General features: G+C 41.3%; 1 long non-coding RNA gene and 1 pseudogene across 3 annotated transcripts; one reads left to right on the top strand and one right to left on the bottom strand.

Moving 5' to 3' along the window:
• Positions 1–24,028: 24,028 nt before the first annotated feature.
• LOC105714250 (mitochondrial fission factor-like) lies at positions 24,029–24,883 on the top strand (annotated as a pseudogene).
• Positions 24,884–42,234: 17,351 nt separating this feature from the next.
• Positions 42,235–141,723, bottom strand: LOC105714251 (uncharacterized). 3 transcript variants are annotated; one of them, XR_001106774.2, is made up of 5 exons: positions 141,638–141,723; positions 92,615–92,758; positions 87,077–87,147; positions 63,179–63,344; positions 42,235–45,293 (listed from the first exon to the last, which is right to left on the bottom strand). It is a non-coding gene; the product is annotated as an uncharacterized LOC105714251 (long non-coding RNA). The 3 variants fall into 3 exon arrangements; XR_010338156.1 differs by lacking the exon at positions 141,638–141,723 and adding an exon at positions 135,604–135,958; XR_001106773.3 differs by lacking the exons at positions 87,077–87,147; positions 92,615–92,758; positions 141,638–141,723 and adding an exon at positions 63,474–64,467.
• Positions 141,724–144,179: the final 2,456 nt, after the last annotated feature.

The raw sequence follows: 144,179 nt of genomic DNA, 5'->3' as shown, positions 1-144,179 counted from the left end.
GGAGAAGAGGTTGTGGTGAGTCAAGATCGCACCACTGCACTCCAGCCTGGGCAACAGAGAGAGACTCTTTCTCAAAAAAAAAATGTTATTAAGAGAATCAGGCTGACCTGGAGTGTTATCCGACAATAGTAGTGCTTTAAAAGTGACAATATTTTGCCTACAGTATCACTCTACCACTGGGGACAAAGAGGCAACACAGCTACAGGCTTTGCTTTCCTTGTGTGAACTGAGTAACAGATGCACAGTGACCAATCACTGAATGATTTCCAAAGAAGTAATGCGATTGGTCACTGATTATGATAAACACTTGTCACTTACATAGCAATTTGTGGCCTGGAAAGCTAGCAGTGAAATTTGCAGCAGTTAGTCACAATTAATATACTGTGGTGACTAAAATTTGAACTGTTTTGTTGGGAACCTGGTGTTATCTAAACCATGGTAATCAAAATTCATGCATATTGAAACAATGTAAAGTGAGGATTATCTGCATTGTCTATTTATTTGCTTATTATGTTTCCACTAGTAGAATGTAAGCTACATGGGATGCAGACCTAGTCTATTTTGTTTACGGTGATATTCACAATGCCTAAAACAAAGTCTAGCACATAGTAGGGGCTCAATAAATAGTTCTAGGCAAGAAGAAAGGAAAAGAGAGTGGAAGAAGGAAGGAAGAGAGAAAGATGTAAAAATTATCCAGCTAGACCAATTTTCATGCGAAGATGGTGCTCAGAGAAATGAAATCACTTTCCCAAAGGCATCCTGCTCTTCAAAGCTTCTGATTTGGGGTTTGAAACATACCCCCTAACCCACATCTCTAACCCTAACCCTCTCTCTCTCTCTCTCTCTCTCTCTCTCTCTCTCCCCCCGCTGACCAGCCCTTTCAGTTTATGCATTCACATGAAGATGTGAGTAATAACCTTGTAGAGGCCTTAATCACTTGAGCTTTGAGGAAGGATTAGAGTATTACCCCAGAAGGCCACAGCCCTGTGGTGGTGATGGTGGGGGTGACATTAGGACCTTCCCAGACTCCCTAGTATCAGACCACAGAGGCTGCTAATTCTTGGTCTATGTCAAGCTATTTGCATTTTCTTTCCTAAATGTCCCTGTGTGGTGCTATAGTGAGTGTACAGGATGCTGGGGATTTTGTCCTCGTAGCTCCCTCCCCTGAAGTTGGGTTTCTAATTTACTCAAGGGGCTCCAGTATCTCAGAGCAGATGGGGCAGCCTGGCCAACTGGGAGAGGAAAAGACTGATCAGATGAAAAACTTCTGTTTCTCTGACTAAGAACTTAGTCAGCTACCTGGTTTAGGATGTACTATTTGTCAGTAAGTAAATCTGGAGGAAGCATCACTCATTCTGGCTAGAGTAATGGTTTTCAGTGCATTTTCTACTCATGAAATTCAAAAAGAACAGGGTGCCAGTTCAACCTTGTGATTGAGGTTATGAATGAAAAAGGAAGCTTAAATTACCCAGGGAGGCTGTCCCCTTAGTCATAGTTTCAGAGCATTCCAGACTCCTGTGTCAATTAAAGCAAATTGAACTTTAATAAAATATCAAATATGGTCTGTTTGGAGAGCTCCCTTTTCCCTACCCTTTCAATTGCGCTCTCTGTGTCTCTCTCACCTCTCGCTCCTCCTCCTCTCTCCCTTCTCTCTCTCTCTCTCTTTCTTTCTTTTCTTCCTTCTTTCCTTCTTTTTGTGGAAAAAGTAGCTGTTCTTTATAAGAATAAAATCACTTAAGTAATTAATTGGAAATAACCTTAGCTGATCTAAAGGTTCTAAACCCAAGCTCTATGTAAACAATTGATTATATGTTTTCTTTCGCTTTCAGATCCTTTGCCTTTTCCCTTTCTCTCTTTATCTTCCTCCCTCTCTCTTGTACCCTCAGATCACCACACTTTGGACCTCCCACGAGTGGTTTGAACCTGAGGAATGAATTGAGCTTGACTCCCTTGAGGGAGAGTTGTGAGGGGTTAGTGGTGCCTGAACCTTTTCTTGTAAGATACTCTTACAGAAGGTTTGGTGAAAAGAATTAGTTGGCCAGAATTAGTCTTGGTTTGGTACATTTCCAATATCTGTGCTTTTCCTGGTTGTCATTAGCATAAATATTTGAGAGTCAACACTGAAAGAATTTGAAAAACGTATTGACTGAAGATTTTTGTCACAAACACTCCATTTCAACTGGCATCTTTCACTCTTTAAAAGGTCTCTCATTTTAAAAAACACTTTCTTCTTTTGTCCTATTGAATTTCAATTATGTGCAAAGTCCTGTGGGGAGACACAAAGATGGATAGGACACAGTTCCTACCCTTACTACCAAAAACCATGCAGGGAGATAAGATTCAGGCGGGCAGAAAGCTGAACAAACACACGGTTAAACTAACAGTAAAATAAACTCTAAACAAGAAACAGTCCATGGAGGCCCTGTTTAATTTTCAGGTTACCACTACAGACAGAAAATATCAAAAGAGATCTGAGGAAAAAGGAATGCCTTGGGGGTTGTGGTCAGGCCAGGATGGAAAGAGGAGTTCAGACCAGAGATGCATCTGGAAAAATTTGGAAGGCAGAGTTGCAGTGAGAGGTATTTTAGGGGGAAATTATTTGGGCAAGCAGGGCCACCATGTGCCGTTGTGCAAGTTATGCAATATACAACTCTAGGGATTGCCATTCACATCAAAATCTCTATAGAAAACAATCTGTGTGGCCACTGGTGGCAACCCTGGGAGAAAAGTCTAAGAGATATACAGTGCAAAACCTCTGTGGACATAGGAAGTAAACTTGTTACCATGATGTAAGTCCTTAGAGGGCAGGAACTGGGTCTTATCTTTGGATCTTCAGAGCTTTGCAGTGTCTGGCACATATTAGGCATATGAGACATGTTTCCCAAGTAAATGAACTCAATCTTGCCCAGTCCCCACCAGCTGGTTGTATGAATGAGGGTGAGGTCACAGAAAGGGAATAACTCAGATTTCTTCGACAACTCTAGGTAATGTTGGGCCTCAGCACCAGACGTGTCCCCCTCCCAAATCATTCTAGTTACTTCCAGGATCTTACAGAGAATTTAATCTGTGATCCCATACTGTTCTCTCTTTTCCTTCCATTCTGGTCTTTATCTAATGTTTGAGAGGGACAGCACCCCAGTCATGCCCACTCTGCAGACCACCACCCACTCTGAGTATAGTGAATCTTCCTAGGTGCTTTTCTCCAGTGTCCACAAAGCTGCTACAGTGGAGACCATAATGGTGTCATGGTCCCTTCTGACCCCTGGGATTGAAGCCTTAATGATTCTACAGAAAACTGGGGAGAATGGTCTTTTGCCCTCTGTAGTCATACACATGGGCATGATGCCATGTCATGCTTCTCGTGTCTGATACAGTCCTCCTTAAAACAATGTCTTCAGCTTCGGCCTGACTCAACACCGCGCAAAAGATGAACATCATGCAGCTCTTTCTACCCTCCACCTCCATGTTTCTGCTTTTGCAAAAGAAAACACAATGAAAAGCATAGGGTATGTATGGGAACATGAAATATTTTAGTTTGGACGAAGCAAGAGGTATATATAATACAAGTGAATGTGGGCAAAAGCTGACCCCAATGGAGACTGAGTAAATAGTGAGGATGGATGCGTGCAAACCCATAAACACTAGTGGAAAAGCATCTAAAAGCTATTTAAGGAGGAGCCACATTTTTAAGTATAAAGAAAAACATTATTATGACTGGTGCTATGAACTTAGTGTGGCAACACCAAAATCATACGTTGACGCCCTACTCCACAGTGGAATGGTATTTGGAAGACAGGTCTTCGGGAGGTGATTAGGTATTGGGGATGGAGCCCTTCTGAATGGGATTAGTGCCCTTATAAGAGGAGATATGAAGATACAATGAGAAGGCAGCCTTCTGCAACCCAGGAAGAGAGCCCTAACTAGAACTCAGTCACACTGGCACCCTGATATCAGACTTTAAGCCTCAAGAAGTATGAGAAAGTAGATGGTTTTTGTTTAAGCCACCCAGTCTGTGGTATTCTGTTACAGCAGTTCTAGTTGACTACGACAGCTGCTTAAAGATGTAATGAAAGTCTAAGCAGAATGGGACAGTGGAGTTACAAAAACCTAGGTTTGGGTTGCAGTGACCTTGATTAAGTCACTTAACCTCCAAGGACTCTTAGTTTCCTTATCTGTAAAATAGTCACACTACCCATCCCTCAGGTTCTTTTCTAAGAATAGTGCTTATGAAATGCTTAGTACAAAACCTGGCACATAGTAAATATCCAACAAAATGGCCACCAAAAAAGTAGTGTATCATAAGGCATTCTCACTTCTAAGGTAACGTTTCATCGGGCTATATAATAAGTAAGCAAAACTGTAGATTAGGTAGTTTTATTGGGCTCTTCACGTTCTCTTTTCCCGACCAATGACCCAGAAATTAACGAGGGAGTCAATTTGATCAATGAATTCACAGCCTCTTGGTAACACCTATTTTTCTTCCATAAATCCCCAAAAGAGGGAAAGTACAGAATGACTGGCAGTGGAAGTTCAGGGATCAGTAGAAGTTTGGAACAAGGGTGGTGGTCTTTGGAGCGTGAGCTTCTTCTCCCTAATCCCTCATACCGCACCCTTAAGGTGATTCGTTGTTCCACATGGTGAATTTTAGATACAAAAGACTCAAAGCAAAAGTAAAGTAAAGTAAAACTCTATTGAGCATTCTGTGCGTGTCAGTCAAAGGATTCATTGCAGGAGCCTTGCACTGGACATCTGTAGGCATGGCCTGTAGTTGCCCATCCACCATTGTTTTCAGGCACTCATTTCCCAGAAGACAGAAAACCCCGACTTCCAGGACAGGCTCCACTTGCCAAGAACTGCTAAGCACTTTGAAAATCAGCTTCTACCTTATCCAGTACCTTCCAAATATTCCCAGATGGATGAAAACAGTTTCTACTCTCAGGGTTGTGTTTGCAAGCCTAGAGGTTTCTGAAGAGAGAATAATAAACTATTGCATATGTTTATTTCCATCAACAACTTCCAGTAATATAAAGAAGAAACTTTTAAAGCATGTGATGGCAAATCCTGACCGTTTTGTAATCTGTGATGTATTTAAGAATCATTCATCCCAGGTAGCACTAGAGCAAGAAGTTTCTTGATGCTGTCTACTTCTCTGAATGACACAAAAACCAGTAAATCTGCTCTCAGTCTGAAAACGAAGTGGCCATGCCACTGAATGTCTGACACCGGAATACAAGAATGGAACCATGCCACGTCTGAGGGATTTCCTGAATGAGGATTCAGGAAACCTGGGCTCTTTATTTTCTCTGCCTACATCTTGTAGCCTGGGGAAGGGGAGCTTCCTCACAATATATTAACACTGTCTGCTCACCTTGGACCATCTAAGTTAAGGAAGGAAAGAACTTAATTAGAGCTTTGGACAGATTGACATTAACAAAGGTGTCCACCAATAATACTCAAACACAAATGTTGTAGCCAATATTTCTGACATTTCAGGAGATTGGGAAATGCCAGCAGGGTTCTACTGCCTGAGGCAGAGCTTCCTCTGAGGAAGTCCTCCGGAAGTAGCAAGTGTTTTCTTTTCCACTGCTTAAAGGTCAAACCAAATCACTTCTTCCTCAAATAGATCTCACTTTCACAGGCTTATAAAATGGCCAAGTCAGAATGTGTCTTGGTTTCTGAAGCCAGCTCAGGGTGTGAGGATGACTCAGGCTTTCCCAAGTTCCCCTGCTTATTCAGTACCAGGAATATTTAAATCAGAACTAACCTTAAAATAGCAACTCTTTGAAAAGGGCTCAGCACTGACTCCTGAGACTCTCTTTCAGACACTCTTCTTACTTTTCTGTTCCAGTGGTCACTGCTTAGAAAGTCTGTGACAATATATGCCTGTGTCTGATTTTTTCATTTTGATTGAAGAACATTATTACACTGTGCAAAATTCTAGAATTCATGACAGCTGATGAGAATACCTTAAATCACTTTGCTCACTGAGAGAATATTACGGCAGACTTTTATCTCCTGCACTGGGATACTCAGAAATTGGCCTGCATGAGTATCTTTGCTTGATAGATATTTGAAGTACAAAATTCTTCACTAAAGTCTTTCAGAGAACAAAAATGTCATATTATTTTCTGCTCATTCTATGTACGATGATCAAACCAATTAATGGTCACTCTAACTATGATATTATGCCATTGACTCTCGGATCTCTCTCTTGAGGTCCAGTTTCCTGCTCTCTCTCTCCACATGAGTGATCCATAAAAACCCTAAACTCAGCGGAACTGAAAGCTAATTCAAACCTATTCTGTCTTCTGTCTCCATCTTGGTTAATTACATGACATCTGCCAGTTCTGTCAAATTGAAAAACCTAGAGGCATTTATCCTTAAGTCTTTCTCTCATTCATTCTCAACATGCAACCAGTCACTGTACATTTCCAATTCTCTTGCAGAAATGTCTCTTGGATTAGTCTGCATCCTCCCTGAGTTCAGGGACTAGTATCCTTTTTTGGATGACTTCAGCAGCATCCTGTGGAGCCTTCTTGCCACCTGCCTCCTCTAGAGAGCCCAAAAATCCACATCTGATTATGTCATTTTCATACTATGAAACTTCAGGCTCTTGGGAGACACTGGCTTAGCACTCACAGTTCTTAGCCTGGCTCCAACCACCTCTGTAACCTAATTTCCTGCCGTGCCACCTTCCAGCCCCTAGGCCCCAGCCACAGTCAGCTTTTTACCACTCCAGAAATAGGACTGACCTTCTTTACTACACTCACTTTGGCCTAGCTCTTTACCTCTCTCTCAAATGCCTCTTCCTTCCCATCTCAACCTAGCCAAATGCTACTCACTCTTCAACACTCATTTCAAATGATTCCTCCTGGGAGAAGCCTTCCTTAATCTGTTCCCCAGCCCTGCCCCGAGTTAATGACTCTTCCCTCCACAATGGTTCAGCATTTTATTCAGGTCTCTACAATAACAGAACCCCCACCCCCCTCCATATGTAAGTACATTGTAGGAGATTCCCCATCTTACAATTCATTTTATTCCTGGCACTCAGTAACATTTGATAGATGGACTAGTAGATGGATGAATGGATGGGTTGAGTGATAAAGTTTAAATGTAGGAGAGTGGGCCAATATTGGAGAGAAGGCACTGTAAGAAAATGGAGAAAAGGGGACCGGGCGTGGTGGCTCACACCTGTAATCCCAGCACTTTGGGAGGCCGGGGTGGGTGGATCATGAGGTCAGGAGATCGAGACCATCCTGGCTAACATGGTAAAACCCTGTCTCTACTAAAAATACAAAAATCGGCAAGATGTGGTGGCACGCGCCTGTAATCCCAGCTACTTGAGAGGCTGAGGCAGGAGAATTGTTTGAACCTGGGAGGCAGAGGTTGCAGTGAGCCAAGAGTGCTCCATTCCACTCCAGCCTGGGCGGACGGAGCCAAAAAAAAAGAAAAGAAAATGGAGAAAAGGGAAAAGAAATCAGAAATCATGTCTCCTCATTTATTCACTTCTAATTTTTTTTTTTTTTTTTTTTTTTTTTTTTTTTTTTTTTTGAGACGGAGTTTCGCTCGTTACCCAGGCTGGAGTGCAATGGCACGATCTCGGCTCACCGCAACCTCCGCCTCCTGGGTTCAGGCAATTCTCCTGCCTCAGCTTCCTGAGTAGCTGGGATTACAGGCACGTGCCACCGTGCCCAGCTAATTTTTTTTTTTGTATTAGTAGAGATGGGGTTTCACTATGTTGACCAGGATGGTCTCGATCTCTTGACCTCGTGATCCACCCGCCTCGGCCTCCCAAAGTGCTGGGATTACAGGCTTGAGCCACCGCGCCCGGCCACTTCTAATTTTTTATTCAATTCATTCATTTTCTTTCAAACACAGTCCTAATGAATATTGATCTTCTAAATATTCCCATGGCCCAGTATTTAAGAAGTTGAGAAGTTAAATTAACCTTCCGAATGTGCTTACTGAACTTATAAAAACATTTCCCTACAGTTTATTAGTGGAAATTTTATTGCCCCTTAAAATTTTTATAGCAAACAAAAGAACTATGAGCAACTTCCTCTTCTAGCCAAGATGGGATACCAGGGAGATATATCCTCCCATCTTAAACAACTAAAAAACTGGACAAAATGCATGAAAAGAAGGGTTTCCAAGGCATTCACCATCAGGCAACAAAGACAATGATTCCTGAGAAACAAGAAACAAAGTAGTTGACTCCTACAATTGCACCAGTTTACTGCCTGAAGAGAGTGTCCAGGTCATAGTGCAGGGAGGGGAAACTCGGGGTGGGGGCGGTGCAGAAGACTCCTTGAGTTACAGAAATAGAGTTGAGAATCTGAAGGAGACTTGGCAGCATAGAGAGAAGAGAAAAAAATTCAGGATTGCCGGAGGTCCCCCATGGGTATTCAACAGAGTACTAATTAGCTCCTGCACCTAAAGAAACTATACAAGCATAGGGAACGAACCACATGAAAGGTTTAGAGGGAACAATATCCAGTGCTCACACAGAACCAGGAACAGTAAAGAGTGCTTGTTTCTACCAGCCTGGGGATAGGTGCGATGGGGGTTGGGAGAAAGAGATTATAAAAGGGCAGGAAGAAACTTTTAGAGGTGAGGATCTGTCCATCATCTTGATTGTGAAGACAGTTTCACAGGTATATATACACATGTGAATACTTATCAAATTGTACATTCTCAATCTATACGGCATGTATTATAGCAATTACACCTGAATGAAGGTATTTAAACTACATCAATTATATGGCAATAGAACAGAGTTTCTACAAATAGTACTTTTCTGTTTTGCTTTGAATAAATGGTTCATGATAAATAGTTCACAAAGATAAATATCCATTCATTGATTTTAAAGGTGTTTGATTCAAATGCAAATAACTACAATTCACAAAAATATCAAAGACCTAATGAAAAAGAAAAAATCACATAGCTAAGTTAAACATGGGCAGTGTCTTAGTTTGTTAAGGTTACTATAACTAAATGCCATAAACCGGGTGGCTTATAAACAATAAACAATGATTTCTTACAGTTCTGGAGTCTGGGAAGTGCAAGACCAAAGCACTGATAAATTCAGTATCTGATGAGGTTCCATTCCTCATAGATGGAAACTTCTCACTGTGGCCTCACATGGGGAAGAGGCAAGTGAACTCTTTGGGATCTCTTTTATAAGGGCATCAATCCCAATCTTGACCTAATTACCACCCAAATATCCCACCTTTTAATACTATCTCCTTGGGGGGTATTTGTGGGAACAAAAGCATTCAGTCCATTGTAGGCAGTGAGGTGAGACGAGAGAGACAAGAATTATCTGGAAAGAGAATAGAAGGTGGGCTGTTTCTGTCCCAGAAAGAACCCTAAGGTACAGGGAGATATTCCTCTACAAGCTCCTCTCGGCCTATGGGAATGGGCAAGGCCTAAAATCTGACTCAAGTTAAGTAATCTCTGAAAAGAAAATCTCAGCTGATTTCACAGATTTTCTCTTTTATGTAAATGGCTAGCCCAATTTTACAGACAAGCAGATAGAGAAGCTTGGCTAATTCTCCAAATCACAAGTGGGGTTGGAAAATGGGAGAAATTAAAACTGCATGAATATCCACTTTAGTTGGGTGGGTGAAGTACTGCGACTCATCTGAAACTACCTTGCCTTGGAATGAGCAGGTGCTTAGCAGAGTGGAAGAGGGTCAACAAACACATCTAAAAGACAAAGACTGCATCAGAATTAGTGATGAGTGTATTGACAAATATTTTTTGGCTGACAGGCTCACGAGGCAGCACTTGGAATCAAGTGGAACATAGCTGGAATTGCTACAATTTTCCTAATGGCATCAACATATTCTATAGTCACTTCTGGCTGGGGGAGGGAGGAAGAGATGTGTGTGTGGTTGGGTTTTTTACTGTAATCGTTGTTGTATGATGTTTTTCCACACCAGGCTCATAGCCCTTTAAAATACCAAGGCTCCATTCCTTTGTGTTTTTTGAAAATACTGTTGTGGAAAGAGTTTATTCTGATTTTTCCTGTTCCTTCATTCAGTACCCACTAAGTATTTGGCCTTCCTTGAGCTGCTCTTAGAAGCCTAACCACAGACATAGATACTAGGATGGCATTTGCCTGTGAGAAACAGTATGGCTTGAAATAAAGAATAATTGGCCACACCTGTAATCCCAGCACTTTGGGAGGCCAAGGCGGGCAGATCACGAGGTCAGGAGATCAAGACCATCCTGGCTAACATGGTGAAACCTCGTCTCTACTAAAAATACAAAAAATTAGCCAGGCTAACATGGTGAAACCCCATCTCTACAAAAAATACAAAAAAATTAGCTGAGCGTGGTGGCACGCGCCTGTAATCTCAGCTACTTGGGAGGCTGAGGCAGGAGAATCACTTGAACCCAGGAGGCAGAGGTTGCAGTGAGCCGAGATTGCATCACTGCACTCCAGCCTGGGCAACAGAGCAACACTCTGTCTCAAAAAAAAAAGAATAATTTTTAGAAATTCTCTAGGAGACTTCAATATTGCTGCATTTGCTTTCTTTTCTTAAAAAATAATCAGAAATAATTATATATTGGGGAAGATCATACAGAAAAGGTTGGTAAAAATTGGAAATGGTCAATTTGAATCATTTACTCAACATTTATTGAAGACTGATATGTAAAAAGCTGTGCTTAGCCCTTAATTGCAAAGCCTGAAACTATGGAACTCCAAAACAGACAAACCAAAAAAAAATGGGAAATGCTTCATGACATGGATATAGACTTTTTGGATAAGATCTCAAAAGCACAGGCAACAAAAGCAAAATTGGACAAACGGGACTATATTAAACTACAAAGCTTCTTCATAACAAAAGAAACAATCAGCAGAGTGAAGAGACAACCTACAGAATGGGAAAGGATACTGGCAAACTATACACACTATGGGGGTTAATGTCCAAAATATGTAAGGAACTCAACTCGAAAGCAAGAAAACAAATAACACTACTAAAAATGGGCAAAATACCTGAATAGACACTCTGTAAAGAAGATATACAAGGGGCCAACAGGTATATAAAAAATGCTCAGCATTACTAATCATCAGTGAAATGCAAAACAAAACCACAATGAGATATCACTTTATACCTGTTAGAATGACTATTATCAAAAAGACAAAAGTGTTGGTGTGGATGTGGAGAAAAGGTAACTCGTACACACTGTTGATATGAATGTAAATTAGTACAACCATGATGGGAAACAGCATTGAGGTTTCTCAAAAAACTAAAAATAGAACTACCATATGATCCAGCAATCCCACCACTGGGTATATATCTAAAGTAAATAATATCAGTATGTCAAAAAGACATCTGCACTCTCATGTTTACCACTATTCACAATAGCCAAGACATCAAGACATGGAATCAACCAAAGTGCCCATCAACAGGCGAGTGAATTAAAAAAGTGAAATATATATATATACACACACACACACATACATGCACACAATGGAATACTATCCAGTCATAAAAAAGAAGGAAATCCTGTCATTTATGACAACATGAATGAAACTGGAAGATATAAGTAAAATAAGCCAAGCACAGGAAGATAAATACAGCATGATCTCACTCGTATGTGGAATCTAACAAAGCTGATTTCATAGAAGAGGAAAGTAGAATGGTGGTTATTAGAGGCTTGGGTGATTATGGGTTGGGGGAATTTTTGGTCAAAGGATATACAATCACAGTTAGACAGAAGGAGTAAAAAAATGTACAGAATGGGGAAATATATAGAAACGGAAACTAGACAAGTGACAGCCTGATGTTGGGGGTCGGAGGGGAAAGGATAGAATGGATTGGAGAGAAATGGGGAATGCCTACTAATGGTTATGGAGTTTATTAGATGATGAAAATGTCCTAAATTTGATTATGGTGATGGTTGCAGAGCTCTGTGACCATACTAAAAACCACTGGATTGTACATTTAAAATGAGTGAATTGTATAATATGGGAATTATATCTCAATAAAGATGCTGAAAAGAAAGAAAGAGTGTTTCATCAAGGTATAAATAGCTAAATAACCTACATTTATTCATAAAATAAAGCAATATAATAAGCGTGACCAATCTATGACTGAATGTCATCTTTTTATTATTTTTTATTTTTTTGAGACAGTCTCACTCTGTCACCTAGGCTGGAGTGCAGTAAGCGATCTCAGCTCACTGCAACCTTAGCCTCCTGGTTTCAAGCGATTCTTCTGCCTCAGCCTCCTGAGTAGCTGGGATTACAGGCGCACACCACCACACCTGGCTAATTTTTGTATTTTTAGTAAAGACGGGGTTTCACCATGTTGGTCAGGCTGATCTCGAACTCCTGACCTCGTGATCCACCCACCTTGGCCTCCCAAAGTGCTGGTATTACAGGCGTGAGCCCCCGTGCTCAGCCTATCTTTTTTTTTTAATTGCCACTTCAAATTTCTGTTTAGATAAAGTATCTTTTGTCCTATTTGGTACAGAGATGATAAATCCAGAAATTTTTGCCCCAGCAAAGCCTGGTGAGCCGTAACCATTGTGAAAGCAGCCACCAAAGGGGATGTCCCCCATGAGCCAAGAAGGCTGAGCTCTCATGCCCTCAATTTCATTCCTTGCTCTGAAATTTCCTTTAGCAAGTTTATGTGTCTTACACATTTGGCAGTTGAGTCAAAGTTAAATAATCAACAGTATTATGAGTTCTTGAGGTATATAGTCCTTTTGGCAAATTGGATTTTTCTCATTTGAACTCTCAGCTCAGATTCAGGGAGTTCAGTTTAAGTCTGTGCTCTCACATTAAGGAATAAGCAAAGTGCATTCCCATGTAGTTGTTTCCTGTAGGATTGCTGTTACTAAGTTAATGTAATTCTTTTTTTTGAGTCAGTTTCACTCTGTCGCCCAGGCTGCGATCTCAGCTCACTGCAACCTCTACCTCCCAGCTTCAAGCAATTCTCCTGCCTTTATGTGTGTGTGAGTGTGTGTGTATATATATGTGTGTGTGTGTGTGTGTGTGTGTATACACACACACACACACACACACATATATATTTTAGTAGAGATGAGATTTCACTTTGTCGGCCAGGCTGGTCTCGAACTCCTGGCCTCAAGTGATCTACCCGCTTCAGCCTCCAAAGTGCTGGGATTATAGGTGTGAGTCACCACGCCAGGCCAAGTTAATATAATTCTTTTTTTAACAACTAGTATTATATGTTTTAAGAGTCTGAATCAGAAATGTAAGAAAACACTCTCAAATCCATGTTTTTTCAAACTTTTTAAAGAGAACAAACCCAGATTCAAATTTCAAGATGACGTTTTTTAAAAGACTGCACAAACTACATTTTTCTGCTGCTCTATAAGAGGAGTTTTTGTAACTTCTTAATGTCCATTATGTGGCTCACGTGGCTTTTGGCCAAAGTCACCATTTGGGCTTATACTTCATCTCTTGTAGAAATGTTCTTACCCGCCTTTTCAGTGCCTAATCCACACATGGCCTATGATTAATCACTATTCACATTTTAATTAGTTCCAAGACTACACATAGAATTGAAGAAAATGTTTAACCTGTAACATATATATCGCAGTTGATGGTGTTCATTCAAGAAAAAGACCTGAATGAAAAGGCAAAAATTGATTATTTTTTTCTTTTTTTTTTTTTTTGATATGGAGTCTCACTCTGTCGCCCAGGCTGGAGTGCAGTGGCGTGATCTTGTTTCATGGCAGTCTCCACCTGCCGGGTTCAAGCGATTCTCCTGCCTCAGCCTCCCGAGGAGCTGGGATTACGGGTGCCCACCACCACACCTGGCTAATTTTTTTATTTTTTATTTATTTTTTTTTTTTAGTAGACACAGGGTTTCACCATGTTGGCCAGGCTGGTCTTGAACTCCTGACCTCAGGTGATCCACCTACCCCAGCCTCTCAAAGTGCTGGGATTACAGGTGTGAGCCACCGCACCTGGCCAAAAATGAAATTAAAAAAAAAAGTCTAAATCCTGATGCCATTCGCTGGAAGATTTATGTCTTTAAAAAGTCCCTCTATAGTCATTTGACAATCAGTTTTCTCTCTGGTCTGCATTGTGCATGCTTAAGGTATGTTTATAGTCTTTGGGCTCCTTACAAGGACCCAGTTGTGTAGGTTTGTCTCTTTAAGGTCCTATTTTCCAGACAACCTCATACCTGGGAAGAAACTAAAAAAATTGAATATTAAGTCTCTAACATATTTTATAAGTTCCTTTTAAAGCATACTACCTTTTTAAACTCTTATAAGTCCAGAGATGCCAGCAATTTATAGTAATAGATCATCACCCTCATTTTACAGATGAGGACACTGAATCCCAGCTAGTAAGCCAAGATACGTATCTGCTTTTGGCAAAACAACTTTAAAGGATATAAGCAATAGCATGAATGTATCAAACTGATATGGCAGTGTAGCTCTAATTTTGCATTATTTTTTAGCACACAATAAATGTGAAGATAAAAGTTATACACACACAGACATATATATATATATTTGAGTTTCAGAAGATGCTTAACTAACTGGACTCTGAACATTCCTAATCTACATTCTTAAGAGTAACACCAACAAATGAATATGAGGTTTGACTACCACCTAAATATTGTAAAGAACTTGCTTTGAGAACTGAATTCTGCAGACATTTATGAATGCCTGCCATGTGCAAGGCAGTGTCAGATGCTAAGGAGACATTGCATTTTCTTTAACAAACAGTCCCAAAATCTCAGTAACTAAACACTTGGGTCACAGTCCAATGCAGTTAGCAAGTGTTGGCAGGATGACGGGGTGATCTAGGCTTCATCCAGTCTGGTGGTTCCATGTGACAGACTAGTTAGATTCTCACCAAACCCAAGCAGTGTTGAAGATGGCAGAGTAAATTAGTTAAGGTAAGTCATACATAATACTATGCTGAGGCAGGTTTGTACAGGTTCACGAGAGCCACTGATTAGCTTCTCTTTCCAACTCCAAGTTCAGTAAATGTTGACTAAATGATCACTTTGGTAGCTTGAAAATAGCCATGGTGGGTGTATTTACATCACAGAAATCAGCAAATACTACAAATAGGAGTTTTGTGTCTTGTTTTATTTTGATTCATTTGAATATCCAGTTGCTAAACATTTACAAACACACGAGTAGTTATATGATCTGCTGTTACAAACAATCCCTGTACGTCAGTGACTTGATAGAATAAATTTTTATTTCTCCCTCACATCACTATGTAATGCCAGCTGACAGTGGGGACTCTGCTCCAGACAATAAGTCAGGCATCAAACTCCTTTCACTGGGTCTCCACTATCTTCACGTGGATTCACAGCCATCTGGGGTTATCTGCTGACAGAGAGAGGGTAGGTGGAGAGAATACAGAAAAGGCTCACCACATCTTCACTGCCTCAAAGTGACACATCACTTCCACACACTCTAGTGACGAGAACTGACCACAAGGCCCTATCTGGATGCGAGAGAGACAACAAATGTTTGACAATGAAGTGTAGAAAAGGAAGTAACACCTTAAAGGGATTGAAGGGGGCTGGGTGCGGTGGCTCACGCCTGTAATCCCAGCACTTTGGGAGGCCGAGGTAGGCGGATCACCTGAGGTTGGGAGTTCAAGACCAACCTGACCAACATGGAGAAACCCAGTCTCTACTAAAAATACAAAATTACCCGGGAGTGGTGGCATGTGCCTGTAGTCCCAGATACCTGAGTGGCTGAGGCAGGAGAATCACTTGAACCCAGGAGGCAGAGGTTGCAGTATGCTGAGATTGTGCCATTGCACTCTAGCCTGGGCAACAAGAGCAAGACTCTGTCTCAAAAAAAAAAAAAAAAAAAAAAAAGGATTGAAGGGCTGAGATGTTTTTTTCCTAGATTCAGAAAGACCTGGGTTCAGGAAGTACTTATGTCAAACAAATCCTGCTCATTGGATGTAATTTGACTATTCTATTGATCAAAAAAAGTCACAAGATCAGCCCGTATTCAAATAGGGGGAAAGAAATGCCACTTCTCAATAGGAGAAGCACATCAAAGAAGGAGCACATTGCAAAAGGGCATGGATGCAGGAAGGCATGACTAATGGGAAGACACTTTTAATAATCTACCACGACCTCCTATCAACAGCTGGATCCCACCAACCTGACCTGCTCTCTGTTCTTCCGCATACAACTCTTGAAGCCATTTTGTGACTTTGGCTATCTGTCATGGTGGCCCTAGTGTCTACTATAAGGTAATTTGTGTGTGGCCTGCAGGACTTGAAGAAAACTCAGAATATCCTGACCCAATCTTAGGTCTCTGCTTTTACTGTTTTTTGTTCTAGCCATTTGTCTGCTGGTACTTTCTTCTCTAACAGGCCACTGACTTCTTGAAAGCAAGGCCTGGGTCATTACAACAGGTACAAGGTGATAGCTCATTGTGCTATATTGTGGTTTTGTTTTGCATTTCACTGATGATTAGTAATGCTGAGCATTTTTTATATACCTGTTGGCCCCTTGTATATCTTCTTTACAGAGTGTCTATTCAGGTATTTTGCCCATTTTTAGTAGTGTTATTTGTTTTCTTGCTTTCGAGTTGAGTTCCTTACATATTTTGGACATTAACCCCCATAGTGTGTATAGTTTGCCAGTATCCTTTCCCATTCTGTAGGTTGTCTCTTCACTCTGCTGATTGTTTCTTTTGTTATGAAGAAGCTTTGTAGTTTAATATAGTCCCGTTTGTCCAATTTTGCTTTTGTTGCCTGTGCTTTTGAGATCTTATCCAAAAAATCATTGTCTATATCCATGTCATGAAGCATTTCCCCTGTTTATTTCAGTAGTTCCATAGTTTCAGGTTTTGCAGTTAGGTCTAATCCATTTCGTGTTTATTTCTTTTAAAATTTTTTTTTCTCGGCTGGGCATGGTGGCTCACCTGTAATCCCAGCACTTTGAGAGTCCAAGGCGGGTGGATCACAAGGTCAAGAGATCGAGACCATTCTGGCCAACATGGTGAAACCCTGTCTCTACTAAAAAATATATATATATAAATTAGCTGTGTGTGATGGTGCGTGCCTGTAGTCCCAGCTATTCGGGAGGCTGAGGCAGGAGAATTGTTTAAAACCAGGAGGCGGAGATTGCAGTGAGCCAAGATCACACCACTGTACTCCAGCCTGGCAACACAGTGAGACTCCGTCTCAAAAAAAAAAAAAAGTTTTTCTTTTTTATTTCAACTTTTATTTTAGATACAGGAGTACATGTGCAGATTTGTTACATGGGAATATTGCATGATGCTGAGGTTTGGAGTACAGATCCCATCACCCAGGTAATAAGCATAGTATCCCATAGGTATCTTTTAACCCAGTCCCCTCCCTCCACCCTCTAGTAGTCCACAGTATTTATTGTTCCCATATTTATGTCCATGTGCCCTCTATGTTTAGCTCCCACTTATAAGTGACAGAATGTAACATTTGGTGTTCTGTTCCTGCATTAATTTGCTTAGGATTATGCCTGCAACTGTATGCATATTGCTGCAATGTACACAGTTTCATTCTTTTTTATGCCTGCATAGACTCAACAATCCCATTACTGTGTATATACCCGCCCTGAAAAAAAAATCATTCTACCAAAAAGACACATACCCTCATGTGTTCATTATTGTACTATTCATTACAGCAAAGACATGGAATCAACCCAGGTGCCCATCAATGGTAGACTAGATAAAGAAAATGTGGTACATATACACCATGAAATACTATGCAGCCATTTTTAGTTGATTTCTGCATATGAGAAATAAAGATCTAATAACATTCTTTTGCATGTGGGTATCCAGTTTTCCCAATACATTTATTGAAAAGACTGTCCTTTCCCCAATGTGTATTCTTGACAGTTTCGTCAAATATCAGTTGGCTGTAAATGTGTGGATTTTTTCCTGGGCTCTCTATTCTGTTCCTTTGGTCAATGTGTCTATTTTTTATGCCAGAACCAGGCTGTTTTGGTTATTATAGCCTTATAGTATATTTTGAAGTCAGGTAGTGTGATATCTCCAGTTTTGTTCTTTTTGCTCAAGAATTTTTTGGCTATTTGGGGTGTTTTGTGGCTCCATACAACAAAAGTCATATGATCATTTTGAGAGATGCAGAAAAGGCATTTGACAAAATTCATCACCCTTTCATAATAAAAACTCTCAACCAATTAGGTATAGAAGAAATGTACCTCAACACAATAATGGCCTTATTTGACAAACCTATAGTGAACATCATATTTAATGGGAAAAAATTAAAAGCTTTTCCTCCAAGATCTGGAACAAGACAAGGACTCCCATTTTCACCACTTCTATTCAACATAGTCCTGGAAGTCCTAGCCAGAACAATTAGGCCAGAGAAAGAAATAAAATGTATCCAAGTTGGAAAGGAGGGAGTGAAACCGTTCCCCTTTGCAGATGGCATGATCTTATATATAGAAAACCCTAAAGACGCCACCAAAAAACTGGTAGAACTAATAAATGAATTCAATAAAGTTGCAGAATACAAAATCAACATTAATAATATTAGATTAATAGCATATATATATCTAGCATGTATATGTATATTAATATATTTTATTATATTAATAAAGAGAGAGTGAGCAGCCTATCTGAAAAAGAAATCAAGGAAACAATTCCATTTACAATAGCTACAAAAAGAAAAAAATACCTAGGAGTAAATTTAACCAAGAAGGTGAAATATTTCCACAATGAAAACTATAAAACATTGATGAAAGAAATTGAAAAGCACACAAATAAATGGAAAGATATCCCATGCTCATTGATTGGAAGAATTAATATTGTTAATTAATTAATACTATTAAAATTGTTAAAATGTCCATACTAGCAAAAGCAGATTCAATGCAGTCCCTGACAAAATAGCAAGGATATTCTTTACAGAAATAGAAAAAAATCACTATGTTTCTAATTATAGGTCTTTTTTTTTGTGACACAGAGTTTCACTATGTGGCCCAGACTGGAGTGCAGTGGTGTGATCTTAGCTCACTGCAGCCTCTGCCTCCCAGGTTCAAGCGATCCTCCCACCTCAGCCTCCCAAGTAGCTGGTATTATACAGGCATGCACCACCGTGCCCAGCTAAGTCTTGTATTTTTTAGTAGAGACGGGTCATCGCCACATTGGCTAGGCTGGTCTTGAACTCCTGGCCTCAAGTGACTCCCTCCATCTCATCTTCCCAAAGTGCTGGGATTACAAGTGTGAGCCACAATGCCTGGCCTATAGGTCACTTATGTTTGCCATTTAGACGCTAAAAAAAATATTCTCCAAAAGTAGGCTGTACCAATCACTGTGGCCCTTGCATCGCCTTCTATAAGACCACATGAAGGTCTCCAGCACCTTATGAGATTTTTTTTTTTTTTTTTTGAGACGGAGTCTTGCTCTTTTGCCAGGCTGGAGTACAGGGGCACGATCTCAGCTCACTGCAACCTCCAGTTCCCAGATTCAAGCAATTCCCCTGCCTCAGCCTCCCAAGTAGCTGGGACTACAGGCGCATGCCACCACACCCGGCTAATTTTTTCTATTTTAGTAGAGACGGGGTTTCACCATATTGGCCAGGATGGTCTCGATATCCTGACCTCATGATCCGCCCACCTCGGCCTCCCAAAGTGCTGGGATTACAGGCGTGAGCCACTGGGCCCAGCCGACATTTTTTGAAGCTTCTGTAACTAGACCAACTCATACTAAACAGAGTCCTACTGTGCTCCATTACATAAAACTAAAATGTATTCCTGGGAGAAAGACCATTTGGCAGAATGTCAAGTGTGAAGGCATACTCTTTAAAATTGAAGGTTTCTGTGTCACTTACATAGGTCAATAATTGCTTAGGACTAAAAAAGTGTGAGGTCACAAATAACATTAATGGTTGCAAGAGCAATAAATGGCTTCCATACCAAGATTCATTTGGACATCAACATTGCCATATTCCATCAATACCAAGTCACACATTTGGGAAATTGTTTTTTTTGGAGGGGGGGATAGAGTCTATTTCTGTTACCAGGCGCCAGGCTGGAGTGCAGTGGCGCGATCCCGACTCACTGCAACCTCCACCTCCCGATTCAAGCAATTCTCCTGCCTCAGCCTCCCGAGTAGCTGGGACTACAGGTAAGCGCCACCACGCCCAGCTAATTTTTGTATTTTTTAGTAGAGACAGGGTTTCACCATGTTGGCCAGGATGATCTCGATCTCCTGACCTTGTGATCCACCTGCCTTGGCCTCCCAAAGTGCTGGGATTACAGGTGTGAGCCACTGCGCCCAGCCGGGAAATTGTTTTAAAATTTAATGCTAGATGATCCTTTGACCAAAAACAGAATTAGAGCCACCCCAGAAAAAAAAAACCGATATTCTATTAAATCCTGTGGGTGGACTAATGGTGAAATAGGCTTTCCAGGACACTGAGAAGAAGGATACAGAGACTATCCAGGAACTTCTGGGCACTCACTCTGTTTTATTCTTTAAATAAGCATAAATCTTGCCGACACTGAGTTTAGCTAAGAATCATTAGCACATTTACCCTCTAGACTGTCTTTAATATTCCAGGATATATATAAATACTGTCTTCTAAGGCATACATTATCTGTGTAAATGCTGCCTTGATGGTACTGTGACATAGTCAAAAAATGAATTGCTCAGATCAAAAAAACCAAAGCGAAACCCAGCTTTGCATGTTAAATGTTAATGGAAGCTTCCAAGAGATGCTAGCACAGGCAGTGGAAAGGTAGCTACCTTGTTTCCAAGAAGATTCTACATTTCTTCCTAAATAAACCAGGAGTTTAATCTAACCAATGTGTGCATATGTGTGCAGGTATGCACACACATACATGGTTTCTTCCTACAGTTACACTGGATTCTGCAACTGTCATTTATAACATTACGTGGGTATCATGAATGATACTTAAATATATGGCTACAGTAAAGTGAAAGAGGGACAGCAGGAACAACGGGAGGAAACAAATGCATTAAAAAACACATGAATATTATAATGAATTTAAGTTAAAGGGAGGGCACTGTTCTGAATAATGATGATCAACTAAACAAACACATTTACATCTGTCGCAGAGTCAAAAGAACAAAGAGAAGAGAGGGAAGACAACAGCAATAAATTTATGGAAGCCAGAAAACAGATGGATAGATGGTAACTGACCTTAAAGGCTCAACTCAGCTGAACTCTAAGCCGGCAGCAGGAAAGCCAAGAAACAACCCAGTTTGCACCTCAGAACTTTTTCTTAACAGCTTAGGAATTGGTGGCAGCTGTAGAAATGCTGGTTAAAGTAAGGCTGGAAACAGGAGATTTCAGTGAAAATCTATTTAAGAAGAATTGATGTCCCAAAGTGCCTCCTCCACTCCAAGCAGTCGAGACTGATCCTACTTCATCCTAACAGGAGACTGAAGGTTTATTTCTTGTAGGGAATGAGGACAGCGGGTCTTTGGACTAGGGTACACCAGGCACAGTTAATGATAGAGAAGGGAAATTTGCCTATTAAATGTTGACACAGCTACCTTTCTTTTCTCATTCAGTTTCCCAAATGCTCCTAAGAGATTGTAAAGGTCTTCATTTGGGTGGGACCAATTGTGCTGGAGGCGGGGGTGGGGGCAGGAAGAAAGAGATATTAGCATTGGGGATTTGCTAATGAAATAGATCAGGCAAATCACATTACAGCGTCTCCCACAATTGAAAAAGCCTACTCATTTGTACAAAGCTGTATGATGTATTCAGACAGTCAAGGGTCATCAGATACGAGAAATATGAAACAAAGTGAACGAAACCAGAAAGAAAAGAAACAAAACAGGAAACGAACTTTGGAGAGAGAAGAAAACCTTTAAAAAGATTACTTATATCTTCTGAGACTTAAGCTATTGTATCCATGAAACTAGAACAATATGGTATGAGAAAAGAACATTCGGAATACACAAAAAGTTGAAGAGCTGTTGGCAATAAAATAAAAATTCAGTACAAGTTTGGAAAACATCTCAGAAAATAGAGCAAAAAGTCTAAAGAATTAAAAATAGAAGGAAAAAATAATCAATTCAGAAGATACTAATCTGAATAACCTGTGTTAATTTTGCAGAAGAAAATTGAAGTAACTAAAATCATTTGCTGAGGTATACTTATGAGTTCCTAAGCTTTAGGAATTTTTTTTTTAAGTTTTAGTTGTTTTTCTTATTTATAGTTTAGTTTTCTTGAAGTCACGATGAAATGTAGTTTAAGAGGCAAATAGGTCTATAAGACTTATGGAAAAGAGCAGCAGCTGTCCCTCCCTTCTCTTCCTCTGGCCACAAACACAAGACAGAGAAAAACAGAAAGGAAGACATCAGCAACAAAATGATTTCCAGAATCTTCCCCAAAATTGAAAAACTTGAATTTCCGATTTGAAAGGGCTCATCGCAAAGAAGGAAGATAGAGCTATATCAAGGCAGTTTTAAATTACTCAGGTCAAATAAGAGGTCTTTCTAAAGAGAAAGAGATGAAACAACAACAGCAAAAACTCAGCTTTTATATAAAGGGTAGTGAATGATTGTGGTATTTTACTTTCCCACAGCAATGCTGGAAGCTAGAAAACAATAGAACAATGCCATCAAAATTTGAAGGAAGGCCAGGCACAATTACTCACACCTGTAATCCCAGCACTTCGGAAGGCCAAGGCAGGCGGATCACCTGAGGTCAGGAGTTCGAGACAAGCCTGGCCAACAGGGTGAAACCCCAACTCTACTAAAAAATTACAAAATTAGCAAGGCATGGTGGCTCACGCCTATAATCCTAGCTACTCAGGAGACAGAGGTTGCAGTGAGCTGAGATCGCACCATTGCACTCCAGCCTGGCACCTGGCAAAAGAGCGAGACTCTGTCTCAAAAAAAAACCAACATATATATATATATATATATAGTCTTAAAAATTTTACCTCCCATGCCCTCTTTCTGGAGAAACTACTAGATTATGTGGGAAGATATAAGGTAACAGAACCAAGTCAAGAAAGTGTTAAAAAAAAAAAAAGCAAGATGGTGGCAAAGGGAGATTATCGGATGACAATATTCAACAGGCCGAGGGAGAAAGCTGTCTATACTGAAGCAGATCAGAGGTTTGTTAGGAGAGATTTCTCTTTAAAAAGACAAAACTGGCCAGGTACAGTGGCTTACGCCTGTAATCCCACCACTTTGGGAGGCCAAGGTGGGCAGATCACAAGGTTAGGAGTTCAAGACCAGCCTGGCCAACATGGTGAAACTCTGTCTCTACTAAAAATACAAAAGTTAGCCAGGGGTGGTGGCCGGCTATTGTAATCCCAGCTACTCGGGAGGCTGAGGCAAGAGAATCGCTTGAACCCGGGAGGTGGAGGTTGCAGCGAGTCAAGACCGTGCCATTGCACTCCAGCCTGGGTGACAGAATGAGACTCTGTCTCCAATAAATAAATAAAAATAAATAAAAAGACAAAACTGATGAAATATCGAATGTATTCAAATTTATTGAGAGAAGGAATGAAGAAGAGTCTGGAAGTAAAAGTATGTGTAAATACATAGAAAATTAAGGAAACAAAAGAAACAAGAAAAGTATTTATTCCACGGGAAACACAGTTATGCAGTAAAGAAAAAGTAGTCATAGTGAGTGGTGAGTAGAGGTGGAGAGAGGGATATCTAGATAGATGATAGATAGATAGATGATAGATAGATCGATACATTCTATGTAATCGCAATCTACATCCCACCAAGTTGTTTCGTAGAAGTTGGAAACCTTATTCTAATACTTATAGGAAAACATAAAGTATCTAAAATAACCAACCGAGGCTCTCCTAGTCTGCCGCAGGCTTTGCTAATGGCCTCTGAGAGCACCCACCCTGGCAGCCCTCACTGGAGACTCTCTACAGGCCCAGAGGAACAACAGAGGCTCTAAACCCAGCACATGCACTTCAAATGGAGTTAAAGCCTTTAATATGAATGAAGCACAGGAGCAGATAGCGCTAAATAGCAAGTAGTAGCTGGTACACATTTGGTGAGTAGGGAAGCATTTCCTTCTCCTACTTGTGCTGAGATGGCAAAATTTAGTCAATTTCAGTATGAAATGGAATATAATAAAGATATTAGTCAGCAAATGAGGGTCCCAGAAAAATTAAAGTTAGCACCATCAAATGGTGATCTGACACAAGAATTCCAAGAAGGAGTTCTAAAGGCTAATGTGATGATGCGGGTTCCAGAGAGGATTGTTACAGCAGAGAACAACGGAGACATTCCAATTTGAAGACCAGTGGATCTTGACCTTATTCAGTCAACTGCCTTTAAACCTCTGGCACTGAAACCACCACTCCATGTACTTTCAGTGAAAGACCACCAGATTTTCAGGATTTAGAAAGACCTTCAACCCTTCAAAATGAAGAAATCTGTGCAATTGGCAAGCTAAAAAGAGACTGTTCTTTGAGTGAAAATGTTGTTGGCCGAAACAGACAGTTATCAGGAGTGATTTCACCGTGACACCATCACCATAAGAAGCTTGGATCTGCCTTCCCAAGATGACACCCGAAAACAGAACTAATCTTTCCTCTGTTCATGGCATTCTGTCATTTATCCAGTCTTCTACTCATAGGGCTTACCAGCATATCATGGATGCGCTAGATGAAAATCGCAGTCTGCTGGTACCACTTAAAATCCTCATCGTGACAACATCAGGTATGGCACTTCAAACATAAATGCAACAATTGAAGGAACTTTGGATGACATGACTGTTGTTGATGCAGCTTCGTTAAGAAGACAGATAATCAATCTAAATAGACGCTTACAACATCTGGAGGAAGAGAACAAAGAACGTGCCAAGAGAGAAATGGTCATTTATTCAATTACCGTAGCATTCTGGCTGCTTAGTATCTGGCTCTTGTTTCGCCGCTGGAGGTAACTTCAGCTCTTAAACATACTGTCTCAACAGCTAGAAATATAGAGAACGTGCAAACTTCTTTGTTTCTGTCTTTGCGTTTTATGCCATTATATAGTCCACGCCCTGGTAACGTGTTTCTTCCAGAGAGAAAGGGGGAAGGACGTATACTGTCAGAGGAAAGGTATATTCTGTCACTCGGCTGTATTCACTTTTAACCAGTTCTGCAGTAGCAGCTATTTAAAATTCTCCCTTTACATGTTTTTTAAGTAGGCTCTAGTTTGTTGGGATTTTTGTTTTTAAAGGAATAGATTTTGTGCTTCTGTAGTCTGTACAACTAACTCTTTGAGTGGGAGAAAGAGTGTATAGACAATGGATTTAGAAAAGTGTCTTTAAAAGGAAAACATTTTATTCTGTTTTGCAAAGACGAAATAGATTAAATGATTTTGTTAATAGATGGTTTTGCATCTACATTTCAACATTAACACTTTTTTTTTTTTTTTTTTTTTTTTTTTTGAGACGGAGTTTCGCTCTTGATACCCAGGCTGGAGCGCAATGGCGCGATCTCGGCTCACCGCAACCTCCGCCTCCTGGGTTCAGGCAATTCTCCTGCCTCAGCCTCCTGAGTAGCTGGGATTACAGGCACGCGCCACCGTGCCCAGCTAATTTTTTGTATTAGTAGAGACGGGGTTTCACCATGTTGACCAGGATGGTCTCGATCTCTTGACCTCGTGATCCACCCGCCTCGGCCTCCCAAAGTGCTGGGATTACAGGCTTGAGCCACCGCGCCCGGCCAACATTAACACTTTTGAAGTCATGGTCTGCTGTCAGATTTAAGTAAATCAAACCACCTAATACTTCATGATCACCTTCATTAAGCACAGGTACAGATTAAATTAATTCATAACATTTAAGCACTTTAATATGTATGCAATATGTGTGTTCTTATTTTCATTTGGGTTTTGCATTCGGTTTTCTATAAAGGGCATTTTTACTAAGTCCATGTGTGAATCATTTTTAAAACTACAGAATAAAGTACAAATGTAGTATATTTAATAAACTGCCGACCAAAAACCAAACAAGGTTTGAAAAGGAAAAATAAAGTTGATGGACTTAAACTACTGACTTCAAGTCTTATTAGGAAGCTTTATTCTTTAGTAATCAAGATTGTGTGATATTGGCATGGAGACAGACAGGCCTATCAATAGAATAGAAAGCATAGAAATAGACCCAGCTTATATAATTAATTTATTTTTTAAAAAGAGAGCAATGTAATTAAGCACGAATAGGATGGTCTTTTCAGGAAATGGTACTGAAAAAAATTAGAAATCTACATGGAAATAAAAAGAATCTCAACCTTTATTTTATACCATACACAAAAATTAATTAGAGATGGAACATGAACCTCAAATAAAAGCAAAAATTATGAATAGTCTGTGAGGAAACACAAGAAAAGATTTCTTTAATAAGATATAAAAAACATGGTACTCTTAAAAGTAAAACAATTTAAAAATGTAATAGATACAAAATGGAATACAATTCAACCTTTAAAAGAGGGGAATAATGTCATTTGCAAAACACAGACAAACCTGGAGGGTATTATGTTAAGTGAAATAAGCAAGGCACAGAAAGACAAATACCACATGATCTCACTTAAAAGTGAATCTAAAAGAGCTGAGCTCACAGAAGTAGAGAGCAGAATGATGGTTCCAAGAGGCTCAGAATGGGAGTTGATTGGAAAATGGAAGAAGCTTATCAAAATTTCAGTTAGACAGGAGGAATAAGCCTTAGTGATCTACTGTACAGAATGGTGACTATCATAAATAATAATATATTACATACATAAAAGTAGCCACAAGAGTAGATTTTAAATGTTTTCACCACATTTCTGTAAGTATGTGAGGTGATAGGTTTGTTAATTAGCTTAATTTAATCATTCCACATTGTAAACATATACCAAAACACCACAGTGAATTACATATATACAATTATTAGTCAATTAAAAATAAATTTTAAAAATAAATTAAAGAATAAAAAAAGGAGATAAACTGGATGTCAGAAACTTCTCTTCTTTGAGCAATACTGCTCTGGTTCGGCTCTGTGTCCCCACCTGTATCTCATCTTCAATTGTAACCCCCACGTATCGAGGGGGGGACCTCGTGGGAGGTGATTGGATCACGGGGGCAGTTTCCCACATGCTGTTCTTGTGATAGTGAGTTCTCTAAGATCTGATGCTTTAAAAGTGTTCAGCAGTTTCCACTGTGCTCTTGCTCTCCTGCTGCCATGTAAATATGCCTTGCTTCCCCTTCACTTTCTGCCATGATTGTAAATTTCCTGAGTCCTCCCCAGCCATGTAGAACTGTGACTCAATCAAACGTCTTTTGTTTATAAATTACCCAGTCCGGGTAATATCTTTATAGCAGTGTGAAAACAGACTAATATAGAGAATTGGTATTGGCAGAGTGGGGTCCTGCTATAAAGATGACCTAAAAATGGGGAAGTGACTTTGGAACTTGGTAATAGGCAGAGGTTGGAGCAGTTTGGAGGGCTGAGAAGAAGACAGGAACGTGTGGGAAAGTTTGGGACTTCTAGAGACTCATTGAATGGTTTTAACCAAAATGTTTTTGATGATATGGACAATGAAGTCCAGACTGAGGTGTTCTTAGATGGAGATGAGAAACTTATTGAGAACTAGAGCAAATGTCACTCTTGTTACGCTTTAGCAATGAGACTGGCAGCATTTTGTCCCTGCTCTAGAGATCTGTGGAACTTTGAACTTGAGAGAGACGATTTAGGCTACCTGATGGAAGAAATTTCCAAGCAGCAAAGCATTCAAGAGTGGACCTGGCTGATTCTGAAAGCATTCAGTCATGTGCATTCATAAAGAGATGGTTTAAAATTGGAATTACGTTTAAAGGCAAGCAGAGAATAAAGGTTTGGAAAATTTGCAGCCTGACCATGTGTAGAAAAGAAAATGCATTTTCTGGGGAGGAATTCTACCCAGCTGCAGAAATTTGCACAGGTAAAATAAAGAGCCGAATGTTAATAGCCGAGACAATGGGGAAAATGTCTCCAGGGCATGTCAGACTAGCAGCCCCTCCCTAGGAGAGAAAAATGGCTCTGTGGTCCAGGCCCAGGGCCTCCCTCCATGGACCAATGTGATACCTTGAGGAGGCAAAAAGTGATCAAGGTCTCTCCGAGTAAGATTATGACACAAAGTCGCAGATCTGATCTACCCCTGAGGTAAGACAGTAAAGGTATATTGCTGGCCTTGCCAGCCGAAGGCAAATTGCTTCTGGTGGACCTTTTGGATAGGAATGGAGAAAAAGGCATTTGCCAAGTCAATATCTGCATACCAGGTACCAGAAGATGTGTTAATTTGCTCAAGTAATGAAACCACATCTGGTACAGCAGCTGCAATTGGAGTCCCCACTTGGTTAAGCTTGGATAATCCCTGGTCTTTCTCCAAGATCAGTCTGTCTTCTGCACAGGCCAAATGGGAGAGTTGAATGGGGATGTGGTGGAAATCACCACCCCTGTGTCTTTCAAGTCCTTGATGGTGGCACTAATCTCCGCAATCCCTCCAGGGATGTGATATTGGTTTTGATTTACTATTTTTCTAGGTAGAGGCAGCTCTAATGACTTCCATTTGGCCTTTCCCACCATAATAGTCCTCACCCTACTGGTCAGAGGGCCAGTATGGGAATTCTGCCAGCTGCACCTCTCTTGTTTATAAATTACCCAGTCTCGCCGGGTGCGGTGGCTCACGTCTGTAATCCCAGCACTTTGGGAGGCCGAGGCGGGTGGATTACGAGGTCAAGAGATCGAGACCATCCTGGTCAACACAGTGAAACCCCGTCCCTACTAAAAATACAAAAAATTAGCTGGGCACGGTGGCGCGTGCCTGTAATCCCAGCTACTCAGGAGGCTGAGGCAGGAGAATTGCCTGAACTCAGGAGACGGAGGTTGCGGTGAGCCGAGATCACGGCATTGCACTCCAGCCTGGGCAACAAGAGCGAAACTCCATCGCAAAAAAAAAAAAAATTATCCAGTCTCAGGTAGTATCTTTATTACAAATACTGTTCAGAAAAAGAACAGGCATGCAACAGGCTGGGAGAAAATATTAGCAAAACATATGTCTAATAAAGGGTCTGTATGCAGAACATATAAAAACTCTTAAAACTGAATGAGAAGACAGACAATCCGTCTAAAAATGGGCAAAAGATACAAAGAGATACTTAACCAAAAAAAGCATATGAATGGCAGATGAATATTAAAATACATGAAAGAGACATGTATATTAAATATTAAAACACATGAAAGAAAGTCAACATCTTTAGTCATTATTACTACTCATACCCACTAGTGCAGCTAAAATTAAGGACTGCCAATATCAAGAGTCAGCAAGAATGTTTGAACAAATGGAACACTCATAAATTGTAGGTGAGAACATAAAGTGGTACAATCACTTTGGAAAACAGTTTGGCAGTTTCTTGTAAAATTAGTAATATACCTACCTGTGACTCATAAGTATTTTCCCAAGACAAAGGTAAATATATGTCCATACTAAGATTTAATGTTCATAAAAAGCCTTATTCTCAGTAGTCGAAATTAAAAACAACCCAAATGTCCATTAAAAGATAGATAAGCAAATTGTGATATACCCATTTAATAGCATACTATTGAGCAGTAAAAAAGAACTACTGATTCATGAAACATGGATGAATCTGAGAAACATTATGCCAAGTGAAAGAAGCCTGACTCATAGGCTATATATATAATTCTATTTACATAAAACTCTAGAAAAGGCAATCCAATTTATTGATTGAAAGCAGGTCAGTGTGTGCCTTCTGGGGGTGGGAGGGGAGTGAGAATTGATCTAAAAGAGACATGAGGGGAATTTTTAGGATAATAAAATGTTTTATTGGTTGTAATGATTGCTAATGGGTATATATTTATCAAAACGTTTTGAGTTATATACTTAAAATTGGTGCATTTTAATATATATAAATTATACCTCAATAAAGTTGTTTTTTTAAAAAAAATCAATGTAATTCACCACATTAACTAAACAAAGAGACAAAAACCAGATAATCATCTCAGTAAATGCAGAAAAAGCATTTGATAAAATTCACTATCTACTCACAAAAACATTTTTTAACATTCTCAGAAGAGAGGTAAACTGCCTAAAAAGCCTATTTTACAAAGAACCTAGAGCTAACATTATAATACTGGTGAAATGCTAAGTGTTCCCTTTGAGACTAAGAATAAGACAAAGATGCTCTCTATGTACTCCTCTATTAAACACAATACTATATGTTCTAGCCTGTGCAATTAGGAAACAAAGATAAATAAGAAGTATAAAGATTAGAAAGGAAGAAAGAAAACTTATTCATAGATATATTTGTGTACATGGTCAAAAATCTACAGTCAACCTTAGAATTAACAAATAAGTTTAGCAAAGTTGTTGGATATGAAGTCAAAAAAATAACTGCATTTTTATATACCAGAACAATTCATTAAGTGAATTTTTTTTTTTTGAGACGGAGTCTCACTCTGTCCCAGGCTGGATTGCAGTGGCACAATCTTGGCTCACCACAACCTCCGCCTCCCGGGTTCCAGCGATTCCCCTGCCTCAGCTTCCTGAGTAGCTGAGACTACAGGCGCACACCACCATGCCCGGCCACAAAGTGAAATTTTGAGATACCATTTATAGTGGCATCACAAAAGATCAGATACTTAATAATGAATCTAAGGTATGATGTGCAAAAGCTCCACACAGAAAACTATGAAACATTTGAGAAATTAAAGACCTAAACCAGTAGAGAGATCCCAGTATTCACATATCAGAACACTCTATAAAGCATAAATATCAATTCTCTCCAAATTAATTAACTACATTTCCAATTAAAATCCTAACATTTTTGGCACAATTGACAATGGATTCTAAAATTTGTAGCACAAATGCAAAGAGCGAAAATATCCAAAGCAATATCAGAGAATGACTCTAGCAGATATCAAAATTTATATAGCGGCCAGACATGGTGGCTCACACCTGTAATCCCAGCACTTTGGGATGCCAAGGCAGGAGGACTACTTCACGAGTTTGAGATCAGTTTAGGCAACAGAGCAAGACCCTACCTCTACAAAAAATAAAAATGAAAAACTTAGCCAGGCATGATGGAGTGCACCTGTCATCCAAGCTACTGGGGAGGCTGAGGCAAGGAGGATTATTTGAGTCCAGGAGGTCAAGAACGTACTCCAGCCTAGGCAACAGAGTGAGATCCTGTCTCTAAAAACATTTTTTAACCTATACAGCTAAGGTAATAAAGACAAAGTATTATTGGTACAAGAATATTCAAATAGACCAATAGAATGCATATCCCAGAAGTAGACACAGACATCTCTAGGCATTTGATTTATTTGTAAAAGTTGCACAGAGCAGTGGGGAATGTTTTTAACAAATGAAATTGAATAAACTGTAAATCCCTATACTAAAAAACAAAATTTGATGCCTAACACCCATTTTATAAAATTCAATTCCAGGAGAATTGTGTATTTAAATGTGAAAGGCAAAACAATACAACTTTTGGAATAGGGAAAGATTTTAACAGGACATACAAAAAATAGCACTTATTAAAGAAAATGTTGATTGGTTAGATTACATTAAAATTAAGAATGTTTGGTCATTGAAACCATTGAGAAAATGAAAGAGAAATCATAAAGATATTTGCAATAAAATAACAAAAGGCTTACAATATATGAAGAATTCCTACAAGTCAACAAATAATCTACCAGAACAAAAAAAAAATGAGCAAAAGAGTTGAAAACTTCATTAGCAAGCAATAGTAAGCTATAATTGTAGAATTCAGAATGGTAATTACCTTTGGGGAGTGGGGAAGGATACTGACCTGGAGGACAGGTAGGAGTTCAGTTTCTGAGATACTTACAATATTCCATTTCTTGACTTGAATGGCAATTACACAACTCTATTTCGTGAGTTGCTTATTTATTTTACATGCATTTCCCCATATGCATGCTATACTTCACAGTTTTAAAAGTTAAAAATGGAATAAGTATATCAACAGGGAAGTTATAGAAAACTTCCAAAGCTCAAATGCCTACCAAATGATGTTCATAATCATTAGTGACCAGAGAAATGCAAATTAAAACAATAAGATATCACATCTTTTAGACTGGTAGAAACAGCTTCATACCAATTATGGGCAGGGATGTACATAGGAAACCTCATTCACTGACATTGGGAACATGGACTTATCAGGCCATTCTGTGTATGTGTCTGTGTGTGTGTGTGTGTGTGTGTGTGTGTGTCCTATGACCCAACAGCTCCATGCCTCATTATACGTTCCAAATAGTTTCCTACAGAGACCCATAAGGAGACACGCATTATCAGAATGTTCAGTACAATGTTATTTGTGTGGCCAGGAATTGGTTCCCATGTGGGGTTCATCACTGGAAATGGCATAGATGAAATGTGGTAGTTGCACTCCAAGAAGTGTCATGCAGAATTAGAAATAATGGATTAGAAACAAGAATGTATCTTAAAAACAGTGCTGAGTTTAAAAAGTAAGAAATAGAGGCTGGGCGCGGTGGCTCACACCTGTAATCCCAGCACTTGGGAGGCCAAGACGGGTGGATCACGAGGTCAAGAGATCGAGACCATCCTGGTCAACATGGTGAAACCTCATCTCTACTAAAAATACAAAAATTAGCTGGGCATGGTGGTGCACGCCTGTAGTCCCAGCTACTCGGGAGGCTGAGGCAGGAGAATTGTTTGAACCCAGGAGACGGAGGTTGTGGTGAGCCGAGATCGCGCCATTGCACTCCAGCCTGGGTAACAAGAGCGAAACTCCGTCTCAAAAAAAAAAAAAAAAAAAAGTAAGAAATAGAATAAGATATAACACAATGCCACTCGTGTAACCTAAAAACACTTGGACACCAAACAAGATACATTTTTCAAGAACCCATATCAACTACATGATGCACATTAAATGTATTTGACCACATGTGAAGAATAAGGGAAAATGGGAGTACAGAATGGTGATAAAATGAACTTTTTTTAAAAAAACAAGAAAGTAAAGTAGGAATAGCCAGGATCATACACCAAAGTAACTGATCACTAAATTTAGCATCACCAGTAGGAGGACAAATCAATGTCACATGTGTCCTAATATGATGCACTAAGGACATCATTTTACTTTATTATGTGTTATTCTTGCCAAACATGTGTAACCTGATTTTAAGCAGAAGGAATCACCAGAAACGCAAACTGAGGAACACTCTACGAAATAACTGGCCTGTACTCTTCAAAAGTGGCAGTCATGAAAGACAAAGGAAGGCTGAGAAACTCTTTCAGGTTAAAGGAGACTAGAGCTATAACAACTAATCGTGGGGTCTTAGATTGGATGCTAAACTAGAAACAGAACGACAGAGACAAGTGGTGAAATCTTAAGTAGGTTATAGTATTATACTGATGTTAATTTTTTGATTTTGAGAATTGTAGCTACATAAGATACTGTCATCTGGGGAATTGAAGAGTGTGTGGGTACTCTCAATATTATTTAGATATAATTCACATATTTTGAAATTTACCTATTTAAAGTGTACATACAACTCAGTGATTTTTAGTATATTCACAAAGTTTCGCAACCATCACCAGAATATTAATTCCATAACATTTTCATCACCCCAAAGAGAAATGTTGTATCCATTAGCACTCATTCCCCACTCCTTCCTACCTCCAAGCCCTGGCAACTACTTATCTACTGTCTCTATAGAATTCCCTGTTCTGGATATTTCATATAAATGGAAATACACAGTATGTGGCTTTTTACATCTGGCTTTATTCACTTAGGATAATATTTTTGAGTTTCACTCATGTTGCAGCATGATTCAGTACTTCATTCCTTTTAAGGTTGTGTAATATTTCATTGTGTGGATATAACACATTTTATCATTCATCAGTTGAACATTTCCGCCTTATGGTTATGGTGAATAAGAACAGTGCTACCGTGAACATGCATGCACATGTCTTGGAGTACCTGTTTTCAGTTCTTTTGGGTATACACACAGGAGTGAAATATCTTAATCACATGGTAATGCTATTTAAGTATTTGAGGAACTGCCAAACTTCTCCAAAGCAGCTGCACCATTTTAAACTCCCACCAGTGCTGCCTTTGTATTATTTTTGCAACTATTTTGAAGTTTGAAATTATTTCAAAATGAAAAGATTTTTTAGAAAGAATATAGTCAGGTTGCTGTGCCTCTTCTAGTAAGAGCCAACAAACGAACGTCCACTGCTTCCTGGGTCTCACAGAATGAGAGAAAAAAAACGTTGAGAAAAAGTGAGAAAACAAGCCCCTGGTCATTTGCACCTTTCCATCTTGTTTTCACGCTTAACACTTTGACATCGAATGTGCAGGTTTGTTCCCCCACATCAACCAATTCTCTGACACTAGCTGAGTGCCCTACAATTTAATTCTGACACCATTTAGCTGGAATTAGTGTCAGATGGCACAAGTTAAACTCACAAGACTGCCCCCACTTCAAATGTTAATTCCAAGTTCTGAACCACTTGTATTTCTGACTGGCTATTAATCAGGAGTTCCCACTACTCCCTCCTTGTGTTAGATAATTTGCCAGAACAGCACACAGAACTCAGAAAAAAAAAAAAGTTTACTTAATATTAATGGCTTATTATAAAGGGTACAAGTCAGGAACAGCCAAATGGAAAAGATGTATAGGGCAAAGTATGTGGGAAAGGATGAGGGGCTTCCATGCAGCCTCTAGGCATGCCATCCCCTTAATATCTCCATGTGTTCACCAACCCAGAAGCTATCAGAACCCCATAATTCTGGGGGTTTCATGGAAGTTTCATTACATACATGATTGATTACATCATTGGCCATTGGTGATTGCTGTGGTCTGACTGCATCCCCCCCAAATTTGTATATTGAAACTTGATCACCAATGTAACAACATTAAGAGGTGGGTCTTTTTGGCAATGATTAAGTCATAATGGCAGAGTCCTCATGGATGGGATTAGGACTCTTATAAAAGCACTTGAGGGGCTGGGTGCAGTGGCTCATGCCTGTAATCCCAGCACTTTGGGAGGCCAAGGCAGGTGGATTACCTGAGGTCAGAAGTTCAAGACCTGCGTGGACAACATGGTGAAATCCTTTCTCTACTAAAAAAAAAAAACACAAAAATTAGCCAAGTGTGGTGGTGGACGCCTGTAATTCCAGCTACTCAGAAGGCTGAGGCAGGAGAATCGCTTGGATCTGGGAAGTGAAGGTTGCAGTGAGCCGAGATCGCGTCATTGCATCTGCTCTTCTGCCATGTAAGGATAGTTTGTCTCTCTTGCCCTTCCACCCTCCATCATGTTAGAACACCACAAGAAGGTCCTCACCAGAAACCAAATGTTGGTGCCTTGATCTTGGACTTCCCAACCTCAAGAACTGTGAGAAAAATATATTTCTGTTCTCTATAATGACCCCGTCTCAGGCACTTAGTTATAGAAGGACAAATGAACTAAAACAAAAACTGGTACTATGAAATTGCGGTGTTGCTATAACAAATATCTAAAACTGTGGAACTGGGTAACGGATAGAGGCTGGAAGAGTTTGAAGGTGCAGGCTAGAAAAAGCCTAGATTGCCATGAACAGAGATTAAGGATGATTCTGGTGAAGGCTCAGAAGAGGAAAGCTGTAGAAAGAGCCTTTTTTGTTGTTGTTTTTGAGATGGAGTCTCACTGTCATGCCCAGGTTGGAATGTAGTGGCGCGATCTCGGCTCACTGCAACCTCTGCCTCCCGGGTTCAAGAGATTCTCCTGTCCCAGCCTTCCAAGTAGCTGGGACTACAGGTGCGCCCCACCATGCCTGGCTAATTTTTATATTTTTAATACAGACGGGACTTCATCATATTGGCCAGGCTGACACTGATCTGACCTCAAGTGATCTGCCCACCTTGGCCTCCCAAAGTGCTGGAATTACAGGAGTGAGTCAGCGCGCCCGGCCAAGAGAGGCTTTTTTTGAGAGTACCTAAGTTATCATGATCAGAATGCTGGCAGATATACGGATAGTAAAGGCCATTCTGATAAAGTTTTATACAGAAATAAGGAGTGTCTTATTGGAAACCAGAGGAAAAGTCATCCTTGTTGCAAAATGGCAAAGAATGTGGCAGAATTTTGCCCACCTCCTAGAACTTTACTGAAGGCAGAATTTAAGAGTGATGAACTAGAATATTTGGCAGGAGAAATCTCTGAGCAAGGTGTTCAGGGTACCACATTGCTTCTCTTAACTGCATAGTAAAATGCAAGAGAGAAGTATACTGACGATGGAATTTAAAATTAGAGGAGTAACCAGGCATGGTGACTCATGCCTATAATCACAGCACTTTGCAAGGCCGAGGTGGGTGGATCACTTGAGCTCAGGAGTTCAAGACGAGCCTGGGCAACATTGTGAAACCCTGTCTCTACCAAAAACACAACAAAAAAATTAGCCAGGTGTGGTGGCACATGCCTGTAGTCCCAGCTACTAGGGAAGCTGAGGTGGGAGGATCACTTAAGCCTGGGAGGTCAAGGCTGCAGAGAGCTGAAATTGCACCACTGCATTCCGGCCTAGGGCACAGAACTGTTAAACTAGGGGCTTATGGCAACCATAGAACCTCAGCGTTCACTGCCCAGTGATGCCTCATCCCTGCTCCATGCACTCCAGTGTAGCACTCCTCACCCACCTCAGCTGTGGCTCAAGTATGCCTAGGTGTGGCTAGTGCTCCGTGTCCACATTGTAACTCTGCAGACACAGAGTGCAAGAGCTGTGGAGGCATGACTAATTCCACATACGTTTCAATGGATGACTTGGAGAGCCTCAGGACCAATGGGATAGTGCCACCAGAGTCCCCAGTGGGGAGACGCCCAGTGTAGGAGATAGGACTGCCTCTGGGACTCTGAAACTGCAGAGCCACTGGAGTGTGATCCTAGCCTGGGAAAGCTGCAGACACCCAACGCCAACTTAAGAGGTGCTATGTGGGACATGCCTAACAGTCATGGGGGTGAGGCTCCTTATGGCCTTGGGGCCTTAACCTCCACTCTAGTGTGTCTAGATTATTCTCAAGCTTTAAGATTTGATGTTGTTTACCTTGGTGGTTTTAGCACTTGCTTTGGACCTGTTATTCCTTCCTTCTTTCCTACTGCTTTGTTTTGGAATGTAAATGTCTATCTTATGATTGTTCCACCATTGTATTTTGGAAGTTTTGACTTCATAGGTTCACAGCAGAAATCCAATTTGCCTCAAAATGAACCTTACCTTGAGTATCACTCATATCTGATTTATGAGATTCTAGACTTTTGAGTTGATGCTGGAACAAGTTAAGATCTTTGGGGCTACTGAGATGGAATATATTTCATATATAAGAACATACATTTGGGGGGCCAGGGGCCAGATACTATGGTCTGAATGTGTCCTCCAAAATTCACACGTTGAAACTTAGTCATCAGTGTGATAGTATTAAGAGGTAGGGGCTTTGTGAGGTGATTAAGTCATAAGGACAGAGGCCTCATTGATGGGATTAGGGCTCTTTAAAATGGGGCTTGAGCCGGGCGCGGTGGCTCAAGCCTGTAATCCCAGCACTTTGGGAGGCCGAGGCGGGTGGATCACGAGGTCAAGAGATCGAGACCATCCTGGTCAACATGGTGAAACCCCGTCTCTACTAAATATACAAAAAATTAGCTGGGCATAGTGGTGCGTGCCTGTAATCCCAGCTACTCAGGAGGCTGAGGCAGGAGAATTGCCTGAACCCAGGAGGCGGAGGTTGCAGTGAGCCGAGATCGCGCCATTGCACTCCAGCCTGGGTAACAAGAGCGAAACTCCGTCTCAAAAAAAAAATAAAATAAATAAAATAAAATAAAATAAAATAAAATGGGGCTTGAGGGAATGAGTTCTCTCTCTTCTAGGTGAAGACACAGCATTCATCTTTTTTGCCCGTTCATCACGTAAGGAAGCAGTAAGAAGGACCTCACCCAACATTGACAGCCAAAGCCTTGGTTTCGGACTTCCCAGCCTCTAGGACTGTAAGAAAATCAATTACTGTTCTTTATAAATTGCCCTGTCTCAGGTACTTTGTCATACTAGCACGAATGGATTAAGACAGTGATCAACTCAGTCGTCAGAGGTCAGGGGTGGGGTTGAATGTTGAAAGTTCCAACCCTCTAATCATACCTTGGTTTTCCTGGCAACCAGCCTTCATCCTGAAGCTACCTTGCCACCATCTCTACTCCCCACTAAACCAAGTCATCTCATTATCTCGTTAGCATACAAAGACACTCATCACTCCAGAGTCTAAGAATCTTAGAAGCTCTTGTGTCAGGAACAGGGGACTAAGACCAAGTATTTTAACAGAAGATGCTCCTATCGCCTCTATTAGTTAGAAAATTACAACAGTTTCAGGAGCTCTGTTCCAGGAACTGAGGGTGAAGACCAAATATGTATTTCTCTTTTGTATTATCACAACATTCAATCTTGCTTTGAGGATCCACCCAATACTTGTACCTGATAAGGAAATGAAAACCTAACAATGGAATTAGGGAGTTCTTCACACCTGGCACCACTGCTAACACCTTCTCATTTAATGACAGGCAAAGGGACTCAAAGATCATCAAAAGTATGGGACTGGAGGGCTGGGCATGGTGGTTCAAGTCTGTAATCCCAGCACTGTTGGAGGCTGAGGCAGGAGGATCACTTGAGCCCAAGAGTTCTGTACCAGTGCACTCCAGCCTGAATGACAGAATGAGAACCCATCTCTTAAAAAATAAATTTAAAAAAAGTATGAGAGGACATGGGAGAAGACAAACTGTCCCTTTGGTAATTATGATTTATTAAACGTAACAATGCTGCACGGAGCCACTAATTACTCTTCAAAGCCTGTCAAGCATCTCAGGTGGAATGACTCTCTTCCTGGGTCACAGAAGCCAGGGGCTCAGGTACAGAATAGATAATACAACTGATTGTGAGTAGGAAGCCGAAAGACATACACAGAACAGTACAATCTTTTAAAAGCTCCAAGTCATTAGCTTTATTTTTACTGAATTCAGCATGGGGTGACAAAAACACATTGTATCACTACCATCCATTATTACATGCAGCCATTTATCCTTGTATTCTTTATATGTACATTTTCTACATTAGTTAATCAATACTAATTTAAATTACATATTTTCCTGTTAAAAGTATGCAGTTCATATAAGCGAGGGCAAATAAATCCTTATAACATTTTATTCTTTTATAATTGAGAACTCAACAGTCTTAATGGCTAGTTTTTTTAAAATGTTGATAGGATTAAGTTTATTTAAGAGAACAAACAAAACATACTGTAAAACTCGTATTTTCCAGAAGCAATTTCCATTCTATTCTCTTCCTTTCTTCCTGCAAACTGGTGTTTTTTATCTTTACAAGTTCTCTGTTATTCCATAAGAAAGCTGAACAGTGGTTAAAACATCCAGTTTGCCCAAACTCCTGAGTGATTCAGATTCCAGTGAGACTGAGGGTCATTCATGACACTTACAAGGTTGTGGTAAAGGGAGAACAAAAATAAACTGGGTTCCTGCAGGTAAGTGAGAAGACAAAATGAAGATGAATAAGGTCGTAAGGCAGTTTGATTAGGCTCGTGGGTGCTATGCCTTCTGATAATAATTATGAATAGAAATAGAAGCCAAAAGTAAACAACATGTAAGTGGGTCAGTCTTTGACAGTTGAGGCAGGGAGAAGGAAGGATGACATTACATTACACCTTATCTCTGGTTTACTAGGCTGGCGTTTGAGACTATTTTGAGTGAAATCATATTGAAATCATTCTCTGCCCTCTATTGAATGGTAAGTTCCACTGGTTTATACCTCCTGGAAAACAGTTATTCAAAAACATTATAGGGTTAGGCGAGGCATCGGTGAGACAGTCAACTGAGATCATGTTTCCAGGTAGCCTGAAACCCAGCAGACAATGTAGCTGTTGCCTAACGAACACAGAAATCTACATTGTATGCCAGGTTCATGCCCCAAACCTGGATGTTCAGCTTGCACCTAATTGTTACATACTATTTCAACACAATTGCCTACTGCATTCAAGATTTCAAAACTGGTATTTTGTCTTTTCTACCACAAGGAAAAGAAAACCAAAAGTCAGAATTGCTGGGACTTACCTACTACCAATAAAATTGCCTTAAACCATCCTATCATCAAGTTGTCATTATTTAATCACACCATTTTGAAAATGCCATCTAAAAGTCAAGAGATGGAAAAGCTGGACGGAAAGGGTGGATAGGTAAATTGGTAGTACATGGGTAGGTGGTGGATGGTTGGATGGGGTGGGTAGGTAGATAGATCAATAGATTGATCTATCCAAATGATACCTTTCATGGGGGGAAAGAGGAAAAAAAGAAAAGGTAAAACATGGATAAATATCCAGATTCCTCCCCCTTGTAGTACTGAAAGCAAACAGACCTCATCATTCATACAACCTTGAAGGTTCTCAAGCCCCAGTTGATAATGTTGGACTTAACACCCCAGAACTTGACTCTCTCCTCCGCCCCCTCCCGTGTGTGTGTGTGTGTGTGTGTGTGTGTGTGTGTGTGTGTGTAACTCAAGATAAAGTTTTCATTATTAAGGACTGCCCAATAATCTCTCTCAGGACACTGAAGCAGAAGCTAAAAGATGCCATCAGAGACCCAGTAGCCAGATGTAGCTACTGATTACAAAAGACAGGATCTACACTGGCTACTGAGCCATTGAGGGTACCCACACCTTCCAGCAGCTGGGTGATCCTTTGCCTTCTGGAGAGGGGCTCTGTGGAAGAAAAGAGAAGACACCAGATTTCAATCGCACATTTTCTTTGGATTATGAATGGACATTTTGACAATAATCCCGTGTGTGTGATTTTAAACGACCTTTAGATTTATTTACTTACCTAACGGATACTGACTGGGTGACATTAAATAAAGTGCCACATGAGTCAGGTGCTGGAAATCCAGCAACAAACAAAAAAGTGGAAAATCCCTGCACTTCTACAGAATACATGATTCCTTGTGACAAAATGTACAATCAATTATTTGGGATGCTTTGCTGTAAAATGCAAATAAAATGCAAATATACAGGAGAGGAAAACATGCAAACAAAAACACCAATTTACCACTTTATTGTGGCTTGGGGCATTTCTGTTGTTTCCTGTCACTTTAGGGTAATCTAACAATGACACATGTATGTAAAATAAATTGCAGTTAAAAAATTCTTTCCTGCTACGAACTGAGGATAATACAGTTATTTCTACCAAATATCTAAAACACCAAAGAAAATGACAGAAAATCCATATTATAACAAATATTCAAAGCAGGAGCTCCCTAGTACGTCAGTTCCAAGCTTTCCTCCCGTGATACAATGCAGGTAACAAAGTAAGTCACAGGATTGGTGTCCTCTTCACTATTCATTTATCCACCCCAGAAATATTTACTGAGTACCTTTAGTTAAGTACCTTTCAGTAGTACCTCAGTGAAAGACTTCTGTATACTTTATCCCAGGCACCAGGAATGCAACACTCAATCAAGTCCCTGCACTCATGGAAGTTTAAGTCTGAGATTTAAGGAAAGGTTAAAAAAGACTGAAAAAACAAACCTCCATAGATACGGACGGTCATTTCATAGAGTAATGAAACAGTTAAGAGGAATGCTATTCTTGTTAAGGTGGTTAGGGAAAGCCTCACTGAGGGCTTGGCAGTTGAGTGGATTCCTGAAGGAGGAGGAGAAGAATCATGCACATACCCGGGGTGGGAAAGGACACCACAGGGAGAGGCAAGAGTCAGAACAAAAAGCACTGAAGCAGGAAAAGCCCTGGTGTCTTGGACAAGGTTTTCTTTTATTAGCATGTGACCACATGGCCAATTATTGATTCCTACTTTTAGGATTATTCTAGAATGTAAGTGACTATGCAACTTTGCTCCTAGTACACGTCTTAGAATCCTACTTTGCTACGAATTAAAAATGCTTCAGCTATCACTTAGAAGAGATTTAATAGGCCAGGCGCGGTGGTTCACGCCTGTAATCCCAGCACTTTGGAAGGCAGAGGCAGGCGGATTACGAGGTCAGGCGATCGAGATCACGTGATCCGCCCGACTCTACATGGTGAAACCCCGTCTCTACTAAAAATACAAAAACTTAGCCAGGCGTGGTGGCAAGCGCCTGTAGTCCCAGCTACTCGGGAGGCTGAGGCAGGAGAATCACCTGAACCTCGGAGGCGGAGGTTGCAGTGAGCCGAGATGGCGCCACTGCACTCCAGCCTGGGTGGCAGAGCGAGATTCTGTCTCCATAAAAAAAAAAAAAAAAAAAATTAATAAAGCTACTTTCAATTGGAAGAACTTTAAATTAGTACCATTTGATTGGACATGCAGCTATACCACAGTATGACACGCACATATTTATCGCCAAGAGAAAAGTGGCTTTTAAAATGTGTGTTAGCTATAAGAAAAGATAACCAGCTTTCTGGGAGCTCTAAATATATACATAACTAGGGAATGATTTAACTGTTTAATCACAGATGTCTAATTTTAAGAGGTAACTCACTTGCCAAGTTATAATAATAGTGCTTCACCATTGTGGTTAGCTCTTGCGGGGAGGATAAGGGTGGAATTTACAAGGTGAAGCAGGGGTTTTTTGATTGCTGCTTGTTTTTTTTTTTTCTCTTTAAATAAGTTAAAACCAATCCCATCTCTGAAGTATATTTTGGCACTGCCTACAAACCAGAGCATACATACTGAAGTGGAGGAAAAGACCGTTTATATAGGTTTGGCTAAGTCTTACCCTCAATGTAAAATAAAGCATTTACAGAACACACAAACTTACATTTCATGAACCACTAAAACTAACTGTTCATAACTCTACTTTTATGAATAAGAGTAACAATTAAAGAATAAGACTAACAATTAAATGAAGAGAGATGAACAGTTTCACATCATTGCCAAGGGTTTAGTGTGGTTAGTTTCAATGCCAAAATACAACAGATTATCTTCTATAAATCTTTACATTTAGATGAGAAATGTACATGTAGATGAGAAAAGGTGAATATTTAATTCTCAAAAGTATCTGTTCTCCAGTTCTTAGTACTAAAGTTAAGGTGGTCTTTTGCCCCTTGTTTTAAATTTAATCTAGGTAATACAAATAGGAAAATCCGTAAATAAAATTGTATTAAAGGTTATTCTGTAAATTAGTGTCATCTACTAACCAAAACTATAGTTTTTAGTTTATTAAAAACACAAAGAAAAGAATATATAGAATATACAATGCCATAGAATATTCACCAATAATACAACTTCAAAGTTTACAAATAAAAGGCAAAGAAAATAGGTTCAAATTAGAAATGTTGAGTTATATAATTCTGTTATCTAATAATTATGATGACAACTAGGCCCCAACGGTGGGTGATAGGATTTTAACCAAGGTGCTTCTGCTCAAGTCTTAGTCACAGTGCAAACGAAACAAAAGAAATAATAACTCCCATACATTCTGGATGAATACCATTTATTTGAGGTATGAGAAAGAGTCTAAAGGGAGGAAAAGACTATTAAAAGTTAAGCCTGCCACCTGCTGTTGGAAAGCCTGCTTTGAACTGGGATAAAGACCATTTCTTGAAATGTTAACCTAGAATTTGAAGAGCGTACACTTTACACAGTTAGAACGGGGACAACCTATACACCAAACCAAGAAGTAAAGAAACCCATTGATGTTTAAAGCTACACTGACAGAGATAAAATCACATTCGCATCAAAGTTTCACTGGAAATGAAAGAAATGCTGCTTCGTGGGTCATTCTACTGAAGAAAGAGTAGAATTACTCTGTCTTTTAAAGTGATTACCTGGACACATCTATTAGGCCCTCAAAAAGCATCTCTAACTTTAGAAATTACCATTTTTAGAAAGAAATTTTGACCCTAGGGACTATATGTGGAAGTAAGTGAAGAGAGACGAACAGTTTCACATCATTGCCAGAATGCTAACTTTACCAAGTCAAAGTGGTCTAATTCACAGTTTTTAACACAAATGTAAAAGAATGTATGCTTCTTTGAGTAAGAGAACTTCCAGATGCTTTTCAGTTCCATGATTTTCTATAATCTCATAAAGTGTGGCCCCACATGTCCCCCCAACCCCCATTCATATTTCACATATTTTTGTTCATGTGCCAGTAGCTTTCTGTAACTAAACAGAAATAGAGTCAAATTCTATAATAATCATATGTAGGGATTTGACAGAGCATAAGCCAGTCTACTATTGTAACAAAGTGAGAGTTTACTTTAGAAGTGAACAAAAACTGCCTCCCACAGTGTGTATCTCACGTTAAGTGTTCTTAACATATACACAAACACAGACACAAAACCAAAGGGATACAATGAAACTTTGAGAGATAACCAATACATCCATTACCTTGATTATGGTGACAGTATCACAGGTGTTTGCATATATCCAAACTCATGAAATCATCCACATGAAATATGTGCAGTTCTTTATCAATCATACCTCAACAAAGCTGTTTTTTAAAAAAGCTGCCTCCCACACCGTTAAGAACAAAAAGTCCAATTAAGGCTAACTGTAGGCCAGGGAAGAAATGCACACATGTATACACGGTGCGCCACAGGGTGAAATTATGCTAGAGGAGAAATCAATCTTTTAAATACAGGTGTCTAATTAAAGTATGTTCTTATGAACTTGGGATTCCTTCTGTGTTACGTTAGAGCAACTGAGCCAGGGTATCACCATAACCGGGCACGTGGTTGAAACCCATCCAGCTCTTGCATACCTGAGATCCTGTGACTACATTGACCAAAAACATTTATACCAGCTGATGGTCACTTGATTCTCACATCTCTCTATTTAGTAAATTGCTCTGCAAGCCAACTTGAAGATTGAGGGGAATATTTTCTGGGACGTTCCTGCTGAAGACATTTTTTTAAAAGACATTCCCCCTGCCAGATAATTCTAGTCTGAACAGGCCTGAGAATGAACTGGGTTGGCACAAGATCCTAAAACAAGCTTCTGAAGGTGAAACGACTCGGAGACCATAAAGACAGACTCAGACTAGTTTTTAAAAATTAATATTTAACAATTAGGTGCATGCCTTTAATCCTTCTCAACAAAACACAAAATGTTTTAAACAATCACTAGATGAAACATGAAGCATTTTCCTCATTGTAAACAAGCAGAGAGCAAAGGACAGTTTTAACCTAAGTAACAAACCATCTTTTTATGGACAAGTTTCAGAAATTAACTGCCCTAAATCCATATATATATATATCTTCGTCCGACTCCCCGCACTCTGAAAGAAATCCCCAAGGCATTCTCTTCATACAATGTCAGCAGTGTGCAACCATGGTGAGGAATTCTTGTCCTTTTTAAATAAAAGAAAAAGTAAAATAATTTGCATTCCATCAATGATAAGTAAAAACAAAAAAAGGACATCAAAATTAAGTAACTTTTCTGAGCTTGTAAACAGTAGGAAAGCCAGTCAGTTCTCTCAAGAATTCATGACTTAGAGATTTATTTAATGACAATTAACCCATTACTATTCTATACTATTACTGAGGTCTTTCTGTGTATTCGATCTCATTTTTAAGCCTTGCGCTATTTTCTGAAGGCATCAACATCATACATGTCTAACATTGCAGCCTTCATTTATAATCAGATCTCTACCAAGCCTCTGCTTTTGACGCTGTATGGAACTTCTTTTGTCACACAACGCTCTTAATGGTACAGAATTCTTTGTGTGGTCTTCCTTGAATCTTCAAGTTCCCCTCTCCTCAGATGGACTGATGGAGGAGCAAATTTAGCTTCTGCACACTGCCTGACCAGCCCCAGCTCTCTGACAGGATGCTAAGGGGCCTTCCTAGATTCTTCTGGAAAGTTAACTGCATACTACTGGGGGCTGGCTCCCAGATCACTGACTCTGTGGTCTCAATCAGAAACACAAGACATCTTGCTCTTCAACCAGTTTGGAAATGTTATCTCCCTGTGAGAATATGTGCTCTTTGAGGGCAAGAATCAAGTACTATAATTTTGAGATTCTCCAGGTACCAGTATAGTACAATGGGTCATAGTCACCTTTTAGTAAATATTTGTCAAATAAATAAATTTGAGTGAAAAGACAGTAAAATGCCTGGCACCTATACTGATACATTTCAAAAAATAACAACACACACACACCCCGAGTGGGAGATTATCTTCATTCAGAGAAACTCTTGTGTTTCTTCATCCTTTAAACATTTCTTGCTTTCTCTCTTAGTTTTATGGTAGCTTTCTATAAGATTTGTGGGTGCTTATAAGATCATGGTATTTGTAAATGAGTGTATGTTCCTTTTAACAAAAGTATGGACTAGTGAAAGCACTGTCTTACAGTGTGTTTGTGTACAATCACAGGTTTGTAGCACAGAAAGGTCCTCAGGGAAATAAAATCTACTCCAGTAAAATGATAAAACGAAGACAAATGAACAGGTAATGGGGGAAGATGAGAAAGAGAACATTCATATATACAGTTTCTTTTGCTTATGCTGGTTAACTATACAGCAATCAAATGAGGCCTCTTCCAAAAACCATAGACGTCTATCAGAAGCTCAACCACATTAAGTACCCATTATTATGAGTTCTATATGACAGTATGTGGACTTCTAAAATTAGGTGGCTAATATAAATAGCTCACACCACAATGGAAGAGAAGGGAAGATGGTTAACAGATAAAGTATGAAGATTTGGAAGGACTGATAAAAATGATTTTTAAATGATGAAGGGCTAGATGCATTTCCCACAGATGCTGTCTGATGACCTATCAGCTACAACGCGCGCGTGCACGCGCGCACACACACACACACACACACGGACACACTTCAGCAAAGAGGAACAGGATAACAGAGAAAATGGGAACACTAAGATTTTTAAAGAAATAATGTTCTAAAATGTATTAAATGGAGGGGAAATAGGTATTTTCAAACTTCTAGATAATGAGGAAAAACCACAGTATAAAGACCTACAAGTCAAGTATTTGCTCCCAGAGTGGCTGCCCCATAGTGGATGTATGACCAGTTCTTCAACAGTTGTAAGGAAACCTCAAGTGTTTAGGTGGAAATAACGAGGCAAATTGTTGACAATAGCATCCTTCTACCCCTTCTTCTCTCCTTATCGGTGGCTGCTGGACTGTATTGTGCTGACAGTGGAAGGTTTTTGACAATGTACGGACAGTTCTATAGAGCAAAATAGAAGGATTTAGAGAAATGCCATCAACACAATTAAAAATCAGACTCAAAATTAGGATTCAAAACACCACAAAGAGGAAAGTGGCAAAAGATCAAGCACTAAGCTTACAGTTGAAGATGGTCTATAACATGACAGTATGGAATGTAAAAAGGAAGCAGGATAATGAAGAGGGAGCGCCACCGCAAGTGAGAAGGAGCCAGGAGGAGAGACGTCAGTCTATGCACCCAAAGAGAAAATGGACACAGAGAAGCTCAATGCCCAGACACTCATCAATGAGGCAGAAGCTTCATGAGCGCCCACTATTAACTAGGTAGAATAGTAAGTTTATCAGGTAGAGAAAGCCAGAAGGTGGGGAGGGAAGGATGCAGGAGGAGTATCTCTTGGGGGTTTAAAAAAAATGTTAGAAAAGGTGAGCATCCGGAGTCCATGACAAAGCGAAGATTATTCATAGGCCTGGGCAAAGTCAAGAGATGAAGGAAGGAAGTCTTTCTTCCTGTATGGGGTGGAGAGAGCAGCAGCAGCAAACTTTATCACTAGGTTATAAGGGGAAATAACAGAAACAAAACTGCTGTTTGTGTTGATGGTAAGTCACACAGGGGAAATCTGGTTCCTCTTTCTACGAGTGAATAAAGAGGTCAGGGGAGGTACTTGTCACTAAAGGATGATATAACCTTGAAAGGACTGGCTCAAGGAGGACAAAAGGATAAGAGAATGCTCTGTGTGTGTGTGTGTGTGTGTGTGTGTGTGTGTGTGTGTGTGTGTGTGTAGGGGGAACTTGGTGGAGTGTGAATGGCAATGTGCTATGGGAGTAAATTTTCACTCAAAAAGGAACAGCAAAACCCTCTCATACACAGAAACTGACAGGACATAAGGAGACGTCAGCTTATAACAAGAACATACTAGATGTAAATTGCCAATGCTGAAAGAGCAGTGAGCCTCAGAGCCAGAAGGAACTTTCCTAAGGCATCCAGCCCATGGATAGTCTAAATGTCCCATGTAGATGTGACAAGCCAGGAATGATCCCAATTTACCTAGCTCGAGAATTGCCTGATCATCTTCCTGACTCAGTGTCCCTAACCTCATATTCATCATCTTGCTTCCCAGTTCTAGCTGGTAAGTAACAGCATTGAGCCCGTTCAATTTTCTCACAAATAGTCTATTCATTCTGACATTATCTCTCCACTAAGTCCTACTCTAGTTATCAAACTTTCTGTGGTCTGGAGAAAAAACAAATCCCTAATATGGTCATTCTTTTCATGCTGAAAGATCAAACTCATCCTATTACTGAGATCAGTAATAGTAAATGCAACCCTGACTCCGACAGCTGCCCTTGTGAAAGCCAGAAAGGATCACGGAATTAGGAGTGGAGTAAATTAGAGGATTTGATGAAAAACAAAACAAGAAAAACAGGGCTTGTCTTGACTGTCATACTGAGTCAAAATTTCATACTCTTTGCATTCCCATATGATTATATTCTCTGATTTTCTTAAATTAAAATACATTAGAGTTAGAAACTGGAACTCTCAAGCTGCAGTCAAGAAAACATGAAAAAACACATGAATGAAAAAAGGGGGAAAAAAAACCAAAAGAAATGCCAGTGGAGACAGACAGAAAACTCTCATTTTACCCATATATCAAATAGGTTAAAAATATTTTTTTCTAAACTGTGTTAGAGGGCTAGTGAAGACAGAAGGCCACGGAAAGTGACAAAGAATGAGGAGGAGAGACGTGCAGACAACACAACCAAGTAGAAAAGGAGGATGCCAGGCATAGGCCCATCTTGTTAGCTAAGTTAACCCCAATGGCATCCGCCTCTAAGCTCTGTTTGGTGAGTCTCTGGGACCCAACTAGTGATGGTTTACTGTCCTTTAAAGAAGAATTTAAAATAATCCAGTACATAAGATTTCCTATTGTGCAACTTTCTAGCTCTGAAGGAAGTTATAGGGCAACTGATGGAATTAAACTGCTGTGTTTCCCTGTTGGGTTTGCAAAACCACTCAGTACTCTGTCATCCAGTAACCCAGGAACAAAGAGCACAATCACACAGTAACATCAACACCCACTGGGTACACAGAGCTGCCCACTTTCCATGACTCTCCCACGTGTAAGGGTCAAAGACTCTTTGACCCTTACAACAAACTTGGGAAGCTGGTGGCTGTGTTATTACCCATTTAGAAGTGGGGAAACAGAGGATTAGAGGGAGTTTTTGTCTTGAACATCTCATATTTTTAAAAAAGGGCCGCTAATAACTACCTGACGAACTGGTGAGCGAAGAGTCTTCGCCAAACACTCAAGTTTGAGGAAGAAGCAAAATATAGTCATTAGAATGGCGATTTCTGAGCAAGAAGATGGGGACTCTGTATTCCTGGCCAAGTAGCTTGGCTTCTCTAGGTCTCAGTTTGTTGCCAAAGCAAATCAGGATAATACTGACCCTACCTGTAATAATACCATTGAAAGGATTTCACAGAATGAGGTTTATGAAAGTACTTTATACTTAACAATTCTGTATCATATACCTGAAATTTGCTTAGACAGAAAATCTGAAACGTTCTTACCACAAAAGATAACTATGTGAGGCGATGCATATGCTAATTAGCTTGTGGTGATAATCTCACAATGTATACATACACCAAAACATCATATTTTACACTGTGAACATATACAATGTCAACTATACCTCAATACAGCTAAATTTTCATGCACTCTGTAAGATTAATTTCTCTAACAATGATAAAATCTGAAAGTGGGGATTTTCATGTCTTATCTCTGCAATCTGAACACAGCAGCTTCGGATGTCTCAGCCACATTGCACGGTAGACTGCTACAGCAGTTTTGTTTAAGTGCTAATGCTTAGAAGTCAGGCAGGCAGCTGGAACCACCATGCTGGAAAAGATACTTCTTGAACCACTTGTTCAAATGCCTTGTAAACAAAAGGGACTAAAGAGATCCCATTTATTATGTGTACTGTTTAACTCTGGTTTCTCATCTGTACTAGAAGGCTGTATTTCTGTCTTCAAACCATTAAAACTCTTAACAGGTTTCCCCGCCCCTACCCCAAGAAATGCTGATTTTGCCAAATAAGGGCATTTTAAAGCCTTCCATTTACTATAACAATTATTTCTTAAGTTTTTTTTAAGAATTAAGGAATAACTGACATATGATTAACTGCATATACTTTAATTGTACAATTTTACACGTTTTGACATACATACACCCATGAAACCATAAACACAAGACAGTGAAATTATCCACCAGACCGAAAGTTTTCTCATGCCTTTTTGTAACCCCTCTTTCTTTTGCACCTCAATCTCCCCCACCCCAGGTAACCACTGATCTGCTTTCACATTTTCCAGAATTTTGTATACATGGAATCGCACAATATGACTCTCATGGGTTAGGGTCATCCATGTTATTGAAGGTATCCATAGTTGATTCCTTTTTATTATTGAGTGTTATCCATCATACGGATGCACAAGTTGTTTATCCAGTTACCTGCTGACAGACATTAGAGGATTGTTTCCAGCTTATAGCTATTACTAATAAAACTACTAGGCATATTCATGTAAAAGTCTTCAGGTGAACACAGGCTTTCTTTTCTCTTGGAATGAAACAGCTGAATTATATGATAGGTGTATGTTTGACATGTTTATACCATTTTACATGTGAGTTCTAAATTCTACACATCCTCACCGACGGTTGGCATAGCCAACTTTTTAAAGGTTAGCCATTGAGATGGGTGTGTAGCAGTATCTTGTTGTGGTTTTGACTTGTGTTTTTTTCTTGTGCTTACCTGCCATTTGTGTATCTTCCGTGGTGAACTGTCTGTCCAAATGGTTTACACATTTTTATGTTTTGATTTTGTATTATTGAAAGTGCCATCAGTTTTAATGAGTGGAGCAAGACTGATAAATGAGAACTGCAACAAAATTTTACAATTCGTGATACCCAAGAGGGTAAAAAACCCACACAGATTATTTTCCAAAATTTGTGTGGAGCTAAAATATTCTCCAAATGTTATGAAAATCTTAAACTTATTTTAAAGCTTGAAAAGCATTTAATGATATTTTATCAGGATTGCTGCTAAGTCTGCACAGGTTCAGACTATTAGTAAACCAAACGATCATATTTGGATGTACTTTATCGGCACCTAAACTATCTTAACTACTCCTTCGTGCATTGGCTCAATTACCCAAGTGTCTATACCCCTAAGCCACATTTCACACTTTGTACTAATTATACTCTAATCCCATAGATTCCATTTTACTAATTATTTCTTATGTCAAATTTGTGCCCACATTCAAAAGGTGATGAAAGCCAAAACCTCTATCGCATTTTTGTGTCAGCAGCAACAGACAAAATGTGATCTACAAGAATGAAGATGAATTCTCCTTTCCGATGCGTAGAGAAGGCTAGATTTGGGGGCACCTACAGGCTTTGAGGAAAAGCAGGCCCATTCTGTTGTATAGAGCCATTGGTTCATAGCTCAATTGTTACAGTTGATGTGGGTTTCCTTTTAGATGTCTGGAAAATGACTCTGCTGACCACATCCACATTCTGAAATACTTTTTGAGAACTTGTAACCAAACTGCAGGAACTGACTCATTTTGCAGGGCCCAGCCACCACACAATTGTTCCAGAACAGACTCAAGTCACAGGGAAAAATATGAAGGTCTTAGAAGACAGGCAGCAAGTTGTCTATTTATATGGCGGGGCAAAAGGGGGAAATCCCGGAGCACATGGGGCAAAAGGGCTCAAACCCTGGAAAATCAAGACCGTGACCAATCTTAGACGAAGGACCAAATAGAACTCACCACTTTAGGGACAACACATATGTCTTCCTCAAAACAAGAGGTCAGAGGCTGGTAGAAAAGGAAACTTAATGTCTATCTCTTAGACATTAATCTACACTTAGAAAGCAGATTCAGTAGAGAAATGGATGCAGAAGACTTGGGGAAGATGTCTTGAAACCTGAATTCCTCGTCCTCCCAGCTCCTCTGAGAAGGGATGCTCATTAAGTCAGGAGCATGCCCCTTGTCTCACAAGAGATAAGCCAGAAGGGACCTCGTGTCCAGGATGCTAGGAAGAAATGAGGCTGACAATTGAGCTTAGGACCAGAAATTCTCTGGCTCCCTTGGGGCTTCCCTATATCCTCTCCTGGTCATTTTTACATATTTCTCTCTCAATTCCCAATGTGGCTCACCCAAGGAGGTCAATTCCCCCATGATGTCCCAAATTTTTCTCCCTCTCTCAATGCAGAGTTCTTACCTAAGCGGAGCATGAAAAGGAGCAAACTAAGCTCTCCTCCACACAACACTCTATGTTCCCAAATTACTCATTTCTCTACCCCACAAGTGAAACTGATTTAGTCAGTCAGTTTCAGCCAAAGGTGGTGAGGAAATCCGGTCTTGCTGAACTAAACTATAAATGACAAAACCAATAACTATTTTCTGTCGGTGGGTCCCTTGCTAAAAGAATATGAGGGTTAGCCCAACCCAAAGGTGTGACTAACTAATAAAGTCAGGCTATGTGGTAAGAATTAGGTATAAAGTCTCAGGCAGTATTTCAGATAAGATAAACCTGGATGACACCTATAAAAGGCTATCGAGTCCCTTTCTACACCCTGTATGTTGTCGGTATAATTATATATACCTTTTATGTCTGTTCTCACCCATGCAATGTCTCTTAACATGTAAACTCCCAGATGACAGAACTTGCCCATTTCCTTATACAAAAGGTGGCGCGTTTAGTATCAGAGTATTATAGTGAAGTAATGACAGGGCTTCAACTGATTTATGGCAATCACTCTACCTTTAAGAAATTACACAAATGTTTTTAACCCAACTTTAAAAAAGAAAAGATACATAAAACAATTTTACCCTTCCCACCTGGCCAATTGCCTTCATTTCTCCCTGCTCTCTTTGTACCTCCAATTGTAAAATAAGTGCTGTATAACAAGACTTTCTAACCTGTACCAAACAGTTAAGTTTTCATACAGAATTTTAAGAGGGAGCTTATCATCTGACTGAACATACAACTAAGAATTATTTTTAAATGAAGCATTTTAAACATGGACTTAAAATCCCTTCAGTTAAAAATTCTAAACTGCTTGTTACTAACTGCAAAAATCAGCAAAGACGTGCCCTAGGGAAAATGAGATTTTGATAAATTTTAATCAAAGCAAAACATTCCACAGCTAGACGTTCAGGTACCCCACATCTCTCTGAGGAGTAGCTGTGATAGGAAGAATTGCCCACTTTGGGCTTTTTAGCTGTGGTTGTGCTTCAAATAGTTCGACTTTATCTATCTTTACTAAGGTTTTCATAGCATAATAATTTAAGTTACAGAAGTAGCATTTTACTGCACACGATTTGTAAACACTCCAGTTATGAGGCACAAGGGGCTCGACTCTCCAGGATCTCTACAATAAATCACCTAGACTCTCAGAATGCTGTCTTCACTCTCTCTAGTTATCACTTCCTACCTCCCTACAGCTTCTTACTGTGGGCAACAAAGTCCTACCTGATCTGCCACGATGTGTCTCTTGGACACGCAAAGCCTGCTCCCATCTCTACTGCAGTTACTGCTCTATTTTCTCTGCCTGGAATCCTCTTCCTCCAGACACTCCCACAGCTGGCTCCTCACTGGCCTCACCAAATCAAAGAGGCCTTCCCATGTTACTCTGGTTCACGTCGCTCTACCCGACCCCCAGGTACTCTGTCTGACACAGCTTTATTTTTCTCTGCAGTGTTTACTAACACCTGCTCTGTACTTATGAGTTCCATCACCGTCAGCCAACCCCCCTCCATGTGAGTAGGGACCTGATTCACTGCTGTATTCTCAGATCTGGAACTCTGTTTGGCACATGGTAGATGTGCAATATATTCTTGTAAAATGTACATTTCCCATGTGGTATCTTTGTCTGTTGTTCTGCTATAAGCGTTATGAAATCTAGTTGGCACCTGAAACCATTTTTGTTAACACCTCACCAAAACTCCAAATGTATCATAGGCCAAGTGGACGAGAGCTGTAGGGAAGTGATCATCCCCCCAGCAGTAAAAAAGAAAGCAGGAGAAGCAACAGTTTCTCTATAATCTCCCTGCTACCCATGCATAGAAAATAAGGGAAGATCTTCTGGAGTATGGATGTCAAACGGAATGGGGAAAAAGATAGATATTCACTGTTATTATCAACCTAACTTGTTCTGAGGAGTCCTTATTTGCTTTAACATAGAAGAGCCTTGAAATGCTGAGACATCCTTTTAGAGTGTGGGTAACTTTGGTTTTGTTTTTAAACCTACTTTAACATTTTCTTCCACTGGGCCTATGTACCTACTAATAATGTAGACTTCACATTTCATGCTGAAAGACAAAGCATTTTCACTGCCTTTGCTGGTATGGTCAAACTTGTTTCAGAAAATACACAGGTAGAGTTTGCGCCACTGAAGAGAACTTGAACAGTGCTGTCCTTCGGAAACTATAGGAAGTGATAGCAAGGTTTAAATAACAAGTAAAGATAATGGCTCTGTCTTCAGGAAGCGTATTCCTAACTGCATCATGGAGACGAGTAATATTTCTTGAAAGAATCATAGTATAAATTCCAAAAGTCCTCCCCTACCTTCAATCCTCATTTTCCATATATTTACTTAGAGATATTTTGAAAAAGTTGTAATGAGTTTGATTGAGTGCATAGCAATACGTCTTACCTTTAAATTAATTTAAATTCTACTTTAAATTATCTTTAAAGACATCTTTGTGATGGCCTTTGTCTCTTGATGTTTTTTTTAGGGTAGTTAAGTGAAGCAGTAGGAGTAGAGAAAGAACAAAGCAATCTGTAAGTGGTTGTGATCATTAATTGTAAACACCACTGCACTTAATATTCTTTAAACAAGGAAATTATTTGAAAGCATGGGCGCTCTTAGATCATATTTACTGATACGTTGCCTACTTACTACGGACCCTTCTTCCACCAATATTAAAAAGAAAGAAAAACCATTTCTCTGCATTGTTGTTCCCTCACAAGCATTTTCTCCTCTCACTTTAAAGAAAGAAACCTGGCTCCCAAAGGAAGATGCTTTAAGACCTTCATGAGTGTTGTGAGTGTCTGTCTGTGAAATATACATTGTCTCAAAAGGGGCAAACAATCAGATCAAAGATGTAGTCACTGAGGTGAAAGGAACACAGAGTGAGTTTAGAGCCACTCCTCTCCCATCCTTTCTTTCGCCTATTTGCAGGTAGGTATTGAATGACTTATGTGATAATATGGACAAATGAAGGAACGAACAAACAAATGAAAGAATGAAGGCAGGCCCGATTAAGAAATCCTCCTACGAGCAGGCTCAGTCCAAGGCCAGGGAATTTTTCATGAGATTTCCAAGCACTCTGAACCCACAGCCTAGGGTAACTTACTCTCATCTTCTAAGTCAAAATTTCAATCTACATCTGAAAGAGGAAATTCTCAATGTGAAACCTCCTTCCCATATTCTGAAAATTAAGTCCACACCCAAATACAAGGTTTTATGCACACAGATAGCTTCTTGTACTTCTTTACCTACAAGTTTTACCCCCTCCTCCAAAAAACATCCAGAACTAGATGGAGATAAAGAAGAAAAATATTAGTAAACTACAGATTCTTACTCATTTCATTTTGCTATGGATTAATTCTATACCAGCAAGAAAGAATTTCCAGAAAGCTTGATGTAAGTGCATCCTTAGGACCCAAATGCTAACATACTTCTCCCTCCCACCCTCACTTTCAAGTGAAAACATTAGAGAAAAAAATAGGGGAAGTTACATGAGTAAACTTGTTAGTATATGAGATTAACTGAAAACAAGGAATTCCCCTCCTGGACTGCCGTGGCCTAATTAAAACTCATAAAACACAAATGACTAAGACTGTTCCTGTTGATTTGTGAAATAAAAAGCAGAAAAAGTTAATTTTGTATTTCAATATTGAGAGCGGTAGGCCTCGAAGACGTGACACTTTGCAGAATAGAAATGAGAAGACCATTTCTGAGACTTTCAGGATCAGTCAACTTCTATTCTGCTCTCCTACCAGAAGTACATGTACTTACCATCTGTACTGGCAACAGCCTATTTCGATTTAGATTCTGGTTCCATAACAGATAAGTGGCCCTAAGTAAGCTTCTTTACCTCTCTGTGCCTCCGTGTGCTCATCTATGAAATGGGCATGATAACTGCCAGGCAGGTCTCGAACTCCTGACCTTGTGATCCGCCCGCCTCAGCCTCCCAAAGTGCTGGGATTACAGGCATAAGCCAGCGCGCCCGGCCTGATCTACAGGCTTTAGGACTAAACTGAAAAGTCTCTTCCTGAAAGTGTGTTAAGCACCATTACTCCAAGTTCCACAGCATGTGCTTTATATGTGTTATCTGGGGCTTGCTTAGGGAAATAGACGGAGTAGCTTACTCAGGTAGCAAGGGGCAAAGGGAGTTTAAGGCAGAAATCTACTTATTTCCAAAGCCTGGGCCTCTTAGGGAGTAAACTACTTCAATGGATGCTGACAATGTGCACCCTCTTGGGGTCTTGGGTACCACTTTCATGGACTAACTCTCTCTGGAAAATGTCTGAAGGTTTTAAGATTTTTTTTAGGTCATTGAAACTCTGAAAGTTCCCTGTAAAGTTTTGCTGCGTGTGTGCAGACTTACTGTTTCTCTCAACTTTAAGGACTCTAGTCTCACTTCAGATACATTACACAAATTCTAATCAAGAAAAACAAAATCAAGGGATTTTCACTTTTAAAAATCTTTCTTCTCTCTCCTTTTAGGAAATGCAGAAAAACTAAGCTTTCTTCCAATACCAACACCAACAACGGACTTTCAATACAGTAAGCACATTAGGGGAATTAAACTCTTCCATGGCAGAAAGAGGAGATAATTTCAAATAAAACCTTAGCCTACTCTTCATAGTCAATAACTCCATCCTCTACCTTAAAGAAAATAGTTATATACTATGTTTTTAAAAAGCAAGTTATTACTTTATTAGATTAACCATTTAAAAGAAAGTAACTAGAACTATTTTGTGATAAAATATAGCTAAGAAAACGAAATGTCTCAATCATTACACTGACTTATAAAAGCATACTAAATTCAACTTTAATATGTATCTAATTCATTCCTTTAAGAATTAGTCTAGGTCAGGCACAGTGGCTCACACCTGTAATCCTAGCACTTTGGAAGGCCGAGGTGGGCGGATCACGAGGTCAAGAGTTCGAGACCAGCCTGGCCAACATAGTGAAACCCCATCTCTACTTTAAACAAACAAACAAAAATTAGCCAGACGTGGCAGTGTGCGCTTGTAATCCCAGCTGCTAGGGAGGTTGAGGCAGGAGAATCGTGTGAACCCGAGAGGTGGAGGTTTCAGTGAGCCAAGATAGCACCATTGCACTCCAGCCCCGGCAACAGTGCAAGTCTCCGTCTCAAAAAAAAGAAAAAGAAAAAAGAAAAAAGAAAAAGAAAAGAAAAGAAATCAGTCCAAAGAAAAAAAGTCAACTAAAATGATGCATTTACATAACCACATTGTTTATAGTTAATAATATATGTGGGTTTTTTTAACTTTATGTTTTAGATTATCCTAAGTATGTTGGAAAGAATAAACCAGAATAAATATGGGGTTGAAAAACAATAGGTTATAGTTGAGGATTTTAAAAACTTGCTTCAGGAAATATCCAAGGTTAAATCTCTTACAGTCTTTAATGTGTAGAATAATTGTTTAAAACTGATTTATTTTTCAAATGAAAACAATAGGAAGTAGGTCAGTTTAAGAGGTCTTACCCCAAAAACATGTCATATACAGTTGTTACCCAGTTGTCTATCTAAATTCAAGGTAGTTCATAAAATGCAAGTGTTTACTTTGCATGTTCTCCTTACTAATTTAATCTTCTGGATTTGTTACCCAATGATTATATTCAAATTTGGCTCAATTCGCCCTCCTGAATGAAGACAGATCTACTCTCCAAATTCAGGCTGTATAATCAGTACAGCTTAAGAAAAACAAATATGATAACTAATAGTAAAAAAAGCTGGGCAAAAAACTCATTTACTTACAGCAGTCTGAGATTGATAGGAGGGAATGAGTTGGAAGGTGAACATCAAAAAGAAATTAAATCTAGGACCTTTAAATTTATTCAAAGAAAACAATACCGCTAGTGTCTAACTAAAAAATGACTAAATAAGTAAAACATACAGTATGTCAGATGAGAGAAGTGCTAAGAAAAATTAAGCAGGAATAAGGATAAAATTAAGCTGGGGGATAGAATGGGGAAGCTGCCATCCGTTTCAAATGATTTTTTTTTTAAATCCCCAGGAATATATAGAGATTTAAGGCACACCTTGTATACATTTGTTGGGAAGTACTGTTAAAGGCATCCTTTTGTGAATTCAAAGAGTCACGCAGCTAAACTTCCACGGGCTGCCTGATTTCTCCTGAGGGGCTTTCGCTGTGTCCCAATGTAGTTCCCAAGCCAGGGAGCTCACACCCTCAGGTGACCCATGCCCTCTTTATTGATTCCACACCTCCTGCTGGGTAAGGGGTTTAAGGAACGTCTACAAAAAGGTTTTTCTCACTGCTCAAGAAAACTTCCTTAGGGTTAAGGAAAGGGTTATTTCCTATGTCTCAATTTCAAGATGAAGAAGTCAGGCTGATTTACTGATGGAGATCACCCTGGGAAGTCTGTGAAGAGCGTTCAGACCCCTGGAATTCCTACACTCCCACCCAGGAGAACCTGTTATAAGCATTCCACCACAGTCCTGATTAATGACCACAGTGATGATATTATCAGCTTTTGATCCTAAGAGGCATAGGGTGACTAGGAATAAAGTAAATCACCCAAATACCGCCTCTGACTCAGTTAAGAAGTCCAGCGCCACGTCTCCAGTCCTCTCTTGTACCTGAATCAGGATCATCAAGAGCAGACAGCAGCTAGACTGCCTGCTTTCAAATCTTGGCTCCACTACTTCCTGCCTGTGTTACTTTGGGCAGATTGCTTCACCTCTCTGAGCATCAGTTTCCCCATGTAAAAATGAGGGTAACAAGCACATTGTGGCCATATACTGTTTCTGTGAGTTAAAGAAGTTAGTAAGTGTAAAGCATTTCCTACCAAAATGTGTGTACTAAGTACCTACTATGTGCCAGACACTGTTCTTAGATGCCAGTGATTCATTTAGAATGGTACCTGGCATATAATGAGCTCAATGTACGTCAGTAATTATGGGTCCACAAACGCTTGCCTGACACTCAGATTGATTATTATTATTATTTCATAAAGGGAATAGGTTGACTATTCAACACAGTATATAAAGCTCTAGGGGAGTCTGGAACTATACTCCATGATCAAACACATTAATACTTCTACAGTAAAACATACAAAGATTCATTCTGAGTGAGCTAAACAATGACTATCATTAGCTTCACATCGGTTCAGGTCAGGATTTGCTGCCAAATTTGTTACATGAAAATCTTTTGATTTTCAGAGCTTTTTGGATTATGGAAGAGATGGTGGGCATGTATTTATTAAGTAAGGGACTAACCCCACTGAAATCTTTTCCTTTCTAACTTCAAGAGGTTCTAGTGACCAAATAAATAGTTAAAAAACATTTAGGAGTAGGAAATAGGAAGACCTTCAGACATGGAAAATCAACAACTGCATAATTAAGCTATGTCAAATATTAAACAATCCCTTTCCTCAAATACAGTGCTCCATAAATTCTCCATCCACAATTTCCACAAACAGGTCTCAAACAATCTTTTTCTAAGTACTTTACAAAAGCTCTTTTTGAATTTACTATAAAATGCTTAAATTTTATCACTATTTTAATAGTACGACCTTGTTGTTCCCATAGAAAAAAGACAAAAGCGGCCGGGCGCGGTGGCTCAAGCCTGTAATCCCAGCACTTTGGGAGGCCGAGGCGGGTGGATCACGAGGTCAATAGATCGAGACCATCCTGGTCAACATTGTGAAACCCCGTCTCTACTAATACAAAAAAATTAGCTGGGCATGGTGGCGCGTGCCTGTAATCCCAGCTACTCAGGAGGCTGAGGCAGGAGAATTGCCTGAACCCAGGAGGCGGAGGTTGCGGTGAGCCGAGATCGCGCCATTGCACTCCAGCCTGGGTAACAAGAGCGAAACTCCGTCTCAAAAAAAAAAAAAAAAAAAAGAAAAAAGACAAAAGCTATTAAACGACAAATGAACAACTGGTTTAAAAACTTGTGCCTTAAAGAACACAGTATCCTCTGTAGTCTGCCCGGGGGAGATGAATAAATGTTATGCCAAAGTGGTAAACCATCCTGCTACCAAAGGAATTTTCTCCACATTGCATTTTAAGGAAATTCACAGCTCTTGAAGAGCTATACAATAACTGGTTCAAGATGTTCTCACTGCTGGTCAGTACTGGGTAAAGGATTTGCACAAACCCATAGAAGCCAATGTCTCCTGCCTCTTTATTGGGCCCATGTGTTGTTATTTATCGTCCCCAACTTTTCTGACCCCTTTCCATGTATTTTTTATTGAAGTATTGCTTTGTTCAAGACCTATGTTTACCACTCCCATGGCGATCCTGTACACAAAGCCAAGTTAGGAAGACATGAAATGAACGAAGATACTTATGTTGCTTCATGGTTTTTCCCCTTCTCATTATCCTCCTACTCAATGAGACTGTAGTGGGAGGTCTGAATGACATTTCCAAACCAAGAACTTAAAGCTACATTTCAACACCCAACTACTCAGTTGTCATAGGAACAACACTATGAGGCTTATCTGGGTTCTAACAAACAGCCACTTGTTTCGCTAGTGATTAAAACTTCCCCTTCAAATCAAATATATACACCCATACATACACAGACCTCAAAAGAAAAATTTAATTGGGTAAAACCATGTACTACACCAAAAACTTAAGAAACAAGCCCAAAGGAAAAGCATTTACGTTCCCAAACATGCACATTCAAATACTATTTACATATCCACAAAGACAAAGGCATATGCATGTCATTAGTATTTTTTAACAGGGTATACAAAAATGTGAAGACTCTCAGTGACCCCAGAGGAGAAATCAGAGCAAGCAACGTTATTCATTTTCGATGTACTTTTAAAGATCAATAAATTGAGAACAGAGAACAGCAAAGAGAATTGAAAACATGAAGTTCTCAGATAATTCTTATGGGATATACTTTCTAGCATTTACTGTTCCAACGTGCTTCTATCACATTTTGTCATTCAAAATTGGATGAGGAAAACCTTAAAATGAGAGGCTTTTTTCCAACAGGCACGGCAGTATTTATCCAGATTATTAAATCACCATGTTCTCCTCAAGTACTTACTTACATGAAATACAGAGTTGAAAACAGAAGCTAGCAGTTGAATATAAATTACCTGTAAATACCTTAATGCTCTGTTGCCATTTTTCTGTCTTCAAGACTCTAAAAACCTATAAATTTGTGTGCTTCAAGAAAACTAATGCCACATCTTAATTAAATCAAATTGACTTGTTATATTCACAGGTTTGGATCACCAATTTCCTGACTTATTGGAGGACCTGCCCTTAAGAGCCATGCTTATCTTGTCTGTCTATTTCTTTAAGAATAAATACTTATGCAAAAGTCTTGAGAGCTGCTAGTCTGAGAAAAACGATCTTAAAATGTATCCAAGTATACAAGAAGGGGAAAAAAACAATTAATATATCTCACTAGATTCATCTCCTTTCCCCACCCTCATCGCCCTCCACTGCTAAGAGAGAGAAATTTCAGCACTACTGTCCTGTTTTATTACACATTTTCCCTTTTGAGTTAAGGATTTTAAGATTTTGAAAGTAACGGAACAGGAACCAAAAGTCACAGAAGTAGATTCAATTTCCAATTTAGCTTAAAAAGAAAGTAAGAATTATTATTTTCTAAATTACCCCATTCTGTTAATAACAGTTACAATTATATATTCAAATTAATAAATGAAGATTACTAAAATTGCCTATATAATTGTTAGCATTTAAAAAACAAAAATTTTTTCCATCTGGTTCTATAAGTAGACATCACATGATTACTTCTATTGACCAATAAGAAACTGGCAAAATCAGGCAGTCACCCACCATTCTATTCTAATGTTCTTTTTCTTATTCTATTCAACTTTTTCGGTACATTCTTCAGAAACCAAATCAAGAAACTAGACATTCATGCCTAATATAAAATTGTTTTACCTTATACATCATGAACAAGAACCTGTTGTATATAACGCAGGTATTCAAAGCTTTATTGTCTTTTTCTAGAACAAACCCTGAAACATAGAGGCAGCTCAGATTCAAGATTAGAAAACGGAATTTAACATTTCAGGGAAAGAGAGACAGGCAGGCACACGCATACCAAACCAGTAAGAACTACTAATCACGATCTCTCAAAAAGTCATGAACTATATAGATAGAAATAACCACCCTTTGCTGTACTAATGTAATCAAGTAGAACAAACTTAAAATTCATGACACAAATGTAAAAAAAAAAAAAAAATCTACTGCCATTGTAGTCTACCCTTCCCAATCAGAAGGAGGTGTTTCCGATGCATTACTTGAACTTTCATTTTGTATAACTTTTATCTGTAAAGTTCTAACTAAATACTTGACATCCTAATGTAGAGGAAAGGAAAGGAGGGCAAGGAGACTAATTCTGAAAGCATCTCTTCAAATTTCATACATGCTACATCAGACTAAATGGAAATCTACATCCATGGAAAGTTAACGTCGCAACTCTACTAAACAGCCCATTCTGATTTTGTTTCTCCTCCACTAAACAAGAAAAAATAAAACAACCAAATCTAGCTGTACTACATATGTTTAGCTAAACTGATAGCACTCAGCTCATTTTTGTTAATTACCTGGCTGCTTCTCAGTCTCTATGCGGTATTCTCTGCTGCTCTTTAGACCTTTTCACTGTTTATGTGTTCTCTGTTCAACACCGTTGTTGGGGTCTGTGAACAACTTTTCAATTCCCACATGCACATATGATATCTATTAGGGAGCAATGCCACTTTTCACTTACCAATTCTGGATAAAGCAGTATTTCCTGGTGACAGAATGCTGCTGCTTCCGTTCACTAAAACTCCCTCTTCGCAGCTTGATAAATCTGATTATAAAACGTCTTTGTTCCAGATCACACGAGGCACTTTTCCTACAAAAGTTTTCTAAGAGTTATCTGCATTTCATTCCTGTGACAAAACAAATCAGAACAAGGCGGGTGGGGGGAACAGAGAATAAGTCCACACAAGTTCCTGGCAAAGATTTTAAGCTGCATTTTTCTGAGTTTAATCAGTAACCTATATTAAAGTGACAGTTACCAGTTCAGGAAGCCCAGAGTTGGATCAAGTCGGTCACAACCACTTTGAGTGTCTTCCACGGGTCTGCGGACCCCAAGAAAGCAGTCACTTAGTCAATCTATCACATGTGGCTGAATCACTGGTCAGACACCCCCCCGCTATCCAGCCTCCGTTGAGCAGCAGCCCAGGCAGGAGAGTGGCCAGACACTGGACCCAACAAGACCTCTTATAGGGACCCGCCAATTAGCTGCTGACCAATCGCAGCCAGCACCTAGTACCTAAGTCACATGACAGGGCAGTCCCTATGACTGCAGGATTTCTGAATTACTGGGGTTACACAAAGGACACTCATTCAGGAAAAGAGAAAAAAAAAAGTCATGAGCAGAAACAGAAAACGCCCAGGCTGCGACAGCTACGGCTTTAAAACAGGGAACACCCCAGTCTCACACAGACAGAGAAAGAGCCACAACCAAGCCAGGATGAAAATCAGAAGAATGTCTGGCACTTATTAAAGAATAATCCCAAAGTAGAGACTGAGTTTACAAACCCACTTCAGCTATAAATCTACTCCTCCTTTCCCCTTCCTCTGTAGTCTCCAACAATTTTACATTCTAAACTTTTTTATTTTCGAAAGCTCCAATAAGCCTCTGCAAAACCGCTGTAGGAAAATGTGTGAGACACATGCGCCTCTCTTCCCATCCCCTCAAAATACCCCTAAAGGAGATGCAAATTTGACATGAACAGATTCCTAAGTGAAACACATTTCTTTTCAAATAGTTAAATAGAGTGAAATTAAACATTGTCAGAACGGATTGGTACGGTAACTACCAAATCATCTCTCTCTCTCAATCATTTTAAGCTGTCCACATCAAGAATACTCTTGCTAAGTAAACAAGCCCACATAGTGAACTAGATATCATTTTATTTTTATCTGAATGCCCCCAATTTGTCTCTTAAACACCTTTTATGTCCTAGGGAGAAATTCAACTGTCAACACCCCTGCCATTTCTCTGACCTCCAAAAATGGTACTTACAAATATTCCTTGTTTGGATCTGTCAAATTCTTCTCCCCCTCCCCCAACATTTGGAGTCAAAATAGGGGCTCAGCCTCATCCTTCAAACCTAAAGGCCCTATTTTGATCAGGCTGCAACAGCTCCTTCTCCGAGGCAAGCCCAGAACACTGTGCCGCTTGCCATTCCCAATTTATGGAAGGAAGCGTATGTCAAACAAACCAGGTGATGACTCAGACTGCCTCCCCCAGCCACGTTCTCCCCAGAATGGGAGGGTAGTGTAAGTGGAGCCCATTTGGATGTGACTCAATTTTATTAAGACTGGTGGCTGTAGCTGAGCTGACAAGCTCACATTTTTTTAAAATAACTTATACATTTAGAGATTAGAATGCACATTCTAACTGGTTTCAAGAATTGAATCATGTAAACAGGAGAGTTGCAAGATTATTTTTAAGGTATGGCAACGCTCTGGCTCTATTCCCTAATAGTTTAAATTTCAGAATTGGGCACCGAAATTTTTACAATGGAGGCAACCAAACACTTGAATTCACATAAGAGTAACAAACGGGGTTTCTACACTTAGGTTTACTTGAGGTCTTTACCATGAGGAACTTGGACTCTTTCCATCTTGAGGATTCAAGTTTAAGTCTCTAAGTCTGGGGCCCGCGTGGCGGGTTCTTCAGGAAGTGGTTGGGAGCAAGAGAGCCCTGTTGCAGCTTTCACTTTTGCATTTACTGCAATTCACACTCCAAGCTGAGCTACTCAGACACAGCACACACGTAATACAATCACATTACCAAAAAACCTGTACAGTCCTTTAGTCTCGAACTGTCTAAAAGCTACTAAATAAAAACTTGAAAATAACCAGTGAAAACTCCGACATGCCCTAAAAGTCTTCCTCTTCAGTAAAAATCTTACTACCACGATGGGAGTGGCATTACATGGAGTAAATTGTTCCCAGGTATTACGTAGACAGGAAGAAAACAGTAATAAGAAGCGCAATTCCCCACATGAAAAATGAAGGCTTGGGCTGAGCAATTTAACTACAGTTATCTCTTTTCAGCATACTTCCTCTAACCTTGAGCAAATGGAGCAAAGTCAGCAACTGCTCTGACTAAAGCTTGGCATTTACTGTTGATTAAGCCTTGATGGATAACTAGTTTTACTGTAACATAGGAAATACATCCAACATTTGAAACATAGAAAAATGTTCAAATATCAAATTCTCAGATTGGTAGATGAGAACATAGAAAAGGTGTACACACTGAAATTATATGTAACAGTTAATTCAGGAGGTGATTATTCGCTTTATAAAAAGACTTCCTGCAGGGTTTCACTGCAATAAACACTACATTCAATTTACATACAGAATTGATTTTCAGAAATTAAAATCAAACAAAACTATTCAGAGTGCATTTCCAAAATTACACTTTTGAATTCTATTTTAACTATGTGTATGTATTTATACTTGGTTATTAAAACTTATTCATACTTCAACAGCAATGTGTTAAGTTATATTGGCTTAAAGACAGTTACCTTGCTAAGATACAGAACATAGAGTCTATTAATTATATGGCTTTCAATGAAATAAACACAGGCTATGAAAATAGAACGTCAATAAAATTGAACACATAAAACTCTGGCATCCAGAAGGACCTGTAACATCCTTTAAGAGTCTAGCTTCTGGAGTCAGACTTACTGGGGGGGGTCTGAACTCTGCTTCTGCTGTTCCTAGCTATGGCACCTGGATTAAAAAATTACTCAATCTTAAGTGCTGAGAACAGTGCCTGACAGAGAAATCTGGAGTCATACGTGTAAGGTTTGTTCTTGCCGAGTTTAAAACGAAGAAACTGAGGCCAGCACAAGAAGATCCAATGCGAAGGGTTTATTCACGCTCCTGGGTGAGGTTCTGCAGTCCAACAGGAAGGGCCGCAGAAGTCGCGCGAACTCCTCTCAGACATGGGGTTTTATAGGGAGTGGAGGCCTTTGATTGGTTGTGCCCAAGGTGAGTGGGGCCCAGATGGGACAAAATGGTGGGCGGGGAGTGGAGCCCGGATGGGACAAAATACTATCGGGTATCCGGGCTCCCGGTGAGGGAAGTGGGTGTGTCCGAGCTCCCGGCAAGGGGGGGAAGGTGTCAGTCCGCGCTCCCAGCGAGACAACCAGCCTTACAATACGCATCTCGGCCATTCCCTAAGTAACACTTCTGATAAAAAAAAAAAAATGATTCCATAACTTTTTTAAAAAAGAATCACTCGTAACTATTTTACTAATGTTGACAAACATGTAGCGAATCCATAATTTCCTCCCGAAGTTTCAGCAGTTGAAACACTCATCCAGTTTTACATCTGAGATCTGTTAGGGGTCTTTCCTGGTCAAACTTCCTGGAGCCTCCTAAGGCCAGTGCAGATTAGAGCTGGGACCAGTCAGAGAAGGAATTTAGAACTCCAATTCCAGTCTGCCCAGATGTGTCAGGATACTGGAAGTGTCAACAGCCAGGAAAAGAAGGTGAGGGGATCAGAGCTGGGGGCAACACTACAGCTCTGTTGGGGACAGAGCACTGCCCTTGACATTAACAAGGGCCCCTTACTCAGAGGCATGAAGAGGTGGGTACAGACCCAGAAAAAAAGTATACCGGAGAGTCACTGTTTATTTGCTCCACACGGCCATGACATAAAACCCTACCACAACTACCCTAGGAGAAACCCAGAGAGTTGGGTGGGGAACCTCAGTATGCATTCTCTTCTATGCTGTCTTTCATTAAGAAATTTCATATCTTAAAGGAGCAAACAGCACGCATTTCCAACTGAGAACTATATGAAGCTGTTTCAAGCACCCCACAATCCGCTCAGTAACAAAAGCTAATCGTTTCCAGTCAGCACATAATGTATTTGAAGAATAATAAAAAGGACAGCAAGCAGACAGCGCTGAGGTGCAGGCAAGCTTTATAAATATGGAATTCCTCAAATATGGTACTCGGCACTAGTTGGGGGGTGCGGAATGGGGGTGAGGAGTAGTTGTTCTGCGTTTTGTTTGAGGGCGAGCAACTGCTCCAGCTTGTCTTTACCCAGGCAATGTTTTGGAGACAGATGGTAACATAATGGGGGGAAAGCCAGAAAAATCAAGAGAGGGTGGTTGGGATTACAAATGAGTGACGGGGGAAGGATCCATTCTGTTCCCCTCCATGTCGCAGGCTGGTTTGAAGATGCACACAGACCTGATTCAACAGTTCAGTTCAAGGCTGGTTTGGAGCTCCCAGCACGGAGCTTCCTGTCCACCGCCACTCCTGTCCCAAGTAAGTTAAAAAATACCAAATGACCCAACCGTGTCAGACTCCCAAAAAACAAAGCTACAAGTCGGGAGAGTCAAACAGCTTGGGTTCTAATACTGTCTGAGGCTATTACCTGTGGGGACTTAGAAGAGTTCCTTCATTTCTCTAAGGCTTTTACTTCATCTGAAGAATGGGAATAGAAGAAAAAAATACAAGCAAGGAACAGAGATTGCTGCCTCAATAATGTCTGCTGCCACCATCAGCTCTGCAAAGGTGAGCTGTCACCTCCAGTACTAATCTGACAATTCCTCAGGAGAGAAACAAAAAATAATCTTGTGGCTGAGTGCAGTGGCTCACACCTATAATCCCAACACTTTGGGAAGCCGAGGCGAGAGGATTGCTTGGAGTTTGAGAACAGCCTGGGCAACATATTGAGATCTCATCTCTACAAAAACTAAAAACTAAAAAAAAAAAAAAAAAAAAAAAAAAAAAAACTGGCCAGGCATAGTGATGTGTGCCTGTAGTCTCGGTTGCTCTGGAAGCTGAGATGGGAAGATCACTTGGGCCTAAGAGTTCAAAACTGCAGTGAGCCATGGTCGTGCCACTGCACTCCAGCCTGGGCAACAGAACAAGACACTGTCACAAAAAAAGAAAAACGAAAACAAACAAACAAATAAAAACCTCCAGCTGCCAAGCCACACGTTCATTTGAAGGCAAACCTATGTTTTGCAACGATCGAAAATCTTTCGATTGCTTCTATATTCACTTTTCGATTCTAGCAAAGTATCCTACTTTGAAAACAAGATTCTTTCTTTCTGTATACATTATATGTAAGATCCACAATATCAGAGATTTTTCATAGAAACCTACCTCCGCGGCTATGTGTACGCCTCTACAGGCATGCGTACAAGCTAAATCTTGTCTTATATAAGAGAATCTGAACATTTCTTTATGAGGGCTGGCCTGTGTTTCAAGCTTCTCATGTTATATAAGGAGCCACTTTGCCTGTCTTCCTGCAGTGATTTCAGATCTAAGCAGTATACTTCGCTCAGAAAAGTTTTTATTAGTTGTCTTCTTTCCCCACCCATTTTAAAGAACAAACTGACTCAGTTTTTTGATGGCAACGCCACTGGGTGGGAGTGATATGGGAGTGGGCAGGGTGGGAGAAAGGGAGGATGAGGAGGAGGAGGAGGTGGTTGGAGCCAAGAGCTGAATCACAGCCATGTGAGTAATCCTAGGCTTTTTTTTTTCTTCCTAAGGGTATGAATCAAATTAAGCTTATTTTGCTGTGGGTGAAGGAAGAGGAATATAATAGCGTGAATCAGAGCAATTAGCAAATATGCGGCACTCACTAAAAATTAATTCCAATCACTACTTTTTTCACGTCTGCCTGAAGATGCCAGAGAGCTTTTGTTATTAATCAATACAATCCTTGACAACAATTCTTCAGACTTTGAACTCAATTATCACCCTCTTCCCTTTAAAAATTTCCTTTTACACATGAATTTCAGAAACAGGAATCCTTTCGGAGCTTCTGTGAGATAATCTTTGGCCCTTGGAGGTAAGTGTGAAAACAGCATGGATAATGCTGGGTAGAGACCAGGTTATACACTATCTGGCCATGAGCACTGGAAGCAAAATACTGAATTTATAAAAACAATTGCTCAGAAAATGAGTTCAACCTCTCAAGAGCATTCCAATGGGAATGCTGCATGCAACAACACACCCTCAGGGAAAAGTGGGCATTCCTTTCATAATAGTTGGCAGTGAGAATGAAGTTGTCATACGAAACTTTTGAATTGCCTTAGGGTGAAATAAGCAGATCTTCATCAATGTAAGAATTTGCTAAGAGTAATATTAAGAAAAAGATGGATCAAAACATTTAAAATCTGTTTTTCTGAATTTACATAGTTCTTACTAGGGGTAAAATGGCTAAGGAGGAAGGCTTGAACAAATAAAATACTATTTTAACAGAGCCTATGCATTAGGAAGTCAAGAGGGCATATTTGGACTCTACTGAGATTTTGTTACATTTTTTACTACATATATGAGCTAAAATATATTGTCTGCTTAGTTACCTACCGTGATTTTTTCTCTTATTCAATATAGGTATGGATATTCTTTAGGTAAGCAAATGTTCTTTATGAATTAGTACCCTTACAGAACATTCTACACCAAGGAGCTCAAAGAATAGTCTTTTTCATATTGTCGGGTTTTCCAAAGTTCATATATATGTATACAACACAGTTTTTTGTGCTAATATCTTTACTGAGGTCTCCAAATAAATTATTTCAAGACCACTCTGAATAAGCCAAGGCTTTTACTTCTCTATTTCTATGTGTTCCTCGATTTGGAAATTTTAATCTGTAATGATGAGCTCTTTAGGGGTGTTAATTTGTATGCCCAAGTTTGCATATTCCAAAGTCTGCCTATGGAACATTAACATTTTGGAGACCTTAGTCAACATATATTTACATAATCTACAAAGATAGATCAATATTGAGTTCATATAAAATGGGCCAGATCTGTTTTCAGACCAGGTGACTTGGCTACCTCTACCTTCCAGCCCTCAGGTTCTCTACCACACCACCTAAGCCAAGTTAATGGTATTGCAGTGTTTCACTTTCTACCTTTCAAGTCAGCATTCTCTCAACTTAGAATCTCTAACTTCCTATAAAATAGAAATAATACTCCCAAGCCCAATTTTGTCACATCCTGACCTGCATCTACTGCAAGAGTCTGGAAGTTTCCAGAAATTTCCAGTTCATATTTTAGTTCTCTCTCTCTCTCTCTTTTTTTTTTTAGTATTTCAAATAACAATTGCAGGGGAAAATTCTCAGAGTTCCAACCCTCTGAAGAAGAGAGTCCTTGGGCACTCTGTGCGGGTTTTATCTGTTCCCAAAATGCCAGATGTTTGAGGCTGAAGGTCAGGGGCAAGGGGCAGGGGTTGCCATTCTGATATTTTATGTGGGGAGAATCAGAATTTTCAAAGGCATCATTGATGCTGAGTATAAATGAATTTAAGACTGTTTGTTCCCAGCATACTCACTAATTATGCTGACATGACCTGGTTCTCATCTAGTGATAAGAGAAAAGGATAAAAAACAGCAGCAAAGACAACTTGAAGGCCAGGCATTTGAGCAAGGGCAATGATGGAAATGAGATAGAAGTGGAGGACAACGGTGGAGGTGGTGGTCTTAGCTGAGAGGTGATGAAGTTACAGAGTCAGGAGAAGCAGAAAACAACAGGTGAGTATTGGACCCAGGAGAGAGGGGTATCAGGGCCCCTCACAACGCAGACGATACCCTAGAAGTCCGGTTTCAAGGCACAGAAGACAGTACAGGGTGTCCAGCAGTGCAAGTGAAAGAACAAGTAATAGAAATAGGAAAAAGAAACAGGCTAAGGAAGGTACTACCCTTGTTTGAAGAATATAATTTTAATAATGAGCTTCAGTTTCCAATCTTGTACCAAATACCTTCTGTCATATTTTTTGTATAATGTACCTCCTCTCAGCTCACCCCCTCATTTACCAGCATTATCCTCTCTTTAGGATGTGGCCAAGCTATCAAAACATTGCAGCCTGTGGAGCCCTATCAAGTAGGAGGGAAGTCAGGAGTGGGTGGCTAAAACCACTGCAAGATTTGAGAATGTAGATGTATTTAACTGGAAGGAGAAAAGGAAAGCACAGAGGTACTTGTACTTGTCTGTTTTCTGATTTGTGGGTAAGAAAACTCAATCATGTAGAAACTGGATGGAGGTCTTAAGCAGAGAAGGACCTTAAGAAGAACTGCGACAGTAACCTGGCTGGGTCTTTAAAGGGGAAATCACCCTATCCAATGGGTAAGGTTGACCTCACATCTTTTTCAACTGAGGTTCTAGATCTTTAAGTTGATCTATTTCAAGAGGTTTACTGAAGCACCTAAAATCACTATGATTTCTTCAAAAGAAAGCTGTGCTGAAGCAAAACCAAATCAATTAAGAGTTTCTCTGTTGGAGAGCTTCAGGCTACTAACTCTTGAAGACATTTTAACCCGAGTGATTATTTCCTCCAGGTTATGAAAATCAATGTATTAGTCCCTCTATAGGGACTCTGCCTATGGGCTCACCACCTGTGACCAGAAACACTCTGTCCTAAAGTGAGGTGGCCTAGAGCAAGACGAAATTACCTGCTCTCTCTACTCCTACTCCAACAGGTCATGGGAAAAGAACAAAATGATCTATTAAAAACTGCAGCAGCTGTGCTACAGTTATAGGAGATGGCACTACGGAGATAAACCAGCTGATGGATACTCAAGACCTCTCTGTACTATTTTTGGAACTTCTTAGGAACCCATAATTATTTCAAAAAAAATTGAAAAACAAAACCCGCAGCTGTCTGAAAAAATTATCTTCAAACCAATCATGAGAAACAAAAGTCAAAACTCACGACTGCATAATTAGTCCCAGTTATGCTAGTTCTGTTCGTCATGCTTGGAGAAAGAAAGACCTTCAGTAGGGAAACCGAGAAATGATAGCACAAGTGCCGGGCCAGGCCTCTCCCTTGTTGGTTTAACTAATACGGAAGGGTAACATTTGTTATCTTAGAAACTAAGATGTAAACTAACAACCATAAATGACAAAATTAAGATTTATAAGTTAATCATTCTAAGATCTAGAAGGGAGACACACCCTATTTTATCCAAGCTAGAATTCTGTTGTTTGTAAGACACCTTATTATTTTAGGTATCATTATGAAAGAAACAAACTTTGCCAATTAACTATGACACAATGCATTAAAGAGAGCCTTGGGTGACAGTCAAACTAGTTCCTCACTGCTCTGTTCTGGGGGATTTGGCAGTTTCTTCTGCCTTGAGTTGCATTGCTTGCTGTGTGATCGGCAGTTCTTCTGAATGTAACTCAGTAACAAAACATAACACAGCTTCAGCTACTAACTTTCTAGTTGTTGCTGTGAAAGAAAAGGTAAGACTTTCATTGTTTCCCCAACTGTGAACATTTGCTTCACTAACATTAAATTTACTGTCTGCTTTTCTCATGCCTTTCTGTATGCCCAATAGCATTTTGTTTCATCACCAATAAAGTCTTATTTCAGTTATTGAGAGCATACTAAATGATAGGTACAGTCACTCTTCCATTCTCTATAGCCTATTTCTGACCAGTTTGCCTAGGAAATTCACTTGATCATGTATATTGAGTGCTTACCAACTTCCAGGCACAGCACTAGCTTGAGGTGATACAGCAATGAACAAGAGACAAATTCACTGCCCAGTCTAAAGGGGAAGGAAATACAGTCAAATAAATACATAATAGGCTCCTGCTGATGAGTGCTCGAGCAGTATAGAGAGGGCAGGCAATCCTGGGATATGTGGGTGGGAGTAGGTTTGGGGGCAACTTATTTTGTTTAGGGTGATCAGGAAAAGAAAGCCCCTCTGATCAAGGAGGCATTTAAACAAAGATCTAAAGGAAGAGAAGTAGTAGGTTCCACAAATATCTAGGCAACAGATGAGAGGGCAAGGCAGAGAAAACTTGTAAAAGAGACAGGAAGCCAGTGTCACCCCAGCAAAATGATGAAGGGAGAAAGAAGAGGGATCTGAGACTGACTGTGGTATTGATGGGAAAGCAGATCACATAGGACTTTCTAGCCCATTGTCTTTACAAGGGCTACGGTCTTGACTCTGAGAGAAATGGAAACCCATGTGAGGCTTTTTAATCAGTAGAGATCTAAGAATCTTTTCCAGAGTGATTTCAAAGGCAAGGGTAGAACAGGGCATCCAACTGATTACCTCCAGATAAAACATGACAGTGGCCTGACCTAGGTGGTAGCGGCGGAGATTGTTAAGTGGTCAGATTCTGGATATATTTTAAAAGAAGAGCAGACATGATTTGCTGATATGAAGTAGAAGCTAAAGAGAGGGGTCAACAGCAGCACGAGGATTTTGCAATTTTAAAATGGAACTGGGCTGAGCACGGTGGCTCACGCCTGTAATTCCAGCACTTTGGGAGGCCGAGGCAGGCAGATCATGAGGTCAAGAGATCGAGACCATCCTGGCCAACATGGTAAAACCCCGTCTCTACTAAAAAATACAAAAATTAGCTGGGCGTGGTGGTGCAAGCCTGTAGTCCCAGCTACTCAGGAGGCTGAGGCAAGAGAATTGCTTGAACCTGGGAGGCGGAGGTTGCAGTGAGCCAATATCACGCCACTGAACTCCAGTATGGTGCCTGGTGACAGAGTGAGACTCTGTCTCAAAAAAAAAAAAAAAAAAAAAAATGGCACTGACATTTACTAAGATAGGGCAGTTTGGGTTTGGCAGGGATGAGAAAGTCTATAGAAAGAAATGAAGAGAGTTAAGCTCTAGACATGCTAAGAGGTTTGAGATGCCAATCAGATACCCAAGCCGAGAGGTAGAAAAAACGGTTGAAATTGAGCAGAGTTCCAAGATAAAATCATCAGTGTTTAAGTGACATTTAGTGTCAAGGGACTAGATAATTTGGGAGTCATGACAGGTACAGAAGTTGTGGAGGCCTGAGGCACTTGAATATGAAGAGGCTGAGGCAATGCCAGGAGGATTAAAGAAGACTGGCATGGATCACCCTCTGGGTAGGCAATGGACCAAGTGTGGCATCAGCAAGGAGCCAAGTAAAGAAAAAAATGGTTTCAGGGAAGAGGGCAGGATTAGTTGAGCCAGATCCTGCCAGTAGGCTGAAAAAGATGAAGACTGGGGACTCAACAGTGAATTCGAAATGTGGAGGTCCTGGGTGATACTGACGGAGTCATTTGGGGATTGGGAGGAGAACACCAAGTCAACTGGAGTGAGGACTGCAGAACATGGAGGAGAGGTATGCGAGGCAGTAAATAGAGAACTCTTCAGAGATATGGTATAGTAGCTGCAAGAAGATATGGGTGGAAGAACAGATGACACCAGAGACCACAGGGACAACTGCAGGAATGACGGGATTCAGCGCACTGTCAATGCACTGAATGACAGGATGATGGGATTTAGTGCATTGTCAAGAGATGGGGCTTTGGTGGGGCACTACGGAAAAATAACCCATGAGCACCCATAAAAGTGTATCAGTAGGTCCCCAAGTACCAACATATGAAAGCTTTCTTCCAATTGCCTAATTCTATGTCATACGTCTGTTTAAAATCTTCTCTTTAGAGACAGGCTAGTTTGTTTTGCGCCATGACATTTTATTGCTGCCTTTGTCACACTGAGATATATAGCAAGCCCATGGGCCGATCCCAATATTTTACAACAAAGAAACAGACTTTGTTGTCGTTAATGTCACGCAGAGTGATCTGTGGCTATATATTGAAATACCTGGCAAACATTAAACTGTGTGTAATAAATGGTGCTTGCTTTTTGTTTACAAAGCTAAGAAACACAATGATTTGTAAGCAAGGTGCATCAACAGCAAATAATACTACAAAGCCACTACAGCAAATTTAATATCTGTACTTTCCGTAACTTAGTCACGTTGTTTGAAAACATCCAACTACATGGCTTACGCGGATTCATCATCCAGAATCACGAGACAAACTTCAGATTGATTTTCTCTCTGGCAGTGACACCAATCACTCTAGTCAGAGGCAGCCCCTGCCCCGCCTGCCCCAGGTGGTTCCTCTCTGGAATTCGCCAGCTGCACACACCAAGTAGAATCTATCCGTAGCCACAGACCTGAGGCTGACCTGAGTTCTCAATAATTGAGGACATCAGACCCCACCACTGAGTTTCTTAAACTCCAGGCAAAATAGGTGCCTGCAAATGACATCAACATTTATTCTAAAAATGCTATGTGAGCCGGGCGCGGTGGCTCACGCCTACAATCCCAGCACTTTGGGAGGCTGAGGTGGGCGGATCACAAGGTCAGGAGTTTGAGACCACCCTGGCCAATATGGTGAAACCCCATCTCTACTAAAAGTACAAAACTTAGCCAGGCGTGGAGGTGGGCGCCTGTAGTTCCAGCTACTCGGGAGGCTGAGGCAGGAGACTTGCTTGAACCCGGGAGGTGGAGGTTGCAGTGAGCCAAGATCGCGCCATTGCACTCCAGCCTGGGCGACAGAGCAAGACATCGTCTAAAAAAAAAAAAAAATGCTGTGTGGCATGTATTAGCTGTGAAAAGTAGCACCAAAATTCTCGGATCATTATCTGAAAACAAAAAAAATCGACTGGCTTTCCTAAATCAGTTTACCATAGAGGCAGGATAATAGAACACAGACTGGCCAGGTCTAATCCCAGCTACACCATTTACAAGCTGTGTATCTTTGTGCAATTCACTGAACATCTATGAGCTTCAGCTTTTTGTCTGTAAAATGAGTAACCAACAGTATCTTTTGCATACAGTTACGGGGTGGGGGTTAAGTTAATTGCTATATGCAATAATTATAATGAGGTATCATCTCCATCCACCTTGTAATTTAAAACTGACCACGAAAAATATACCATAAGTAGTCTGAGGACAGTCCAGGGAATTCACAAAACCAGGGGATAAGCATGTTCCATATTCTTGGGGTTTAACTTACACTACCAAAATCTAAGGACAATAAATAATGTAATTGGTAAAAATAATTTTTAAATTGGTTAAGCATGAAAACATAACTATAGTGAAGATTAGAATACAAAAAATTCCCACTTGAAGATAAGGCAGAGATTGGAAATAAATTGTGTATTTGCCTCTGGCCCTTTCAGGCTCACACCCTCTGAGGCTTAGTGCCCTCTTGTGAAACTGCAGAGGAACACTGGCATAAAACATCGTCGTCTGCTGAGTCACAGAGGAGAGTCACAACCAGCAGGGAAATCGTGATGGGAGGGCTCTCCCATATCGAATTCCCAAAGTGAGATGGAACAGACCTAGCAAAGTTTAGTGACTTGCCTAAGATTAAATAAATAGGAAGCAGTGGGGTTAGCAAGTAAATCAGGGTTACCAACTCCCAGCCCAGCCTTCTTTTTACCTTGCCCTGGGATGTGGGATCTCCAGTGGGAGACACCATGTTGTATGTACAGTTTCTTAACAAGAGTCTGGGAATGAGAGGACTGTGGTCTCCACCCTAAACCTCGTCAAAGCGCCCAGCCCTCTGTGCATTCCCTCACGACAGGGGACTCGGAGCTCCCAGGGATGCTCCTCCGGCGAGGCCTGTCACTACCTGTTCCCCTCACCTGTCCTTTACTTTTAGCTCCAGACTTAAGAGATAGGTGACACGAACCTGAAGGATGAGCAAGACAAAGAGAAGATGGCTCCCATTTTCAACACTACACATTTTAAGAGGAGCAAATACTAGAAGGAGGTGGTTGCAGGGTATGAAAAATTTAAATTTGTATCATCTATAAACTCCGGGCTCTGACAATCAGGGAAGAAAATATTGAATTTGCTTCTCCAACAAATATTTATTTTCAATCTTATGATTTACAGTGCAGTGGCTGGGCTCTGGGAGAGTAGAAATATACAGGACTGAGACCCTGCTCTCCAGAATTCATGATGGAATCGCAGAAACCGGGTATGAAGATTAGGAAAGATAATAAATAATATAAGACAACATGCCTTATATTATATACCTTAAGCTTTGCAGTGTTTTCTTCAAAGAAAATTTATGAGAAAGCCCAATATGTAAAACAGATAAAGTCAACTGTTTTGGTGGAAGCTAGAAAGAAGAGCCCTTGTAGGCAACTCTGCTCTCTGCTGCCCACCCCCAGCCTCAACCCCCCACACTGCCCAGCCTTCAGAGCCTTCAAGAAGGGGAGGCAGGCTGTGCTTTCAAAGGTAAGCAGCACTCCCATGAGCAGGAAGGGAAGGGTCCCCTAGGCAGGAAGGGCTGCCAAGACACAGGTGTGGAGGCGGGAATAATGCCGCAGGTGGACGGGCGCGGTGGCTCATGCTTGTAATCCCAGCACTCTGGGAGGCCGAGGTGGGCAGATCACCTAAAGTCAGGAGTTCAAGATCAGCCTGGCCAACATGGTGAAACCTTGTCTGTACTAAAAACACAAAAAAGTCAGCCAGGTGTGGTGGTGCGCACCTGTACTCTGGAGGCTGAGGCAGGAAAATCGCTTGAACCCAGAAGACAGAGGCCACAGTGAGCAGAGATCGCACCACTGCACTCCAGCCTGGATGAAAGAGTGGAAAGAGTGAGACTCCATCTCCCAAAAAAAAAAAAAAAAAAAAAAAAACCACACCTGTCAAAAACAGAAGTTCATGGGCGGGATAGTTAGAAAAAGCTGGTGCCATGTCTTCCCCTTTCTGAAATTCTAATCCTGAAGAGTACAAAGCAACTAAGCAGCTAGAAAGCTGTGCAGCAGTGGCCTGAGAAGGGCCCAATGAAGGGCACAGCTCTGGGACAGAGCTCTGGGGCATCACCCACTCTCAGGGAGAGCAGCAGGGAGCCACACTCCCCATCCCAACTCAGCTTCTGTCCCAGCGCTCATCCAAGGCTCCCCAGCCCACAGGATGATCCCTGTTAAAAGAAGCATGTGAAGATGGACGAATCTGAACCAAGATTCCCCAAAGAACAAAAATAACTAACACAATCAAAGACAGAAGCCACGGAAGGTTGTAGAACATGTGCCTCTATTGACCATAGCAGACATTTCTCAGCAACCCCTTCCCCCGCCACTTCCCTGACTTTGCCATGTGAGGATGCAGGTCCAGGGGGCCAAATCAACCAGTTTTTCAAGAGAAAAAAAAACAACACGGCAGTGTTTATAATTGTGTGGACCATGGAGAACGTGTCTACAGGCCAGAGTGCAGTTCCTATATTAGAAGTGGGGTCTGAGTTTATCTTGCCTACTGCACTGGCCCCAGCATCTTGCTCTAGGTTTAACAAAGGTAGGTGCTCAATACCTATCTGTTAAATCAGTATATGAGAACCAAATAATAGGTTAAGCAGCAAATTGTAAGCCAACGTCGTTCCTCCCTCCTCCATTAAAGAAATACTACAGCTTAAGAGAGGTAGATGGAGTAGCAGGTTGTAAGTAATGGGAAATCTACACATAAGTTACTCACCAAGTCACTATTAACAGTGGTAATTATACTAACAGGGTTAGTGTAATTGCCCTCCACATCACATTTCTTCAAGCTCTGCAGTTATGCTGTTATGTTTACCTCAATCTCAATCTAATGCTTTTTATCCTCTTTTCCCTTCTCACATTTTTTAAAGACCTCACTTGGGGATTTACCAGGGAAAAACCATGAAAGTCACAAAGTAAATGGGGGAGAGGGGATATATACATACTTCCGTATCAGGATGGCAAGGATCACTACATCTATTTCCACCTTCAGAAAGGTGATAAGACCTGAGCTCTGAGTCTCTGCCCTTCAGAATCTTGGTCCTTGTCACAGAACTGAAAGGGATGCCTTTCTACTCCTGGGGTTGCTAGGACCATCTTTGGCGCTCTCACATCAAAGTGTATTCTTGAGGTTTTTGAGATATATCCCAAGTCTCTGCTCTCAGCAGCTCCAGCTGGAGTTTACAGAAAATGTGAAGTTGTAGAAGTCAATAGTTCAGAGATAAACAGGGTAAGGTGAATCCTGTACACCAGAATGAAAACAAATCTCAAAAGGTAATACAGAGATGGCACCAGGCACCCAACCACTGAAGAGAGATACTTCATCAGATGTTCAGAGCAAAAACCAAAGTGTCCCAGAAATGAGGAGATCCTAGAATTGCTGAAGAAATTCTTGATCATCTTGCTGAGAGAATGCAACAGACAAGTGTCGCGTGGAGATGGTGCTGTATCAAGAAGCCATAAAGGACAACGGAAGCAGTGGGCCAACTTTTAGAAGAGACAGGCTTCATAGGAAATGGCCCTTCACTGGAGGGTTTATGACAGCCAAATCTAGCTAGATCAGGAATTTCTATCTGTGCCCCTTCTTGAATACTGCTTCTACTTTCCATCCTGAACTGGCCCCATACCCTGCAGGCTGCTGTACTTGACCTCCATATATATTCAGCTCTTCCTCTGACCTTTTAAGAACACCAACTGCATCCTAAAATAAGATTTGTGCTTTGTCTATTTCTGCTGCCTTTAAAAAATGTATTTGTAATCCCAGCACTTTAGAAAGCCGAGGTGGGCAGATCAATTGAGGTCAGGAGTTAGAAACCAGCCTGGCCAACATGGTAAAATCCGATTCTCCACTAAAAACACAAAAATTAGCCGGGTGTGGTGGTATGCCTCTGTAGTCCCAGCTACTCGGGAGGCTGAGGTGGGAGGATCGCTTGAGCCTGGAAGGTGGAAGCTGCAGTGAGCCAAAATCGTACCACTGCACTTGTAATCAGTTTCAAAAGTTATCTCCATTGTGCTCATCTTGTTTCATCTGGCCCCTCCACATTGTTTTTTCTCCCTCCTAAATGTCTCACTCAAGAGTCACCCTGTTAGAGGCACATATAAGACTTTTTTTTTTGAGACGGAGTTTCACTCTCGTTACCCAGGCTGGAGTGCAATGGCGCTATCTCGGCTCACCGCAACCTCCGCCTCCTGGGTTCAGGCAATTCTCCTGCCTCAGCCTCCTGAGTAGCTGGGATTACAGGCATGCGCCACCATGCCCAGCTAATTTTTTTGTATTAGTAGAGACGGGGTTTCACCATGTTGACCAGGATGGTCTCGATCTCTTGACCTCGTGATCCACCCGCCTCGGCCTCCCAAAGTGCTGGGATTACAGGCTTGAGCCACCGCACCCGGCCACATATAAGATTTTAACTCAGGCCAAGTCAAAAAAAAATTGTGTGCAACAAGGTACATATACTATACAGTTAACACTATTGTACTGGACACTTAAAATGGGTAAGATGATCAGTTTTATGGCAAGTTTTTTTTTTTAAACCCCAATGAGAAAAATTGTACAAAGTCCTCTGGAGAGATTAGAATTCTAGGGGAAAAAAAAAGACCCTGAGTGAAAGCTACTTACCACCCTTTTCACTACCTTCTCTCACCTCAAGAGGTTAAAAAAGATCAATAGGAAAATAGACAAGCCATTGAAAATGTAAGTATTTTCAGGCCAACAGTTGGGGTTTTTTATTTGTTTGTTTTAGTTTGTTTGTTTTTTGAGACGAGTCTCGCTCTATTACCAGGCTGGAGTGCAGTGCCCTGATCTCAGCTCACTGCAACCTCCAACTCCCTGATTCAAGCGATTCTCCTGCCTCAGCCTCCCGAGTAGCTGGGATTACAGGCACCTGCCACTGCACCCAGCTAATTTTTGTTTGTTTTTTTTTTCAGTAGAGACAGGGTTTCACCATGTTGGCCAGATGGTCTCGATCTCTTGACCTCGTGATCCGCCTGCCATGGCCTCCCAAAGTGTTGAGATTACAGGCGTGAGCCACCACGTCCGGCCTACAACTCTACATTTTCAAAAAAGGTATGGGGGGAGATCTGTCTTTTTAAATATTGAACTTTAGTATTTATAACTGAAAAGACATTACCAATTCACGATGTTTTATACCTTCACATACTTTCTTTTTTGGTAGAGATGATGGTGGTATCTTTTTAAAATATAATTTTAAGAGGGCAGTGATTTTCCAGGTAACCAAAGCACCTGTCGCAATTAAAACTGAGAAGCAGACACGTAGGCTTGTCTTAGGACTATGATAAAATGTTTCATTTTATAAAAATCAGCAGCCAAGACTGTTCCATTTGCTGTTCCCTCTACCTGCCCCTCCAGTTCTGGCTAAATCCCTTCCATTCTCTTCTTTCAAATTTCTTAAGGTCCCTAACACAGCCTACTCTTTGTTAATGCTCCCACATCACAGCTTCATCTGTTTCATTCACTTACCACAGTTACCTTCTACTGAGATTTCCTCCATCTAGAACATAAGCTCCATCCCAGGGCCAGGTCCTTGCCTCACCCTCTCTGCTTCACCCCACTGTCTAATGCAATGTGGTGCTTTCTAGCCATGTGCTCTAAAGGATTTCTGGCATGCTGAATGAATCACTGTTGGTTTGTTTTACATTCTTCCCTACTGTGCCATTCTTCACAAACCTTCCCATTCTCTACTTTCCAGGTTTCTTCTCTCGTACCAGCTCTATCCTATCTCTTCATTCATTTTCGTGCCCTGACATTTGGAGATAAGTCACCAGAAATGCCTAAAAATGATGTATTGCCCCAGATACCATGGTTCTGTTACCTTTTGCAAGGTTGGGATGGCGGATGGGATTACAGCCAACTGCTAAGCCTTGAACAACTCAAACGTGAGTCTTGAGGCACAATCTAAACGTTTAAAAATAGACCTCTAAGGGTTTTATTATCAAGAACCCCATATAATGCGATTGGATGCCAACAAGGCAGTATTCTTATGGAGCGTTATATTCTGTCTTTGCCACCCCACTATCTTTATATGCCTAGTAAGAATGTAAATAATGTGAATATACTGTAGCACTCCTTACTGTGTTGATGCTATCTAAAGCCTGGGGGCAATTTAATAGCAGCCTCTACAGAACTTGAACAAAGTACACTTCAGCAGAATGGCCCCCAGCTAATTATTACCTCCACGATAGAAAGCTTAACTGGAAATGGAAGGGGCCAAAATGACACTATGAGAAATTCACGCTCGAGAAAAAGAAGTATATCCTAAAAGTGAAAACCTAAAAAACAATGGATCTCGAACTTGGACCCGGCACAATGGCTCCTACAAAGACGGGTGGCGAGAAGAAATAGGGCAGTTCTGCCATCAACGAGGTGGTGACCCAAGAATACACCGTCGACATTCACAACCGCATCCATTGAGTAGGTTTCAAGAAGCGTGCCCCTCAGCCACTCAGGGAGATTCGGAAATTTGCAGTGAAGGAGACGGGAACCCCAGATGTGCGCATTGATACCAGACTCAACAAAGCTGTCTGGGCCAAAGGAATAAGTAATGTCCCACACCGAATCTGTGTGTAGTTGTCCAGAAAACGCAATGAGGATGAAGATCACCAAATAAGCTCTACACTTTGGTTACCTAGGTACCTGTTACCACTTTCAAAAATCTGACAGTCAATGTGGATGAGAACTAATTGCTGACCAACAAATACATCAAGTAAAGTTATAAAATTGCAAAAACAAACAAACAAAAACCCATGAATCTCTGAAACCACATGTAAAACCTTTTTCTTAGTAAGCAATAGTTTCTATTCTTTGAGATGTCTAGAATATTTAGACACACCTATTTGCAGGAATGAGTGAATACATGTCAATGCAGCGGGGAGGACTTTGGTTTTCTTTTCTTTTCGGTGTTAAATTTTAAGTCATTTGTTGCTCAATGTCAGCACTGTGGCCATATGGGATCAGAACACTTGGTTGGGGAGGGCGGTTTTGCGGGGGCGGGGATCCTGTGCATCATCGGGTATTTAGGCTCCATTACTGGCCTCCACTCACTACATGCCAGTAGCATCTCCCCAGTCCCCAACCAAAACCCCAAACACTATGCAAACATTGTCAAATGCCCTCAAATGGACAAAGTCACCTTCAGTTGAGAACCACTGCTTTAAGTCCCCAAACACGCCAATCTGTGCACCCTTTCCTTATCATCCTCCACCCAACAGAAGCCAAACTCACCGACCTATGAAGTGTCTTTCATACCAATAAATTTACTTCAACGAACAGTTACGAAACTTAAAAGAAACCGTAAGCAGAATGGATAACCTGCTTCCAGGAGAGCACAGAAGAGGCACTCAAATGTTGGTTCCCACTTTCCCTTTCTGTTAAGGAATTCATAACTTCTGAAGCAAATACCTGTCCCTTCTAGGCACCTGATTTCAAAGGTATGTACATGTATTTTGAGTATGACATTATATTCAAAATAACATGACTAAAGACTATGATTCTATTTTCTCTCCTAAGAGGAATGCAATTTTTAATTTTTAGGAAGAGCACCTGAACTAAATAAATAAGTAGCACATTAAAGGAAATACTTTTTACACTTTGATGAATTCTTGCCAGGCATGGTCTTAAAAAAACACAGCACCTTCAACAACGATGTCTAATAATAACACCTCATATACCCCACAGTACTGAGAGCCTCCCACCCAAGTTTCTATGGTGATTCTTGAACTCAAATGGTTTGATTTCCAACTACCTAGTAATCTGAAGAAAATCCCTGTCTTCATTCCTTCAAGTATTGTTTTTTTTTTTTTCTGGGGAATGAGATTAGGACCCTACAACTTATAATAATAAATTTTCTTTCAATTTAATTAAGAAATTTGGCTCAGAACCTTCTCAAGTTTTAATGGACTAAGGATAAGAATTCTAGACTGATATTTTCTAAGACTCTTTCCCATTGTTATAATCAGGAAATACTAGATATTGTTCAAGTAGAGGCAGAGTGTAAGCATGCCACATAGTTGAAAAATCATCAGCAAAATATTAATCACAGCTGAAACCTGACATACACTCTCTCATGTTCCTTAGGTACAATACATTCCAGTGATTAAAAATACATTCCATTTCCTCTAAGTGCAAATTCAATCTGTCAAACTGGATGACAGCACTGTAAAGCTGCTGAAATTCTGAAACCTAACCTGCTCAACATCCTCAACAGCCCTTCTCCAAAGAAAAGTGAAGAAAAATGTATTTTTTTGAGATGTGGAAACATCTTAAAATTACTTAAGAATGATTTCAAAATAACCCCCTAATAAACTGCTTAATGTGAACAGCATTTCAAATTCCTAGTCTCATTTTAAATCTCCACCTTTGTTGTAAATGGTACCCAAATAAAAATTTCCTTGTGCTCCTGAGAATACTATAGGGTTTAAGATCTACTGCAGGATCCCCCTAGCAGACACTGGCATACATCCTTGAAAACTGTGGGTTGTATCTTTAAAAGGTGTCAAAGGAAAAGCAGATGAAATGCTGTAATCTCCACCCACTGTCACTTAAGACTTACGGCCCACACACTCCACAGGCCCAGCCAGCATCCTGCATCCACCCTTTTTTTTTCAAGCCCAATGCATTAGACCATGGAAACTCAGGATGTGTGGCCACAACGGCTCCTGCTCTGGATCCAGCTGGCCCACCACGTGGCGTGGCCGTGACCTTAGTCACACTTCCCCCTGACATCCTGTGAGTGGGCTCAAGCTGGAGCCAGACCTTCCCACCGTGCTGCCAGCCCTGCTCCTGGAAATGACAAAACCCCGCTCCCTAAAACATTCCATTCTCCACTTACACCAACAGAGCTTCCTGCTCCCCACCCCTCCTGAACAACAGGTCTTTGAATATCATTCACCACCCTGGTAACACCTTTAACCATTTAGCCATTAGCTATTAAGGGACATATGCACAACTTCCCTTCGGAGTTTCATAGAAGCCTGTTGTCTTGATTTTCACACTTTTAAAACTATTATCACAAGAATCACTTCTACAGGAATTATAAGAATATGCAACATTCAAAATCGAAAACATGGCACTGCAAAATTTGCACAACAAAGCTCTTCTTTAGAGAAGTATCTCTTAATTTAGTGGAGAGGGTGTCTGCTAGATTCAGATTTACATAAGCAGTATCTTCCTGGTCCTCTTCTAAGCTGGACTAAAAGATTTCAGAAATTGTTGACATACTATGTATGTATAACTCTTATCTTTGAAAAGGAACTATCATTTTAATAAAAAGGTGAATGAGAAAAAAAGACTCCCAACTTAGTTTTAGCTGTAGAGTCAAGAAGCAAGTTTTTGTTTCATCTGACGGTAAGGTAATGCTTTTAATTGGCAGCATTAACCCCACCTTACTCCTAAAACGTGTCTGTGGATCCTAAGGATGCTTTTCCAAGCAAAGAGGTAAAGCTGGGTAGAGTGGCGCTGAGGGGGCTGTTAAGATGCCCATTGTTTAGACTCATATACTTCTCCATATTCAAAATCAAACAGAGGTTCCAGTTCTACACAGGATGGACAGAGTCAGCACATGCCACCCTGTGTTTCCCAGGGCCCACAACTCTGAACCTCAGAGAGAATGCTTGGAGCAGCTATACGAGGACTCTGAAAAGTAAGCAGGAGCAGGCACATTAAGAAGGAGGACCAGAGGCCGGGCGCGGTGGCTCACGCCTGTAATCCCAGCACTTCGGGAGGCCGAGACGGGTGGATCACGAGGTCAAGAGATTGAGACCATCCTGGTCAACATGGTGAAACCCCGTCTCTACTAAAAATACAAAAATTAGCTGGGCATGGTGGTGCACGCCTGTAGTCCCAGCTACTTGGGAGGCTGAGGCAGGAGAATTGCTTGACCCCGGGAGGCGGAGGTTGCGGTGAGCCGAGATCGCGCCATTGCACTCCAGCCTGGGTAACAACAGCGAGACTCCATCTCAAAAAAAAAAAAAAAAAAAAAAGAAGGAAGACCAGAACATGAAAGACCACTCAACTGACAGTTCCTTCTTCTTTTTTCATCAGTGTGCCCAAGCCTGCTCTCAACACACTGTCGGCAGACCCTGGGTGCTGACAGAATAGAGTGGGAAATCCTGTTTTTTCCTTTTCTCTGTTCTCTCAGGCCACAGTCCCCAAGGAACCCTGCAGTGGCTACAGCAGCCAGCATCAAGGGGAGCCTGCAAAGACAGGAACTCTGAGGGAGGAAAACCTTCCTCTGGATTCAGCAGAGACATGGTTCCAAGAAAGTGGGGCCAAATCCCACTGTTTTTGGTGTTTCTGTCCTCCAGGGGCTTGGCCCTGGGGACATGGGCACAGTTATGAAAGGACATGGCAAAGTAGAGTAACTAAAGTCCAAGATTCCTAGTTAAATGACCCAGAAGGGAAGCCTTATGCAACTGTAATGAACTAGAGAGCACAAAGGGAGAGATAAAGATATAAAGAAGAACCGTTGGAAACTGTAGAGCTCGAGAAAGAGACTCCATAAAGTTGCTTATCAACTTGCAGGCTCACTCCTCAGATCGACACTTGTGGACCTCATCGAAACAGCCTACCAATGACTTTGAGAACTGAAGCACCTAGCTCCTAGATTGGCCACTGTGGGACACACACACGATACATTCAAATGGCTCTGCAAATGCTAACACAGGACCACAGCTCACAGATGGTGGGTTGCAACTTGTTCTCTGAACCTAACCATTATCAACTACCTACTACAACAAAAACACTGACCTTCTTCATAGGATTTAGACAAGATCCAGAGTTTCATAACATAATATTCAAAATGCCCTGGATAAATTCAAAATTACTCAGCATGGAAAAATGCAATCAACAGGCGCCAAGGCTGACATGACAGACATTTGGACTATGTGACAAAAACTTAAGTCAATTATTACAAAAAAATGCTCCAGCAACCAATTCTAAGCCATCTTGAAACCTATGGAAGAGACAGTCTGGGCAAAGAAATAAAAGATATATGAAGAACTGTTGTAAACTGTAGAACTGAACAATAAAATAACCAAAATAAAAAACTCACCAGGATGGGCTCAATGGCATCATGGATATAAGTCAGCAAACTTGAAGATGAATATATAGAAATAAGCCAATCTGAACAAGAAAGAGAAAAAAAGATTTAAAATAAAACACAAACAGGGCCTCAGGGGACAATAAGAGAAGGTCTGCCATTTGTGTCATAGAAGTCCCAGAAAAAGAGAAAGAAAGCTATGCTGTACTGGAAAAATATTGCACAAAATAATGGCTGCAGACTTCATAAATTTCACAAGACACATATATGTACAAATTCAAAAACCAGAGTGAACCTCATCTACGATTAACCCCCCAAAACCATGCTATAAACCAGAGATGAAAGCAACATTCCTGAAAGCAGGGAGAGAAAAAATGCCCTATCATCTGTTGGGCACAAAAAGTCAAATGGTTATAGATTTGTCACTAGAAACCATAGAGGAAAAAAGAAGTGGCACAATATTTTTAAAGCATTGAAGGAAAAGAAACATAATATGGAATTCTATATCCAGCAAATGTATCCTTCAATAAAGGTGAAATACAGATAATGTAATAAAAGACAGGAGGACAAAGGAACCTATATGGTGGTAAGGTTTCTACAATCCACTTAAAGTGATAACATGTCCATTCAAAGTGATTCTAAGTTGACTGTGAATGATTCTAGTTGATTATGCAAATTGTAATCCCTAAAGCAGGCACTAAAAAAATAAAACACTGAAATATTCAAATAGCTCAAAAAAACACAGAATAGGAAAAACAGAGGAACAAAAAGAGAGAATAAACAGAAGGCATAAATCCAAACATATCAAGTATTACATTAAACTGAAATGGTCTAAATACAAGAATTAAAGGCAGAGACTGTGAGAATGAATAAATAAGTGTGAACCAACCACATGCTGTCTAACCAAAACTCACTTGAAATATAATTTAGGCAGGTAGGTTAAGAGCAGAAGGATGAAAAAAGTGTAACTTGCAAGCTGCTGAAAACAAAGCTAGCGTGTCTACATTTAGACAATGCACATTTGAAGAAAGCCAAATGCCAGGGACAAAAAAGAACAACACATAATAATAAAAGTATCAATTTGCCAAGAGGACATGGCAATCCTACCCAACAAATGACCTTCAAAATGCACAAAGCAAAAACTGACAGAATACAAAGGAGAAATAGGTAAATCTACAGTTGTAACTGCAGACTTCAACACTCTTCTCAGTAATATATTTCAAAAAAACAGAAAACAGCACAAATCAATTAAATTTAATGTTTATAAAATACTCTAACCCAGGGGTCCCCAACCCCCAGACCATGGACCAGTACCTGAACGGGTCGCACAGCAATTTTCTGTAGGCAGCTTAGCAGGCGAGTGAGCATACTACCTGAGCTCTGCCTTTTATCAGATCAGAGCAGAAACATTAGATTCTCATAGGAGTCCAAACCCTATTGTGAACTGCGAAAAAGAGGAATCTAGGTTTTGTACTCCTTATGAGAATCTAATGCTTGATGATCTGAGGTGGAACAATTTCATCTCGAAGCCATCCCCCCGACCCACTCATCCCTCCCACCCCCACGCCAATCTATGGAAAAATTGTCTTCCATGAAACCAGTCCCTGGTGCCAAAATGGTATACTCACCAAGATAGACCATACTCTAAAGAATAAACCTTTAATAAATTGAGAAGAACTGAAATAATACACAGTATGTCATCTGGTCATGATAAAATTAAACTAGCAATCAACAACAGAAAGAAAAGGAAAATTTCCAAATACATGGAAATTATACAACACACTTCTAAATAATCTATCAGTCAAAGGGAAAGTCTCAAGTGAAAAAAAAATTGAACAAAATGGAAAAATAATATATCAAAATGTGTGATACAGCTGAAATAGTGCTTATAGATAAATTTACAACATTAAATGTTTATATTAGAAACCAAGGAAGGTCTCTAATCAATAATCTAAGCCTCCACCTAAGTAAGTTAGAAAACGAAGAGCAAAATACAGTCAAAGCAAGAAGGAAATGGAAAGCAGAAAGCAATGAAATTGAAAAAAGAAAAAAAAAATGAAACCAAAAGCTGATTCTTTGAAAATATCAATACAATTGTTAAAGCTCCAGAAAGACTGATAAAAAATAAAAAGGAAACACAACTTAGGAATGAAAGAGGGAATATCACTACAGATCATAGACATTAAAAGAAGGGAATGTTTATAAATGTGATGGATAATGCTACTAGTATTTTTTTGATGAATTTATTTTGTCTATGTTTATAAGGGATACTGGTCTGTTGTAGTTTCGTCACCATTGTTTTGTTTTTTTTACTGTCATTGGTATCAGGGTAATGTTGGTCTTATAAAATAAGTTGGAATGTTTTCCCTCTTATTCTAGAAGAGACTGTCAATTCTTCCCTAAATGTTAGAATTTATGACTGAAACCATCTGGGTCTGAAGATCCCTTTTTCAGGAGGTTTTAAACCATGAATTTCATTTTATTAATGGTTATAGTAGGACTATTCAGGTTATCAATTTCATCTTAGGTTAGTTCTTGCTGAAATCTAAAGTTTCATTCAGTTAATGGATCCTTTTGAATTACAGAAGAGACCACCTGATCTGGGATCTTCCAGATTGTCACAGACAAGTTCCCAATCTTCTTGGCAGCAATCAGATAATGGGTAAGGGGAGCTTATGGTTGGGGAAAGCCGAGGGGAGGATGCTGATGGGTTAAATTTCAGCTTTCCAGCTTCAGAGCCTGGGCTGTCACACACCACAGTGGTTAGTGCAGCCATCCAAATTCCTATTGGCTGGCCAGGGCAAAGGATTTGAAATGTTTCATTCTATGAAATGAGCTAGAAACTGTGTGGCTGGAGGTGGGGTCGGGGTGGAGGGTGGAGAAGGGATCAGGTCTAAGAGTAAAGCTGGCCAGAGAAGGCCATGGCGTCGCCCACCACTCTCTCTCCAACTAAAGCAACTACCCTCTGAACCACCTGCTGGGATGCTACCCTCTGGGATTCCTCCATTGTACAAGAAGCAAATACCCAGGCACAGGGTAAGTGCTGACACAGTCTGTGCCGGCAATTGACAAGGAGTTTTTTTTTAAATTCTTTATTCCTTTGAAGAAAATTTAGCTGTCACACACAAGTTTGAAAAACACTGCCCTCAGATACCCCAAAGTAGGTGACTTGAGTTTCTGGCATGGGCTCCTCAGGACAACAACAAGCCAGTCATTCCCAATCCAAGGCAGGGCACTTGAGTGGAGTCAGCGTGAGTTTGGAAACAAAGTCGTGGCACCCAACTGAATGGCTGCAGTACTTCCCCAATTTAGTCAGACTCATAAAGCTCAAAGTAACCTCATAAACCTCTCCACCCATGCCCTTATTTCACAGATGAGGAGACTTCTAATGAAACATTTCTATCAGAATTTGACAAGTTATTCTTTTAGGAGATGTTTCCTCTACAACTGGCATTCTCATGATGGGGAATAATCTATATTTTCAAGGGAAAAACACAGTGATGGAATCTGAAACTTTAGGTGAAACTGGCTACCATTTAAATTTTGCATATGGCAAATTGCCACATGGGAAGGTTAAAAAAAAAAAAAGACTCAAGTCTGTAGCCCAGGAACCAATCATTCCATTATAATAGGACATCAGGCTCTCCTAACTATAATGACCAACAGATGAACAAAAACTTGGTATGCAAGTCCATATGAAGCATAGAGCTTTCTGGAAGCAAAAAACAAAGTCAAGTCAACTACAAGAGGGCTAAGAAAACTACTAGAAGATGTTTCTGGGAGATTCTAAACTGCATTGCAAACTGGGGTAAACTGACCAATCGATTTGGGATAGAAAGGCAGCAGAAACTGTCAGGCATTGGCATCACACTGGGTACGATTCAGGCCACGCCAGTATCAAACAGGTGTGCGATCACCTGCCTGGGACTCTGCTTCTCATTTCATAACCTCTGAAGGTGCGTATTTTTGATAAAAGTATAGAATTTAGGATTTTAAAAATGTCTTTCATATATTCAGTTTAAAAATCACATTTATTCCATCCAACTCTGATGGGGCAGAAATAATTTATCATCATCACAACAGGCTGTAAGGTCTAAAGCAGCAGCTACCACAAAGGCCTAATGCAATCTTTCTCCCTGAAAATTATTAATAAAAGAATGGTTTAGGTTGGCATTCTCTCCAGACCCTCAGAAGCTGGCTAAGTAACCTCAGAAGTACCCTGTTAGTTCGGTAATTCTGTGAGTCAATGGAAAAATAACAGCAATTAATCTTGGGCTCTATGTTTCAATGCCTTGCTATTAAAGAAAGAACATGATGAAATATGCACAGATAAAGCTCCTTTCTAGTTTTATCTCAGAACCTGATAAAAATAACTTACTTTTGCATATGCTCACTGCTGTATCTCCAGTACCTAGACAGGATCTGGTGTAAAGTGGGACCTCAAAAAATATTTTTCCAATGTCACTATTACCCAAAAATTCTGCAAAATGAAAAATGTGCCTTGAAAAAAAAATTTGTCATTTATATTGATATACGAATAAAAAAGGAAATCTCAAACTCAACATCCATTTTGATATATGTTCTTTTCTTGGTATGGGCTTGGTGAAATCAGACAAGTGAAGGTAATGCATATCCTCTCTATCGTTTACAATGTGATTTTGGGCAAATAACTTGAATGTTCTCTTAAGTATCCATGGCCTCATTTCTAAAATAAGGCCAATCATCTCTTCCTCACAGAGTTGCAATACAGATGAAATGTATAATAACTGTTTCAGAGCCTAGCACACAACAGACAGATATTCAACAAATAAATACCCATGAGAGAATATGGGAAAATCTCTTATATTCTCCGTGGACCTCAAATATGAGCCCTGAGTAAAGGTTAGTATCATCCATGTTACTTTCTGGGTTTCTCCCCAAAGAGATGAGTCCTTCATTCATTACAACAAGAATTCTCTGCCCTGGCTGTGATCAGAGATCCCAGGGGAGCTTTCTAGCCAGGTAATTTGAGGACCTTGACTCTCCAGGGGTGGGCAAGAAGAGAGGGCTCTCTGGTGTGGCTCCCGCCTGATCCTGAGCTCAGGCCCTGACCCAGGCCCTCCAGGAGCCCAGGTACTTGAGGACAGAGAGGCACCAGAAAGGTCACAGGCAGCGTGATGCTTCAGAGGCGACAAGAAACAGGCACAGCATGGGGAGCACCAGTAAAGGATAGCCGGCCCAAATTAGGAGAACATGAGCTGTGCCTGAGAGAAGCATCCTTAATTTAACCAGTACATGAAAAGCAGTTTGGAGATAGCTTCTTCAAGCTGTGATTTGACAGAAAGTTCAACTGAATATATACCTAAGCTTTCCAAAAAAAAAAAAAAAAAAAAAAAAAAACCACAGATCTGAAATTGGCTGGTTAATTTGGCCCAAACCATAACATATGGATATATCGAAATGCTGCTGAAAGCCTCCATTTTAAAAGTGGCATATGTATTTTTTCAATGTAAGCTTTAACATTTTTTTAAAAAAAAGCATTAGTGATATAATCAGAAGGTCAATACTTACAATGCTGAGCAAAAGCATTTCTCTTTAAGAGGGAGTCGATCAAGAAGTCTTTCTCATCTTGACCTCCTAGACAAGCCAGATGCTACTTTAATTCTTTGTATAACTTCAAGGATGTTATAACCCTTCAGGACTCAGTTTCTCCATCTGTTTGAAAAAAAAAGCAGGGAGGGATACATCTAGCTAACTCTCATTGCGAAATACGTGGTATCTTTGAGTATGCAGTTCCTGAGAAGGGTAAGAGGAAAGAGGGTTTCTAAAATAACACAAATTCACACAGGCTTTAAGAAAAAGTTCCTAGAGACCTTGTTCACCTCAAAACAGGACAGACCAAACAATATGCCCTCCTCTTTTTTCTTCTTAATCAAATTTCCATGACTTCATCTCCCAGATGCCACAAACGTCTCTCATATAAGCCAAGGCTTAAGATAGAATAAATCTACTTATAGGCTGGGAACTCTCTTGCTAAGTATGGGGTTGTGATAATCATGTAAGATGAGCATGAAGGCTCACACTGTGGATGCGGAGAAGGCCACATTGGGCCTGGTGCTATATGCTATTCAACACCTCTGCTCAGCACATAGTGAAACGTGTATGATACAGACAAGGAAAATCCGAGGCTTAAAAAAGCGCTTTCATTTAATACTGATGATGGGAGAATCACATAGTTTTATGATATATGCAAAGTATCAGCAAAGATCCTATTTTGTAACATTCTCAAATAATAATGAAGGAAAGGTCACAAAAACCAAATGCGGCCAAGACCAGTCTATTTTTAAAGCATGAGATATTTAGAGTACATGAAAAAAATGAATTTTTCATTAACTCCAATTCACAGAAAACCTTAGTATTCATTAAATACCACAAAAACTCTTCTCATAGGCTTTAAACTTGATAATGCTACATGCTCTAGAAACCCTCTAGAGTAGCTATGGAATATTAACATTTATTAAGCATTAAGAACTGCAGAGTACATAAATAGGGAAACTGCTCACTTACAAATGCAGGAATTCAAAAGCACGAAACAACAAACAATCCTGGGAACAGTTCAACAGTTTAACTCGCTACAACAGCCTGATTCTATAAGCACTTAAGTGTTCCTGGTTTGCAGTGATAAAAGTTCATCTTTAAAAACTGAAGAACTACTACTATAGCCAAAGGTTAACAAAGCACATTTGTTGAACGTCAATGAAAGGAAATTAACCAGGAATAAGAGAATTTGTACTAACATAACGTCTGCAAAGTGAAATGTCTTCGATCAATATTTATAGGGGAAACATGGCTCCCTCCTTTTCTCACACCATTTTTTAGGCATATAACACTGTGCATAAAATGCCCAACTTACACCATTTTGAAAGGGTTGCCCTAAAAAGCACAAAGCCATTTTTAATTACAGACAACTGCAAGAAGAACCAATACAACTCTTTTCCCACTTGCTGTTAGGGAAGAAATATACAGACAGCCAGAATGTTACTGAAAATGCTTAATGATAAACTCATGTTGCCAAAGATGGAGGTTTGTGAAAAATAGAATCTGCTAAACATTAATGTAAAAATGATCTATGGGAAATCCAATCTCCAATACACTTGTCAATAGAAAGTTGTAGAAGTATATAGCTGAACAGACAAATTATTTCTCCCATCTCCTTCGGAATGTTTTCACATTGCTTTTACAGTTCGGTTCATGAGATGTAATATGATCTAGTACACTGTGTAAATGGATTCATTTGGAAAGTCTCCTTTCATTCAGAGGTCTGAAAAATGCTTGCTTCCTGCGTTCCGAAGGAGGCCATTTTATAATCAGTAGTTTTTATGAGACTGACTTTGGGTGCTTCTCATGTGATTAGACACTGGCAAGCTCAGCCCTGGTGTGGGGAACAACTGAGCAGTAGTGAAATGCTCTTGCTCGAACACTCACAAGCCCAAAATAATCAGTTCTTAATATTACCTTCCCAAGGCATCCATTAAGTTTCAAGTATTTTATCTGAAAGGAGTAATAGCTACCAGCCACAAATACATGCCTAAATGCTACATGCAAGTTTGTTTCTGTCAGAAAAGAGAGGACAGGGTAGGAGGACACCAAAAGCCCCCCACCCCCAAGCCCCATGAATAGTTGGGTTGCCTGAGTCGTAAGGAAAGGAGAAAAAGGAGAGGGAGATACAGTGAAAAGAGAGAGGGGGCTGACAGGGAGAGAAAAGGGAAAGGAGGGAGGGAGAAAGGGACACAGGGAGGGTCTGGGGAAAGAGGGAGAGAGACAGAGAGAGGAGGGTTCCTAGTAGTAGGTGAGAAACCTGAAAAAAGACACTAAATTTCTCTGCCTTCAAGGCAGGTAAGAAACCTAAAAAGACACTAAATTTCTCTGCTTCCCTACGTCGCCTTAAAGGCAGGTGATTCTATGTTTGCTTTCACTTCCAAATAACTTTACCAATGCATATAGGTGAAGCCTAAAATTAAAATGAATTGAGAAAAAAATTGAGAGGCCTCAATTACATCATCAATGGAAAAGCAACACGTTTTTACCTCCCAGCCAAGAAGAGCATTCTGGGAAAGGAGACTCGCCAGCTTCCAAAGGCACCCAGCCTTGGGAGCTTGGCTACCTCATGGGCTGACTGCAGCTCAAAGGCCTGTTGTTGGAGACATAGCACATCCATCCTTCCCTCACGCCATCATCAACCTGATGGTGAGCTTTCTGAGTAAAGTGTCTTTGTTGGTTGGTTGAGGCCCTTGCCTCCTCCTTAGTTTGGGAGGCAGTTTTATTTCGTATCACATCACCACATTTACTAGAGTTGATTTGGGGAAAGTGGGTGTGGAGCAGGGATAAAGGAAGACATTACATCCTCTGTGGAAATTCCAGGCCTTTCCCCTCCTTTCAGGTACACCAGAGTTCACTGTGGTCATTATATTCAGAAGACTCACACAGTGCAAAAGGCAGTATTTTGGGGAATGAAGCCATAAACCAATAAAATAAGCCTCAAACTGGTTCCCCAATTTATTATTCTCATCTCCCATACACAGCATGTTACATGGAGTGCAACAGAACCAGGAAGTTCTTTCAGGATCAAAAAATTACTTCTATTTTTAAGAAATAACTTGTAAAGGCTGGGCGCCATGGCTCACGCCTGTAATCCTAGCATTTAGGGAGGCCGAGGTGGACGGATCACCTGAGGTCAGGAGTTTGAGACCAGCCTGGCCAACATGGTAAAACTGTCTCTACTAAAATTACAAAAATTATCTGGGAGTGGTGGCGGGTGCCTGTAATCCCAGCTAGTCAGGAGGCTGAGACAGGAGAATCGCTTGAACCAGGGAGGCAGAGATTGCAGTGAGCCGATATCACGCCATTGCACTCCAGCCTGGGCGACAAGAGCGAGACTTCATCTCAAAAAAAAAATTGTAATAGAAATATTTTTTTCAAAATTTAAGGCAGCAAAAAGTTTAGCACTCCTAGATAGCCCAAACTATTACTTTAAAAACTAGATAAATATATATGATGCTTAGATGTGGCAAACATTTTGAAAACGTTGAAGAATAAAATATTGATTCATTAGACAGTGTAATTTGTCTTTTGTTTTAAAACTCAGATACTGTCATAATAAAAAAAGAGTTGGCAAAATAAGGTTCATTTTTCAATTACTTTGCAATTTCTTGTCCTTTTTTCTACCTGCCAGTGTGTGAGAGACTGCTACACAAGTTAAGGCAAAAAATATAAACCTCCCCTATGGCTCAATTTCCTTTTAAGTAACATGAGGAAATTGTCAAAGATTTGTTTATGCCCCTCATAACTTTTGGGAATAAGTAAAACTTATAAAGTACTTTGCAAATATAAAAAGCTGTTTTAAAAGATGGGGTAGGGGGTGGACACGCAGAATAAGTATTTCTAGGTCAAAATTCTTATTTCATGACTACCTTTTAATTTTTGAAGTCTCCTATATTTTCAAAATGTATTTTATAACAGCCACAATCCCTAGAGAAGCATTTTTAGTTAACACTCTTTGAACTGAGGAAGAAGTGTCTCAGATTTGGAGCCTAAGGAGACGTGATGACTAAAAACACTGTGGGATCCTGGATGGGATCCTGGAACAGAAAAAGGCCCTAAGTGGAAAAACTGGTGAAATCCAAATACAGTCTGCAGTTCAGTTAGTAGTTCTGTACCAATGTTAATTTCCTGGCCTTGATAAGTATACCACGGTTAACAGAGGAAGCTGGGCAAAGGGTATATGGGAACTCTCTGTACTATTTTCACAATTCTGCAAATTCTAAATTAGCTCAAAATCAAAAGCTTTAAAAAAATCATTCTTTGAATAAGAAAATCAGTTGTTACATGTTTTATTAAGAATCTAAATCTTAGGAGGCTGAGGCAGGAGAATTGCCTGAACCCAGGAGGCGGAGGTTGCGGTGAGCCGAGATCGCGCCATTGCACTCCAGCCTGGGTAACAAGAGCGAGACTCCGTCTCAAAAAAAAAAAAAAAAAAAAAAAAAAAAAGAATCTAAATCTTGACCAGGCACGGAACACTTTGGGAGGCCGAAGCAGGAAGATTGCTTGGAGCCCACCCACGAGTTAAAGACCAGCCTGGACAACATGGCAAGACCCAATTTCTGTAACCGAGAAAAAAAAAGAACCTAAATCTGTAAGTTATTGTGTACTGTAATGTTATAGTGAAATGATTCCACTAGATGGCACTCTGCTTTCTTCAGTGACCAGAGAGACACCTCTTCACACTTCCAGCATCCATCACCTGATAGAATTACTTCTTGGGCTTATTTTATACCTCCAATGGGCACACGTCTCTGCACAATTTATTCTGTGATTTAAGTCTCATTATATAAAATACTGTTTGCTTTATTTTCTTAAAATGTCTTCTTTCAGGGCCGGGCGCGGTGGCTCACGCCTGTAATCCCAGCACTTTGGGAGGCCGAGGCAGGTGGATCATGAGGTCAAGAGATCGAGACCTTCCCGGTCAACATGGTGAAACCCCGTCTCTACTAAAAATACAAAAAATTAGCTGGGCATGGTGGCGCATGCCTGTAATCCCAGCTACTCAGGAGGCTGAGGCAGGAGAATTGCCTGAACCCAGGAGGCGGAGGTTGCGGTGGGCCGAGATCGCGCCATTGCACTCCAGTCTGGGTAACAAGAGCGAAACTCCGTCTCAAAAAAAAAAAGAAAAAAAAGAAAAAAATGTCTTCTTTCAGGATTCAAGCCTTACTATCATTCCAGAATTTTAAGACAAGGTTTGTGAATCCAGCAACTCAACACATTTACTAGGCCATTACTTTGTGTCACTATTATCTCTGCAGTCTGAGGAAACCCATTCTCTTTAGCATTGACCGACATAAAAACTGTCCATCCTCCTACGCATTTGAAAACTGCCTAAGATTCAAAGAGTAACTCTGGGCAAGGAGGAAACATGCTTTCCACCCTGTTTGCATGACTCTGATGATGCTGGACACCCAAGTGATTTTTACTGCTTAAATACACGGTTAGCTATTCAATAATAACTTCTAGATTCCTTTTGTGTGTCAAGGGTCAAAACCAAGGTTCCTTTTTAAATTAAAACCAAATAGCTAGGAGTTCACCAGTTCCAACAAGGTTTGGCTTCTGCACTCCAATCGTATTTATTAATATCTGTAGCATTTCCTGGTCCATTCAATAATGTCCTGAATAAAACAGTCCTGGTCATCCATATTCCTCAGCTCATCACTGCTCTCTGCTGAAAAGCTCCAATAAACCCAAGACTCTTAAGTTCCATCCAATACTGAAGTTTCATTTTAGGAAAGGTATTTCAAACGTTGCTAACATGAATTTAAAACATAAAACAGTTAAACTCATTCAGGGGGCTTCCATGTCAAAATAAAAATAGTCGTGCTGTTTATTAACCTTTTTCCAAAGTGCTAAACCTAGAGGAGATTGGAAAACCTTCAATCTCTGAATTTTACATAATACGCGATTATAGTACTTCAGAATAAACTGGAAATAGTGATTATGCATAAGGGAGACGATACTTGTAATACCTGGCACTGGCCAAAACCAAAAGACATAAAAACAGGAGACACCCTCAATTTGGACTGAGGTGTCTTGCAAAGGCTTGAGGCAATTCTTACACCAAACATCCCTGTAAATCCCTCTGAATTCATTTTTCATTTATATATACCAACAAAAACGCTGAAGAGTAGAATACAATAATCAAATTCGATTTAAAAAACTATTTCCCTTTAAAATAAACAATCTTCTCTAATTGTGAAAGCAAAACTCTAAGATAAATTTTTTCCTAAATAAAACATGAAGCCCTTCAGGATGGTTTCTCCAGACCCCTTATCTGGCCCAGGGTCAAGGGAAGTTAGGAAAATGGAGTTTCAAGGAAAATAACATTTAAAAAATATTTTCAAGAAGAATGAAAACAAAACATTTTTTGATTAACACACAGATAATAGAAAATTCCACAACAGACTATCCTGTCCTTGCACATTTTGATTAGTTTTCTGTTTTCTCTATTCATAAATAATGTCATGATCCTTCATTTTAAAAAGATAGCATCTATGTTTATGAAAAGGATGGTTGGTCAGTTCTTGTACTTTTTTCTATCATGATAAGAAAAAAAAAAATCCAAGTAAGAAAAATTCAAACAAACCTTTTATGGTTCGGTTCACAGACATCACTGCCAACCTTGTTTTGATCAACTGGTTGCTCTTGCTTAATGGACCTCTATGGTATTTCTTCAATGCAAAACAAGAAGCAAGCTCCCCCCAGGAAGCCAGTGGAAAAGAAGCCATATTTGTAATAATTCTCAAAAGACAGAACTTCCTAAGAAGCTTAAACAGAGTTACTTTTCAATCTCCCTAAGGGGAATCCTTATTGCGACCACTTCAGCTGCCTTTTGTATTAAAGCAACCTTTAAATAGCTCTCCTTCTACTTATATTCCTTCTAAATTCACTATTGTTACTCATTATGAGTTCACCAATATTAGTCAGCACAAGTCAGTTAGTCACCATATTTTTTAAACCACCAAGCCCCCCCACCTTCAACTTCTGGTTTTCCTTTCCCTTCAGTATTTTGCAACATTTGAGAGGATGAGTAACTGTACCCAAGAAATGCTGCTGGGCTTCTTCTGTTTGTTTGTGGTCTAAAAAGTGATCATATCTCCATTAAAAAAAAAAACAGGAATGCAACTCTTCACAACTCTTTCCAGCCACTTTCTTTTCTTGTGAAAAGGTAACACCTAGGATTTAGGGAGTTACCTTGAGATTAAAAATTTATTCCGCATATTTTGTTTGGCCATCATTTCTCTTTTAACTTATTTAGTAACAGGTTACACAGTCTTTTATTTATTTATCCAAACAATAAATAGGCAAATGGGTACCATTCTTTCTTTCGAAAGACCCTAGTCTATGATTTCTGTCAATTACAAATAAGAAATGAAAACTGATCCTGGAAACTTAGCGTCTGTGTTGGCCTTCAAAATTGTCTCTCAATTCGGGTCCTACACAATCAGCCCCATCGTATCTTCTCTATCTTCCAAGACTTTCACAAATCTGCCATCGCTATAAGTACTTGCTGGATTGAAAGAAAAAGCCTCCTTGCTCTGAGCAATTCACAGGGACCTTGAAAGTTCCCCTGCCCCTCTGTCCATCCACCCACAATCACCTGAAACCAGAGGCTTCCCAAGAAACAGAATTGGAAATGGAAACAGAAAACTTGCCTAACCACCGTGACTAGCAGCCATCCCTGCTCTCTGGACTCACAGTGTACCTACATCCTCATCCTTCCTAACCACCATGTCCCCACATCTTCCCTTCCCAACTGAACAGTTGGTTCCTTCCAGAGATTCTACCCTGAGGTTTCTGTTTGACCCACAACACCTGGCATTTGGATGCACATACTAAATATCTGCAACGAGAAACCTCCCTCATTTTTTACAGGTAGGACATCCGAGACCTACAGCAAATTCTTGTCCCACCCCTGTGTGGGTTTCCTTTTGCCATTCAAGCAACCTGGAATAGCAGTGGTGTATAATTCAAACAACACAAGGGAGAATTCCCCAGGGAACCAGTAATCACCATCTGCATCTCCTAATGAGCACCACAAATGTGGCCCTCACAATACTAAGGTAATCTGCCACGTCATAGGGATCTTTCCTTCCACATAGACAAATGCCACCAGGAATTGCCATGGAATCGTCTATTCGGCCTTTACAGAGTGGCTGTATTGAACTTAAGAGGGGTTTTGCTTGCTATGCAACATTGTGTGTAGACTTTCTCTTTGAATTTCTTCCCCCCTCCCCCCGCAATGGAGTCTTGCTCGATCGCCCAGGCTGGAGTTCACTGGCGCGATCTTGGCTCACTGCAATCTCTGCCTCTCAGGTTCAACTGATTCTCCTGCCTCAGCCTCCTCAGTAGCTGGGATTACAGGCGCCCGCCACCATGCCGAGCTAATTTTTATATTTTCAGGAGAGACGGTGTTTCACCATGTTGGCCAGGCTGGTCTTGAACTCCTGACCTCATGATCCGCCCGCCTTGGACTCCCAAACTGCTGGGATTACAGGCATGAATGACCACGCCCGGCCTCTCCTTGAATTTCTTACGAAAAGGAAAGATGGAAGAAAGTGGTGGCCAATATGCAAAAGTTTTTAAACTAGCCATTCACATTTGAATATGGAAAAAAATCTTCACCTATTAATTGCTATACTTTCTCTCTCCTGTGTGTCTGTGAGGAGGGAGGAGGTGAAAGAACCAAGAGAAGAGCCAGGAATGGTAAGTGAACAAGCTTTATATTAGAGTAAACGTGACCTTTCCAATACGCTCATAATATGCGATCATTCCCAATTACCTTACCGACTGCACTTCTCATACAATTTATAGAAATTACGTGACATCTAGCAGCTTGGTTTTGTAAAAAGAGAAAAAAGTTTAGTATTTAAAATTTGAAAAAATGATAAAAATACAGCACTCCAAGGACAGAGTAGTGCATTTAAGATTTGTGCATTTCACTTTATGGAAATTTTACTTTAAAAAAATTATGAAATAAATGCTGAACTTACAATGCAGAAGCATAAGGACATTATTTTTTAATGCATTAGAAAATAAGATGGGTAACGCACGGGAAGATGAACAGCTAGATAGTTTGACATTTGATAAAGCAAGTACATTAAAATACTAGCACACTGGCCTATAATCCCAGCACTTTGGGAGGCCGAGGCAGGCAGATCACTTGGTCAGGAGTTCAACACCAGCCCCGGTCAACAAGGTGACTGTCTCTACCAAAAATACAAGAATTAGCTGGGCATGGTGGCATGAGCCTGTAATCCCAGCTACTTGGGAGGCTGAGGCAGGAGAATCGCTTGAACTAGGGAGGCAGATCTTGCAGTGAACTGAGATTGTGCACTGCACTCTAGCCTGGGTGACAGAGTGAGACCCTGCCCTCCCTCCCCCGCCCACACACAAATACCAGCACTTTGGGAAGCTTAGATGGGAAGATCACTTGAGGCCAGGAGCTCAAGACCAGCCTGGGCAAAATGACAAGACTCTATCTCTTTAAAAAAAAAAAAAATTATATGACCGGGCACGGTGGCTCACACATGTAATCCCAGCACTTTGGGAAGCCAAGGCGGGCAGATCACAAGGTCAAGAGATTGAGACCATCCTGGCCAACATGGTGAAACCCCATCTCTACTAAAAATTCAAAAATTAGCTGGGCATGGTGGCATACACCCCTGTAATCCCAGCTACTCAGGAGGTTGAGGCAGGAGAATCCCTTGAACTCAGGACGCAGAGGTTGCAATGAGCCAAGATCACGCCACTACACTCCAGCCTGGTGACAGAGGGAGACTCCCATCAAAATCTGGAAACCATCATTCTCAGCAAACTGACACAAGAACAGAAAATCAAACACTGCATGTTCTCACTAATAGGTGGGTGTTGAACAATGAGAACACATGGACACAGTGAGGGAAGCATCAGACACCAGGGTCTGTTATCGGGTACTAGGGGAGGGACAGCGGGGGGTGGGGAGGGACAGCGAGGGGTAGGGAGGTTGGGGAGGGATAACATGGGGAGAAATTCCAGATATAGGTGACGGGGGGATGGAGGCAGCAAACCACATTGCCATGTGTGTACCTATGCAACAATCCTGCATGATCTGCACATGTACCCCAGAACCTAAAGTACAATAAAAAATTTTAAAAATTTTAAAAATAAACAATTTTATATATTATCTCCATACAATAAGTATTTTGAATGAGGAAAATAATTATGTGCCATTATTATAAAGCATTAATTTTTTAAAACTTTATTTTTTAGGTGGTAGGTATACATGTGTTCACTGTAAAATCTTTCAACTTTGCCATAGACTTGAAGATGTTCATAAAAAATAGGAGGAAAAACTTATTTTTTGAAGCCATATATACACAAAATTAGGGCTTGTTAAAAGTCTCTTTAAAATATTTCTTCTTGTCTCCAAATTGGCATAGACAAAGCAAGGAGTCCCTGGCTTCCACCTGCCTTCTAAAGGGATCCCTCCCTTTGGGGAAAAAAATATGTGAAGACCCTCACCTGACTCACACCTGAGAAGCAGCTGACTGCCCTGACAGTTGGCAGGGCTTAAGCATGCAACTCCTCCCCAGCGTTCTGTAATGGAAAGGACGGGACCAGCTGTCGCTGCCGTAAAATGGTGCACCTGGTCCTCCCTCTCTCTCCATCACATTCTCAACTCAAGTGTGTCTGAGGGTCTGGGGCTGCAAGGAAGCCGCATTCTACAGCCTGCAAGTATTTCCCCAGGCGCTTCAGACTTGTTTGTCAGCTTTTTCTAAGGCTTTTCTGGGGGAAAAAAAGAAAAATAAAAAACGCTTTTTCTGAAGCTTTTCTCCTTCCCATCCAGTCAGCTGCACACTGTCTTGCTTTCCAGAGGACATCAAAGAAGCAGAGAAAGGCAAGGCATTCCCTGACTCCTCTTAACTCCGGGCAAGATAGAGGCATTTATTTTTTTGAGACAGAGTTTCGCTCTTGTTGCCCAGGCTGGAGTGCAATGGCGCGATCTCAGCTCACTACAACCTCAGCCTCCCGGGTTCAAGCGATTCTCCTGCCTCAGATTCCTGAATAGTTGGGATTACAGGCCAGCATGCCCAGCTAATTTTTTGTATTTTTAGTAGAGATGAGGTTTCTCCATGTTGATCAGGCTGGTCTCGAACTCCCGACCTCAGGTGATCTGCCCGCCTCGGCCTCCCACAGTGCTGGGATTACAGAAGTGAGCCACTGTGCCTGGTGAGAGGCATTTGTAGTGCTGCAGTGGAGACCACACACTCTATACCACATCCCGGCTCACAGAGGGGCCCCCAGCCAACTATAGGAAAAGTTAAAGAGAAGCTCCCACCCTCGGTTGCTTCTCATCCCTATCCAGGAATCCTAAGGGATGGGGAGGAGAAAAAGGCTCATTCTCCCAGCTTGTACCGCCAAAGACAGGCGATCTCTAACGCTGCAGCATCTGTGAGGACAAGGACCCCAGCCACTATCAAAATCTGGCCTCTCCAGCTGTCTCATCATTTTGCTCTCAGGAAAAAACAAAGTTGTGAAAAAAATGAAAGTAACACTACGCATTTCAGATTCTCCTTTTCAGATTCTCCCTATCAGATTCTACCCCAACCACGTGTTCTTTCAAGTCAAATCTTCGTCTTCTGGTTCTCTGGCAGCACTTCTTAGACTAAAGCCAGACCACAGAGCATATTGCTGGTGTGGTTTTGCTCTAGCCAGAGCTGCTGCTTCAACTCTGAGTGGGGCTGGAATCCATATAGAAGCTGATCTGTGAGAAACACCCACAAAGTCCAATGGGAAAACCCATTAACTAACCGTAATGATCTCATAGGTCATCCATCCTTTCAGGGCTCCAACAGCTCCTTTCTCGACCCACCCCCTTTTCCCCTTATCTCTTCCCTCTAGACATTCTATGGAAGCACAGACAACTTTAGGAGAAAATGCCACGTTTATCACAGTGAGCACTTGAGCACATGCCTCAGTCCGTACCCCTAAGGGACAGTCTGAGAGACTGTAATACTGAGAGGCAGCCAGATGGGGTGTGTGAGGAGGGGGGCTTTGGAGGAGTGTGAACCTAAATTGCTACTACTAGAATTTCAGTGGAGGAAATTCCATGTTTTCCAAGTATGAAAGTCTGCTATTAAATATCACAAACAAAAATTCCATGTCTTAGCGTACATGTCTCAGATTTATTTCTCTATGTTCTCTGTGGTTTGGTTGTTTTACCTCACAAGAAAAAGCTTTCATGAGACCACTCTTTACAAAAAGACGAACTACCTTCACAGATGAATGGATAAACAAAATACAGTATATATACATAACGGAATACTATTCAGCCTTAAAAATAAGGAAAGCCTGTCATGTGCGATAACATGGATAAAACTGTTGGACATAATGTTACGTGAAATAACCCAGACACAGAATGACAATTGCATGACTCCATTTATATAGGGTATCTAAAGTATTCAAACTCGTAGAAACAGAAAGTAGAATAATGCTTGTCAGGGGCTACGGGGCAGAGGAAAATGGGAGTTGTTCAATATACTTTCAGTTTTGCAAGACGAAAAAGTTCTAGAGATCTGTTGCACAACAATGTGAATATATTAACGCTACTATACTGTACACTTAAAAATGGTTAGCGTGGGCAATTTTATGATATGTGTTTTTTGCCACAATTTTAAAAGTACCATCTTCATGCCACATTTTGGATATTCGAACTCTCCAAGTCAACATTTTGATATTTCAAAATAAGGCAAATATTTGGGTGACTTATCTCTTGCTAAAAATGAAAACCCTAAAATTCAATTGCTTCGAAGGCTCAAAAAGGATAATTAAGAAGCACTTGAAACCATTGCTTGAGCCAAACTTTGTCATTTTAAGCACGCATGACATTTTCATAGCAGGAAGGATCCTGACATTCTTCTCAAATGGTATGCATGGTATGCTGAATTGGCTTCTAAATCAAATGAGGCTGCTGATATGTAGCCTTTTAGCAAAAGAAGGATATATCACAAGACAGCCTCAGAGACCGAACACTGCGGCTATTCTAACAAAGCAGCGAAATGAATCATTCATGCGTGGAGGGAGTATACAAGCGTTACTAGCTACTGCCACTTTTTGAATGGTTCCCGCACTGGTTCCCCCTCTACCAAACCTCTTCACTCTCTCATTCCTCTAAACACTAATCCATCGTCCATTCCCCTGAAATGTAGACATTTCACGAAGGAGACAACATTTGTAACTTATTCACACAGCTCTCCGTTCAGAAAAGCTAAACTCAAAGCAAACTGCACATTTCTAAAGCTCATGATTTCAACTTTCCACATAAGAATTATAACGTAAGGGAAAGAATGGGAATGCTGAAGACTATTTCCCCTATAACAGAAATCTCATGAACATTTCTGTATCTTGACTATGGAGATGAAAAAACAAGTACTATATAACTGAATTTCCCAATAGCTCATGACTCCTTGGCTTTTGGGATCGATGATTCAGAAGAACATTCTCCATCTGCATTTCACCAGAAGCATTATGGAGGTATGTGAAAACATGAACAAGATAGGAAATATATTTGCATAGTTTCTGTATGATTTGCATACTCCTCCACAAACTGCACTCTATTGAAAACACACACACACACACACACACACACACACACACACACAGAGTAAAGGTTAGTTTCTGAACGCCATAAGGGCATGCCATGATTTTTCTGACTTCTGCCCCCATCGCAATTAATTTGTACCTGATGCCACTATCACTGACACAAGTACCGCCTCAGAGTGCAAGAGATGAAAAGCCAGGGAGAAGCAATCCTATGAGGCTTTGTCCAGGGCGAGCCTCCAGTGCATATACTGGCCTAAGAAAAGCTGCAGTAGGTACATACCAGGAACATTCTGGCAGGGGTCTGAGAAATAAAGGACAGAACAGACTGAACTGCAATGTCATGGTTCAAGCTATAATCAGCAAAGTCTCCCAAATTCACATGCCGTGGAGCAGTAGAGATGTCTTAACTATGAAGTGGGCAGAGCCAAAGGCCCCCTCCTTGCTCATACTTCATCACCCATCTTCTCTGAATCTAGCCATAGGAGCTGCTACTAAATAATTCTTTACATGGTACTTATTTGGGGAATTTGAAGCTCTCGTCCTCTCAGGCGTGTGTTCCTGTTTTAATAGAAAGTATTGGCCGGGCGGGTGCTCATGCCTGTATTCCCAGTACTTTGGGAGGATCACCTGAGGTCGGGAGTTTGAGACCAGCCTGACCAACATGGAGAAACCCCATCTCTACTAAAAATACGAAATTAGCCGGGTGTGGTGGTGCATGCCTGTAATCCCACCTATTCGGGATGCTGAGGCAGGAGAATCGCTTGAACCTGGGAGGCGGAGGTTGTAGTGAGCAGAGATCGCCACCATTGCACTGCAGTCTGGTCAAGAAGAACGAAATTTCATCTCAAAAAAATAAATAATAATAGTAAAGTATCAGGCCAAGCATGATGGCTTACGCCTGTAAATCGCAACACTTTGGGAGTCCAAGGGAGGAAGATTGCTTGAAGCCAGGAGTTTAAGACCCGCTGGGGCAACATCCTGTGACTCCCGCGTCTCGACAGAAAAACCTTTTAAAAAAAATTAGCCAGGCGTGGTGGCACGAGCCTGGGGTCCTAGCTACTCAGAAGGCCAAGAAGAGAGGGTCGCTTGAGCCCAGGAGATCAAGGCTACAGTGAGAGATATGATTGTGCCACTGCACTCCAGCCTGTGGAACAAGGCAAAACCCTGGTCTCAAAAAAAAAAAAAAAAGGCATCAAAGATCTTCCATCAAGAAAAGACGGAAGCCCTGGGTGGGGACTCCTAGAGGCCAGAGTCGACTGTTCCCATCGGCCAAAGCCTGTTCCCATCCCATGGGTAGCACCAGGCTGCTGACAACAGCTCTGATACACATGTGGCAGGACTGACAAGAATGAGCTGCTTCGTTCTGGTACACCCCCCATCCAACCCCGTAAACTTCTTCCCCCTCCCCTCTCAAATCAGGCTGGGTGGGCAGAGTACCTGGGATCCCCTGCCCAGGGGTTCAAAGCAGACAGCAGGGCCTCCTCACTCAAACTGTAATCTACTGAAAACACACACACACAAACACACAATCTATTGAAGACTATTTCCCCTATAACAGAAATCTGATGAACATTTCTGTATCTTGGCTATGGAGATGAAAAAACAAGTACTATGTAAATGAATTTCCCAATAGCTCATGACTCCTTGGCTTTCGGGATCTATGATCCCAAAACACAGCCCTCTCCCGTCCCTGTCTAAATAAAGGACCACAAGAAACATACTTAACAACTCTTAGGCCGACCTGGCTCCTCTAGCTTTCTAGTGATCTGACGCTATTACAAGACACTGCTGTAAACCAGTTCCAAAATTAGAATCAGCATCTGTATCTTGAAGCTGCAAAGAGAGAAGGGAAGCTTTGATTTAAGTGTCCTTTGGGACCTTATTTAGATCTAAGTGATCAGGAAGAATTAGGGACAATCCCAACTATTAATAGCCAACATTCCCTTCAGGAGGGAAAAAAAAATGGGGAGGGGAGGCAGGGAAGGTGAAGGTAATAACAATTCCCCATTATTGTGTAAATGACATAAGTTAACTTCAGGCTTCACTTTCCTCACTACAGTTTAGAGAATTCCCAGATTATCCCGGGGTTAACTTAGTTATATAATGGTGGGTGACTGTGGGCTTTATGGGTTCAACCCACATACCTAATTCAGAATTGTGGTAACCCACCTCACACATCATCTCTTCCCTCCTCACCTGCCCCAGAGACATCCACACCCCACAATCAGACAAAGGAAAAAGGAACAAAGAAAAATGAAGGACAAAGAATATTATGGTCAAGCTTAAACCACATATGGCTAGCAGAGATTAAGAGAAGTACCAGGCCAGGCGCAGTGGGTCTCATGCCTGTAATCCCAGCACTTTGGGAGGCTGAGGTGGGCGGATCACCAGAGGTTGGGAGTTCAAGACCAGCCTGACCAAGATGGAGAAACCCCATCTCTACTAAAAATACAAAATTAGGCGGGCATGGTGGCGCATGCCTGTAATCCCAGCTACTTGGGAAGCTGAGGCAGGAGAATCACTTGAACCCGGGAGGCGGAGGTTGCGGTGAGCCGAGATCGCACCACTGCACTCCAGCCTGGGCAATAGAGTAAGACTCCGTCTCAAAAAAAAAAAAAAAGAAAAAAAAGTTTTCCAAGCACTTTTGCATGTACCAGAATATGAGAAAGGGCAAGGTGGTAAGTGAGGTTGGCCACAAAACAGAAAGGACCAAGGGGAAAAAAGAAACCGAAGAGGTCACCACGCTAGGGACTTCACAAGGGACAGAGGACAAACATGGGCATAGAAGAGGCCTTCCCCTTATCCTGAAAAATGAAGAGCTGCACTGTTTTGTGGCCAACCTCACTTACCACCTTGCCCTTTCTCATATTCTGGTACATGCAAAAGTGCTTGGAAAACTTTTTTTTCTTTTTTTTTGAGACGGAGTGTTACTCTATTGCCCAGGCTGGAGTGCAGTGGTGCGATCTCGGCTCACCACAACCTCCGCCTCCCGGGTTCAAGTGATTCTCCTGCCTCAGCCTCTGACGTAGCTGGGATTACAGGTGTGTGCCACCACGCTCGGCTAATTTTTGTATTTTTAGTAGAGATGAGGTTTCACCATGTTGTCCAGGTTGTTCTCGAACTCCTGACTGCCTCGGCCTTGCTGGGATTACAGGCATCAGCTACCATGCTGGGCCTGCTTGGAAAACTTTAAACCAGCCACTACATGACACAAGTTTGACTTTTTACTGCATCTCAGTCCCCAATACTAACTACCCTAAGAATATGATTGAGGTTGATCAAAGTCCAAAAAGAATATGCTCAATAATCACTCCCTTGTATGTATCTTCAACTCCCTTTCCACTGCCTCACTTTCTCCTCCTTGCCTGGCAAGACCCAATCCCTGCTTAAATCCAGTTCTTTGTCAACACCATGTCTGCACCCACTCAGTCCCTAGTGATAGGGGAAAAACATACCTCCACACCAACTACTTACTTTATATTCATAGCCACCAAACTCAAATGGGCCCTGAGTGCTTTTTGATGGTCATGATACATTTTACTGGCTCAATTACTCTCAGATTCTCCCCAATGACTATTTCACACACATGGCTCTCCTCATATCTGATGCCTCCTTGTCGCTATCCTCCCACTCGGCTTAATGGCTTATCTTCCTGTTTCACTGAAAGACCAGGCACAATCAGAACAGACCATCCACAAATGCTCCCCACCACCACCCACCCATCACATCTGTCCTCCTAGCTACATCTGTGCCTTTATCACTCAAGACAGGCCAGCTTATGCTCTAACAACCACCACTGGAACCCTCAGGAGCTTAACGACAAAAGACGCTAAGTGTTCATCATGGTCAGCTGAGGGGTCTGCTCTACACTCCCCTTACTCAGGGATGCAAGTTGGTAAGCAGCCAGATTCTACAACATCACCAGTCACCATCGCATAAAGGAAAATAACTTTTGAAGATGTTAACATTGATAACTAAATGCTATAGCACAGAAATGCCACGTGTTATTTAACACAATTCACTAGCCACAACCAGTTACATGATCCCATCAAGTCATCTGAAGCCAGGAAGAGTCTACCATATGCCCAGAAGTCAGAGAGCTAGAGTGCTGAACAGCTTTGACATTAGTGCTAATGACTTCCAAAGTGCCCACATACTCTTACCTTTCCTCCTATGAATATACTGTACTCCTAGCTAAGGCCAACCCACTCATGTACTAGGATCCTTCTTGCCTCCTGAAACTGGCTCCTCTGTCTCCTGTCTCATAAATATTTTTCTTTCTATTGAATCATTCTTAGCATATAATCATTACAATTACTTACCTTAAAAATATAACTAGCCAGGTGCAGTGGCTCACACTTGTAATCCCAGCACTTTGGAAGACTGAGGCAGGCAAATCACGTAAGCCCAGGAATTTGAGACCTGCCTGGCCAACATAAGAAGACCCCATCTCTGCTAAAAATAAAATAAAATAAAGTAAAATAAAATAAAAATAAAAGGCCAGGCGTGGTGGCTCACGCCCATAATCCCAGCACTTTGGGAAGCTAAGGTGAGTGCATCACCTGAGGTCAGGAGTTTGAGACCAGCTTGACCAACATGGTGAAACCCTCATCTCTACTAAAAATACAAAAGTTAGCTGGGTGTGGTGGTAGGTGCCTGTAATCCCAGCTACTCAGGAGGCTAAGGCAGGAGAATTGCTTGAACCCGAGAGGCGGAGGTTGCAGTGAGCTGAGAGCATGCCATTGCACTTCAGCCTGGGCAACAAAAGCAAAACTCCATCTCAAAAAATAATACTAATAAAAATTAGCTGGGCATGTTGCTACATGTTTGTCGTCCCAGATACTTTCAGGGCTGAGGTGGGAGGATCGCTTGGGCCCAGGAGTCCAAGACTGCAGTGAGCCATGTTTATGCCACTACACTCTGGCCTGGGTGACAGAGCAAGACCCTGTCTAAAAATAAAAAAATAAAAAAAAACTAAAAGTTTCGCCTCATGTCCTCTTTCAGTTACATTCCTATTTCTCTGTTCCTGTCAGTGGTGAATTTCCTTTAAGAGAGTTGCTATATTCACTCTAATTCCTCTGCCCCACATTCTCCTGAGCTCACTCCAATAAAGAGTGTCCCCTTCTGTATTAGTCCATTCTTGCATTCCTATGAAGAAATACCTGAGACTGGGTAATTCGTAAAGAAAAGAGATTTAACTGACTCACGGTTCTGCAGACTGTTCAGGAAGCATGATGCTGGCATCTGCTCAGCTTCTGGGGAGGCCTCAGGAAACTTACAATCATGGCAGAAGGTGAAGGGGAGCAGGCACAACTTATGTGGCCAGAGCAGAAAGAAGAGCGGGGAGGAGGTGCTATATACTTTTTTAAAAAAAATTTTGTTTTACTTAAAGTTGCACAATACATCTGCAGAACGTGCAGGTTTATTACATAGGTATATGCGTATCATGGTGGTTTGCTGCACCTATCAACTCATCATCTAGGTTTTATGCCCTGCATGCATTAGCTTTTTGTCCTGATGCTCTCCCTCCCCTCCCTACCCCATCCCCAACAGGCCCTGGTCTGTGTTGGTCCCCTCTCTGTGCCCATGAGTTCTCATTGTTCACCTCCCACTTGTGAGTGAGAACATGCGGCATTTGGTTTTCTGTTCCTGTGTTACTTTGCTGAGAATGATAGCTTCCAGCTTCATCCATGTACCTGCAAAGGACATGATCTCATTCCTTTTCATGGCTGCATATTATTCCATGGTGTATATATACCACATTTTCTTTATCCATTCTATCATTGATGGGCATTTGTGTTGGTTCCATGTCTTTGCTATTGCAAACAGTGCTGCAATAAACATTTGTGTGCATGTATCTTTAGAGTAGAATGATTTATATTCCTTTGGGTATATACCCAGTAATGGAAAGCTGGCTAGCCAGATGCAGAAAACTGAAACGGGACCCCTTCCTTACACCTTATACAAAAATTAACTCAAGATGGATTAAAGACTTAAATGTAAAACCCAAAACCATAAATACCCTAGAAGGAAACTTAGGCAGTACCATTCAGGACATAGGCATGGGCAAAGATTTCATGACGAAAATGCCAAAAGCAATTGCAACAAAAGCTAAAATTGACAAATAGGATCTCGTTAAACTAAAGAGCACAGCAAAAGAAACTATCACCAGAGTGAACAGGCACCTACAGAATGGGAGAAAATATTTGCAATCTAACCATCTGAATATCTGGAATCTACAAGGAACTTAAATTTACAAGCAAAAAAAATCAAAAAGTAGGCAAGGATATAAACAGACTTCTCAAGAGAAGACATTTATGCAGCTAACAAACGTGAAAAAAAGCTCACCATCACTGATCATATAGAGAAACGCAAATCAAAACCACAATGAGATACCATCTCAGAAAAATAAAAACAAAAGAAAAAAAGAGATACCATCTCATGCCAGTCAGAATGGTAATTATTAAAAAGTTAAGAAACAACAGATGCTGGCGAGGCTGTGGAGAAATAAGAATGCTTTTGCACTGTTGGTGGGAATGTAAATTAGTTTAACCATTGTGGAAGACAGTGTGGGATTCCTCAAGGATCTGGAACCGGAAATACCATTTGACCCAGCAATCCCATTACTGGGCATATACCCAAAGGAATATAAATCATTCTACTATAAAGGTGCTATACACTTTTAAACCACCAGACCTCATGAGAACTGTATCACAAGAATAAACCAAAGGGATGGTGCTAGACCATTCATGATGGATCCACTCCCAAGATCCAATCACTTCCCACCAGGCTCCACCTCCAACATTGGAGATTACAATTCAACATTAGATTTGGGTGGGTACACAGATCCAAAACATATCACCGTCCCAACATCCCTTCACCAAAACAGGATAAGGTCTCCCAAGACCTCTACCTTCCTACAGCCAATGGCAAAGTTTCAGACCTTACAGTACCCAAACTATCAGCTATATTCAACACACACTTCAATTCTTAAAACATTTTTATACTTGACTTCCAAGGCATTTGGTTCTCCTCCTACCTTCCTGAGCACAGCCGCTCAGTCTCTTTTATTTGTTCATTCTATGCTCCTTTACTGTCAGCAGTAGGGTATATCCCAGGGGTCAGTCAGTGCTCACACCACTCCTCTTCTTGGCTATACGCCTAACATCATTTGAGCTCATGATTTTGAAATGCTGTATCTATGCACTGATGACTCCCAAATGTCTACCTTGGGCCTGGATGGCCAAACTGAGAAATATTCAGCTACCCAATGAAGTTTGCAGTATCACCACTTTCATGTTTCAGATTTGTAGAATTTTGTTAAAGAATGAATGACTCAACTTGAAAAATCATCTAGTCCAATCACTTATTAACTGACTAATTTCCCTAAGATTAGAAAGGGAACTCCTCACCAGATAAGGCTTTCAACCACCTCCCTGCCTTCATTAAAAAGGGTAATACTGTAGGTATTACTGTAGGTAATACTGTAGGTATTTCACTACAGGTGAAAATAAAGAGGGAAGTATAACAAACAGTAAATTAAGACAATAACGAACTTAAGTATGTTTCTAATAAAGTTAAAATGGAAAAGAATTGGAGTAGGTAAGAAGAAATCCATAAAGCCCTAATAGACTAATAAGAGATGACAACTTTACCTACTCCCTGTGGAGTTTTTCAGGTCATTCTAGCCAAGACTCAACTTCATTCTCAGACATTCCACCCATAGCCTAAATACCAGAATGGGATGTTAACAGAGTAGGTGGCTTGGGTCTCTGGAGCTGCATTTCTAGGAGTGATTCTTCAGGAGTAGGGCTACTGATTGATCCTCTCACTATCTCACCGCACTTTCTTTCATGTTTTCTAATTCCCAGCAGCACAACAAGGTTAAATTTCACAGCAAGACGCACATCGCCTCTTTCATATCCAAATAGACAGCTCACTAAGAATTTGAAAGCTGATGGAGAACAAAGCCAAGTTCGGTTAATATGCCTAAGCAACCAGACACAGAGGCTCACCCCTGTAATCTAAACACTGTGGGTGGCTGAAGCGGGTGGATTGCTTGAGGCCAGAGTTTGAGACTAGCCTGGCCAACACGGCAAAGACCCATCTCTATCAAAAATACAAAAAAATTAGCCAGGCATGGTGGTGCACGTCTGTAATCCCAACTACTCCGGAGGCTGAGACACAGGAATCTCTTGAACCTGGGAGGTGAAGTTTGCAGTGAGCCAAAATCACACCATTGCACTCCAGTCTGGGCAACAGAGCAAGATTCTGCCTCAAAAAAAAAAAAAAATAATAAAGTAAAATAAAATATGCCTAAGCATAGATCACCTTGTGTGTCTTTAAACAGGACTCGGATCAACTTCTTATGGTGCAAGCCACCACTTCCAAGTGACTTACAATACAGTGGCATAGACAAATGTATTTAATCATACCAAATTTAACTATCCCAACAAATTAACTCTCAAGTTTAAATTCAACATATTTAACTATTCTTGCCCTGTGTTTCCTTGTATGAAAAACTAGGCGAATGGACCAGACCCTTTTTAATAACTCCTCCCACGTAATTCTTACCTAGGAGGAACATGAACTGCTTTGGAAAAGCTATGGCTGGCCAGACGCAGTGGCTCACGCCTGTAACTGAGGCTGGTAGATCGCTTGAGCCCAGGAGTTCGAGACCAGCCTGGACAACAAAGTGAAACCCCGGTCTCCACAAAAAGTACAAAAATTAGGTGGGTGTGGTGGCACACTCCTGTAGTCCCCAGCTGTATGGGAGGCTGTGAGGTGGGACAATCACTTGAGTCCGGGAGTTCAAGGTGGAAGTGAGCAATGATTCTGCCACTGCACTCCAGCCTGGCGACAGAGAAAGAATAAAAAGCTACGGCCTAGACAGTCCCTAGGATGCTCTAATGGTCTATGAATGTGAAGTAGTTTAGAAGACGAGGCAAGACGTAGAAAGCGAACCTTGTCCAGAACAGTCTTAAACTAGGGGCATGACAAATTAAACTTATATAAATTTTATTTACTTATTTATTTTAGAGACAGGGCATTTCTCATTAAACTAATGGTATGACAAATTAAATAATTTTATTTATTTATTTATTTATTTATTTATTTATTTATTTATTTTAGAGACTGAGCATTGATTGCTCCGTCACCCAGGCTGCAATCACAGCTCACTGCAACCTCGACTTCCTGGGCTTTAAGTGACCCTCCCACCTCAGCCTCTGTAGCTGGGCCTACAGATGTGTGCTACTGCGCCTGGCTAATTTGTGTGTGTGTGTGTGTGTGTGTGTGTGTGTGTGTGTGTGTGTGTGTGTGTGTGTTTTTTTAGAGACAGAGCCTCATTTTATTGCCCAGGCTGGTCTGGAACTCTTGGGCTCAGCCTCCCAAAGTGCTGGGATTACAGGTGTGAGCCACCATACCTGGCCAAATTTCGTAATATTTTAAACACAAATCAAACTTGTGGGATGAAGACAAAGCTACCTAGAATAGGAAGTATGTAATCTAGAAAATGAGTATGTATTCTAGAAAGCTAAAAATTAAAAAGCTCACCTCCTATCTCAAAGTATTAAGAAAAGCAAAATAAACCTAAAGAAAGTAAAAAGAAGGAAATAAGAGCAGAAAAGAAAAAGAAAACAAGGATAAAATAAACAAGATCAACAAAGGCGTAAGTAATCCATTTGAGAGGATTAATATGCCAAATCTTTGCTGAAGACTGATGAATAAAACAGAAAGATACATAACTGCACATTGTAAAGAGGATTAAAAAGCATATTTAAATCAACTTTATATCAAAAACTTTTAAATTTTGGACAAATTGGAGAAATTCTCAAGAATGTACAACTTAACTGTCACAAAAAATGTAAAACCTGAAAAGTCCTATAAAAAACTGAATCAGTAGGCCAAGCACAGTGGCTCACACCTGTAATCCCAACACTTTGGGAAGCTGAGGCAGGCAGATCACTTGAGGTCAGGAGTTCGAGACCAGCCTGGCCAAAATAGTTAAACCCCATCTCTACTAAAAACAAAAAAATCAGCCAGTCATGGTGATGGGTGCCTATAATCCCAGCTACTCAGGAGGCTGAGTCAGGAGAATCACTTGAACCTGGGAGGCGGAGGTTGCAGTGAGCAGAGATCGCACCACTGCACTTACAGCTTGGGCAACAGAGTGAGATTCTGTCTTAAAAAAAAAAGAGAGAAAGAAAAAAGAAACCGAATCAGTAATTCACAACCTTCCTACAGTAAAAAAATAAACTGTATGTCCAGATGGCTTCACCACCAAGTTCTAAGCAAACAATAACACTCGACACAGACTTGAGAATAAATTATACAAACACTGTCAGAGAACAGGAGCAAAGGACACCTTTCCCAGCTTAGAGTTTAAAATGTGTTCGATACAAAAACACAACTAGAACTGAACGAGAACTAAAAACTATAGGCCAATCTTATTCATGATCACTTATGCAAAAATCTTCAAGAAATTAGTAGCACATCAAATTCACATTTTAAATGGATAATACACCCTGATCAAACTGGATTTATTTTATTTATTTTGAGAAGGAGTCTCTGTGTCACCAAGGCTGGAGCACAGTGGCGTGATCCCAGCTCACTGCAACCTGTCTCCCGGGTTCAAATGATTCTCCTGCCTCAGCCTCCAGAGTAGCTGGAATTACAGGCCTGTTCCACCGTGCCTGGCTAATTGCTGTATTTTTAGTAGAGATGGGGTTTCACCATGTTGGTGAGGCTGGTCTCAAACTCCTGGCTTCAAAGTGATCCGCCCACCTCGACCTCCCACAGTGATGGGATTACAGACATGAGCCATCGTGCCAGCCTCAAACTGTATTTAAACCAGGATTACACACTTTAAATTTTTGACTGACATTAAAAGTCAGTCAATGTAACTTACCATATTAACAGATTGAAGGAGGATATTCATATTCTCATCTCAATAGATGTGGAAGAAGTGACATAAGCAAACAGAAGGGAAGTTCCTACGCTGAAAAGAGATACCTATCAAAAACCTGTAATAAATTCCATACATCAAAAGCATTCCTTTTCAGAAAGGGGAATCACACAGGATGCCTACCATCATCGCATCTACTCAACATTGTACTAGAGGCCCTGGCCATTGCAGTAAGGCAAGAAAAAGATATATGATTAACAAGAAGAAAAAAAATGATATTATTTACAGATGAGAAGATTGAGTTCATAGAAAAATCTAAGGAATTACTATTACCACTATTACTACAATTTTTTTTTTTTTTGAGAGGCACTCTGTTGCCAGGCTGGAGTACAGCGGCGCCGTCTCAGCTCACTGCAACCTCCACCTCCCGGGCTGAAGCGATTCTCCTGTCTCAGCCTCCCCAGTAGCTGGGCCTACAGGCGTGCGCCACCACACCCAGCTAATTTTTGCATTTTTAGTAGGGACAGGGTTTCACCACGTTGGCCAGAATGGTCCCCATCTCTTGACCTCGTGATCCACTCGCCTTGGCCTCCCAAAGTGCTGGAATTACTATTACTACAATTTTAAACGGTTTAGCAAGATTGCTGCATATATTACTGCACAAAAAATAAAATTTTTATTTATCAGCAATTGTTAGAAATAAAATGCTGAAAGACATGCCATTTTGTTAACATCAACACAGAACAAGTACCTGGAATAAATCTAATAAATCTAATAAAATATGTGAAATATATTACTGGATATACTGAGCAAATAAAGCCAGCCAGACACAATCTATTTATAGAAAGCTCAACAAGCAAAACTATACAATTTAGAGATAAATATTTACGTAGAAAAATTTAAAAACAAAACAAGGAAGTGATTATTTTTCATAAAGTCAGGATACCTTTGCGTGAAATGCATAATGATGGAAAGGAGAAGGAGAGGGCTTCTGGGATCCTGGCATGTTGTATTTGTTGACTTCAGTTGTGGTTAGATGGGGCTCATTTGCATCATTTAACACGTAAGGATAACTAATTCCTCTCTGTTTATTTTGGAATTCTCATGTTAAGAAATGACATGAGGCTGGGAGTTGTGGCTCATGCCTGTAAATCCCAGCACTTTGGGAGGCTGAGGCAGGCAGATCACTTGAGGTCAGGAGTTCAAGACCAGCCTAGCCAACATGGTGAAACCCCATATCTACTAAAAATACAAAACTTAGATGGCAGTGGTGGCAGGCACCAGTCATCCCAGCTACTGGGGAGGCTGAGGCAGGAGAATCACTTGAACCTGGGAGGTGGAGGCTGCAGTGAGCGGGGATCGCCCCACTGCACTCCAGCTTGGGCAACAGAGCAAGACTCTATCTCAAAAAGAAAAACAAGAGAAAGAAATGACATTGACATGACATTGCTTTCTCTCAGCACTCTGCAATTTCTCAACATTCTATCCAAACTAAACAGTACATTACCAAGTTATTCAAAATGGGCCCGCATCGGTGTCTCACACCTGTAATCCTAGCACTTTGGGAGGCCGAAGCCAGTGGATCATGAGGTCAGGAGTTCAAGACCAGCCTGGCCAATATGGAGAAACCCAGTCTCTACTAAAAATACAAAATTAGCTGGGTGTGGTGGCACATGCCTATAACCCCAGCTACTCAGGAGGCTGAGGCAGGAGAATCGCTTCAACCCAGGAGGTGGAGGTTGCGTTGGAGCCGAGTTCACGCCACTGCCTCTAGCCTGAGCAACAAGAGGGAAACTCTGTCTCAAAAAAAAAAAAGGAAGTAACATTTTAAATCATAAAGGAAAGCATTCTTAATAAAAAGCAGCAAACAGAATTATGATTTTTGTTGTTCTGTATTGTTTTATGCAAAATATATTTCTACCCAAATTCTAGGGATTCTTATTTTCCAAATGTTTCCTATAAAATATAAGTTACTACTATAGCAATATTTTCCCTCCCTGATTTTATTTCCCACTCGTTTATTCTAGTTTTTTGCACATAGCAAGCACACAAATCTCTGTTATAAGCTGCTTATAGCACTAGAATCCTTGGCAACATTCAGGAATGAATATATCTTAAAACTATGAGAACAATTAGCTGAATACCATAGTTTCAAACATCTCTAAAGTGCTATTTCTGCTGAATCTATCCCAGATCTGTCAATTCTTATGAGTAATACATCTCTCTTTATCCTCATCCAGGCAGACTAGTGAAGGCTATAGCAGAATAAGCTGGTTCCTACGTTTGCCCATTATTACTGTGCTTTAGAGCTAAAAACATTAATTCCCAGCATGTATAGCTGAACAATTGATTATTTAGCCTGTATGTATTTTATCTCCCAACAAAAGCAGCAAATAAATGGGATAATCTTGATTCAGATTTTGAGAATGGTTTAGTCTTAAGGTAAGAATTTAGCTGTTAGCATCATAGCTATTTTCATCAATGGAATATTGGTGGGCTGCTCTGCTTTATCAACATATTTTACCCAAAAATAAGCAGAAATTAAGACAACGAGGGCAGGGCGCGGTGGCTCACGCCTGTAATCCCGGCACTTTGGGAGGCCGAGGCGGGTGGATCACGAGGTCAAGAGATCGAGACCATCCTGGTCAACATGGTGAAATCCCATCTCTACTAAAAATACAAAAAATTAGCTGGGCACGGTGGCATGTGCCTGTAATCCCAGCTACTCAGGAGGCTGAGGCAGGAGAATTGCCTGAATCTAGGAGGCGGAGGTTGCGGTGAGCTGAGATCGCGCCATTGCACTCCAGCCTGGGTAACGAGCGAAACTCCGTCTCAAAAAAAAAAAAAAGACAACGAATGTGACTCTTTGCATAAGGGTCTCCTGTTTGTTGACAAATTTGTGAGTGATGGATTAACATCTACCCTAAAAAACCTCATCACATTTAAGCATGGATTGAGATACAGAAAGGGCCAGTAAAGGTACAATCACAGCCTCTTCTCTTAAATTCCTTCAATAATGAAGTTTACCAGAATCGAGATTAATTATACACATCTATGTGTGCACACACAAAATACATGGATACATACAGAGATGTGTATGTGTACATATTATTTTAAAGCATATATAAGACCATAAATAGCAAAGTAGGAAAAATCCTGCATTAGCTAAAATATAATTAAGCCTCCCCTCTCAAAAGCCCTAATGAGTCATTTCTTTATTCTTTTTTAAATGTTTCCTCTTAAGCCCATATATAGAGAAGGCACGGGGAAGGTTGAGAATCAGTAAAATTAGGATTTTTTTTCCACGTTGTATCCACCAGCAGGTTGTTCCAGTCTAATGATTCATGACCTTTTAGGTATCAGATGGGAAAGCTTACTCTTGGCAGGGTTTGTCATGAGTCACTCCATAACAGATTCACGGTCCTCAACAACTAAACTATGCAGTTTGCCCGTGAAGGGCTCACAGCCCACCACAAGGCGGCACCCCAGGGAAGGAAGAGCCTAAAGCTGGAAGGTTCCAGGGGAAAATACATATTGGGCTGTATGAGGGAAGTAACACGCATCTCTACAAGATACGTAAAAACACACAATTCACTGATGAAATACTGCATTTGTTTAGTAATGTCAGCATCTGATGACAGTATTATCCTCAGTACTTTGGAAAGGATTGGTTGAAGGGGCAAAATTCATCTAACCTGTGATTAGGACCCTAGGGCAATCTGGAAGATTAATGTAATCTGGAAGATAACAATCTATTAAATTTAGATTGACTCTTTTTTTCTCTTAAAAAAAAATGAAGATTCTTCAGATACCTTTCTCAATTTCACACAAATACAAAAAGTTACCCTTTATTACTGATACCGGGGTGTTAAACTTATTCCATAAGGGCCAGATAGTAAATGTTTTCAGGTTTGCAGGCCATATAGCGATCTCTGTCGCTCTGACATTGACATCATGAAAGTAGCCATAGACAATTAGGTAAATAAATGGACATGGCTGTGTTTCAATAAAATTTTGTTTATAAACACAGGCACAGATTTGGCCCCACAGGCCATAGTTTGCCCTAAACCCGGGCAAACATCTTACGTCGAGTAGACTGGGCATCTGAGAATTTAGAAAGAATTTTCGCCTACACCACTCTTCCAGTGAGTTAGGTCCTCTGACACACAATCTATACATTAGGAAACTCAAGAACACGATCACTATCAAGTAATAGGGACATGTAGCAAAAAGAGTATTTATTAATAGTTCAAGAATTACCATTTTGTTTCAAAGATTCTATCTTAATCTGCTTTCTATTGCTTATAACAGAATATCTGAAACTGGGTAACCTATAAAGAAAAGGAATTTATTTCTTACAGTTATGGAGGCTGAGAAGTCCATCATCAAGCGCCTGCATCTGGTGAGGGTCTTCTCTCCAGTGGAGACTCTCTGCAGAGTCCCAAGGCAGAATAGGGCATCACGTGATGATGGGCATTTTAGCTCAGGTCACTCTTCCTCTTCATACAAAGCCACAATTCCCACTCCCCTGATAACTCATTAATCCATTAAGCCACTGATCCACTAACCCAAGAACTCCTTAATTTCTGAACAGACTAACCTATTCATGAAGGCAGAACCCCTGTGGCTCAGTCGCCTCTTAAAGGCCCCACCTCTCAATACTGTCACATTCTTGGAGGGGACATTCAACTCATAGCAGACTCTAAATGTTGCATATTATATTGCTTATAATACTGTTGGAGTTTGATCTCCTAAGATCGAAGACAGACTTCTCAAATTCAAATAAACCAAATAAAACATCATGGACCAACAGTTACTGTTATTATTCCCAACTATTCCTGCATCCCTCCGTATAATAGGAGGAAGCATCCCTGCTCATTGTCATGGGGGAGAAGTGTACGTCCCCACTTCACTGACTTTGGCCTATGACACACTTTGACCAATGAAATGTGAGCAGATATGACACTGACTACCTCCAAGCAGAAGCTTTAACTGAGTTTCACGGTTGGATCCAGCCCTCTTGCTTCCCTGGTCTCCACCAATGGCATATCCCAGATAGAAACTGTTCTTTCAGCATTACTTTGAACAAGAGAAACTTAGAAATAACCTATTGTCTATTACAGATAATAATGACAAAGACTTTAAAACATAATGTAAGAATTAGAATATGGTTATGATTACAGCTGTGGTAAGCTGCAGCACACATATGCACTGGGGAAGAAAAGACTGAAAGGAAATATATACCAAAATATAATCAAGATTTTATTAGAATTGTAATTCATTTTTGTCTTCTTCCCTGAGTGTTACAGTGTCATATTGCTTCAGTAGTATACAAATTCCTCTGTGACTTTCAAAATTCAAGGCAAGATGTTTTAAAATATGGCTTTACGTAGTATAAATCATAAGCATGTCTTTCAAAAGTGAAAATACCACACCTCAGAACTTTGCTCTTTTTTGAGATAGTTTTACTCTTGTCACCCAGGCTGGAGTGATCGTGGCTCACTGCAACCTCCACCTCCCAGTTTCAACCAATTCTCCAGCCTCAGCCTCCCAAGTAGCTGGAATTACAGGTACCCACCACCATGCCAAGCTAATTTTATATTTTTTTGTAGAGATGGGGTTTCGCCAAGTGGGCCAGGTTGGTCTCCAGAACTCCTGACCTCAGGTGATCCGCTCGCCTCGGCCTCCTAAAGTGCTAGGATTACAGGCGTGAGCCACCGCGCCCAGTCTAGAACTTTGCTCTTTATGTACAATAAAACCTCAGGGTCATCAGGAGCCAACATGACCTGGTGTAATTTAACGACTCCACGCCTGTTTCCTCACCCACGAAAAGATTTAATAATATCTAGGCCAGGTGCAGTGGCTCAAGCCTGAAATCCCAGCACCTTGGGAGGCCGTGGCAGGTGGACCACTTAAAGGCTAGAAGTTTGAGACCATCCTGGCCAACATGGCGAAACCTCGTGTCTACCAAAAATACAAAAATTAGCCAGGCATGGTGGCATGAACCTGTAGTCCCAGCTACTAGGGAGGCTGAGGCACAAGATTCGCTTGAACCCAGGAGGCAGAGGTTGTAAGGAGGCAGAGGTTGCAGTGAACCCAGATCACACCACTGCACTCCAGCTTGGAGGACAAGAGCAAAACTCCGCCCCCCCAAAATACATCAATGAAGCATTAACCAAAGATAATATTCAAGGCAATTTAAGACCCCTCAGCAGTCCATGGACTCAGCTAATAAAGCAATCCTCCGGCAGACACCACTTTTGAGGACCCTCATGATTACATTGACCCCACCCAGATAATGCAGGGTTAATTTCCCTATTTTAAAATCAGCTGAGCAGCAGCCTTAATTCCATTTGCAAATCTTAACTCCCCTTTGCCATGTAACATGATCACAGGTTCCAGGGATTAGGGTACATAGACCTCTTTAGAGGGTGTCTTAGTCCATTTTGTATTGCTACGAAGAAAAACAAACCTGAGACCAGGCAATTTATAAAGAAGAGATCCTCTTAGCTCAAAACTCTGCAGGTTAGCCGGGCACGGTGGCTCACGCCTGTAATCCCAGCACTTTGGGAGGCCGAGGCGGGTGGATCACGAGGTCAAGAGATCGAGACCATCCTGGTCAACATGGTGAAACCCCGTCTCTACTAAAAATACAAAAAATTAGCTGGGCATTGTGGCACGTGCTGTAATCCCAGCTACTCAGGAGGCTGAGGCAGGAGAATTGCCTGAACCCAGGAGGCGGAGGTTGCGGTGAGCCGAGATCGCGCCATTGCACTCCAGCCTGGGTAACAAGAGCGAAACTCCGTCTCAGAAAAAAAAAAAAAAAAAAAAAAAAACTCTGCAGGTTAAAAAGTTCAAGGGCATGGCCCTGGCTTCCAGCAATACCTTTCATGCTACAACACAACATGGCAGAGAAGGTCAAAAGGGAAAGAGACACTTGTGAAGAGAGAAAATCTGAGGGGCGTCCTGGCTTTCTAACAACCCACTCATTCAGGAACTAATCCATTCTTCATGGGAACTAATTCAGTCTAGGGAGAGCAACAACTCACTACTGTGCAAAGAGCACCAACCCATTCATGAAGGATCCACCACACGAGCCAAACATCTCCCATTAATTAGGCGCCATCTGTAACACTGGGGAACAAAGTTCAAGTGAAGTCTTGGTGGGAATAAACCATCTCTAAACCAAAGCAGAGAGCCATTATTCTACCTGTTCACACTGTGCTACTTCATATAAAATAACTTAATATTTAATAAACTGGCTAATACCATAGACACCCGTAATACACCGTGAAGTCGTTTCTGACCTTATACTTTTCTCTTCTCCATGCCTAATCAACATTCAGTCTCGTACAGTAGAAGAGTACTTATCATCCATAGAAGTGTACTTAAATGAATGAATGTTCTCTCTCATTTATAAGGCACTGACGGAGGGTCAAGTCCCATAGAAATAAATCAGACACATTCTCTGTCCACAAGGCACTCAGACTAGAGGTAGAAACCAAATGGAGAGGATGAAGTGAAATTCCAGCACAGAAATCAGGGCTACTAGAAGGACCTTTCAAGTTCTGCGGCGCTGTAACTGAGGTTGCTGGTGAAGACTTCCCTTAAGAGTGCATTTGGGCTGAAAGTTTATGGAAGAAAAGAGAAGCAAGGGGCTGAAGCTTAAGATTCAACTTGGTGTCAAGGGTGTGAGAAAGCAGCCCACCGTGCTGGCGAGCACAGATGGTGGCTGAGTAGGGAGTTGACTACAGGATCTATGATGAATTCTGGAGAATAGCATCACATAAAAAACCAGAAGGGGAGAAGGAATCCAGCCTAGTTCCTGAAAAGAAAGGATCCTATAGGCTAAAAGAGGAAGAGAAAGTACCGAGAAACCGGTAGCAAGTTAAAAATAGACAGGTGTCATTGAGAAACAGCCACTGGAGTCCACCATTAGGTCACTGGTGAACAAACCCAGACCAGTGTCTCTAAGGGAGGCCAGAAAACAAATCGCAACAAACTGGGGAGTTAAGGAGACGAGACAAGGCAGAGAACAAAAATAAGAAGAGGAACAAGAGGGTGGAGGACAGGGGATGACAAGACAGAAAGGGGAGTCAGGAGGGAGGGAAGGAGCTTTCTTGAGCTACTACCAAGCACCAGTTCCTGTACTTGTACATTACTATATAAGGAATTAATCGAAGTTGAAAAAGCTGTTACTCTTCTTACCAGTTTCCTTTTCAATAGTCAAGTATTGAAAAGAAGCAGTATGCAGGATGAAGTAAACAGTCTTGTAAGTTTTGACACATGTGTAGACCAAGAAGAACCAACAGAAAAGGAGAGCAAGTCAAAATAGGTCATAGACAGAATGACTGCTAGATTAAGTCCCAGAGGAGGCAAAAGGGGTAGGAATCAAGAGCACAGGTAGGGGATTCGTTTTGGGTGATAGAGGACCGTCTTCTCTAAAGTGGGTAGAGGTACTACATCATCCAAATGGAAGGTGAGGGCTGTGAAATAGGAGGGAAGTGAAAGGTATCAGTGGGGCTAGGGAGAAGGAAAACAGAATCCCAAAGTTTGAAAGCCAAATAAATCTCCTTCATTATTTTGGTCCTTGATCAAAATTATAGTCTTATTTATACAAATCAGAGTTTCAGTAAAACTCTTAGTTATGGTTCTACCTTTGAAGCAGCTCTGTTAACTTAGGTAAGCCAGTTGAACTTCATAAGCTACATCTTAAAAGAGGATAATGTGAGGCCAGGCACCATGGCTCACTCCTGTAATCACAGCACTTTGGGAGGCAGAGGTGGGTGGATCACCTGGGTTCAGGAGTTCAAGACCAGCCTGACCAACATGGTGAAACCCCGTCTCTACTAAAAATACAAAATTGGCTGGACATGGTGGTGCATGCCTGTAATCCCAGCTACTCAGGAGGCTGAGGCAGGAGAACCGCTTGAACCCGGGAGATGGAGGTTGTAGTGAGCTGAGATTCCACCATTGCACTCCAGCCTGGGCGACAAGAGCGAATTTCAGTCTCAAAAAAAAAAAAAAGAGTAATTTGGTGATTCTAGTGTCCCTTCCAGCTCTACATTTCAATGGCTTCAAGGACAGAGCCCAAACCCTAAGTATAGTGTCAGCTTACCTACCAAAAACAAACAAAAAAGTGAGATGGGAGCAAAACTCAAAGTGAACATAATTTAAATACCTTTGGGTCATTTTCACATCTTGCTTTTGAGTGACAGCCACAACACACAGATGGTTACTGCTGACAATGGCTGCATCATTAAGCCTAATGATAATCGATGTCTCTATAGCTCTTTACTATATGTAAAAGAGCCTTCACACATGAAATGATGTATCGGCTCCCCAAAACAACCACGTGAGACAGATAAAGCTACTGTACTATTCCATCCACTTTCCAATTGAGGAAACTGAGGCTCATAGAAGTTGGTGATTTGCCCAAGGCACCAAAGAAGCCAGTGCCTATGACTTGAATTCAGGTACCCCAGATTCAAATATCACTATTTCTTTTTTATTTGTTTTCATGCTGTTTAGTGCTCTTTACACACAGCTCCTTGCTTTCCCAATTAGGTCGGAATTAGAAAATTTTCAAGAGTTAAAAGAAATTTGCATACTTTCCTTCCTTTAATTGATCCTGGCGATACAGTTTATTGAAACCTTCATTTCCAAGTGATAAATGACTGATGAGAATCCAAAGGGCAGAGATAGCATCAGGAGTCAAGCATTTCAATGTTCTCATTCTCAGGATGAATGAACAGAGGCCTCACTGGCAAATGGCTTGTGGAAGCAGAGCCAACACTAGAACTCAGGGCCTCTATCAACCCTGGGGCTCCTGGCACTGTCCAAGTCTTACACGGCTTCAAACAAAAGTTAACAGAATTGCTCCTTAACAATGAAATGGTTCAAATTTAAGTAATTTGAGGAGCTCATTCTCTTGATTTTACATGTGCAAACCATACGAACACTGCCTATTAGTGGTACTAGAATTCTCTGGAGCAAATTCTCTTCTCAAATGGGAGGGTTTGTAATGACAGTCATGCCTCATTTTATTACAAGAGAAGTAAATGGATCCAATAAGGAATCCATCTGAGGGAGCTTTAAACCAACCGAAACTGCCTCTGTTACCATTTTCTACCTACAAAGTGTTTTCTAGACAAATTAAAATTTGAAAAACTTAAAAAATGCAATGAAAATATTTTGAAGAGGACCATATTGTCTAAGTATTCCCATTTTCCTCCTTTGAAAATATTATAATGAGTCAGCAGGTGCTTACTACCAAAATTACTTTTTATCATGGAGCTGAAAAATGTTTAATGTTTAAACAGAAGACTCCATGAGAATAGACGAAGACATGCAAATGTTGCATATTATGAAATTACAGATCCCATCTTACATGTTTTGTGGAGAAAAAACTCTGAGGCTTCCATTAGACTATAAGGGACTCAAAGACAACAATACCAGAGGAAGGGAGTGCTTCTGAGGTGAGCTGATGATCTGATTTCCTTCCCTCCGGGGAATTGGGAACTCTGGGCTCATCCTAATGAGACTTGCAAAGAGAAGGGATTTCTGCTGAGAAAGACAGAACCAGCAAGGCTTTATGGTGAATACACAAAAGCTGATGTGACAGATGGGACTATTCCCATTTACTCGGTTTTGGGGAAGGAGGGTGAGATATTAGGCTAAAGGTTTCTTTCTAGAAGGCAGAGTGAAATCTACAGTTTCACAGTGCTTTGGAGACAGCGTTTTAGTAGAGTAGGAGTGTTCCCTCAAATACATAACCAGGTTTACCCTCAAACAGTTGCAAGAATTTTAAATTGGGGGGCCAGGAGGTTAAACTCAAGACCTCCAAGGGGCAGGACTAAATTCCACAGTTTTGCAGTACTGAGAAAACAAAAGTCAGCCTGGCACAGTAGCTCATGCCTGTAATCCCAGTACCTTGGGAGGCTGAGGTGGGTAGATCACAAGGTCAGGAGTTCAAGACCAGCCTGGCCAAGATGGTGAAACCTCGTCTCTATAAAAGTAAAAAATAAAAAAAATTAGCCGGGCATGGTGGCACGCGCCTGTAATCCCAGCTACTTTGGAGGCTGAGGCAGGAGAATTGCTTGAACCCGGGAGGCAGAGGTTGCAGTGAGGCAAGATCATGCCATTGCACTCCAGCCTGGGCAGTTAATAGTGAAACTCTGTCTCAGAGTAAATAAACAAACAAATAAAATAACTATGACTAATTGACTTAACAAGTAAGAGTAAGGATAAAAGGAGAAATTCACCAGGAATTTCGACAGAGAACTAGAAACTAGGTTTAAAAGAGAATCAAATGGACATTCTAGAAAAATAAACTCCACATTTTATGCAATCAAATTTTAAAATCTCAATTATGGTTTTATGATGCAGTTTACTCAAACTGGTTGGGTGAGATCCAACCATAGTATTAAAACTTGAGTCCAGGCACGGTGGCTCACACCTGTAATCCAAGCACTTTGGGAGGCCGAAGTGGGCAGATCACCTGAGGTCAAGAGTTCAAGACTAGCCTGGCCAACATGGTGAAACCCTATCTCTACTAAAAAATACAAAAATTAGTCAGGCGTGGTGGTGCATGCCCGTAGTCCCCAGCTACTCCGGAGGCTGAGGCAAGAGAATCACTTTTACCCAGGGAGGCAGAGGTTGCATTGAGCTGAGATCATGCTACTGCACTCCAGCCTGGGCGAGAGTGAGACCCTGTCTCATGGAAAAAAAAAAAAAAAGACTTGAGTGTCAGAATGTGATGGGACTTCAGAAATCAATAGCCCAACTCTCATGTTAAGGATGACAATACCTAGCCGGGTGCAGTGGCTCACACCTGTAATCCCAGCACTTTGGGAGGCTGAGAAGGGTGGATCACGAGGTCAGGGGTTCGAGACCAGCCTGACCAACATGGTGAAACCCCCGTCTCTACTTAAAAATACAAAAATTAGCGGGGCGTGGTGGCACACACCTATAATCCCAGCGACTTGGGAGGCTAAGGCAGGAGAATTGCTTGAACCCGGGAGACGGAGGTTGCAGTGAGCTGAGAGTGCGCCATTACACTCCAGCCTGGGTGTCAGAGCGAGACCCCCCTCTCAAAAAAAAAAAAAAAAGATGACAATACATGAAGCCCAGAGCAATAAAAAGGATGTGCTCAGCCATGATATACTACTTAGAAGCTAACGGGACAGAACAGCAGCCTCCTCACTTCTAGTTCAGCCATCTGATTCCAGCATCAGCCTAGTCCAAGGTCACATCCAATTCAGGGTCAGAACCCTTGGTGAAATATTGTGATTTTTATGAATATATAAATATGTATTTTTTGCACTCACTGTGATGGAAAATCATCAACGGTGATAAAAAAAATACAGCATGCTAGGTACTCATTCACTCTTTTCATATAAGTAGAAAAAATCTGTTACAAACACTGGAAGAACTGCCCTCCTCACCCCGCTCCACACACACCCACACACACACCCACACACACACACTGGAAGAACTGCCCTCCCCACCCCGCTCCACACACACACACACACACACACACACACACACACACACTGGAAGAACTGCCCTCCCCACCCCGCTCCACACACACACACACACACACACACACACACACACTGGAAGAACTGCCCTCCCCACCCCACTCCACACACACACACACTGGAAGAACTGCCCTCCCCACCCCGCTACACACACCCACACCCACACACAAACTATACCTGATGTTCACCAGCACAGGCAGAGCAGGAACACATGTCAAAGAAGCAAGAAAGGTTGTGGCATTTTAAATGGGTACGTTCTAAAATTTCCATTTTAAAGCCAGCAGGGACTGTCACTCAAACCCCAGCAATCAAATTATTTCTGAGTCCGCATAACATGGAGAAGAAAATGCATAGTATTACCATATACGTTGGTGACTAAAGGAAAAGATCCCACATTGCCCTCCCTGGAGGTAAAGAAAGAACAACAGCTGATCCTATGCATGGCTGTCAACAGGGCGCAAGGTGTTCCCTCAGTGAGCACGGCATTTTACTTTCCTCCACTGTTCTAAGGAAAAATATCATCTGTTCTTTCAATCGTGTACAGATCTGAAGCACTGGGATTAGCTGAGACGGCCATGCCCCTTCCTCTTTAGGAAATTCACTAAGACTCTATTGTCTTTCCCCATTATATTTTCCTGGTCAAATACCTGCATGCACAGCTGGGCTACTGGATAAGCAAAGCAGCTTCTGCAACCACAGATGCCGACCTCTGTGCCCAAGCCTACATTCAGAAATCCTACATACCGACCATGCCATGACAGTAAAGGAATTTTGATTACATCACTAATCAGGAACAAAAACAGAACATTTTTATAAACATATAATTCATTGTAAATATTTTAGAACGCAAGGATTAGTATTCAAATGATTGGAGAGTAATTCATTACCAACTAGTCCATCTTAAATGTGTACATTATAAAATCTCTGTTTAAAAGCCAACAGGCTAGGCGTGGTGGCTCATGCCTGTATTCCCAACACTTTGGAAGGCTAATGTGGACGGAGCATTTGTGGTCAGGAGTTCAAGACCAGCCTGGCCAACATGGTGAAACCCTGTCTCTACTAAAAATACAAAAACTAGCCAGGTGTGACAGCAGGGAGAAGAATCACTTGAACTCAGGTGGTGAAGGTTGCAGCAAGCAGAGATAGCACCACCACACTCCAGCCTAGGAGACAGAGCAAGACTCCATCTCAAAAATATAAAAATATAGGCTGGGCATGGTGGCTCATGCCTGTAATCCCAGCATTTTGGGAGGCCGAGGCGGGAGGATCACCTGAGGTCAGGACTTCAAGACCAGCCTGGCCAACAGGACGAAATCCTGTCCCTACTACAAAAAAAAAAAAAAAAAAAGCAAAAAATTATCGGGGGGGTGGGTGGCATGTGCCTGTAGTCCCAGCTACCAAGGAGGCTGAGGCAGGAGAATCGTTTGAACCCGGGAGCTGGAGGTTGCAGTGAGCTGAGATCACATCATTGCACTCCAGCCTAGGTGACAGGGTGAGGTGCCATCTCAAAAAATAAAATAAATTAAATAAATTAAAAAATAAAAATAAAAGCCAACAGTAGGTCCGTTAACATCAGTGTGGGACTTAAGGCTCCTAAACTACCACCTTGAATATATTAGTTGTTTCTCTGCCACAGCCTTTCTTCAACGTAAATATACTTGTTAGCTAATAATCCCTTCCCTCACTGAACTCAATCACTGTCCCACATGGCTGTTTTAACAAATATCAGCTCTACATTTACTTATGCTTTTGATATAGCTTTTGCTAGTATTTTAAGCTTTCACAGGAGGATGTATGGGTTTGTTCGCTTTCTCTCACTGTCTTTCTCTCTCTCTCTCCCACCACCGCACCCCCTGACAGAGACATAGTATAGTACATATAGACCATGTTATTTATACATTGGTAAATGTAATTTAGAATTCACATTAAGCATCATGTTGGCAGTATAGTATATAAAATGTTTTATGGTTGCTTATGACATTAAGCTAACTCTTTTGGAAAACAAAAATTAACATTTTATTTTAGTCTGTTAAAGTACCTTGATTTGATACATTTTTAATAGATAAAAACACTGATTTCCTGGCCGGGCACGGTGGCTCACGCCTATAATCCCAGCACTTTGGGAGGCCGAGGCGGGTGGATCACGAGGTCAAGAGATCGAGACCATCCTGGTCAACATGGTGAAACCCGGTCTCTACTAAAAATACAAAAATTAGCTGGGCATGGTGGTGCACGCCTGTAGTCCCAGCTACTCGAGAGGCTGAGGCAGGAGAATTGCTTGAACCCGGGAGGCGGAGGTTGCGGTGAGCCGAGATCGCGCCATTGCACTCTAGCCTGGGTAACAAGAGCGAAACTCCATCTCAAAAAAAAAAAAACAAAACACTGATTTCCTAACTCAAATTGTTGTGGCCTTCTGAAAATATTTAACTATGACTATCTGAGTTTATGCTGTCATTAAGTAAACAACAAACACTACAAAGAATCCAATAAGAAAATGATCTACATGCAGGGTATGGTGAGATAAACACTTAATCTTTTGTTGAATAAAATGAAAAGCATGACCATGCCATAAGAAAAAATTATAATTTTTAACATAAATTAAAATTACAGAGGGGCAGGAAAAAAATTCTATTTTCACCCACAAACGGCACAGCTGTTACTTCAGCAGAGGATTACTCAGGTTGTGGATTTTTCATGCCTCCAACTGTGTTAGCAGCCAATCTAGGACTGACAAGAGGCAATGAGAGGTCACTGAGCGGTCATGAGGGGTCTTAAGACCCTTTAAGTGCCTCCTATTCTTTAATGCCTTTTGGTCGCTTCATAGTACAGCTCTGTCTCTAGGATTAGTGGAAATGGGTATGAACGGGGTAACATTCACATCTGCTTCTTTTTTAACTGCTTCTAACAACTCTCCTAAAACATTCAGATGTACACTGAAGCCAAGTTCTGGAAAAGCTAGAACTTATTCATGGTTATTATACCACCTCTGGAAAACTAGGATCTCTTCATACATGTTTTAGCATATTTCAGTTGAGTTCCTGCATTGGATACTGTAACTATACTTCTTCCTAATATAGTCTAGGTCTCAAAAAGGATCCTTTAACGGGTGGTGTATCAGATACAATTTAAATGCATGTTTCCACTCTGAAGGGTTTGTAACAGCTGGGAAAGCATCAAACATTACAATTGGGTAAAGGACTATTGTTTCTTCGTAGGAGAATGTGTTAAATTTTCAAACATATCGAGGAAGAACATAGATGAACAGTTCCAATCAATGAGATCTCTTTTTGTTTCCTGACTCTCTCCTCTCCCAGAAAACGCCTTTGAAATCAGAGGATAGAGACAAATCAATGGCAAATACTTGAGGGTGCTTCGCAATGAGAAAGCCCTCACAGCCGGGCGCGGTGGCTCATGCCGATAATCCCAGCACTTTGGGAGGCCGAGGCGGGTGGATCACGAGGTCGAGAGATCGAGACCATCACGGTCAACATGGTGAAACCCCATCTCTACTAAAAATACAAAAAAATTAGCTGGGCATGGTGGCGTGTGCCTGTAATCCCAGCTACTCAGGAGGCTGAGGCAGGAGAATTGCTTGAACCCAGGAGGCGGAGGTTGCGGTGAGCCGAGATCGCGCCATTGCACTCCAGCCTGGGTAACAAGAGTGAAACTCCGTCTCAAAAAAATAAAATAAAATAATAATAATAATAATAATAGGCCGGGCGTGGTGGTTCATACCTGTAATCCCAGCACTTTGGGAGGCCAAGGCGGGTGGATCACTTGAGGTCATGAGTTCGAGACCAGCCTGGCCAACATAGTGAAACCCCGTCTCTACTAAAAATACAAAAAATTAGCTGGGCATGGTGGCGCGTGCCTGTAATCCCAGCTACTCAGGAGGCTGAGGCAGGAGAATTGCCTGAACCCAGGAGGCGGAGGTTGCGGTGAGCCAAGATCGAGCCATTGCACTCCAGCCTGCATAACAAGAGTGAAACTCCGTCTCAAAAAAAAAAAAAAACCCACTAAGTAAACCGATATTATGATGAGTTGTTGTTAAGCAACAAAATCTGAGTACAGATGGGCTCTTCATGAGTTCATTCATTCCATGAACATTTATTAAATATCTTGTTTTCAAGTAGTGCCCCAATAGTTGCTGGGGGTACAATGATTAATATACATTACTGCCTGCAATTAATGAATCACTTCCTCCAACCACTCTAAATGAGATGAATAACAAGATCTACTTAAAGGAAAGGAAGACTCAAAGAGGCCACTTTTCAGCTGGCTTTTAAAGGAAAACTAGCAACTTGCCAGGTAGACAGGCATGAACATCAGAAATAGAACAAACAGCATGTGCAAAAGCATAGATGCAGGAAAGAACTCAAGGAATGTTCTAGGAATGGAAAATAGTTTAGGACAGATGGAGTGTGGGGAGGAAATGGCAGATGATAGAGCATAGAAAACAGATTGAAGGCAAATAATGAAGGGTCTCACGTTGTAAATCATGCTTAGGGATTTGAATGCCTCTTGTAGGCAGTGGAGAGCTACAAATCGTTTTTAAGTAAGAAATGGCATGATTAAATCTGCATTTTAGGAAAAGAAAAGCTGATGACAAGTGGAAGATGGATTAGAGGCAAGAGTAGAATCAGGGAGATCAGATGGGAGGCTATTACTACAATCCTAAAGGGGGATTAAAGAACCAGAAGCATCAGGTAGTAAATGTGGGGAAGAGGAGATGTCTATGATAGATGTTTCAGAGAAAGGAAAGACTCAGCAGAGCTTTGATGACCAACTAAATATGAGCTGCGAGGGTGATAAAAGTCATGCAGGAGAATCGGGGACACTGCCAAGACTTCTACTTCAGAATCCTAGAGGAATGGTAAATATATTCATTAGGGTGGGAAAGCAGAAAAGCAGATGGGAGAGGAATAACACATGTTTCATATGAAAGGCACCTATGGGACATCCAGAGGGAGATGTCCAGCAGGCAATTAACAAACACAGATCTGCAATCTGACTTGAGGGATGGCAGTGGGAACGGGAAACAACGATGTGAGGGTTGAGGGGTCTGAAGAGTCTGAAGAACGTGGGGCAGTGGGAGGGGGACAGTTCAAGACATCCAAGTGACAGAAAATGCAGACCTTTCGAGAAAAAGATGAAGAGAAAAAGCTAATGAATAGCAGGATCTTGAGGGGCTAAGGGAAGCTGCAGCACTGAACAGCAGCAACTGTCCTTGGAGATGGAAGAAGGGAGGGGGAGAATCATTTGGGAAGCATAGATCACAAATTGAGAAAGTATAGATATCCATCAATTTTGCCACATTCTTTCCTACAGATGAGTCATCACTGAGCTCTTCCCTATGGTTCCTCTCAGTCTAGAGGGGTCCTGAGTGGAGGCCACATATGGACATAGTATCTATGTCCATAAAAGCACACTTTCTTCAAGTCCCTTTTCTGCCACCTGCTGCAGCAAAGGTGTGTATCACCAACTTCCACACTCAGGCCACATGTTTAAAATATGCTTATAGTTAATTTACTACATCTTCCAAACAGACTGTCTCCACGTTTTCAGTTACTAAAAAGGAGTTGTTGTTTTTTTTTAATAAACCCAAAGTGGGCGAAAATTTCATAACAGAACACAAAAAACAATAGCCATTTTAAAAGGCAAAAATTGATCACTAGACTTGCACGTTATCAAAAGATTCCATTAAGACAGTAAAAGGCAAACCACAGACTGGGAGAAAACATTTGTAACATATATATCTGACAAATGACTCATAGGCAGGATATAAAAGAACTTTTACAAGAAAAAACAACCAACAAAAAAAAAACCAACTCAAAAATGGGTAAAAGATTTGAAAAGTCACTTCTCAAAAGGATATATCCCAATACCAATCAGTATATGAAATAGTGTTCAACATCATTACTTACCAGGAAATATAAATTAAAAGCACGAGGACCACCTCACATCCATCAGGATGGCTACTATCAAAAGACAGAAAATAAAGTGTTGGTGAGGATGTGGAGAAACTGAAGGCTGAGGCAGGAGGATCACTCGAGGCTAGGCATTTGAGATCAGCCTGGGCAATACGGCAAGAAAAAAAAAATTAATTGGCTAGTCATAGTGTCACATGCCTGTAGTCCCAGCTACTTGGGAGGCTAAAGCGAGCTATGATAACACCGCTACACTCCAGCCTGGGCAACAGAGTGAAATCCTATCTTTATTTTTTTTTATTATTATTTTTTTGAGACCGAGTCTCACTCTGTCACCCAGGCTGGAGTGCAGGCTCCGCCTCCCACGTTCAAGTGATTCTCCTGCCTCAGCCTCCCCAGAAGCTGGGATTACAGGCACCCACCACGACGCCCGGCTAATTTTTGTATTTTTAGTAGAGACAGGGTTTCACCACGTTGGCCAGGCTGGTCTGTAACTCCTGACCTCAAGTGATCTCCTGCCTCGGCCTCCCAATGTGCTGGGATTACAGGCGTGAGCCCCGTGCCTGGCCAACCCTGTCTTTAAAAACGTTTTAGCCGGGCGCGGTGGCTCATGCCTGTAATCCCAGCACTTTGGGAGGCCAAGGCGGGTGGATCAGGAGGTCAAGAGATCGAGACCATCCTGGTCAACATGGTGAAACCTCGTCTCTACTAAAAATACAGAAAATTAGCTGGGCACAGTGGCACGTGCCTGTAATCCCAGCTACTCCGGAGGCTGAAGCAGGAGAATTGCCTGAACCCAGGAGGCGGAGGTAGCAGTGAGCCAAGATCGCGCCATTGCACTCCAGCCTGGGTAACAAGAGCTAAACTCCGTCTCAAAAAAAAACGTTTTAAATAAGGCCAGGTGCATTGACTCACGCCTGTAATCCCAGCACTTTGGGAGGCAGAGACGGGTGGATCACCTGAGGTCCGGAGTTCCAGACCAGCCTGGCCAACATGGTGAAACCCCGTCTCTACTAAAAATACAAAAATTAGGCCGGGCACGGACCCAGCACTTTGGGAGGCCAAGATGGGCAGATCACCTGAGGTCGGGAGTTCAAGACCAGACTGATCAACATGGAGAAATCCCGTCTCTACTAAAAGCACAAAAATTAGCTGGGCATGGTGGCGCATGCCTGTAATCCCAGCTACTTGGGAGGCTGAGGCAGGAGAATCACTTGAACCCGGCAGGCGGAGGTTGTGGTGAGCCAAGATCGCGCCGTTGCACTCCAGCCTAGGCAATAAGAGCGAAACCCTGTCTCAAAAAAAATGAAAAAAATAAATTAAAAAAATTGAGATTCCTCCCTTGGATCCCCTCCCAAGGCAGCATGGGAGCTCAAAAAATAACAAATAATAATAAAAAAATTAGCCAGGCATGGTGGTGGGCGCCTATAATCCCAGCTACTGGGGAGGCTGAGGCAGGAGGATCACTTGAACCCAGGAGACGGAGGTTGCAGTGAGCAGAGATTGTGCCACTGTACTCCAGCCTGGACAAAGAGGAAAACTTGTCCGTCTCAAAAAAAAAAAAAAGAAAAGAAAAAAGGAAAAAAAAACCTTTTAAATAAAAATAAAAAGAGAATTACCATATGACCTAGCAATTCCACTTCTGAGTATATGCCCAAAAGAACTGAAAGGACTTGAAGAGGCTATCTGTACATTTATGGTTCACAGCAGCGTTAGTCACAATAGCCAAAAGGTGAAAACCCAAGTGTCCACTGACAGATGAATGGATTAACAAAATGTAGCAGATACATACAATAGATTATTTATCCTTGAAACTGAAGTTAAATGCATGCTACAGCATAGCTAAACCTTGAGGACATTATCTAAGTGAAATAAGCCAGTTACAAAAGGCAAACGCTGTCTGATCTAGCTTATATGAGGTATATAGCCAAACCCTTAGACGCAGAAGGTAGAATAGTGGTTGCCAGTGGCTAAGGAAGGGGGAATTGGGTAATTACTGTTTAATGGGTACAGTTTCAGGTTTGCAAAATGAAGAGTTCTGGAGATGAGTGGTGGTGATGGTTAGACAACTTCCGTGTACTTAATGTTACCAACTGTACACTCAAAAATGGTTGGCCGGGCCAAGTGGCTCACGCCTGTAATCCCAACACTTAGGGAGGCCGAGGCAGGTGAATCACCTGAGGTCAGGACTTCAAGACCAGCCTGGCCAACACCGTGAGACCCCTGTCTCTACAAACAATACAAAAAATTAACAGGGCGTGGTGGTACACGCCTGTAATCCCAGCTACTCAGGAGGCTGAGGCAGGAGAATTGCTTGAACCCGGGAGGCAGAGGCTACAGTGAGCCGAGATCGCACCACCGTGCTCCAGCCTGGGCAAGAGACTCTCTCAAAAAAACAAAAAAAAAAAGGTTAAGATGGTAAATTCTAAATATGTATATTTTCCCACAATTAGAATAAAATACGTTTTTTAAAAACCCACAGAAAGATACCACTGTACACCCACCAAAATAGCTGAAACTTAAGAGACAGATAAAACCAAGTGTTAATTAAAGTGCAGAGTCACTGACTGGAAAACTCATACACTACTGGGGAAATTTAAGTGCGTACAACCCCTTTGGGATACTGTTTGGCAAGATCTACTAAAGCTAAATGCATACCTAACCCTATGACCGTACAATTCCACTCCTTAAGTGTATGTTCAGAGAAATGATTGCGCATGTGCACCAAAAGACATAAGCAAGAATGTTCATGGCTGCTTTATTTGTATTAGCACCACTGAAAACAATCCAAAGAGCCAACAGGGAAATGGAGAAACAAACTGCACTATAGGCATACCATGGAATGACTCTCAGCAAGAGATTAGAACTACTAATATGCACAAACTTGTGGATGAGCCGGGCGCAGTGGCTCACGCCTGTAATCCCAGCACTTTGGGAGGCCGAGGCGGGTGGATCACGAGGTCAAGAGATCGAGACCATCCTGATCAACACGGTGAAACCCCGTCTCTACTAATACAAAAAAAATTAGCTGGGCATGGTGGCACGTGCCTGTAATCCCAGCTACTCAGGAGGCTGAGGCAGGAGAATTGCCTGAACCCAGGAGGCGGAGGTTGCTGAGAGCCGAGATTGCGCCATTGCACTCCAGCCTGGGTAACGAGCGAAACTCCGTCTCAAAACAAACAAACAAACAAACAAAAAAACTTGTGGATGAATCTCAGACTTTATGTCATATCTGTGAGATTCTAGTGCCTGTCTATGTGTGATAAAAGACACACACACGAGTTCCTACTATATGATACTATTTATATGGAGCTTATAAGACAAAACTAGCAGATGGAGTTTTCAAAAATCACAACGTGGTTACCTTTATGTTGGAGGTAAGATGAATTCTGAACAGAAGTGGCAAGAGGAAATCTTCTGGAGTGCTGGAAATCTACATCTTGATTCAGGTGATGGTCACATAGTATATATGCATGCAAAATTTCACTGAGCAGTACACTTTATTTATTTATTTTTCTTTTTGGAGACAGGGTCTCATTCTGTCATCCAGGCTGGAGTGCAGTGGTGTGATCTCGGCTCACTGCAACCTCCACCTCCTGGGTTCAAGTGATTCTCACTGAGCAGTACACTTTAGACCAGTACCTTACACACTTGATTATGTATGTTACATGTTAAAAGTCAAATATCTCGAAAGCACCTAATGGCTCTACAACGAGTATACTGTAATTCAAAAAAGGAGTAAAATATCAATCTTGCTGTTTTCCTTTTTGACTGAGATGAGACTCTGTTCCTGTTAGATATGTGGAGGGGTAGTTACATCCCAATTTCCCGAGTCAGATAATGAATTCAAGTCTCATGCAGTGCAAACTTATGTGTTCCAAAATGTTCCAGAGCTTTCCTGAAGCCTCTCCTTATCCACGCATTCTTTAAAGAACACTTCAATATTTAGTGTAATCTATACTTTGAGTCTGAGCTCCCAATTTGCTTTCTACTGTTAAGTGTGCAATTTATTTATTTTTTTAACTTTCTTTTTTTTGAGATGGGATCTTACTATCACATCCAGGCTGGTGTGCAGTGGTGTGATCATGGTTCACTGCAGCCTCGACCTCCCAGGCTCAAGGGATGCTCCTACCTCACCCTCCCAAGTGGGTGGGACTAGCGGTACACATAGCAACAAGTGCACATCACCATGCCTGGCTAGTTTTTGTAATTTTTTTGTAGAGACAGGGTGTTGCCATGTTGTCTAGGTTGGTCTTGAACTCCCGGGCTCAAGTGATCCTCCCATCTCGGCTTCCCAAAGTGCTAGGATTCCAGGCTTGAGCCACTGCACCCAGTTTCAATTTATTTTTTAAGCTTCAAGAACAGCATCCAAGTTTATTTAACATCCTCATTAGCAGGGGCAAAACAAATCCCTCCTCAGCTGTAAAGGCAGAATGTCACATTCCAACATTGTGATAATTGTGCACCCACCCCACCCCTTGCATCCCCAACAAAGAGAAAGCTTCATTCTCTTGAGCAGCCATTTTGATGCCTGACCCTTAACACAGCCAACACAGTAACTTTAGCATCTCTGTTAAAGTACCAAGAGCAGCTGGGCGCGGTGACTCACGCCTATAATCCCAACACGTTGGGAGACTGAGGTGGGTGGATCACCTGAGGTCAGGAGTTTGAGACTAGCCTGGCCAACATGGCAAAAACCCGTCTCTACTAAAAATACAAAAATTAATCATATGTGATGGCATTTAACCAGGCTGGTTAAATGTAAAAAAAATTTTAAGTTGATACAGCTGCTCAGGGGGCTGAGGCAGGGGAATAACTTAAACCCAGGAAGCGGAGGTTGCACGGAGCCAATATTGTGCCACTGCACTCCAGCCTGGGTGACAGAGCAAGACTCCATGTCAAAAAAAAAAAAAACAAACAAAAACATCAATAGCTATGACCCACCATTCCCAGGAAAAGAAAGTAAAAGCCAACAAAGGTAAACGTTTTCTTCCCTTTGTCGTCTTCTGCCCTTCATCATAAAGAGTTGCTCAGCTGTTGAAAAAGACGGTAATATGCAAAATGTTTACATTTTCATGAGAATCAAAGGCAAATTCTTTTGAACTGTGTCACAATGAATAACATTACAAACGTCTCTCATTGGCACATAACTCGTCCTTATTTTAGTCAAGCAGGCAAATTAGTGGGCCTGTAAAAACGGCAAGGTAGGAGGAGAAAAATCATCCAAGGGTTAATAACAGAAGGGCTTGGTTTAGAAGAAGCCTCCTGATGCATCTGTATTCTGATCAGTGTTACGTCATTTGTGTTAGTCAATTCAACAGTGAGATGCAGTTTTATTAAAAGCTGATACTGGGCTGGGTGCAGTGGCTCATGTCTGTAGTACCAACACTGTGGGAGACCGAGGTCGGTGGATCACCTGAGCCCAGGAGTTCAAGACCAGCCTGGACAATATGGCGGAACCCTGTCTCTACAGAAACGACCCCGGAGTGCTAGTGCACACCTGTAGTCCCAGCTACTCAGGAGGCTGAGGTGGGAGGATCACTTGAGCCCAGGAGGTTGTAGTGAGCTGAGATCGTGCCATTGCCCTCCATCATCTGGGTGACAAAGCCAAATCCTGTCTCAGAAAAAATTTTTTAAGCTGATATTGTGATTCATCCAGGTGACTCTGTTAACATTATCCCAAATGAAATTATTCAGAACAATTGGCAATTTTATATAGTTTCAGGTAAAGTGTTTTGAAAAGCAAATATCAAACTGGTTAAATGCAAAGCCACAGGGTCACAATGGAAAAACAACTCTTTTAGAACAGTAAAAAATCATGTAATATAATGACACACAGTATTTCTATTTAAATACATCGTCAGAAATAGATGGGTGGACCCGGTTTCTCCTCAGAGGTTACGTCAAAATACATTTCACTTCATAGAAGTTTATATAAGTGTCAAAATATTGAACATAAGAGCAAATGGGTTAGTACTAGTGGAATGCAATAATTACAAAGCTGGATAGATGGATTAATTGTCCTACATACCTGTGGCTTTTCAGATTCCTGCGCTTGCTTACTCATGTACATTGGACTCTTTCAGAAACCACTTCTGGAAGCTCCCGGTTTGGCTTCCACACTGCCACCTGTAGACATAAGAGAGAAATAAATCATGTATTATTCGTCAACAATCCATCTTTTCTAGGCATCTAACAGGGACATTTGGGGACAAAGTGGCAAAATATTTGCTCCAAAAGACAAAAATGTTCTTTCTCCTCTGTGTGGAAAATTTTTAAGGCGTCCTTCTCCCCAGCAGTATAATTTGACTAGAAATTGAAACATGTAAGTCTCGGATCATCAGCTATGCACCACTCTGATCGGATCATTGAAGAGATGGAGTCGCAGAACTCAACTTACAGCCATTTCAAGACCTGTCGTTTAAAATTAGAAGAAAACTTCACCACTTTGTTCATCTGGTAATTCAGAATTCTGTAAACTGACACAAAGAAAGATCAGGGGAAATTCAGGCGAAGGTTACTTTACCACAGGTTGTAGGTTGTCTATTTTAAATAACAATTCTAACCTGAAGTACAGTTTAGTCCAATCCAAACGGCAGTTTGGTGGGATATTTTCATCAGAATGCCCTACCCTTGATTTGAATATGAATGATTTCGGAAGGGTCTTTCTGAAACCCCACGGATTTTAATACAGGTAGGTCCTTTTTTCCAAAAAAAAAAAAAGGGAACAAACAGGAATAAAAATTCAGGAGCAACTATCAGCAAGTCCAAGCAGCCATGAGACGTGCGCGTGTGTGTGTGTGAGAGAGAGAGAAAGAGAGAGACCGACCGACACACACTTGAGATTCTGGAGTTAATTGCGAAGAACAAACCGCGCCGCGAAGCTTTTTTACCTCCTCCAATTCCCACAGACTATCTAAGACAAGTATTCCCCGCTCCATCACCTTTAGCCAAAGACACAAGCACCACCACCTACACCTACCTATGCGAGACAGCGCCAAAAGCCACCGAGCGAGCACGCCAGCCAGGCCCGCTACCCCGCAAACCTGGGAGCTTCTTTATCCCCAGCAGAGATCCGCCCCACTTACACGTAATTTACATTAACGCCTCGAAAGCCTGATTTGGTTCACGGAATTGCAGCAAATACAAGAAAATCAAGTCTCCTTGAGACACTCTCCTCCTCCCTAGGAGAGACAGTCACACGCAACACTCTCCCTTCCCTCTCAACCCCGAACAGGCGCTGGACTATCCCAAGAGGGTCTTTGGGAACCCGCCAGAGACCATATTGCTCCCACGTGCCTCCATTAAACCCTCGTCCAAACGTGCACAAGGCGCCAAGGGAATGTGCAGAATCAGCCTCCAGAGTAAGTTCAGCAAACCCATTCCCTACCCCCGAGAGCGCGAGGGAGCACCCTGACGCAAGCCCCGGCCCCGACAGACAATACTCAAGCAACTCCAGTCTTTCGCGCACACGCCCCGACCCGTCCAGCCACCACTGTCTCCTCCCATGGTCCCTACGGTCTTCGGGCCGGGAGCAGGGGACGTCCTGACGGTTGCTGGGTGTGGGCTGCGAAGAGAAGGGCAACCTGCACACACCACCGATACTGCGGGCCGGGTGGGAGATCTCAGTTCTCCAAAGCCCCACCGGTACTCGGCTCCTCAGAAGGGATGGGGTGGGGACAGTGGGACCGAAACAGTGAACCCTAAGGGAGGCAGCTTTTCAGCACCTCTCCCCCACCTAGGCACAGAAGCGCGCACACCACGGGGCCATGCACCTTCCTTCTGCCCCTGGACCTGCCCAGCCCTTGCCCCCAAGCGCAGTGGCCTAGAAGAGCGGGTAGCCGGCCCGCGGTGGCCGGGGCAGCGGGCAGAGCGCCGCGCTCGGGGGTGCCCACCTGCGCGCAGGGTCGTCGCTGCTGCTGGTGCGCCCGCCGCTGTGCAGTTTCCAGCTGCAGGAGGAGAAGGAGGCGCGGCGGCGGAGCCCCGGACTCCACGCGCCTACTCGCGCCCGGGAGCGGCGGTCCTCATTTCCCTTCGTCCAGGCTGGCGAGCCACCCACCTAGCCCGCAGGTTCTGCTAGTCCCGCCGCCCGGCAGAGCCTAAGCTATCCTCTCCGCCCCTTTCCCGCCGCCCCGCGCTGCGCCGCGCTGCGCTCCGCTCCGCCCCCTACCCGCCCATCCCTACTGGGGCCCTACCGGGGGCTGCGGGCGCCGCGCCTCGTGCCGCAGATTTCGGGTTCTTGGGTCTATGGCAATAGAAAGGGGGTGGGAGGGCCAGGGGTGCGGCCCTGGGGTCCGCCCCCAACCCCGCTCTCCCAACCCGTTCCCCACTCCGGGGGCCCGAGGCGGCCGCCCGTGGCTAAGGGTGTGGGCACCGCGCACTCTGCCCCCGCTCTTCCGGCGTCTCCCCGCAGGGCACCTTCCATGGCCCCGAGGGTGCCTCGTGTCTTAGAGGGAAGGGGGTTGGTGAAGCGGGGTGGAGTGAGCTTGAGAGTGGAGGCGAAGAAATTACCATGTGAATTGCCAGGGGATGCAAGTTGCTGCCTGTGTCCTGTTTCTGTTACATTTAACTAC

This window comes from Aotus nancymaae, unplaced genomic scaffold, assembly GCF_030222135.1.
Source record: "Aotus nancymaae isolate 86718 unplaced genomic scaffold, 86718_ANA_hifiasm-v0.15.2.pri h1tg000058l, whole genome shotgun sequence".
NCBI classification, from domain to species: Eukaryota; Metazoa; Chordata; class Mammalia; order Primates; family Aotidae; genus Aotus; species Aotus nancymaae.
This window is presented reverse-complemented; position numbering and strand designations above follow the sequence as displayed.